The 144,179-nt window shown below is 36.7% G+C and overlaps 7 protein-coding genes, 5 long non-coding RNA genes and 4 other non-coding genes across 24 annotated transcripts; 11 read left to right on the forward strand and 5 right to left on the reverse strand.

The window, feature by feature from the left end:
- The first annotated feature begins 1,077 nt into the window (after positions 1-1,077).
- On the forward strand, positions 1,078-2,655 carry LOC131024837 (uncharacterized). Its single transcript, XR_009101995.1, has 2 exons — positions 1,078-1,237; positions 2,081-2,655. It is a non-coding gene; the product is annotated as an uncharacterized LOC131024837 (long non-coding RNA).
- A 35,714-nt stretch (positions 2,656-38,369) lies between these two features.
- LOC131024838 (protein GLUTAMINE DUMPER 2-like) lies at positions 38,370-39,075 on the forward strand. The gene has a single exon (XM_057954372.1). The coding sequence runs from the start codon at positions 38,470-38,472 to the stop codon at positions 38,971-38,973; it is 504 nt and encodes a 167-aa protein (XP_057810355.1). The 5' UTR covers positions 38,370-38,469; the 3' UTR covers positions 38,974-39,075.
- A 3,964-nt stretch (positions 39,076-43,039) lies between these two features.
- LOC131024839 (uncharacterized) lies at positions 43,040-53,411 on the forward strand. The gene is made up of 3 exons (XR_009101996.1): positions 43,040-43,102; positions 52,788-52,847; positions 53,356-53,411. It is a non-coding gene; the product is annotated as an uncharacterized LOC131024839 (long non-coding RNA).
- A 973-nt stretch (positions 53,412-54,384) lies between these two features.
- On the forward strand, positions 54,385-59,118 carry LOC131024840 (uncharacterized). The gene is made up of 2 exons (XR_009101997.1): positions 54,385-56,872; positions 58,281-59,118. It is a non-coding gene; the product is annotated as an uncharacterized LOC131024840 (long non-coding RNA).
- LOC130987260 (small nucleolar RNA Z107/R87) lies at positions 54,599-54,707 on the forward strand. The gene has a single exon (XR_009089651.1). It is a non-coding gene; the product is annotated as a small nucleolar RNA Z107/R87 (small nucleolar RNA).
- LOC130987282 (small nucleolar RNA R30/Z108) lies at positions 54,794-54,893 on the forward strand. The gene has a single exon (XR_009089672.1). It is a non-coding gene; the product is annotated as a small nucleolar RNA R30/Z108 (small nucleolar RNA).
- Positions 54,980-55,075, forward strand: LOC130987274 (small nucleolar RNA snoR31). Its single transcript, XR_009089664.1, has one exon. It is a non-coding gene; the product is annotated as a small nucleolar RNA snoR31 (small nucleolar RNA).
- On the forward strand, positions 55,182-55,278 carry LOC130987257 (small nucleolar RNA snoR31/Z110/Z27). Its single transcript, XR_009089648.1, has one exon. It is a non-coding gene; the product is annotated as a small nucleolar RNA snoR31/Z110/Z27 (small nucleolar RNA).
- Positions 59,119-71,714: 12,596 nt separating the features above from the next.
- On the forward strand, positions 71,715-74,791 carry LOC131024841 (zinc finger protein CONSTANS-LIKE 5-like). The gene is made up of 2 exons (XM_057954374.1): positions 71,715-72,633; positions 74,314-74,791. Exons 1-2 carry the CDS (start codon positions 71,977-71,979, stop codon positions 74,620-74,622), a joined length of 966 nt encoding a protein of 321 aa, XP_057810357.1. The 5' UTR covers positions 71,715-71,976; the 3' UTR covers positions 74,623-74,791.
- Positions 74,792-81,594: 6,803 nt separating this feature from the next.
- LOC131024842 (ubiquitin-NEDD8-like protein RUB2) lies at positions 81,595-84,019 on the forward strand. Its single transcript, XM_057954375.1, has 3 exons — positions 81,595-81,935; positions 83,040-83,299; positions 83,663-84,019. The coding sequence occupies exons 1-3, from the start codon at positions 81,843-81,845 to the stop codon at positions 83,772-83,774; spliced, it is 465 nt and encodes a 154-aa protein (XP_057810358.1). The 5' UTR covers positions 81,595-81,842; the 3' UTR covers positions 83,775-84,019.
- Positions 84,020-84,816: 797 nt separating this feature from the next.
- Positions 84,817-89,174, reverse strand: LOC131024843 (probable protein phosphatase 2C 59). Of its 2 annotated transcripts, none has more exons than XM_057954376.1 (8): positions 88,782-89,174; positions 87,435-87,562; positions 86,694-86,792; positions 86,421-86,579; positions 85,847-85,933; positions 85,440-85,531; positions 85,266-85,340; positions 84,817-85,181 (listed from the first exon to the last, which is right to left on the reverse strand). In XM_057954376.1, exons 1-8 carry the CDS (start codon positions 88,913-88,915, stop codon positions 85,023-85,025), a joined length of 933 nt encoding a protein of 310 aa, XP_057810359.1. In that variant the 5' UTR covers positions 88,916-89,174; the 3' UTR covers positions 84,817-85,022. The 2 variants fall into 2 exon arrangements, with proteins under 2 accessions (XP_057810359.1, XP_057810360.1); XM_057954377.1 differs by having other exon boundaries at positions 87,522-87,562; positions 88,782-89,160.
- A 3,810-nt stretch (positions 89,175-92,984) lies between these two features.
- LOC131024844 (uncharacterized) lies at positions 92,985-99,730 on the reverse strand. Its single transcript, XM_057954378.1, has 14 exons — positions 99,468-99,730; positions 99,155-99,278; positions 98,059-98,296; positions 97,725-97,766; positions 96,830-96,901; positions 96,556-96,691; positions 96,255-96,412; positions 95,876-95,960; positions 94,985-95,172; positions 94,588-94,749; positions 94,355-94,504; positions 93,957-94,217; positions 93,466-93,741; positions 92,985-93,223 (listed from the first exon to the last, which is right to left on the reverse strand). The coding sequence occupies exons 1-14, from the start codon at positions 99,520-99,522 to the stop codon at positions 92,999-93,001; spliced, it is 2,172 nt and encodes a 723-aa protein (XP_057810361.1). The 5' UTR covers positions 99,523-99,730; the 3' UTR covers positions 92,985-92,998.
- A 4,301-nt stretch (positions 99,731-104,031) lies between these two features.
- LOC131024845 (SNF1-related protein kinase catalytic subunit alpha KIN10-like) lies at positions 104,032-108,439 on the reverse strand. 7 transcript variants are annotated; one of them, XR_009102002.1, is made up of 8 exons: positions 108,233-108,433; positions 107,983-108,104; positions 106,927-107,117; positions 106,192-106,269; positions 105,542-105,622; positions 105,292-105,413; positions 104,406-104,728; positions 104,032-104,312 (listed from the first exon to the last, which is right to left on the reverse strand). XR_009102002.1 is itself a non-coding variant. In XM_057954379.1 (6 exons), the coding sequence occupies exons 3-6, from the start codon at positions 107,111-107,113 to the stop codon at positions 105,394-105,396; spliced, it is 366 nt and encodes a 121-aa protein (XP_057810362.1). In that variant the 5' UTR covers positions 107,114-107,117; positions 107,983-108,104; positions 108,233-108,433; the 3' UTR covers positions 105,026-105,393. The 7 variants fall into 7 exon arrangements, 1 of the variants encoding a protein (XP_057810362.1); XR_009102001.1 differs by having other exon boundaries at positions 104,032-104,317; XR_009101998.1 differs by having other exon boundaries at positions 104,145-104,728; positions 108,233-108,439.
- A 2,807-nt stretch (positions 108,440-111,246) lies between these two features.
- On the forward strand, positions 111,247-114,088 carry LOC131024847 (uncharacterized). 2 transcript variants are annotated; one of them, XM_057954381.1, is made up of 2 exons: positions 111,247-111,450; positions 112,565-114,088. In XM_057954381.1, exon 2 carries the CDS (start codon positions 112,627-112,629, stop codon positions 113,278-113,280), a length of 654 nt encoding a protein of 217 aa, XP_057810364.1. In that variant the 5' UTR covers positions 111,247-111,450; positions 112,565-112,626; the 3' UTR covers positions 113,281-114,088. The 2 variants fall into 2 exon arrangements, with proteins under 2 accessions (XP_057810364.1, XP_057810363.1); XM_057954380.1 differs by having other exon boundaries at positions 112,613-114,088.
- A 429-nt stretch (positions 114,089-114,517) lies between these two features.
- LOC131024848 (uncharacterized) lies at positions 114,518-117,635 on the reverse strand. The gene is made up of 3 exons (XR_009102004.1): positions 116,482-117,635; positions 115,484-115,567; positions 114,518-114,881 (listed from the first exon to the last, which is right to left on the reverse strand). It is a non-coding gene; the product is annotated as an uncharacterized LOC131024848 (long non-coding RNA).
- Positions 117,636-124,148: 6,513 nt separating this feature from the next.
- LOC131024849 (uncharacterized) lies at positions 124,149-127,412 on the reverse strand. The gene is made up of 3 exons (XR_009102006.1): positions 126,599-127,412; positions 125,599-125,682; positions 124,149-124,996 (listed from the first exon to the last, which is right to left on the reverse strand). It is a non-coding gene; the product is annotated as an uncharacterized LOC131024849 (long non-coding RNA).
- Between the last annotated feature and the right edge of the window lie 16,767 nt (positions 127,413-144,179).

A 144,179-nucleotide genomic window follows, 5' to 3' on the forward strand; every position in this document is an offset into this window, starting at 1 on the left:
CGTAGAGGGAGGCCTCCCTCTCGGCACGAGTTACTGATATGGTGATTAATGATATAAAATACCTGCGCGGGTTATTGATGAAAGAAATGATATTATGTTTGGTAAATACGAGTCTTTAAAGGAAAACCCTCGTATTTTACTACTGTTGAAAGGCTTGACAATAAAATATTATGCATGTATGTAAATTTCGGCAAGTGTCCACTAAGTACTTTTGTACTTAGCCCTGCATGTATTTTTAAATGTGCAGGTTGAGCTGTGATCAAGGATGTAGTGTGCAAGCGGAGCTTCTGTCAATCTAGGATGAGTACCTCAGAGTAGAGTATATGTCTTCATACATATATTCAAATTATTATTCCGCTGCGAACACTGATTATGTTAAGATATTATGTCATTTGTAAAACAATATGTATTATTTAATAATGTACTAAAACCATTGAGTACCCGTTTTGAGATAATATTATGTACGGTCCTCTTGTGGCCTTCGTTGATATCTAGATATTTTGATTGATTTCTTTATACAAGTCGAGTCATCAAGAAAACGATTATGCCCCTTTCTTACTCCCGCTCCTAAATTCCCTCCCTTAGTCGCGGTTTCCCCGAATTTGCTATCCTTAGCAAGTGCGGTCGTGACAAAATTCCAATCAAAATTCACTTTTGTTTGGTGGAATGATTAAGATCAATATCATTCGAAATGCATCACTAATTTAATATGATCAAACAAATGCTATTTTAATAGCATCAAAATATAACTTTTAGGATTATTTGTATTTCTTCAAGAATAACGAAAATTATATCATTCGTAATAAACAAATATAACATATTTGCATCAAACCACAAATATAAGGGGAATTTGCACAAATTTCAATAACAATCTCTTTTATGCAAAGCATATATGTTACCATGATTCCGTTTTCTGGTTATTTCCAAGCCAATTTATTGATATAAACATATTAAACAGTATAATATTCTAATACTTCAAAGTTTCTTTCGTCTCGATTTAGATGATTACTAAAATTATACGGATTGAAATTCAGATGAAAAGAAAATTAGTCGTACCTTATTGGAAAGACACAATTCTTTCCTAGGGCATACCTCCAATCCTTTCACGATCGAAGGAAGATGAGAGGACTAGAACTATCGTGCTGATAACGTGTTATAAACTAGAGAGAAGCGAGAGAATATAGTAGAGAATACAAATATCGTTATTATGAAGTTCACAACACACCCATATTTATAGGTAGAGCTGTCAAACATTGCGGGCCGGGCCGGGCCGGCCCAACCCAGCGGGCCTTGGCAATTTTTTGGGCCGGGTCGGGCCGGCCCAAAATTTCAGCGGGCCTCGAAAAATGAAGCCCAGCCCGGCCCTATACGGGCCGCCGGGCGGGCCGGGCCAAAACGGGCCAAAATTAATAAATTAATATATATATATATATAGTTCCAAAAATTAATAAATTAAATCAAATTTAAAGAAAAAAATTGAAGACAAATTCGATGAAACAAAAAGGGCCTTAAACAATCTAAATCTAAATTACGTAATTGACTAAAATTAAATGTAAACAAATATGACTAAAACTAAATGTAAACAATATGAATACAAGTAAAAAACAAAAACTAATTGCAAAAACAACAAAAACTGAAAACGATTTATTCACAAATGAATTAATACAGTAATCAAATCAATTGGAATCAAATAACAACCACAAAAAATAATCAAAAATAAATAAATCTTTCAAGTAAAAATAATTTAATATTGATTGTTGATTGGTAATTTAAATCTTAAGTTAGACTTTGACTCGTCATTGTCGTCAATAGAAGAAATGGACTTAGATTGGGTTGGGTCCATTGGGATTTGGGAGGAGATATAAATTTTTGAAATTTTCACATAATATACTGACGGGCCGATTTGGGCCCGAAAGCCCGGCGGGCTTTTTGGCCCGCGGGCCGCATGGGCCGGGCCAGGGAGGCCCGGATTTTTTTGGGCCTTGAAAATCCTAACCCAGCCCGGCCAAAACTACGGGCGGGCCGGGCGGGCCTATCGGGCCGGGCCATTCTCGGCCCATTTTGACACCCCTATTTATAGGTGTTAAACCAAGTGTGAACGTCCGGTGTGAACGTTCACACACGTCCGGTGTGAACGTTCACACACGTCCGGTGTGAACGGAGGACAGTCAACTCCGGTGGCTTGAAGATGTCAAGTGTTATTCTCCCTCTAGGTTTCTTGGTCAACACACATAAGATATATCTAGAAGATATATTTACAACACTTCCCCTTGATTGACCAATCCCTAAAAAATGTTGCCTCATTAAAACCTTGCTAGGAAAACCCAATGGGACAAAACCTAGTCGAAGGAAAAAGAGTACAACTGCTTCCCCTGAACTTGAGATCATTGAATATCTTTGAGTCGACGTATGCCGATCTCGTGTACCAACTTTCTGAATGTCGATGTTGGTAATGCCTTGGTGAATAAGTCCGCCAGATTTTCACTTGAGCGAATTTGTTGCACGTCGATATCGTAACCCTTTTGAAGGTCGTGTGTGTAGAAGAGCTTTGGAAAAATATGCTTCGTCCTATCTCCTTTGATGTATCCTTCCTTGAGTTGCGCGATGCAATCAGCATTGTCTTCATATAAAACAGTTGGTTTGGCCTTTGATGAAGCTAACCCGCACGACTCTTGGATATGACTCGTCACATTTCTCAACCATACACATTCTCGACTTGTTTCGTGGATTGCAATGATTTCAGAATGATTTGAGGATGTTGCAGTCAAGGTTTGTTTCACAGACTTCCATGATATAGCAGTTCCACCACATGTGAAAATATATCCAGTTTGTGACTTAGCTTCATGTGGATCGGATAAAAATCCTGCATCCGAATACCCCACTAGAGTATTATCAGAATTTTCTTGATAATATAATCCAAGGTCAATGGTACCCTTTAGATAATGTAGAATGTGCTTAACACCATTCCAATGTCTCAAAGTGGGTGCAGAGCTAAATCTTGCTAGAAGATTAACAGAAAAAGCTATATCTGGTCTAGTATTATTAGCTAGATAAGTCAATGCTCCAATTGCACTTAGATATGGTACTTCAGGACCAAGTATCGTTTCACCCTCTTCAATTGGTCGAAATGGATCTTTCTTAGTATCAAGATATCTAACGACCATTGGTGATGCTAATGGATGTGCATTATCCATATAGAAGCGTTTTAACACTTTTTCTGTATATGTGGATTGATGGATAAACGTACCTCCACGGATACGTTCCATTTGCAAACCAAGACAAAACTTTGTCTTTCCCAAATCTTTCATCTCAAATTCTTTCTTCAAATATTCAGCAGTTTTATTGAGCTCTTCAGGAGTCCCAATTAAATTTAAATCATCAACATAAACTGCTATGATTGCAAATCCACTTTCGGTTTTCTTAATGAAAACACAAGGGCAGATATCATCATTCTTGTATCCTTCTTTCAAAAGATACTCGCTCAGTCTATTGTACCACATACGACTAGACTGTTTCAACCCATACAACGATTTTTGCAGTTTAATTAAATACATGCTTTTGGGTTGTGACTGAAATCCTTCAGGCATTTTAAATCCTTCAGGAATTTTCATATATATGTCAGTATCTAATGACCCATATAGATAAGCAGTCACTACATCCATAAGGCGCATATCAAGCCTTTGTGACACAGCCAGACTAATCAAAAATCTAAAAGTAATAGCGTCCATTACTGGAGAGTATGTTTCCTCATAATCAATTCCTGGTTTTTGTGAGAAACCTTGTGCTACGAGTCTTGCTCTATATCTCGTAACTTCATTTTTCTCGTTTCTCTTTCTAACAAAAATCCATCTATATCCAATAGGGATTTTATATTCCGGAGTTAAGGCTATAGGCCCAAATACTTTCCGGTTATCACAGGAATTTAATTCCCTTTCTATAGCTTCTTTCCACTTTGGCCAATCAAGTCTATGTTTGCATTCTGCAACAGACTTTAGTTGAGGATCCTCATTTAAAACATGAAGAGCTATATGAAAGGCAAATATATCATCAACAATGATATTTTCTCTCTCTAGTATCTGATGTAAATAATTTATTGAGATCTCATGATTTTCAGATACTTGTAATTCTTCAGGAATTACATCACTTTCATTTGATTGATTAGTCGTTTTCGTCATTGTTTGGTTTCCATCTTGCCCCTTTCTTTTTCTAGGCATAGAATCTTTGGAACCAACTGGTCGACCACGTTTTTGACGAATTTTGGACTCATTTGCTGCCAAAGCTATTTGTCCTTCAGGGACATCAATTTTAGCTGGAGTATTTGCAGCATGTATGTGAGATTGTGTCACTTTTCTTGTATCTACAAAAGCATCAGGAATTTGATTTGCAATCTTTTGCAAATGAATGATCTTTTCAATTTCTTGTTCACATTGATTTGTTCTAGAATCAAAATGTGATAAGTTTTTCTCATTCCAAGAGATTTCCTTGTGCTTTTCTGGATGTAGATTTATTCCTCCTAATGTTGGAAATGTCATTTCATCTAAATGACAATCTGCAAAACGTGCAGTAAATAAATCACCTGTTAAAGGTTCTAGATACCTTATAATCGATGGTGAATCAAATCCAACATATATCCCAAGTCTTCGTTGGGGACCCATTTTTGTACGTTGTGGGAGTGCAATTGTGACTTGAACCGCGCAACCAAAAGTTCGTAAGTGAGAAACATCAGGTTCTCGGCCAAATATAATTTGCATTGGGGAGTATTCATGATTTGCTGATGGCCTTAGTCGAACTAATGTTGCAGCATGTAATATGGCATGACCCCAAACAGTAGTTGGTAGTTTTGATTTCATAAGTAATGGTCTAGCAATAATTTGAAGACGTTTAATAAATGATTCCGCTAAACCATTTTGAGTATGGACATGAGCTACTGGATGTTCAATCTCAATTCCAATAGCCATACAATAGTTATCAAATGCTTGAGATGTAAACTCACCAGCATTATCAAGACGAATTCTTTTAATTGAATTGTCTGGGAATTGAGCTCTTAATTTTATGATTTGAGCAAGTAGTCTAGCAAATGCTGCATATCTAGTAGAAAACAAGCATACATGTGACCATCTAGAAGAAGCATCAATCAATACCATAAAGTATCGAAAAGGTCCACAAGGTGGATGTATAGGTCCACAAATGTCTCCTTGAATTCTTTCTAGGAAAGATGGAGATTCAGTATTAACCTTCGTATATGAAGGTCTAATAACTAACTTGCCTTGCGCACAAGCATCACATGGGAATTCCTTTGTAGAAAGAATCTTTTGATTCTTTATATTGTGCCCTGTCACGACCGGCCTTAATTAGAGATAATTAATTCGGGAAATCGTGACTAGGGAAGGGATTTAAGAAGCGGGGTTAGAAAGGGCACATTTGACTCATTCATAACTCGATTATAGACATTAATATCTAGCATTAATTCTTGAAATAAAATTTAAGACATTGAAGCATTGACGCATATAATTAAAAAAAAATACTCGATGAACCCGAGTAAGCATTAGATATTTTTTTTGAAGAGTAATTGGCATATAGTTATAGACTTGACTAAATCATAATCAGTGTTTGCAGCGGAAGGCAAGACTGAGATACATGTATGCAGACACATATCCTTTCTGAGCCTATTCTAAGTTCGACAAAAGCTCCATTCAGCAACACTTCATCGTTCATCACAGCTCAACCTGCACATTCATAAACATATGCAGGGCTAAGTACAAAAGTACTTAGTGGGCAGTTGCCAAAAACTAAATTATAAGCTTAACATTTTATCATCAACCACAGCATCATATAAGCGACATGAATCTTCTTTCAAGTTCTTTGCATACTATCATTTTCAAATTCATAAATAGCGTAAGTGCATTCCTCATCATCAAAAGTCATATCAATAAGCATCGTGTCGTGAGGAAGATCCTCAACGAACACAGGCATCGCGCCGTGAGGGAGGCCTCCCTCAGCGGACACGGCATCGTACTGTTGAGGGAGGCCTCCCCCAACAGACGTTAGCATCGTACCGTTGAGGGAGGCCTCCCTCAACGGACGTTTGACCGGCCAACCCTCTCATTGACTCACGGTCGCGTTGCATATATAAATATATATCCTGACAAGATAGCTATCCGCTCAGGAATCGATTTCGTTAACATCATCACATAAGCATTAGATAATAAGCATAAAGCATTAAAGCGTAACTCACATAGGCGTTAAATAATAAGCGTAAAGCATTAAAGCGTAACAAAGCGTGAACCACATAGGCGTGTAACAAAGCGTAACTCACTTAAGCGTAAATCACTTAAAAGCGTAACAAAGCATAAATAATAAATAATAAAAATTTAAGTCGTAATTAAGCGTAAATAGCATAGCGTATATTATTAAAGCGTGACAAGCGTAGATAATAAAGAGAAATAAAGTTTTAACTCATTTAAGCATAATAAAGTAAATAGCATAGTGTAAATTATTAAAGCGTAACAAAGCATAAATTACATAGGCGTAAATAGTATAAACAGCATAGCGTAAATCATTTAGCGTGAAGCATAATAAAGCTTAACTCATTTAGGCATAATAAAGCATAAAACTTGCGTAGTTCTTTAATAGCATTTTATCTTACGCGTAAGAAATTGCCCACCTGAATAGCAGACTCACGGTTTAGCTCTAACTCTGGTGCTTGACCTTTAATCCGAGAAAATAAAATAAGATTCTAATTCTCGAAAAATCTCAATAAATGAGGATGCGTGAAATGATTATGCATGACTCATATTTCTTTAATTAAATTATGAGATGCTAATCCTATTTAAGGAATTAAAGCCCGTCTTATGAGGTCGGATTATTAATCTTTAATAATCTACTCATCTTAAAATAATCTAATTCACTTACTAATTAATAATTAGTAAGTCTTAAAATTTTCTCTAATTAAACTTAATAGAATAATTATGAAGGCCCAAATAAAATAATCAAGGCCCAATAGAAATTTAATCTTCGGCCCAACAAATAAAATGAACTAGGCCCAAAGAGAAAGCCCAAAAATTCGGCCCAAACCGGCCCAAACCCTCTCTTTTCTTCCCCAAATTCACGCCTCTTTATCACTCTCTCTACCGACATCTCTTTCTCTCTTTTATCTCCACTATCATCGGTTCCCTATCCTTTTTATAAAGCAAAACACACCTTTCTTTTCTCTTAATATTATCAAAGCTTTCTCTTTTTTTAAAAAACACTCGGCTCCCTCAAATTTTAAAGAAAGGAAACTATCTCTCTCTCTTAATTCAATCACCACACGCACACACACATTGAAATATCTCTCTCTCTCCCTATTCCCTTCTCTATCCGTCGCCTCTCTCTTCCTCCCACATGAAGCACGCCGTCGCCCCTCTTCTCTTCCGGCTACTGCAACGGTAGCCGCTGCGTCGCCTAAAGCCGGCGAGTTCACTGCCGTCTGCTGCTGTTTTTCTGGTCTGGGTCGCGACCAGCGGCGCTTGGCCTTTGGCCGCGCCGTCCCGCTCAGCCGCCTCCGCCTGAGTCAGCCGTCGCCGAGGAGTCCGCCACCGACTGCTGCTGTTCTGGAGTTGACGAGAGATGGCAGAACAGCTGCTGCCGACAGAGGCCAGCTCGCCGGGCTGCCTTCCTCCGAAGTTGGCGCCGCCTCGTTCTGTAAATCCGGCGACTGTAGACATCGTTCGAGCCACACCGTTGTTGTCGTTCTCAGATTCTGCCGAGGTAGCAAGAGCGTCATCGTCGTCGTCTCGGTTCGACCGAACAGGGCCGTGTCCCTTCTTCCTAAAAACTAAGTTCGAAGCTTGTCTACTTGAAGTTTCAGTTCTCTATATTGTTTATGCAAGGCTAGTGGCGTGTTCTTTTGGTTCTCATGTTATTTAGTATCTCTTGATGCATTTGCCTTGTTTAAGGATTCTAGTCTGATGATTCTATAGCAGAAATATGCCATTAATTAATATCTCAGTACTTCTTATACTAAACATAGATTTTGTTGAGATGTGAATGCTAAGCATGAAAATGGAGAGAGTAAACTGGGATAATAATTACCTTGAATGATGCTTGGTTGATGTTCTGTATGAATGGTGATTTTGCTTCGTTTAAAATCCTTTGCAGCTGCTAAGGATTTTAGGTAAGTGAGGATGCCTTTTATAGGGAGTAAATACTGAAGCTGATAGTGTGAAAATATGGTGAATAGTGCGGCTAAATAGAGGCGTGGTTGAAGAATTTAATTGATGAGATTTTCTGCTGACACTTTGAGATTTGTCTGTTGAATATTTTCTTTGACTATGTAGGAGTGAAATAAAAACTAAGCACGGGTGAGAATAGAGTGGCTGAGGGAGCATAGCGTGCTAAATTTAATACACGAAAAAAAATATCTAAATTAATAACGTAGATTTAATTCTTCACAAGTCGGAATAAATTCACGACTCAAGAAATAATAATAGAAAAATAATTCTATTGTGATTAATAAATAACATGACTTAACTAAGTCAGTTATGAATCTGAAATAAATAATTATTGGCTTACTCAATAATTTTCATCGCGGTTTTATTTACGCGAAACTACTGACTTGGTAATAAAATAATAATCCTGCTTAATTAGAAAATAATCCAGTGTCATAAACTGAATTTAAATCATAATTATTTACTGGGCTTGATTTACTGAAATATTACTGGATTTAAGTATAATAAAAGAGCGGGTTGTTACATGCCCATATGAATTATTGATTATTCGGCGCATCATAGTCGCTCCAGGATGTCCAAACCTATCATGCCAAAGCTTAAAGCTTTTTGTATCATTGAACTTTACGTTCATGAAATGGTTTGTCTCAATTGCTTTTATGAATGTGTAATACATTCCAGAAGGTAGTGTTGCTAATTTTTCTTTTGTCAGCTTATAGCCTGAAACAAAAGAATTTATGCAAAGATATTCATTTCTACCTTTCACATAATTGTCTCGATGTGGTATCCATTATTTCGGATATCCTTGAAACTTAGTAAGTTACTTACTAAAGTGCAGGGCATTTTCAATATCTAATTTAGTATCATTTGGCAAAATGATACAAGCTCTTCCGGAGCCTTCAATGATTTTTGATGCACCTGATATTATGTTAACATTATTCTCATCTAATGTCAACTTAAGGAAATACTTCTTCTTTTGAAGAATAATATGTGTATTTATTTACCAAGACAAATATCACAAGATTTCATATGATATTAATATATATGTTGTAAATATATCTTCTAGATATATCTTATGTGTGTTGACCAAGAAACCTAGAGGGAGAATAACACTTGACATCTTCAAGCCACCGGAGTTGACTGTCCTCCGTTCACACCGGACGTGTGTGAACGTTCACACCGGATATGTGTGAACGTTCACACCGGACGTTCACACTTGGTTTAACACCTATAAATATGGGTGTGTTGTGAACTTCATAATAACGATATTTGTATTCTCTACTATATTCTCTCGCTTCTCTCTAGTTTATAACACGTTATCAGCACGATAGTTCTAGTCCTCTCATCTTCCTTCTATCGTAAAAGGATTGGAGGTATGCCCTAGGAAAGAATTGTGTCTTTCCAATAAGGTACGACTAATTTTCTTTTCATCTGAATTTCAATCCGTATAATTTTAGTAATCATCTAAATCCAGACGAAAGAAACTTTGAAGTATTAGAATATTATACTGTTTAATATGTTTATATCAATAAATTGGCTTGGAAATAACCAGAAAACGGAATCATGGTAACATATATGCTTTGCATAAAAGAGATTGTTATTGAAATTTGTGCAAATTCCCCTTATATTTGTGGTTTGATGCAAATATGTTATATTTGTTTATTACGAATGATATAATTTTCGTTATTCTTGAAAAATACAAATAATCCTAAAAGTTATATTTTGATGCTATTAAAATAGCATTTGTTTGAGCATATTAAATTAGTGATGTTTTTCAAATGATATTGATCTTAATCATTCCACCAAACAAAAGTGAATTTTGATTGGAATTTGGAGGATATAAAGTAAATTTTTGATCTGTACTTAGACGGAATATGTCATTTTATGTAAACTTGTATTTGATGTGGTATAAAAAGTCAATGTGAAATAGTAGATTTTAGAAAAATAATAAAGAAAAATATGAAAAGTTCACGCAAAATAGAAGACTATTTTTATCAATTAGCGCACATTCCCTAGAGCCAATATTTTGTCCTTCGAGTTTATTATCTGCTTTATTTGCTTTTCTTGTGTCTAGTTTTGATTTATCAAAATACATTAGTTTATTTGACTGAATATTGAGTGAGTATTTGTGTTGAATTATTCAATGTGTTATCATCATATTAGTTCCCCTGAATACGATATTTTGTTGGCTATATATATTGCAATTACATTGTTATAGTAACTTTTTGTAGAAGAGAATGATGCATTATCTTATTATATAATTTATTTTTCAAAAAAAAAACTTTCCTATTGTATTAATTGTTCATATTGTTAGCTATTTTTTGTGCAATTCTTCTTAAATTACAAAAAATTTAAAATATATAACTAACAATATGAATAATACAATTTAATAATTAAATCTTTTTATTCAAAAATAAATAAATTAATTAAACTTTTTTTCTAGTTTATAACTAATCATATTTGATTGCATAACATTATTCTTCGATTTTTTGCTCTTTATGTCATTGAATGATTGGCATTGCAGCGGATTGCTCTCTTTGTGGTAATTGGTTTGGCTTTCTATGCACAAGAATCTAGGTTTTAGAGATAAAGTGAAAGAAATAGGAGAATACTACACTTTATTTTCTCGAGAAATAAAGAATGAGACACGTAGTTTAGTTTTGTCAATTACCGTTTTATTTAACTCAGACCACTTTTATCAATTTTCTTAATTTTCATATAGAGCATTAAATGAGAGTTTATTTCGTGAACGAAGGAAATACATTCAAAAAGTTATACTCACTTCATCTCATTTTAAATGTCTTTCCATAATGGAATGTCCTATTATAAATATCTCATACTTTTTTTATAATATATTCTTTCTCTATATTTAATATTTAAATAATTTCCACAAACTCACTTTATTTACTTTCTACACATTTCTAAATCTTTATGCTCAAAAGTAATGGAACAGTTGTAATGAGACGAAAAGAGTACTACATATCTTTATAGAGGTGGTCTTAGGTGCAACCGGGTTGCACTCGCATGCATCCAGACCTTGACCTGCACTATATTCCAAACTTGTATCCTGACCCGAATCGTGTAAATAACACTATTCGATTATACAAATGATACCACGTATAAATGACACTATAACATTGTAAATAACATTGTGTATAATTGATACTATTTATGTAATACCCCGTTTCCTCGAGCTAAGTTTAGAATAACTTTGAACTTAGATTTAAGATGATTCACGCCGGATTGAGAAAAAGAATTTATTTAATTCCAAAAAAAATGATTTACGAAAGCATTTGTAAATTTTCAAGTTATTTAAAAATTTTATTTTGTGCATTGCATATGATTCCTCTGGCGAGTGATTCCTCTGCCGAGTGATTCCTCTGGCGAGTGATTCCTCTGCCGAATGATTCCTCTGGCGAGTGATTCCTCTGGCGAGTGAACCCTCTGCCGAGTGATTCCTCTGGCGAGAGTGATTCCTCTGGCGAGAGTGATTCCTCTGGCGAGTATGATTCCTCTGGCGAGAGTGATTCCTCTGGCGAGTATGATTCCTCTGGCTAGAGTGAGTCCTCTGGCGAAAGCCATCTCGCTGCTCCCCGTGATTCCCCTGGTATCACCATTCCTCTGACATGACAGAGAAATCACCGTTCCTCTGACATGACAGAGAGATCACCTTTCCGTTGTACTGGCGAGCATACCTCTGCATTGACGAGCATTTCTCTGCTCCGGTGCGGAACTAATCTTTAGAGAGAGAGAAGTCAAAGCAAGTGGATAAACATAGTTAACGGATAAGATATTTTATACAAGTGGATAATTAAGCATGTGTTATTATCCAATACTTGATGGCACCCTTCTATTTCATCCCTCATAACAGACGTCTCTTTTCTCTCTCTTCTCTCTCTCCTCTCTCGACTATCATCACCCAACACCATTGCTGAGATTACTCCACCCTTCTCGGCACATTCATTATCCCTTCTGTAAGAAGTTAAACCATCAACTCCTCATTCCAGCAAACAACAAGAACGAATCTCAACCGAAACCTCTTAAGGTTCCCTCTTGAGCCTTACCTCATTTACTCAACTGTAAATTCAAGCATATCAATGGTGTCATTCCAGTAAACCACCATACCAGTATAAGTTTTTGCAAGAAATTGTAAAGATGCAAACTTTATTCATATGCATACACTCTGTTCGTATATAATTTTACAAGCATGATTTTTTTTTAAAAAAGAAGGAAGAAAGGTTGAGTCTTGAACTTGGTTTGTGTTTGCTGTCGAGTAGAGAGTCGAGGGAGGCAGGGCACGGCGGCTGTGCCGCTGCTGCCCGGCCACGGTTGGAGAGAAAGAGGTGGGCTGGACTGGGTTGAGTTGCGTCGAGGTCAGGACGACGGCGGCCTGGGAGTCGTCGGCCATCGGGAACAGGGGCTGGGGCGGTGATTGAGCTTTCTGAGGGAGGCTAGGGCGCGGCGGCCCTACCGCTGTCGCTCGGCCACGGACGGGGGAGAGAGAGAGGGAGTCGCAGTCGGCGGCAGCTTGCTGCTGTAGTCGCCGAAAATGGGCCAAGAGAGGGAGAGGCCGAGGGACGCGGCGGCATTTTCGTCGTCACCGAGGAGGAGATAGATTATGGGGAGTGACAAGGGTTCGAGGGAGAGGTGTTCCGGAGCGGCGCCTGTCGCTGGGGGTGGTGGCACGCGGCCGTGAGTCCGAGGAAGGGAGAGAGACTGAAGCGTGAGTGTGTGCGTGACTGATGTGTGTGTTGTGTGTGACTGATGAAGGGGAAGAAGGAGGAAAAGGTTGGGTGTTGGGCTAGGGCTGAAGTCAGTTGGGCCGTTTTTCTTTGTTTTATTTATAATTCCAATTATTAAAGAAAATCGAGTAAGATATTGTTGGTGTCCTTAACTCAAGAATTTTAGTTTTCAAATATTTACTATTAAATTTGAAAACCCGGCGTGATGAATCATAGTAGTTAAGCACACCCACTAAGACTTTAAGTTAGCTTCACGAGACCTATTAAGAATAGAATTTCTTGTAGGCTTTGTGGACCAAGGGGATTAGCGCTGCTTTCCCAAGACAAGTTATGTGATTATGATCTTCAGGCTTTGCCTATCCAGGTGGGCTTACTTTCCAAATGTATAAAGTATGGTTGAGTTATTAAGCTCTAAATGTTTCAATGAAATGCAAATTATTTATTCAATGAAATGCAAATTGTTTATCCAATAAAATGTTTATGTGCACTCTGCTCTGTTTAAGGCTCGCCACAACGAATCAATTGAGGTTCTCTTATAGCCTAACACGTTATTTGAGAATTGTGTACACCGTTAGCTGACTCGGTGGGTTGATCTCCATTCGGGCACTAACTAAGAGGCGTTATAAGGGTGCTTGCTGGATGTGTTCCGAAGCATGTAATGTAAGGGTCTGTCTGGGTAGCGTCCCGAGGTCAAAGTAAACTTGTCTGGGTTACGCCCTCAGTTCAAGTAAATGGGAGAAATGGATCCGTCGGTGGCTAAAAGGTCCGGGATCACAGCGAGTAACAGAAAGGGAGTGTGACATGTGCGCACAAATGAAAGAAATGTTTTAACATGCTTAGAAGTTCTTTCAATTTAAAACCTTCTAAGTCATGTCAAGTATAATTGGATAAACTGCTCTTTACGAAAATATGATATGTTTCAGAAAATGCATGCCCACTAAGTACATTAGTACTTAGCCCAAAATTACTTTCAAATGTTTTCAGGTTGGCTGGCTGGTGCTGACGGGACGGAGCTGAGGCTAGGGTCAAATTCCTATTTTAGACTTCCGCTGTAGCAATCACTCATATCCGTATTTTGTTATTCCAACTTAAGATCTTCATGTAAAATTTCAAATGATATACTTGACCGAGCTTAGACTCTTCACTACTGAATTTATGCTAATGAATGTCGGTTGTCAGAAGCATGAAACAAAACTTGTGATCCAAAGGTGCATAGCCCGAATCTCAAATCCTATTTCGGTTATAACAAGGTCTTCCCCTTGTTTATTTCTATGAATTAGTTGCACCTCGATTTTATTTATTCATTTAAGAATTGGGGTGTGACAATTTATTTATACAAATGACACTAATCGTGTAGATAACACAATTCGATTATACAAATGACACTGCTTATAATTGACACTATTTGGTTATACAAATGACACTATACTGTTTTAAAATGTTATAGTGTCATTTGTATAATCGAATAATGTCATTTACCCGATTTGTGTCAGGATGTGGGTTCAGATCAAGATGTAAGTCAGGGTTTGGATGATGGTGCAACCGGTTACATCCAAGTTTTTGTGATTATTATATTGCTAATCTAATTAGTTTATAATATATGTTAACAAATTATTCCCTTCGTCTCAATTAACTTAATCAATATTTTTTTTGGACCGTCTCAATTAAGTTGATCAATTTTTTTTTATATGGAATAAATATAAGTAAGAAACTGATGCGTTCGTAAATAATCCCATAATTAAAGCTAGATGATAATTGATAAAAGCAATAAAGAGAGGTTTTTATTATTGGAGAAGAGTTGTAAGTACAAATAAAGAGCTAGAATGAATCCCCCATTCTATGTACAAGTGCCCTGTTTATAAGAATGAGAGTAACCCTAAGACTTTTGGGCCCTTTAGACCTTTAAAGCCCATTAGCCCAAACCCCCCTAATACTGCTCTACAGCCTGGAATCGAGCTATCAGAGCTGGTGCGTTCCAGAGCTGGGATATGCCCGAATTGGTGTGCCCAAGCTAGTGATGTCAGAGCTAAGAGACGGAGCCGAGCTTGCCCAGCCGAGAGTCAAATCAATCATGAACCAAATGTCAGAGATGACCATAATAATAATAATAATAATAATAATCAGAAGTATTCATGTTCTGATGGACACATCGCTGATGTATATTTTACTCATCATCAGAAACATTTAATCATTTATTCACTTAATTACCAAACACAATTAAAAAATATTAATTTCTTAAATTTCGTATAAAAAATAAATTGATCAACTTAATCGGAACAAATAGAGTATATTATTGCATAGAGTGCAATAAATATTTATCATATGTCAATAGTTTGTTTGCTTCAAAAAATCTAAGGCATGCACAGGGTAAAAAAATCGATTTCTATTCCAAATATGTGTGATTTTATATCCAACTTCACTAATCAAACCTCATACACAAAATAATAAAAGTTATTGAGTATATTGAAAATTATTAAATAAATTCGATTATACAAATGACAGAATATTGGTATACAAATAACAAACGAACTTCCTACCTATTTCCGTTAAAAACTTCTATACCAAAAACCAGGGGCGGAGCCAGACTTCCGATTTAGAGGGGTCCAATTTTTTTTTAAAAGTAAAATTAATAATTTAATTAAAAAAATAAAAATTAAATTAAATTAAATTTAAAATAAATGATAATCAATAACACAATTAGAATATTATTTAAATTACATAAAATATATTCATTTTAACCAGGGGGCTTAGCCCACTGGCCACCGGGTCCTCACTTAAGTGAAGTGACCCGGGTTCGATCCCTCTTGGGAGCGAATATGGAGATTGGAGATATAAGGTGGATTTTGGTGAATGGAAAGATAAGGTGGTTCTTGGAGTGGATGGGGGAACTAATTACTAACATCTAACATGACTTTGTCCGATCAAAAAAAAAAAAAAATCATGTTACGATGTAATTTCCAATAAAATTACTAAATATTAAATACTCCCTCCGTCCCATTAAAGTCGGCTACATTCATTTCGGCACGGAGATTAAGAAATGTATTGTTATGAGTTAATTAAGTGGTCCATATTTTTAAATGACTTTTGTTTATCTTAATGGTTTAATTAGTAAATCTGCCAACAACCACCACCACCACCACCATCGCCAGCAACTCGCCGTCGCCGGCGACCGGAGCACCACCACCACCACGCCATCCTCCACCATCACTAACACCACCAAAAAACTTCTGACCGGAGCACCACCACCACCACTGTCACGACCGCACTTGCTAAGGATAGCAAATTCGGGGAAACCGCGACTAAGGGAGGGAATTTAGGAGCGGGAGTAAGAAAGGGGCATATTCGATTTCTTGATGACTCGACTTGTATAAGGAAATCAATCGAAATATCTAGATATCAATGAAGGCCACAAGGGGACCGTACATAATATTATTCAAAGGGGTACTCAACGAGTTTGAGTACATTATTAAATAGTACATATTGTTTTGACAGATAACATAATGTCTTAGTAAAATCAGTGTTTGCAGCGGAATAATAATTTGAATATATGTATGAAGACATATATTCTACTCTGAGGTACTCATCCTAGATTGACAGAAGCTCCGCTTGCACACTACATCCTCGATCACAGCTCAACCTGCACATTTAAAAAATACATGCAGGGCTAAGTACAAAAGTACTTAGTGGACACTTGCCGAAATTTACATACATGCATAATATTTTATTGTCAAGCCTTTCAACAGTAGTAAGATACGAGGGTTTTCCTTTAAAGACTCGTATTTACCAAACATAATATCATTTCTTTCATCAATAACCCGCGCAGGTATTTTATATCATTAATCACCATATCAGTAACTCGTGCCGAGAGGGAGGCCTCCCTCTACGGACACTATGATCGGCCAACCCGCTAGATGACTCACGATCACAAGGTGTACACTAATTCCGAAGGGATTTGCGGTCCCATCCAGAATCCGAATTCGATTAACATCAGATAGGCAATTAATAATAAAACATAAAGCATTTAGGCATTGACAATATCATTTAAATTCATAAGCATAAAGTCTTAACAATTCTAATATATAATTTTAGTTTATACGTAGAAAGCCTACCTGAATAGCCGACTCACGGTTTAGCTCTAACTCTGGTGCTTGACCTTTAATCCGAGAAAATAAAATAAGATTCTAATTCTCGAAAAATCTCAATAAATGAGGATGCGTGAAATGATTATGCATGACTCATATTCCTTTAATTAAATTATGAGATGCTAATCCTATTTAAGGAATTAAAGCTCGTCTTATGAGGTCGGATTATTAATCTTTAATAATCTACTCATCTTAAAATAATCTAATTCACTTACTAATTAATAATTAGTAAGTCTTAAAATCTTCTCTAATTAAACTTAATAGAATAATTATGAAGACCCAATTAAAATAAAATAATCAAGGCCCAAAAGGAATTTAATTCGAGCCCAAAAGAATAAATTCGAGGCCCAGTGCATTAATAATATTAGGCCCAACATCAATTAATTTCTAGAGCCCAACAAATGAGGCCCAAGATAATAAAATCATGAAGCCCAATAAGTGAGCCCATCATCACCCTTTAAAAATTAGTAAATTTTAATATTAATCACTAATTAAAATAATTAGGATTAATAAAGAAGCCTAAAATAATAATTCTTATTGGGTTAAATAAATAAATTTCATTGGACTTAATCAATTAAATCGTAGGAGCCCAAGTAATATAAATTCGAGACCCATTATTAATAAATAATAGGAGTCCAAGTAATAATTAATGTGGACTGGAAAGAATTAATCTTATCTCGTCAAAACCTTAAACTCAAAACATTATCACATAACTATCATTTAGGTTCGAAACTATTTATTCGAACATCAACATGCGCATTAATCATAACTCGTTCTATTTATGCCATCAAGTCAAATATTCCGTCATTTAAAAACAAATCCTATAATATTACATAGATAAATTATATCATCATAGATCATGCTTTCTTATTTAAAATCATTTAATCATTTTCAAATAATCCATATTAATAAGTCATTTGAAAAGAATTAATTTAAATGAGAGTTTAACTCAAAATATTTTATTTTATAAACCATTTATAAATACTTGAAATAAAGAACTCCATTTAAATAATTAATTTAAAGGTCAATATATAATTAAATTAATCAAGCTCAATTTAAATTAATAATTAAGAGCTCAAATAATTTAAATAGATATAAGCCCAAATTAATTAGATAAATTAAGTCTATCATGTTTTTCTTTGAATAAGGCCCAAACAATTTAATTAAATCGGCCCAAGAGTTTAATTAAATCGGCCCAAGAGTTTAATTAAATCGGCCCAAGAGGGAGCCCAATATTTTCGGCCCAAACCCGGCTCAAACCCGGCCCAAACCCGGCTCCCTTTTCTAACCTAAATATACACACACAAACACTCAAACACACACATTCAAGCTTCTCTCTCTCTCTAACTCTCGGACCTCTCTCTCTCTCGCCTTTCCCTCTCTGTTCGGCTGAGGGCGGCGCCGCCTCCGGCGCGCCGCCTCGCCGTCGCCTCCTCCCCTCCTCTCCTTCGGCCACCGCGACCAGCCACCAGGTGTCGCCACCCTCGACTCCCTCGCTCCCTCGGCCGCTGGAACCAGGCGCAGCAGCGCAACCACCGCGGTGTGCCGCCATCGCCGGGCCGCCGCCTGCTCCCTCATCCTCGCGGCAGATCCGCCGCCGCCGTTCAACGCCACGGCCGCCTGGAGCTGCTGCTGTTCGCCTGAGGTCGACGGATCTGGCCTTCAGTCGTTCGTCTTGCTCGGAGTTCCCGCCGCCGTTGGCTTGCCCGGAGTCGCCGCTGGCTGGCCCGCGATCGACGGCCAGCAGCTCGCTGGAGGAGCGCCGCCGTCAGTCGCTGCCGTTGGCAGCAAGAATCCGGCAGCCGCCTCTCCTGGAGTCGCCGTCGCCGTGAGTCGCTGTGAGGAGCCGAGCACCGTCTCACAAAGGTAAGCCCCGGATCTCCCTATTCTCATTTCATTTTAAATTAAAAACTGAAACTCCTCTTTCCCTTTCTTGGCAGATCGGAGACAACCGCGGCTCCGTCGCCGTCCGTCAACCGCCGGCGACGACGAGCCACCGAGGTTGCCCTCCCCCTGACCTCGACTCACACACGCAATCAGCCAACACAAAGGGTTTTTTTTTTGTGCGAGAATCATATACTGTAATTGCTCAAATAAAAGTTTTAACTCTTTCCTTGTAACTTCAGTTCACAAGTACATATTTAGTAACTGTAAATCTATGAATTTGCTACTCATTTTCTTCATTTATCAAAGCATATGTAAATCTGAGTTAATGAGCATGTGTTGGTATTCTGGAGTTGATGTATACAATTGAAGGATAATATATAAATTAGAAATATAAACCTTGAATGATGAAAGATGTGGTGTCGTTTCTTGGCTGCGAGAGAGATGGTAGATGAATGTGAGAGGTGGGAATTGGCTGAAAGATGGTGTAGGTTATAAAAGAAAAAAAATGGGTTGGCTTGGATGGAAATTCTTCAACTTACAGGTATGAACACTTTCAGCCTGCATGTAAGACTGAAGAATTTCCTTCAGCATGCGCTCAAAAATTCTTCAGCATGCTTTAGGATTCAGCATGCTTAAAATTATTCTAATTAAAATATCCAAGAGATTAATATATTAATTATAAGGTTCCAAACTCATTTAAATACATTAAGACATATAAGCCTAATTCTTATTGAAGCATAAAAATCCATTTGAGCTTGCTTCTAACATAAAATAAATTACTCATGGGCTTAAGTAAACAATCGATAAAAGATTCATATTTAACACTTCAGTGTTAAATTCTCCACAATAAATTAATGGACTCAAAATATATTTTGAGTGCATCATCTATTGAAAATAAAAAAATAAATCATCACATATATAAATTATCAAATTCATATAAGTTCGTATTTTATTAATGGAAGCTGAACTCTAATTACCATAATAATTCCTTAAATCAGTAATTAAAAGTATATAATCCTTAATAAAAAGTCGGGTCATTACATACTATCCCCCTTAAAAAAAATTTCGTCCCGAAATTTGCATACCTATGTGAAAAGTTCTGGGTATTTTTCTTTCATCTGGTCCTCAAGTTCCCACGTTGCTTCTTCCGGTCCATGGTGTCTCCACAGTATTTTGACTGACGCGATCGATTTATTCCTTAACTCTTGCACCTTTCGGTCCAAAATGGCTTCAGGTTTTTCTTCGTACGTCAAGTCTGGGTTAAGAATCATTTCATCTTGGTGAATCACGTGTTTGGGGTCAAACACGTACCGTCTCAGCTGTGACACGTGGAACACATTGTGGACGTTTCCAAAGCTAGGTGGCAGTGCCAACCTATATGCTACGGGACCTATTCTTTCAAGGATCTCATAAGGTCCTACAAAACGGGGTCTCAACTTACCCTTAACACCGAATCTAACGATCCCTTTCGAGGGTGATATTTTAAGGAAAACCTTGTCTCCAATCTGAAATTGTAGTTCAGTTCGTCGGGTATCAGCATAAGACTTCTGTCTGTCCTGGGCCTCTTTAATTCTTGCTCTAATCTGGCGGATGGTCTCAATCATCTCGCTTACTGCATCTGGCCCAAGGATTTTTCTTTCACCCACTTCATCCCAGTAAAGTGGTGATCTACACTTCCTTCCATACAGCGCCTCATAAGGTGCCATATCAATGGTTGCCTGGTAACTATTGTTGTAGGCGAATTCGATTAATGGCAGCACTGATTCCCAACTTCCTCCTCGGTCTAGCACCACTGTCCTCAACATATCTTCAAGGGTCTGAATTGTCCTTTCTGATTGTCCATCTGTTTGAGGGTGAAAGGCGGTGCTAAAGTTTAATCTCGTTCCCAACTCTTTCTGTAAACTGATCCAAAATCTAGAAGTAAATTTTGAATCTCTATCTGAAGTAATGGATATTGGTATTCCATGTAGCCGTACAATCTCACGAATGTACAGTTGGGCTAGTTTCTCCGATCCATGGGTAATTGGAATCGGTATAAAATGAGCGCTCTTCGTGAGACGGTCTACTATTACCCAAATAGCTGTGTTGCCCCTATTTGTCTTGGGTAAACCCGTCACGAAATCCATCGCTATGTGCTCCCACTTCCATTCTGGGATTTCCAATGGCTGTAATTTCCCATATGGTCGTTGATGTAAAGCTTTCACTTGCTGGCATGCAAGGCAACGCTCTACAAACGAGGCTATATCTCGTTTCATCCCGTCCCACCAAAATTTCTGTTTTAGATCTTGGTACATTTTGGTACTTCCGGGATGAGCGGTATAGGGCGTGTCATGAGCTTCACTCATGATCTCGTTTCTCAGTTCCTCGTTATGGGGAACACACAATCTTCCTTCAAAAAGAACTGCGTTATCCGTTGCCTCTTGGTAGCCTCCTGGCGTGCCTGTTCGGATCTTGAGACGAACTTTTTCCAAGCTCTCATCCGCTCTCTGGGCACTGACGATCCTTTCTCTGAGGTCTGGGACGGCTACTAGAGTTGCAATAATTGCTCTTGTCGTTGCCGGTGGCTGAACCACTTCTATCTTTAATTTGTCAAAATCCCTTACAAGCGTGTCCTCTTGAGTGAGAAGAAGTCCTAACTCGGATTGAGTTTTACGACTTAAAGCATCAGCTACTACATTAGCTTTTCCCGGGTGGTAGTTGATACCGCAGTCGTAATCCTTCACGAGCTCGAGCCATCTCCTCTGTCTCATATTCAAGTCTTTCTGCTCGAAAAAGTACTTAAGGCTTTTGTGATCAGTGAAGATTTCACATCTAACTCCGTATAGATGGTGTCTCCAAATTTTCAGAGCATGCACAATTGCTGCTAGTTCCAGATCATGAGTGGGGTAGTTCAATTCATGTGGCCTTAGTTGTCGCGAGGCGTAGGCAATGACCTTTCCTTCTTGCATCAACACACAACCTAGTCCATTTTTGGACGCGTCCGTGAAGATCACGTATTCTTTATCGGCTGCTGGAACCGCTAGCACTGGTGCAGTTGTCAATTTCTTCTTCAGCTCTTGGAAGCTGACTTCACACACTTCGTCCCATTTGTACTTGATTCCTTTACGAAGTAATTGCGTCATTGGTCTCGCTATTTTAGAGAATCCTTCGATGAATCTCCGGTAGTATCCTGCCAAACCTAAGAAACTTCGGATTTCATTAGGTGTGGTTGGTGATTTCCACTCGCGCACTGCTTGCACCTTGGCGGGGTCCACCTTGATTCCATCTGCTGATACGATGTGCCCTAGAAACATTACTTCTTTCAACCAAAATTCGCACTTGCTGAATTTGGCGAACAACTTCTCTGTCTTTAATGTCTCCAGGATGATTCTCAAATGATTTTCATGTTCTTGGTCATTCTTAGAATAGATGAGGATATCATCTATAAACACTAAGACAAATTTGTCTAAGTATGGATGGAAAACTCGATTCATAAGGTCCATGAATACTGCCGGTGCATTGGTTAGACCAAATGGCATGACAATGAATTCATAGTGACCATATCTTGTGCGGAAAGCGGTCTTAGATATATCATCTGGTCTGATCTTCAGTTGATGATAACCAGACCTTAAATCTATTTTTGAGAATACACTGGCTCCTTTGAGTTGATCGAACAAATCATCTATCCTTGGAAGAGGATATTTGTTTTTAAGTGTCAGTTTGTTCAACTCTCGATAATCAATGCACATTCTCATGGTTCCATCTTTCTTCTTGACAAAGAGTACAGGCGCTCCCCAAGGCGAGACACTGGGTCTGATGAAACCCAAGTCCAAGAGTTCCTGTAGTTGCACCTTTAATTCTTGTAGTTCCTTTGGGGCCATCCTGTACGGTGCCTTTGATACTGGGGCAGATCCAGGTTCTAGATCAATGGTGAAATCTAGTTGCCTGTCTGGAGGTAGTCCTGGCAATATTTCAGGAAAAACTTCTGGAAAGTCTCGTACTATTGCCACATCTTCCACCTTCTTGTCTTCACTAGCTTCCCCGTTTAGGTAGACGAGATAAGCTGTGCTTCCTTCCTTCATCATCTCTTTTCTGGCTTGTAATGCGGATATCACTGGTACTCTTTTCTTCATACTTATGCCGTGAAATTCCGTCGGTTCCTTTCCAGGTGGTCGAATAGAAATTTTTCGCTCACTACAAAGGATGGTGGCGTGATTCTCAGCTAGCCAGTCCATTCCTAAGATCATATCTACGTCCCACATGAGCAGAATATTAAGATTGTTCGCTACCATCTTAAGTTCTCCTATTTCAAATTCTACGTTCGAGCAAACATGTGTAGTGGTAGATCTTTCTCCTGAGGGTGTAGTGATTCTTAAGGCACACTTAGCTCGTTCTGATTCGATTTCTAAGGTATCTACGCAAGGGGCAGATATAAAAGAATGCGAGGCACCAGTATCGAACAGAATCATTATGGAAAAACCTTTAAGCTTGCCCATACCTGCCAGGTTTCCCTGGTTTTTCTCGGGCTGGTTTTGGGTGAGAGCAAAGGCTCTCGCCTGCTGCGGCAATGGTTGTTGCCGCCTTTGTTGCTGTTGGCGCTGTTGGTTCTTGTGTTGGTATTGCTGCTGGTATGGCTGTTGTTGGCGGGGCTGGTGTTGCCCTTGAACTGCTTGCAGGGGCTGGGCATAAGTGGCCCTGATTGCCGCGCCCTGCTGTTTGTTGGGGCATTGTGACGAGTAGTGGCCCTTCTGGCCACACGTGTAGCAACTGTCAGTTCCAGCCTTACAGACACCACGATGTGGTTTGTGGCATTTTGGACAAAGGGGAACTTCATTTTGTCTTTGGCTGCCTCCAGCCGGGGCAGGACCCTGTTGCTTCCCTTGTCCTTGTTGCTGATATTGTCTCAACGGCGCATTTCCTTGCCATGGCCTCTTGTTAGTCTGGTTTTCATTTCCTCCATGGTCGTTCCAGTTGCGCTTCCCTTTAAAGTTCTGAGGGCGTGCAGGTGGGTTGGCTGGCGCTGAGGTCTGTGATGGAGCCAACCTTTCTACTGGCATCGCAGCTTCGATGTCCAGTGCCCTGTTCAAAGACTCAGTGTATGAGAGTCCACCATGACTAGCTAGAGTCATCCGAATCTCGTGCCTCAGACCAGCACAAAATTTCTCCGCCATTTTCTCATCAGTATCCACCTGTTGTGGAGCATAACGCGATAGATCGCAGAACTCTCTGTCATACTCGGTCACCGTCTTCTTCCCTTGTTTCAGGCTATAAAACTCAGCCTCCTTCTTCTTTCTGTAGCTCTTGGGAATATACTTATCATATAATCCCGTCTTAAAGTCTTCCCAAGTGTATGCTGCCCATTGTTCGGGAGTCAGAGTCTTTCGGCGGGCTTCCCACCAAAAGTCAGCCGATCCGGCTAGTTGGAAAGACATACACGAGAGTCGCTCCTCTTCTGTGCAGTGTAGGAAAGTGAAGATACGCTCCAAGGCGCGTATCCAAGCTTCGGCCTCGGCTGGGTCGCCTGTCCCAGTAAATGTAGGCGGATTCTGTCGAAGAAACAGTTCTTCAGTCCTTCTAGCAGGGGGTGGAGGGGGTGGGGTAGGTTCCCTATCGTTTCGCCGCCCTTCAGGTATTTCATCGCGATTTCCATCATTGTTAACGTTTCTCCTAGGGGGGCGACCTCGTTTAGGCGGCATTCTGCAAATTACAAACACCCTTTTTAATACATTCTATACAGGAATCTCTAAGGCAATTAATAAAGAACTGTTTGTTAAATTTAACTTATCATAACTCCAAAACTAATATATTAACAGGAACCGTTGCATACACAAGTCACATTATTCAAAGTTACTACATTCTTAACTGACTCGTGAAGAATAAAACCCGTAGAGAAACATAAAACATACACGAGATCGTCGTAGAAAACCCATGCTAGGGTCATTTATATCTCATGGAAAATTGTCTCATCGAGGGCTTTTACATTGTCAACCCAAAATGTAAGTAAAGTCTATCTAGTACTCCCTATGATGTATCGGCTTACTAGTTAAGCAATCACAAAAGGGTTTTTATTCGCGGAATGTCCTAGAGACCAACATTTCTGTACTAATGCTAGCTAGAAACAACATAAATAAAATCATAGTCATTGGAACGAATTATCGTTTCCGGAGTACATCCACAAGCTAAAACTATCAAATTTGTGAACTCTGAGTCGTGGTACGACTGTTCCTCGGTGACGCCAGGGGGTCCTCTTCTGGATCCTCCTCGGGGTCTTCCTCCTCATCCTCCTCGGGGTCCTCTTCCTCATCCTCGCCCGGCTCCCAGCTGGGCAACGGAGTCTCTCCCTGGCCCTCGCCTGTCTCCTGCATGATCTGGGCTGAGCGGAAGATGTCGTTCACCATCTCACGGATCGGATCGTCTCTGGTGCTGATCCTGGCCGTGGCACGAGGCTCGGTTGGAGCTGGAGGTGGCACGGGCTCGGGACGAGTAATTCTCATCGTACCACACTGTGCTGTATCGTCATCCTCCTGCATAGGGTATTTACCCCTATCTAGAAACTCCCTCATGTTGGCCATGACCCTGTCGACATCTGCCATGGAAGCCTCAAACCTTGCGTCTATCGTAGGTATCAGTGGTGGTGGAGTAGTAGTAGCTCGGATTGCTGAGTCAGGAGGCGATGGGAAATCCCTACGAGCCCGTGGACGAGAAGGGCCTGTCTCGTCATCGTGCCTACCACGGCGCCCTAGAACTGAGGCACGTGGTGGAGAATCTCGTGGCAAGGCCATCGGAGACTCAGGGGCAGTAGCGGGTGTCTCCGCTGGCAAAGGCGTCCCCACTTGTACGTAGTCTCCCGGAAGGATGTAGGGCCCTAGAGGGGCGCGGCCCCACAAAGTGAAACAGATCTGAAGCTCCGCAATAAAGCTAGGGAAGTCTCCCATGAGGTCGTGGTAATTTTCTCGGCGAAAGATATATTGGGTAGAGATCTGCCTAGCCCATCCCTGCCACTCGGAAGGTAACAGTAAGATCAACCTCTGGATACCGTCATACCCTGATACTCCATGTGCGCTCGCCTCGACCCAGTGTCTGTGAAAACCTGCGAGGAACTGTCCGAGGTTATCCCCGTGACATGGAGCATAGGTGCGGTAGGACCGCTCGACCTCCTCTGGACTAGCCCATGGGGGCAGTGGTCGTCGTCGGGTGAAAACAGTTCTCGCCATCTAACAAAGGAAATTCTATCGTCAAAAGTAGCACACGACAAGTAACTTAAGGCGATAAGGTTCTAAATATCTAAAATCGGAAAACAAGTTTGGTTCAATAACCATAACGTGCAAAAACACCTCATCATCATCTAAATCTAGCATTTACACAAGCCATACAGGTTCTTAATACTTAATCACAGATTACCAATTCGACTATCATATAGTTCTAGTGTCGTTGTTTCCCGAACTTAGGGCTTGTTATGTGATGATGATATTTTCTTAAATCTAGCAACGAGCACTAAAAGTTTCAACAAAATAAGTTCAAAAGGCCAAGCTAATTCGAGATCTCATCGTAGAAAAACACTCGAATATTTAAGTTATGCCCATGCCATCAACGTACTATTGGCGTTCGTTACGCTGCTCAATCTTCATGCTCGTGGTTTCATCATGCGACCCTTCGTGTAATTCTTCTTTCTCTATTTCGACCGTCATTGTCGATGTCATCGTAACATGAAGAAAAAGTTAAGGCATCTCCCTAAGTTCTCTTCTATGTTCCGTCGTGAGAGTGAGCATATATAACTTAACAGTTCTAAGTTCTTGTGATTCATACCATAGTCATACTTATTCATGCTTCATACATTTCAAGAAATTAACTTAATTAAAACTTGAAAGTACTTACCATAACCTCCGTTGAGCGTGACGAGATGTAGTGCCAAGCTTTTGTCAACTAGTTCAAAGTGTATTTACTTACTTAATCTAGACTCAACTGAGTAGTACTCAGAGCAAAAGAAATGCTCTGATACCATTCTGTCACGACCGCACTTGCTAAGGATAGCAAATTCGGGGAAACCGCGACTAAGGGAGGGAATTTAGGAGCGGGAGTAAGAAAGGGGCATATTCGATTTCTTGATGACTCGACTTGTATAAGGAAATCAATCGAAATATCTAGATATCAATGAAGGCCACAAGGGGACCGTACATAATATTATTCAAAGGGGTACTCAACGAGTTTGAGTACATTATTAAATAGTACATATTGTTTTGACAGATAACATAATGTCTTAGTAAAATCAGTGTTTGCAGCGGAATAATAATTTGAATATATGTATGAAGACATATATTCTACTCTGAGGTACTCATCCTAGATTGACAGAAGCTCCGCTTGCACACTACATCCTCGATCACAGCTCAACCTGCACATTTAAAAAATACATGCAGGGCTAAGTACAAAAGTACTTAGTGGACACTTGCCGAAATTTACATACATGCATAATATTTTATTGTCAAGCCTTTCAACAGTAGTAAGATACGAGGGTTTTCCTTTAAAGACTCGTATTTACCAAACATAATATCATTTCTTTCATCAATAACCCGCGCAGGTATTTTATATCATTAATCACCATATCAGTAACTCGTGCCGAGAGGGAGGCCTCCCTCTACGGACACTATGATCGGCCAACCCGCTAGATGACTCACGATCACAAGGTGTACACTAATTCCGAAGGGATTTGCGGTCCCATCCAGAATCCGAATTCGATTAACATCAGATAGGCAATTAATAATAAAACATAAAGCATTTAGGCATTGACAATATCATTTAAATTCATAAGCATAAAGTCTTAACAATTCTAATATATAATTTTAGTTTATACGTAGAAAGCCTACCTGAATAGCCGACTCACGGTTTAGCTCTAACTCTGGTGCTTGACCTTTAATCCGAGAAAATAAAATAAGATTCTAATTCTCGAAAAATCTCAATAAATGAGGATGCGTGAAATGATTATGCATGACTCATATTCCTTTAATTAAATTATGAGATGCTAATCCTATTTAAGGAATTAAAGCTCGTCTTATGAGGTCGGATTATTAATCTTTAATAATCTACTCATCTTAAAATAATCTAATTCACTTACTAATTAATAATTAGTAAGTCTTAAAATCTTCTCTAATTAAACTTAATAGAATAATTATGAAGACCCAATTAAAATAAAATAATCAAGGCCCAAAAGGAATTTAATTCGAGCCCAAAAGAATAAATTCGAGGCCCAGTGCATTAATAATATTAGGCCCAACATCAATTAATTTCTAGAGCCCAACAAATGAGGCCCAAGATAATAAAATCATGAAGCCCAATAAGTGAGCCCATCATCACCCTTTAAAAATTAGTAAATTTTAATATTAATCACTAATTAAAATAATTAGGATTAATAAAGAAGCCTAAAATAATAATTCTTATTGGGTTAAATAAATAAATTTCATTGGACTTAATCAATTAAATCGTAGGAGCCCAAGTAATATAAATTCGAGACCCATTATTAATAAATAATAGGAGTCCAAGTAATAATTAATGTGGACTGGAAAGAATTAATCTTATCTCGTCAAAACCTTAAACTCAAAACATTATCACATAACTATCATTTAGGTTCGAAACTATTTATTCGAACATCAACATGCGCATTAATCATAACTCGTTCTATTTATGCCATCAAGTCAAATATTCCGTCATTTAAAAACAAATCCTATAATATTACATAGATAAATTATATCATCATAGATCATGCTTTCTTATTTAAAATCATTTAATCATTTTCAAATAATCCATATTAATAAGTCATTTGAAAAGAATTAATTTAAATGAGAGTTTAACTCAAAATATTTTATTTTATAAACCATTTATAAATACTTGAAATAAAGAACTCCATTTAAATAATTAATTTAAAGGTCAATATATAATTAAATTAATCAAGCTCAATTTAAATTAATAATTAAGAGCTCAAATAATTTAAATAGATATAAGCCCAAATTAATTAGATAAATTAAGTCTATCATGTTTTTCTTTGAATAAGGCCCAAACAATTTAATTAAATCGGCCCAAGAGTTTAATTAAATCGGCCCAAGAGTTTAATTAAATCGGCCCAAGAGGGAGCCCAATATTTTCGGCCCAAACCCGGCTCAAACCCGGCCCAAACCCGGCTGAAACCCGGCCCAAACCCGGCTCCCTTTTCTAACCTAAATATACACACACAAACACTCAAACACACACATTCAAGCTTCTCTCTCTCTCTAACTCTCGGACCTCTCTCTCTCTCGCCTTTCCCTCTCTGTTCGGCTGAGGGCGGCGCCGCCTCCGGCGCGCCGCCTCGCCGTCGCCTCCTCCCCTCCTCTCCTTCGGCCACCGCGACCAGCCACCAGGTGTCGCCACCCTCGACTCCCTCGCTCCCTCGGCCGCTGGAACCAGGCGCAGCAGCGCAACCACCGCGGTGTGCCGCCATCGCCGGGCCGCCGCCTGCTCCCTCATCCTCGCGGCAGATCCGCCGCCGCCGTTCAACGCCACGGCCGCCTGGAGCTGCTGCTGTTCGCCTGAGGTCGACGGATCTGGCCTTCAGTCGTTCGTCTTGCTCGGAGTTCCCGCCGCCGTTGGCTTGCCCGGAGTCGCCGCTGGCTGGCCCGCGATCGACGGCCAGAAGCTCGCTGGAGGAGCGCCGCCGTCAGTCGCTGCCGTTGGCAGCAAGAATCCGGCAGCCGCCTCTCCTGGAGTCGCCGTCGCCGTGAGTCGCTGTGAGGAGCCGAGCACCGTCTCACAAAGGTAAGCCCCGGATCTCCCTATTCTCATTTCATTTTAAATTAAAAACTGAAACTCCTCTTTCCCTTTCTTGGCAGATCGGAGACAACCGCGGCTCCGTCGCCGTCCGTCAACCGCCGGCGACGACGAGCCACCGAGGCTGCCCTCCCCCTGACCTCGACTCACACACGCAATCAGCCAACACAAAGGGTTTTTTTTTTGTGCGAGAATCATATACTGTAATTGCTCAAATAAAAGTTTTAACTCTTTCCTTGTAACTTCAGTTCACAAGTACATATTTAGTAACTGTAAATCTATGAATTTGCTACTCATTTTCTTCATTTATCAAAGCATATGTAAATCTGAGTTAATGAGCATGTGTTGGTATTCTGGAGTTGATGTATACAATTGAAGGATAATATATAAATTAGAAATATAAACCTTGAATGATGAAAGATGTGGTGTCGTTTCTTGGCTGCGAGAGAGATGGTAGATGAATGTGAGAGGTGGGAATTGGCTGAAAGATGGTGTAGGTTATAAAAGAAAAAAAATGGGTTGGCTTGGATGGAAATTCTTCAACTTACAGGTATGAACACTTTCAGCCTGCATGTAAGACTGAAGAATTTCCTTCAGCATGCGCTCAAAAATTCTTCAGCATGCTTTAGGATTCAGCATGCTTAAAATTATTCTAATTAAAATATCCAAGAGATTAATATATTAATTATAAGGTTCCAAACTCATTTAAATACATTAAGACATATAAGCCTAATTCTTATTGAAGCATAAAAATCCATTTGAGCTTGCTTCTAACATAAAATAAATTACTCATGGGCTTAAGTAAACAATCGATAAAAGATTCATATTTAACACTTCAGTGTTAAATTCTCCACAATAAATTAATGGACTCAAAATATATTTTGAGTGCATCATCTATTGAAAATAAAAAAATAAATCATCACATATATAAATTATCAAATTCATATAAGTTCGTATTTTATTAATGGAAGTTGAACTCTAATTACCATAATAATTCCTTAAATCAGTAATTAAAAGTATATAATCCTTAATAAAAAGTCGGGTCATTACAACCACCACCACAAATCTTGCAAAAATTTCAAGAAATGAAAAGGAGAAAAGGAGATCTGAAACCAGAATCAACGATCGGCGAGCTTCGAACTCGACGATTCTGCCATCCTCCGCCTTCTTCCTCACCGTTGGATCGCATACCCGAACAACCACCACCACCACCATCGCCAGCAACTCGCCGTCGCCGGCGACCGGAGCACCACCACCACCATCGACGCCAACAACCACCACCCTCAATCTCCAAACCCTAAAAATTCAAAATTTCCCCTCAATCTCCAAATCTGAAGGAAGCGGCGCTACCTGGAGAGGCAAATCGGCGGCGGCGGCAAAGCCCTAGCCCCAAATCGGAGAGGCAGGCGACTGGAAAGGCGGAGCGGCAAAGCCCTAGCCCCAAATCGAAGAGGTAGCGCCGACTGGAGAGGCGGAGCCCTAGCCCCAAATCGGAGAGGCAGCGTCGACTGGAGAGGCGGAGCAGCGCTGGGGGAGAGAGAAAGTTGAGACGACGACGACGGCCGGAGGGGCGAGAGGAGGCGGCGGCGACCATGCGAGTGGCACCCGCCGGAGAAGAAGAGAGAAGGGGGTGCGGCGAAGACCACGACGACGGCGGCCGGAGGGGCGAGAGGAGGCGGCGGCGACCACCCGCCGGAGAAGAAGAGAGAAGGGGGTGGGGCGCTGGGGGGGAGGTGGGGTGGTTGTGTGCGTGTGTTAGTGTGTGTTTTGTGTGTGTGTTTTTAAATAAAGATGATTTAGATTTAATTAGAAGATAGGTTTAATTAGGTGTAGATTAGTTGACTTAATTATAGAGTTTAATTTGGTGTAATTTTTACCCAAAAAGGAAAGTAGCCAACTTTAGTGGGACACCCAAAAAGGAAATGTGGCCAACTTTAATGGGACGGATGGAGTATTATATATAATGCAAATACAGGATACAATCTCTTTCTAATTTGAAAAAAAATAATTGAAATGGTACGAAATGATGTCGTTTAGGCCTCAGAAAAACGTCGTCGTCTTTACTAATTCATGTAAGCTCCAATTCAACACTCTAGCGATCGAAAAAAATTGGGGGACGAAATTATAAAACTTGAAAAAATAGTGATTTAATTCGCCACACTCAAAAGACGTTAAAATTGCAAATTCAAAATAGTCCGTAATTTTATTTTCCCAAATCCCATTAAACTTTGTAAGGCAAAGTAACTTTCAATATCAAATTCAAAAAATAAATCTCTAAAATCCAGTCCAAGCATGATATGTATAAATTAATTATTTGTTTACTTATTCTAAACATCTTAACTCTAAAGCTTAATACATATCAATTACATTATAAAATAGCTCAACAAGGTAATGATGTAGATAAAATTATATATTTTTTATTTTTAATATAAAATTATGAAAATATCCTAGTATTTTTGAAAATTCCAGGGGGGGCCCAGTGACCCCCCTGCCCCACCCCTAGCTCCGCCCCTGCCAAAAACTTCGACTTCTAGGTATACCAAAAGAAGTTTTTGATCAATGTATATTGAGTCATTGACTAGCTTGGTACAAATGACATTAAGTAGGAAGTTTTTGAATTCGACTTTTATACCAAAAAATAGGTAGGGAGTTACTTTTGTGAACGTTCAAAAAAAGAAAAATAGAAAGTTCTTTCGTGGACGAAGGGGGTATGTTATAAAGAATTTAAATACATTTAAGTAATCATAAAATGATATTTTATATAGTAAATTAAAAACAGTCAAAACAAACATATAAAATTTTATTTCGATTGTAAAACAAACGAGTCTTATTGATATATATTGACTAGCTACTGAGTAGAACTAACCAGGGGGCTTAGCCCACTGGCCACCGGGTCCTCACTTAAGTGAAGTGACCCGGGTTCGATCCCTCTTGGGAGCGAATTTGGAGATTGGAGATATAAGGTGGATTTTGGTGAAAGGTGGTTCTTGGAGTGGATGGGGAACTAATTACTAACATCTAACATGACTTTGTCCGATCAAAGGAACTAATTAACTACTGAGTAGAACTGATAAACATAAAAAATAAAAAAATAAAAATAAAGAAAAGGTGAATACGAATTGGAAAAAATAAAACATAAGACACACAACATAGTGAGATCAAATCATTAAGCAAATAATGATAAAAGCCAACAACATTGGTCATCACTTTACACACAATTAAATTATTTAATCTATTAATTCCCACTTGTAATTATTGTGCTCTTTTCTCGTGATGCCTCACTTCCACTCACAGTACTCATCAAACTTGAGTGCCTTCTCCCCTGTTGCTGGACTCTTTACATTCATTGGCTTCGCATTCCATCCATTTTCGAATAAATATTTACAGCCGACAAAACATGGTATAGAACCAAAATTCTTGTGGTTTCGCAAAATTCGCATATTTCCTTTGACTTAGTGATAAAATTTTTAACCGTTGCTACGATTCTTGTTTTTCTTTTAAGTGACGTTTTCCGACCATTAATTAGATGACATGTCACCAACGTGGCATACTTATGCTGAGTAGATTAATTAGAAGCTAAACGACGTCGTTTTGCGTCTAACATAATAGCGTCAAAATCCCTGAAGTTTGGCGCAATTCTCGTTTTTTTCCTTAAATATATTTTCTCGTTGTTTTGCTGAGCTTCTTGTTGAGGGTGTTTGGTTTGGTTGAGGGAACAAGGCGGTCGGCGATTGTGTGCCGTCGTCTGACTTAGGGGCAGAGCTGAGAGAGATGAGGGAGGCTGGGGTCGGCGGCGGCGGTGTCGCTGCGATGTCCAGCCAAGGACGGATGGCAGAGGACAGAGAGGGAGATTCAGAGGGTGTTTCAGTTTGAGGGAGTACAGACGAAGGACGAGGCCGACGCTCATCGCCGGAGTTACATCGGTAGCCGCCTCGTGCTGTGTGTCCGTGGCGGCCGGAGAAGAAGAGAGGAGAGGGGATTTGTAAAGAGAGGAGAGAGGGGTTAGCGGGAGAGAAGCGGCCTGGTCGCGACGGTCAGAGGAGGAGAGAGGAGAGGAGATCTGTAAAGATAGGAGAGAGGGGTTAGCGGGAGAGAGGCGGCTTGGTCGCGGCGGCCGGAGGAGAAGAGAGAAAAGGGGATCTGTAAAGAGAAGAGATAGGGGTTAGAAGGGGAGAGGCGATCGGCGGCCTGGTCGTGGCAGCCGGAGGAGAAGAGAAGAGAGGGGCAGATCATCTCTGAAGAACCCTAGTTTTATTTAAAACGACGACGTTTAATGTTCTCGCTTAAGCACAATTAGCGATTCGCCGGAAATTTAATCCTAAGTGGATTTCCGACAGCCATGTCAGCATAAGTTTAGGAGCCGATCAATTTTATGGGAAAAATAAGAATCGAGATTAAGTTTAAGGATTTAATCACTACTTTTTGAAGGTCAAGGAAAATATGCGAATTTTGCGAAATCACAGGGATTTTGGTGCTATTTCCTCTTATACTTAATTATTAATTGAAACTCAAAACTAAAACCTTTCATAACTTCAAATTGTATGCACTGTACCACTATACCAATACACCACATTAAAAATATGCAGGTGATCACATAATTTGCAATGCAATGTGCTGCCTGCTCATTAATTTACGAAATTAAGATAGATACGAAAATAAATTAAGAAACGCATATTTAGAAAATAAGTAGAATAAGATAATCATGATTGATGAATCAAAAAATAACACATTAAAAAAAGAAAACGATAAAGAACGGCAGATTTATGTCGTTCGATTATAAGATCTACATCCACATGTTTTTTTTTGAGTTTTTCACTATATTTTTGGAGAGTGATTACATTTTACATGTGGAGAAGTGAATTGAGAATCCCCTAAACTAATACTCCATCCGTCCCATGAATCTTGACACATATTTCTTTTTGGGCCGTCCCACTAATCTTGACACATTTTCAAATAAGGTAATAATTAGTCAAAAAATAAGAGGTTTTAATTACATTATATCTCCTACTTTATCACTTTATTACATTCTCTCTCTCTTATTTTATCAATTTTATACTTTATTACATACACACTTAAAACACTAATTTACAACTCCTTAATTCTTGTGCCGAAACGACGAAACCAAATATGTCAAGATCCGTGGGACGGAGGGAGTAATAAAATGTCCTATTTATAGTCATAAGAGTAAACCTTGGACACTTGGGCCCATTTGACCTCTAACGCCCAGTAATTTAAATAATTGGGCCTAAGCCCTTATTACGTGAGTCTTAAGTTTGGAGCTGAATCATTGAGCTGTCAATATAATTTCCGATTGATAAGGTCAGCCCTGTCAAATCAACGTTGCACAAAATATTTGAAATAATATAAACACTAAATTGTAGGATGGAAAGAGTAATTCTTAATTATTATAAAAAAATGAGAATAGTTTTTAGCTATTCAACCATATAAAAATATAGAGAGTGTTTTTGAAATAGCTATTTTAAAGAATGAAACATAATATTTGGCTACTAATTGAAAAACACACAAAATTTGGTCATTTATTACGTGTTACGATTGTTTTGCCCTTAATTAGGGCGAACCGGATTAGGGTTTGCGCGCGGATTAGGCACATATGACACTATTAGTGCCATATGTGCCAACCGGAAAAATAAAATAAAATAAAAATCTAAGTATATGGCACTAATGACACTAATATGGCCATAAGTATCATTCGTGCAACACTACATAAGCGAGAGTGTATGACACTAATGATACTAATATGGCTCCATTCGTGCAGCACCCTAAATGGATAATCTAAATCGTACGGGAAAGTGTTCAAAATTATCATATAATTGTACCTATCTAAATAATATCAGCACACAAGTATATGATACTAATGACATTAATAAGACCATAAGTACCATTTGTGCAGCACTGAGTATATGACACTAATAGTGCCATGTGTACCTAACCCGCACGCAAACCTGAATCCGACCCCAATCTGGTCATGCGAGTATATTGTTTCAAAAAATATAACTATGTACTCCCTCCGTCTTACAAAAATATGAACAATTGAGAGTGACACGGGTCTTAAGAAATGTTAGTTGAAAATTATTGTGAGTAAAAAATGGATCCCACTTTATAAAGTGTTGTGAGAGTAATGAATTAATTAAGGAAAAGTAGTGGTGGGTCATGATAGTTTTTTTGTGAATATGTATAAAAAGAATGGATACAAAGTAAGGGGGTAATGTACAAAAAATGAAATATTCATGTTTTTGTGAGACACCACAAAATGAAAAAATGTTCATGTTTTTGTGGACGAAGGGAGTATATTTTATGGATGAACACAACATTTAAGTTCAAAATTTATGAATAATATTTTTTTGTAAGTACATTTAATTTCACGATAAATACAGTAATTTTATATATTTAACATAGTAGTATTATCACATTCTTATGAAAATTTGTAGTAGTTCTTACTTCCTACCATATTTATCTTTGTATATAGTTATATTCTAATGAGATTGCTATTTTTCTTTAGAAGCAAAATTAATGAATAAGCTAGTAATATATATATAATCAGGGGCGGATACAAGTGGGGCGATGGGGGTACGACTGTGCCCCCAATTTTTTTTAATAACAGTATATATTATGTATTAAAGAAAAAATTTTCATGTATTATGTATTCCCAGAAAGTTCTCAAACAATAGGATAAGGTGGACGTAAATTTCTTAAATTGTATTTGGGCTTTGGTGGGCCTCAAATTTTCTTTAAAACGACGGCTGAAGTGGGTTGATGTAGAGAATAGGATTAATTAATTTAAGGGTTAAGTATCAATTTTCCCCCTATCGATGGCGTCCCTATCGCGTATAACACCCTATAGTCAGGGTAAGTGCTGCTTACTACCTCAACGTGGCAAAATCGAAGCAAATTCCCCCCCGCTACTTAACGGAAGTTAACGCCGTTAGAAAAAAATATATATTTTTTTATTTATGGTGGGGCCCATCTCTCTCTCGCTCTCTCTCAAAATCCGTCTGTCCCCTCCTCTAAATCTGCCGTCGCGGCCTTCCTCCGGTGTAGGACCGTCGACCGCCGTCGATAACTCCTCCTCCAACACCCCGTTCTCCTCCCGCCGCCCTTCCTCTGCCTTCGCCGCAGTTTCCCCCCTCCTCTCCCGCCCCCGAAACCCTCCAAATTCGCCACTTCCTTCCTCCCTCAAACACACATGCTACAGTTGAGTTTGGCCGAAAAATTTTCACCACCAAGATGAGAGGATGATGAGACATTATTCGCTCCGTTTTACGGGCCTCTGATTGGAAAATTAATTGGATTTGAAGCGGTAGAATGAGGGGGTCGGTGGAGAATAGGTGCGAAATCGCAGATGGACCGCGCGGTGGTGAATAAGGGCTGCAAGTGTCGGCTCAGAGAGGGAGAGAACGCGCGGCAGCGACGGATGATTTTTTCTGCTGCTCTCCGGCTGAAGCAGATGATGGAGGCTACGCTGGAGCATCCACGGGAGGTGCAAAACTGAGAAGAAGATCTGATTTTTTTTTTGTGATTTCACAAATACTGAGAACATAGGTGAGCTTGCGAGGATGTGTGTGTCGGTGTGATTAAATTGAGGTGGCGGCGAAGAGGTGGAGGGCGGAGGGAGATTTGGTCGGAAACTACATGCTGCAGTTGAGTTTGGGTTCGATTCCGGCATCGCAGAGAGATTTGGTCGGAAACTACATGCTGCAGTTGAGTTTGGGTTCGATTCCGGCATCGCAGAGAGATTTGGCCGGAATTGAGAGAGAGAGAAGAAAAAATATTTTTTTCTAACGGACGTTAAGTAGAGGAGGGAATTTGCTTCGATTTTGCCACGTTGAGGTAATAAGCAGCACTTACCCTGACTATAGGGTGCTATACGCGATAGGGACGCCATCGATAAGAGGGAAATTAGTACTTAACCCTTAATTTAATAAAAAAGATACTACTAAGTTACTAACTAAATTAAAAACAAAGATATTGTCACTTGCGAGAGTCTATAGAATAAATTAGACAATTATATAATGTTTTTTTATTTTTGTATTTTTAATAATGTTTTGAGATATATTATTTTTATGTTTATGAGATTATTTTTTCGTACCCTCAATTTAAAAATCCTGGATCCGCCACTGTATATAATGTTGAATAAAGTAGTAAATATTGCTGGAGCATTGGCAACGGCATCCTCGATGCCTTACTCGAACTCGAGTATTGCACTCGAGTAGGCGTTGCAGGGAGGAGCTACTCGAGTGCTACTCGAGTTTTCGAGTATGCTCGAGTGATTTTCTTTTTTTTTTTTTTTTAATTCTCTTCTCCTCTTTAAAAATTTCTCTCTCCCCTTTAAAAACTAAAAAAATCAAGTAGACTATCAAGGAACCCCAATGCAGCACTACCTACTCAATAACACAACCACTATCAAGTAGGCTATCAAGGAACCCCATTGCGGATGCTCTAACAACACTAAAAAAATAAAAAAGAAAATTCGCTTCTTCGAGAGGATTTAATACAAGGTAAAAAAAATTACCCTCCAAATACGATAGATCTCATTGGAAGCATTCCTATATATATATATATAATCACTTTAACATCCTCCTCCACTCCATCTATAAATCCACAATCTCCACTCTGATCTTTTCACCGCCAGCTAGCCACCTCCGTCGCGGCTGCTTTCTTTCTCCAACTGTTTCAATTCACCAAAAGATCCTCCAAAAAATGAGGGCCAGTGCCGCCTTATTTCACTCTTCTCCAGTATCAAAAACAGCAACCCCTGAAACCACCTCCGCCGCAAATGAGACATTTTCGCCGCCGGCAACAATCGGAAACTCGTCGTGGCACTCCCCCGTGCCATACCTCTTCGGCGGGCTGGCGGCCATGCTGGGGCTGATCGCCTTCGCCCTTCTCATCCTCGCCTGCTCTTACTGGAAGCTCTCCGGCCAAGTTGGCGCCGGCGAGGAAGGCGCCGAGAGCGGGGCCGCCGCGAAATGCGACGGCGGCGAGGATACGAGGGCCGCGCCGCCGTTTGAGGAGAAGTTTCTGGTGATCATGGCCGGCGACGTGAAGCCCACTTTCTTGGCAACTCCGACGTCGAGCCGCAATTCTTCATTTAACGATGATAATAAAATTCATAATGTTAAAGGTAATGAAAATGAGAAAATCCCAGGAAATGGCGAAGAGTTTCGAGAAATTCAATCAAGCCAAGAATATGTTCAAACATGAAATTAACCCTCTCTAGATCTTCTCTTAATTAGTTGAATGGGAGGAATATTCATTTTCTGGAGATGCAGTGATTACGTTATTAACAGCTCTTGTTTGTTGTTTCATTGGTAGAATTATTGCATGTGAATTTTCGCTGAATAAGTAATTACTATAACTGCACTTACTTAGAGCATCCGCATCGCCTACACTATACGATAGCGGCCTACTCGTGTAAGGCTCGCATCGTGTAAGGCGATGCAGCCCTCCCTTACAGTGTAGCCCGATCGGCCGTTCAAAATAGGCGCGTGTTTTACACGCGCCATTAAAAAAAATCGAATTTTGAATTTTGAATTTGACTACCTCGATTTTTTTGATTTTTTGACCGTTTCTTTTTTTCTCTTCTTTATCTTCTCTTTTTCTTCTTCTTCTTCCTTACTTTCTTCCTTCACCTTCTCCATCTTCCTCACTTCTTCTCTCTACACCCTTCATGGATCCACACAACTCAAATTACTATGACCTAAATTGGTGCTCTGATTTATCCGATGACTATCATCCCGATTTGTCGGGATGTAACTTGGGGGATATATGCTCCTCCATCCGGCGAGGAAACCAACTTGGGGGATGCTTTCTTCACCTTCTTCATCTTCCTCACTTTTTCATTTTTTTATTTTAATGAAATTTTAATTATTAGTAAAATGTGTTATTTAAATTTGAGCAATTAAATTTAAGTGAAAAGCATAAAAATCAAAACTAAAAAAATCATGTAGGCTATCATGTAACCCTAATGCAGTCTCTTTACACCATGTGGCCCCCCTCATAAAGTAAGCTATCATGTAATATCAATGTGGATTCTCTTAGGTATGGTTAATAGAAGGAACTATAATAATGCACGTCATTAATTTAAGACCATTATTAGTCTCAATTGGACTTTCGATATCACAATCATAGAAGGAACCATAATAATGCACGTCATTAACATTACTATATATATAGTACCGTTGTATCGATAGTTGAGAAAAAGATTATTGAATATATTGAAAATGGTGAAAAGGTATTGTAGTATTGTGAGCAGTAAAAAGATAAAAAATAAGAGTAAATATTAAAGTATTATAAGTGGTATGGTATAGTCAAAAAATAGATTGAAAGTTTTTTTTTATGAATATCCCACAAAGAAAAGTACGGAGTTCTTTACATATATATAAAGGAATAATTGCATGTAAATACACAAACTTTGTGTAGTAGCCCGCTATTTTATTTTAAGATTAAGAGCAATAAATGCAATATTTATTTTTACATCTTTCAGTTGATTTAATCCCGTGATTAATATTCAGTTAATTCAGCTCAGAGTTCTGAATTAGATGCCATTACCTGAGATGACCACGATTGAATTATTGAGTAGTCAATGATTTATTTCAGAATGATAATTGACTTAGCGAAGTCAAGTTATTATTTTATTTGCAATAGAAATATTACTTCTATTTATTTAACTTTATTACTTGAGTCGTGAGTTTACTCCGAATTGTGAAGTGAATTAAATTTACGGATTTAATTTAGATTGATTCTACGAGTCACGATATTAATAGACGAAAAGTCAGCTATAGAAATACGAGAATTATTAGAGTATTTAGTATTATTAACAAAACCCGGGATTAGTATTACAGATACGCTATATTAGCAAGAAACGGGATTAATATCACATACCGCTTTATCAAGATATTGAAAGATTTTTTTAGTCACACCACAACTTTTCAAACTTTACAATCAGCCGCAACTCTACACTATCTATTACAAACATCACTCAATTCCTAGCCTACTCCCTACATTTCTATTATTACGGCAGCAAGCTGTCAATCAGAAAAGAAAAGGAAAAGCATGCGTGTGGGGATAAGCAAGCTGTCAAGTCAGCCACCCTACACCTGCTGCCCTCCTTCAAGCATGTCATAGGAGATGTAGAACTCAACAACTCCTTCTCCCTTATATTTGGTCAGCCAACAAAATTCCCTAGTTCTTCATTCACGCATCAACAATCAAAAGGGAGGAAGTTGGTCTGGTGGCTACCGGAACTTCGAAGAGGTAAGCCGGGCTTAAGTTTTCACCATCCTGTTCTTGATTCCTCCTGCATATGTTAAAAGAACCATCTTTATTACAGTTCTTTTCCTGCTGAAATCAACAACAGCCTCCAACACATAACATTTAAACATCAAGGTATTTACACTATCTCAGTCACCCTCTCAACATACGCATCTCACATCCTCAAACATGATCAGTTTATGCATATGAAATCAGACTCCACAGACAAAAAGAATGAGAATACCTTAGCTCATGAATCGAATATAAGCTTGCTACAGCATGCTCACACACATAGAATGCTAAGTACTAGATTCTTACTCGAGGAAATTTATGTTCGTATCGAAACTCAATCACGCAACGAAAAGAAAGAAAACGGAGATTTGGAACTTAGCTTTAGGAAATGAGGCCGGCTGCCTGTTCGGTCAAACCAAGACGACGGCGACGACGGCGGCAGATCCATGGCGGCAGAGGCGGAAAAGAAACAGGGCTAGACTCCCTGCCCACCTTGACGTCTGAATCGGGACCTGAACGATTAAGGGGAGGAGGCGAGAGGACGCCGGCTCCGTCGATTGATGGCCAGAGAACAGCGACGGCGATGCTTCCAGATTCGGAGGAAATTAGAGCTTCTGTTACGCCTTCATCGGATTGAGAATAAGAGCCCGACGTAGGAGGACGAACGAGACCCTCTGTTCGCCGGGAGTTACAGCGGCGGCGATTTCGATTCAGGGAGATTAGAGCTTGTGCTTTCCCTTTCAGGGTTGAGACGAGGGGAGATGAACGGAGCCGCTCCCAGGCGGCGATCGCTCGCCGGATCCCAGACGGAGGTGCGACAGCGGCGATGAACTTTCCGAAATTCAGGGCTCGATTGGGTTCTGCAAATGGACCGAAGGAACAGGGAAGACCACGCTGAGGTTAGACGTGTCGGAAATCGAAGCCAACCGGAGCCGACGGCCGCCGCACGGCCGGGGAAGGAGGAGCCGACCTGTGTGAAAGGAAAGAGCCGAGAGGCTGTTGTGAGAATAAAGAGAAGGAGGCGTGCGTCTGTGAGAAGAGAGAGAGACCGAGTGGGAGAGATAAGGAAGGGTTGGGTCATTCTATTGGGCCTTTGGTTTTTTTTTTATTTCTATTTCTATTGGACTTATGTTATTTTTCAATTGGGCCTAACTTATGTTATTTTTCAATTGGGCCGAGTTTAGTTATATTAAAAAGCCCAGCTGCATTGATTGATTGGGTCTTTATTATCTTCTATTGGGCTGAGAATTTTTAACGGATTGGGCCTCACTCATTCTATTTAATTGGACTATTGTATTATATATGTTGAACCTTTTTAATCATTCGAACTCATAATATTTCAAATTGTCATTATTAAGCCCAATTAGTAATTCAGTCACTTGGGCTGAAATATTTTATTTGGGCCGAACTTCTTTAAATATCTTGGGCTTGTTATTTTATTGTGGGCTGGAGTTTCTAATTTATTAATTGGGCCTCGTTTGATTTATTTATTTGAGCCCAGCCAATCAATTATTTTAATCATTTGGGCCAAGATTTATTTAGCTATTTGAGCCAATGAATTATTTCAATTGGACCTTTCATTTAATTACTCAGGCCACTTTTACTTAATTAATTATTAGGCTGTCTTATGTCGAGCCTTTTAATTATTTAAACTTGCAACAGTACTTTCTCCCGTTTATTAAGCTCGATTGAGTTTTACGAGGTTAAAGCGAATAAGCCTAAGCTTTTATTTCTTTTCTATCGACTACAAGGAGCGGGATTTATTTAATCGACGGATTAGAACACCCTGAAGAAAACGGATTAATTTTAGTTAATTTTCCGGAATCATGAGACGAGACTTAGCTTTTGTTTAAATCCAATAGCCTGGATTAACAATAGAAATTCCCTGATTATTATTTCAGAATTATAGTTCATGCATACAAGATTCATGCATAGTTAAATTACGCATTCTCATTTAATTGAGAATTTTCCCTTGATTTAAAGTCTTATTTATATTCTCGTAATAAAGGTCAAGCGCGAGATTAATAATCAGTCAAGGAGCTACTGTACCACATAAAGTTGCTATCAGGTGGGCATTACTTTCATATATATCAAATGAGTTTAAATGTTACGTTCAAGCAAGTTATTTCATGACTAAATTAATTGAAGTTATTTCAAATATTGTCTTGCCATAAAATGTCTCAATTTCAGTATGATATCTATCTGATGTTACTTTTATCATGTAATCGAATTCGGGTCTTGAGCAGTTGATAGCTATCCTGCCAGGGCTAGTGTACACCAGTGACCGTGAGTCATCTAGCGGGTTGGCCGGTCAAGTGACCGTGAGAGGTGGCCACCTCTCCGGCACAAAGTTCCAGATATGATAGATTACAAGAGAACTTAGACTGCAGTCGAACTTTAAGAATCACAAATGAATTTAGTAAGCTTGGGCTTATTTCATGAAAAACTCCCTTGCTGTACTGTTTATGATGGCATGACAATTTACAACTTTACGAAGCATGTTATATTTCATAGTAGGCATATGTGCCCACTGAGTACCTTTGTACTCAGCCCTGCATGTATTTCTAAATGTGCAGGTTGAGCAGTAGCCGATGGTGATGAAGTGACGAGCAGGAACTTCTTTTGTCTCGACAATATATATATATATATATATATATATATATATATATATATTGAAAAACTCTTGGGTACATGTTTTCATACATGTAATCAGAAACCTTATTACTTCCGCTGCGTACTCAAAGAAGTCTTATGTTATTATGGCTAAGTCGGAAATATCCGAACTTACTAGTTCAATCGAATCATTGCAACTAAACCTTCGTTATATATATTAGATGTTTCCTTCGTTATTAATGAAAAGTATGATCCTTCTCTATTTATTCATTTCCCTTTTCTACTCCCGCTTCTTATCTCCCTCCCTTAGTCATGGTTTCCCGGTTTAATTATCCTTAATTAAGTCCGGTCGTGACAGAGTGGTATCAGAGCAGTTCGTTTGCTCTAAACCCAAGAGTTATCTATTAGCCCTAATTTGGATATTAATATAAAAGCGTCAGTCGACAAAAGCTCATCACTTCATCACATCGTCACGCTCAACAAGAAAGAAAGAGGTAATGATTTTTTTTATCAAACGTTGAAAAGTTCACGTTTCATGCGAATGTATAGATGCTTATATTTAAGTTTTGTGTCTTATTGATTGATTAGATATCTCAATAAACTTAGAAATATTAAGAATGCATGATCACTGTTACGAAAGAACAGTAGAAGGTAGAAATTCAGTTATCTTTCACTATAGCCATAGTGAAGAGCTAAGCAAGAGGAAGAACATCAAATGTCACTTGAAGAGACACGAGAATTCAATGAGAAAAATGCAATGAGACGAAAAGAAGAGTGTCACACATGAGTCTGTGATACGGGCATAGTTCCTTATTCAGACTATTCGCCCGTGATAACATACCGAACCAACTATTGCTTGACCCGACAAGAACTTATTTGAGACATTGCTCATAGTGATGAGTAGCTAGCAGTTGCGTAATGAGCTAAGCCTCATTTCAAACCCCTCAATTATCACCAATTGTGGCGTGAAGAGAACCTTCATGATTTATGATTGAACTATAGAATTAGACTCACATAGAGTCATAAAGCTTAGTGTAATGATGTTATAGTGTTGCAATTAGAACTGTCACCTTATAATTTCAGATATTCGGAACCTTTTTACATTACACATGAGCATGATTTAGAACCCCTATTGATTATGATCGCCTACTACGAACCGGAAGGACGAGATGTGACATGGGTAACTAGAAGTTACCGACCATTATGATCGACCAGAGAAATCTACACAAGTGCGTAAGACGAGAGGAGTTCCCAAAAATATTTTAGAGTTTAACAAGAGTTAAAAGTATCGACAATGGTTCGATGCTAAAGTTAATATATTGAGATTCTAATGAGACCCTAAGGGTATACTCAAGTTAAGTTTACATACCTTAGCTGATCAGAGACATTTCCCCGGCTAGAATGTCTCGAGTGGAACATCCAGTCTAGTAATCAGAATGAAAGTAATAACTAAAGTTGTTCCATGATTTAGTATTGTGTGTGGTGACACAGACCTTGTAAAGATGCTCAGAGATGCAAAATCTATTTCCTGTAAAGGCGTGAGAGAGTGCTTCGAATTACATAAATGCATTACAAGCATTATGAGAATGAACACTAGATACAAGAAGTACGACATTAGGATCGTTCAAAGGATGAATATTGAATAAGGTCGAATGTGTTTGAATGGTCTTGTTTCGTGTAAAAAAAAGATTTTAAGAAAAAGTGTTGATTTTAGGAGGAAGACCCCAAGCTTGGGAAGCTTCAGCATATTCTCAAGGATAAATTTTAGATGTGAAGAAAAAAAAAGTGGAGATCTCAGACCAGAAGTACCTTTTGCAGCCCAATAAACAAAGAGTTACCAAGTTCGGAAAAGTAATTCCGTGTGACTGAGAAGTAATTGTGTTGGACCTGGCTAGTCCACATGACCAAAATCTCAGTAGTCGTCATATATGGGTCTCTAAACCTATATATATTTAAACTTTCATCTGAAAAGCCAAACGGGTTTCGATTATTAGGTCATTTCGTTTCGACCTCCTAGTCAATTCATTTCTACCCTGAGGTCATTCCTTTTCAATCATTTGACAAAATTGTTGATTCACTTTGCATAATTGCCATTTGTGACTTTAATCATTGTGGTTTATTAGTTGTTAGTAGATTTTCGGTGACCTAAAGACAAACAAGTATTCACCAGATTAAATCCATCAGACACGTATGCCTCGACCCAAGGGTCAAGCACGTGATCCAACTAGACCATCTCTTATGGATTTAGTAGAACGTTATTTGTGTTTTTCAGAAACGTTGATTGTTCTGATGCTTTTTATGCCCTTATGCTGGCTTAGTTGTTTGACTAGTACTAGTACTGAAACGTTGGTCCACAGGGCGTAATGTGACTAAGTTCTTTTGTGATAACTGCTAGACAACCAGTCCACCACGTGTAGTACTTAGATAGATGAGTAGATCTATATCCAAATGTTAATGAAATAGTTTTTATTGATGTAAATTTCCTATGTCTATTCAGCAACCTATTTGGTCTTTTGCGGCAAGTCACTTCTGCCACGTGTTACTTATATGCTTGCATGAGAAAGAGTCCGAACAAGATTTGAGAATCAAGAAACAATTTACAGAAGTGATGATATGCATCTGTATGTTTTATAATGCGTTAATGACTATATGTCAACTCATCAGTATGCCACCAAATGAGGGTGTCCGAGAGGAGGGGGAAAAATTCCCCGAGATAATGGAAAAGGCCCAGTACCGGGGCCAGAACAAGCCCCACTAACCATACAACAAAAATGTAGAATAGAATAACTATTTCTACGAGAAAACCCACTTGTCTTCGATAAGATAGGAGATCCTACGAAGGCTGAGAAGCTAGTGAGCGCATCTTAAATTTCTTACGCATGAACGTCTCGCGTATCCTTTCAACTGACTTATGGTGGGAAGCAAGGAGGAAGACAATGACACCTGAGCAGTTAGGGAATTTAACGTGGGAATAGTTTAAGACTGGAATATATGACAAGTATACACCCAAAAGCTATCGCAAAAAGAAAAGAAATGGAATTTTACAATCCGAAGCAGGGAAGAACAACAATTACTCCATATGACATGATGTTCTGCGATACGTCAAGATATGCGCTAGAGCAAGTAGACACATATGAAAAGATGGTTAAAAGAATTATGTGTCGGACTGAGGCACAAGATTAGAATGGCTTTGGCAAGCCATGGTGGATCGTCTTACGTGGAGTCGTTTAGCAAAGCGTTAGGCATTGAGGCAGCAATGCTGGGAGAGAAACCAGCAACTGCGCCTACGTCTGTACCTCCACAGACTCGGGCTCAAAACTTTTGAGAAAGAAAAAAGAGAATGGGATATAGTAACCCTGGCCAAGCTAAGAAAAGGGCAATAGCAGGGGCAGACGTCCCAACAACGTGGCTATGACACATCAAAACAGATGGGGGATAACAAGTATGGGACTCCACCCTGCCAAAGTGGAACAAGAACCATGGGAAACTCACCAGGACTGGTAATGAAAGTTGTTGCATAGCAACTGGAATGAACATTATACAAATCGTTACCTGAATAAGCAACAAAGGGCGGGTCTCAGGCTAAATTCGCCTGTTCAAACTCCGCATTTGAGCAATCCAAGCTTTGCCCAACCATACCAAGAGCAGTAACCATGCCAACGGCAGCAACAACAACAATAATAGCACATGTGTGATTGAATTTAGAGTTGAGCATAAAATTTTTCAAAGTTGTAGTGAACAACTCGTATGTTATGCCGATGAGAGACATATACACAATTTTAGGAATGGAATGGCTAGTCGAGAACTATGCCACCATCATTTGCAATGAAAGTCAAATTTCTTTTTGACCCCGGGGAAGGAACCGACACGTTTTCATGGGATCAGCATAGGTAGGAGAAAGACGATCATCTCCGCCCCTCAAGCAACAAAGATGATGAGAAAAGGGTGTCCAACCTACCTTGTGTAGTTGCACAGAAAACCAGAAATCGAGAAAAGTATAAGAGACGTGACAATCGTACGTGAATTTCCAAATGTTTCCTAGAGATTTCACCGGGGTGCACCCGTTCTTTTGTAAAGAATAAAGATGGCACATTGAGAATGTGTATCCTCTACCGAGGATATACATCAACTTATGGATGGTGACACTCAAGGACAAGTATCCTCTATCAAGGATAAACGACTTCTTCAAGCAGCTCAGAGGAGATAGTGTGTCCTCAAAGCTAGATTTAAGGTCTAGGTACCATCAACTATAAATTTGATAAGAAGATGTACCCAAGATGGTCTTCCGAACCAGATATAGACACTATGAGTTCGTAGTGGTGTCATTTGGATTGACCAATGCACCAGCCATGTTCGTGGACCTCATGAACCGAGTGTTCCATCCATACTTAGGCAAGTTGTCTTAGTTTTCGTAGATGATGTCTTGATCTACTCGAGGAACGAGAAGGACCATGAGAAACACCTGAGGATAGTCCTAAAAACATTGAAAACAAAGCATCTTTATGCTAAGTTCTGCAAGTGCGATTTTTGGCTCAACAAAGTCACGTTTCCGGGACATATTATCTCATTAGAAAGGATCAAAGTGCACCCTGAGGAAGTACAAGTTGTACATGAGTGGAGATCGCCTACTAACCTCAATGAGATCAAAAGTTTCTTGGAATTAGCAGGTTGCTATAAGAGATTCATAGAAGGATTTTCCAAATAGCAAGACCAATGACCCAATTACTCAGGAAGGGAATTAAATTTCCTTGGACATAAGTATGTAAGAAAAGATTTCAAGAAGCTCAAGGAGAAGTTAACCATAGCTGTTCCAACAACTGACAAAGAATATGTGATTTATACAGACGTGTCCAAGGAGAGTACTTAGTTGCATGTTAACGCAAGAAGGAAGAGTGACAACATACGCATCACGGTAGCATTAACCACATGAATTGAACTAGCCAACTCATAAACTAGAATTAACTGCAGTAAGGACAACACCTATATGAAGTCAGGTGCGAGATATTCACAGACCATAAAAATCTGTAATATTTTTTTGAGCAAGAAGATCTTAACATGAGACAGTAAAGATGGCTCGAACTAGCGAAGGACTGTGACTGTAGTATTAACTACCACCCATGCAAGGCTAACTAGGTAGACGATTCCTTGAGTCGTAAGACTCAACTTAAGTTGGGATCTCCCCTCACTCAGGAAAAGGAACCCATGAAAGATTTTAGTAGAATGAATTTAGAAGTGGTTCAACCACTAGAATCTGTAGAAGGGATTATCGCAACGATGGTAGTAGCGCTCGATTTGGAAAGAAAGATTTTAGAGGCGCAAACAAATGATGAGACCTTGGGAATTTACGTATAGCAATAAGATCAGGCACACCTAGAGGTTGTTACAAAGCATCAGGTAATGTTGTGGTGTTTAAGGAAAGATTGTGTGTGTTCACACGATGAACAATTCAGAGATGAGATAATGAGCGAAGCTCATGACACGCCATATACTGGCCACCCGGGAAGCATAAAATGTACAAAGACTTGAAAGAATAATTTCGATGGAAAGATATAGCTACACTTGTTGAGAGATGCCTAGCATGCCAACGAGTGAATGCTTTGCACCATAGACCATATGAAAAATTACAACCATTGGAGATTTCATAATGGGAGTTAGAGCACTTTGCAACAGATGTCGTGACTAGTTTACGAAGTCGAAAAGTGGGAGTGCTACCATCTGGGTAATAGTGGAGCGACTTACGAAATGAGCTCGTTTTATATCAATACCGATCACATACGGATCAGACAAATTAGGACAATTATATGTTTGAGAAATTGTGCGTTCCACGGTATGCTCGTGTCAATCACTTTGGACTGAGATTCGAGGTTTACATCTAGATTCTGTATGAACTTGTAGAAGAAATTAGGCACAAGGTTAAATTTCAGTACCACCTTTTGCCCACAAACATATAGATGGTTGAGAGAATAATTCAGACACTCGAAGACACGTTAAAAGTAGTACTAGACAAAGGTGAAAGTGATGAACAGTAATGTCATTGATTGAGTTTGCCTACAATAATAGTTATCAGGCAACAATCAATATGTCGTCTTATGAGGCAATGCATGGAAGAAGATACAGATCACCACTCTACTGAGATAAAGTAGGTGAAAGGAGAATTTTAGGACCAGACACGGTGAATGAGATGATTGAAATAGTCTGACAGAAATCAAGATGAGAGAGTACCCAGAACTTTTTGCAATGATATGCAAATTTCGGGACGAAATTTTTGTTAAGAGGGGTAGTATGTAGTAGCCCGCTATTTTATTTTAAGATTAAGAGCAATAAATGCAATATTTATTTTTACATCTTTCAGTTGATTTAATCCCGTGATTAATATTCAGTTAATTCAGCTCAGAGTTCTGAATTAGATGCCATTACCTGAGATGACCACGATTGAATTATTGAGTAGTCAATGATTTATTTCAGAATGATAATTGACTTAGCGAAGTCAAGTTATTATTTTATTTGCAATAGAAATATTACTTCTATTTATTTAACTTTATTACTTGAGTCGTGAGTTTACTCCGAATTGTGAAGTGAATTAAATTTACGGATTTAATTTAGATTGATTCTACGAGTCACGATATTAATAGACGAAAAGTCAGCTATAGAAATACGAGAATTATTAGAGTATTTAGTATTATTAACAAAACCCGGGATTAGTATTACAGATACGCTATATTAGCAAGAAACGGGATTAATATCACATACCGCTTTATCAAGATATTGAAAGATTTTTTTAGTCACACCACAACTTTTCAAACTTTACAATCAGCCGCAACTCTACACTATCTATTACAAACATCACTCAATTCCTAGCCTACTCCCTACATTTCTATTATTACGGCAGCAAGCTGTCAATCAGAAAAGAAAAGGAAAAGCATGCGTGTGGGGATAAGCAAGCTGTCAAGTCAGCCACCCTACACCTGCTGCCCTCCTTCAAGCATGTCATAGGAGATGTAGAACTCAACAACTCCTTCTCCCTTATATTTGGTCAGCCAACAAAATTCCCTAGTTCTTCATTCACGCATCAACAATCAAAAGGGAGGAAGTTGGTCTGGTGGCTACCGGAACTTCGAAGAGGTAAGCCGGGCTTAAGTTTTCACCATCCTGTTCTTGATTCCTCCTGCATATGTTAAAAGAACCATCTTTATTACAGTTCTTTTCCTGCTGAAATCAACAACAGCCTCCAACACATAACATTTAAACATCAAGGTATTTACACTATCTCAGTCACCCTCTCAACATACGCATCTCACATCCTCAAACATGATCAGTTTATGCATATGAAATCAGACTCCACAGACAAAAAGAATGAGAATACCTTAGCTCATGAATCGAATATAAGCTTGCTACAGCATGCTCACACACATAGAATGCTAAGTACTAGATTCTTACTCGAGGAAATTTATGTTCGTATCGAAACTCAATCACGCAACGAAAAGAAAGAAAACGGAGATTTGGAACTTAGCTTTAGGAAATGAGGCCGGCTGCCTGTTCGGTCAAACCAAGACGACGGCGACGACGGCGGCAGATCCATGGCGGCAGAGGCGGAAAAGAAACAGGGCTAGACTCCCTGCCCACCTTGACGTCTGAATCGGGACCTGAACGATTAAGGGGAGGAGGCGAGAGGACGCCGGCTCCGTCGATTGATGGCCAGAGAACAGCGACGGCGATGCTTCCAGATTCGGAGGAAATTAGAGCTTCTGCTACGCCTTCATCGGATTAAGAATAAGAGCCCGACGTAGGAGGACGAACGAGACCCTCTGTTCGCCGGGAGTTACAGCGGCGGCGATTTCGATTCAGGGAGATTAGAGCTTGTGCTTTCCCTTTCAGGGTTGAGACGAGGGGAGATGAACGGAGCCGCTCCCAGGCGGCGATCGCTCGCCGGATCCCAGACGGAGGTGCGACAGCGGCGATGAACTTTCCGAAATTCAGGGCTCGATTGGGTTCTGCAAATGGACCGAAGGAACAGGGAAGACCACGCTGAGGTTAGACGTGTCGGAAATCGAAGCCAACCGGAGCCGACGGCCGCCGCACGGCCGGGGAAGGAGGAGCCGACCTGTGTGAAAGGAAAGAGCCGAGAGGCTGTTGTGAGAATAAAGAGAAGGAGGCGTGCGTCTGTGAGAAGAGAGAGAGACCGAGTGGGAGAGATAAGGAAGGGTTGGGTCATTCTATTGGGCCTTTGGTTTTTTTTTTTATTTCTATTTCTATTGGACTTATGTTATTTTTCAATTGGGCCTAACTTATGTTATTTTTCAATTGGGCCGAGTTTAGTTATATTAAAAAGCCCAGCTGCATTGATTGATTGGGTCTTTATTATCTTCTATTGGGCTGAGAATTTTTAACGGATTGGGCCTCACTCATTCTATTTAATTGGACTATTGTATTATATATGTTGAACCTTTTTAATCATTCGAACTCATAATATTTCAAATTGTCATTATTAAGCCCAATTAGTAATTCAGTCACTTGGGCTGAAATATTTTATTTGGGCCGAACTTCTTTAAATATCTTGGGCTTGTTATTTTATTGTGGGCTGGAGTTTCTAATTTATTAATTGGGCCTCGTTTGATTTATTTATTTGAGCCCAGCCAATCAATTATTTTAATCATTTGGGCCAAGATTTATTTAGCTATTTGAGCCAATGAATTATTTCAATTGGACCTTTCATTTAATTACTCAGGCCACTTTTACTTAATTAATTATTAGGCTGTCTTATGTCGAGCCTTTTAATTATTTAAACTTGCAACAGTACTTTCTCCCGTTTATTAAGCTCGATTGAGTTTTACGAGGTTAAAGCGAATAAGCCTAAGCTTTTATTTCTTTTCTATCGACTACAAGGAGCGGGATTTATTTAATCGACGGATTAGAACACCCTGAAGAAAACGGATTGATTTTAGTTAATTTTCCGGAATCATGAGACGAGACTTAGCTTTTGTTTAAATCCAATAGCCTGGATTAACAATAGAAATTCCCTGATTATTATTTCAGAATTATAGTTCATGCATACAAGATTCATGCATAGTTAAATTACGCATTCTCATTTAATTGAGAATTTTCCCTCGATTTAAAGTCTTATTTATATTCTCGTAATAAAGGTCAAGCGCGAGATTAATAATCAGTCAAGGAGCTACTGTACCACATAAAGTTGCTATCAGGTGGGCATTACTTTCATATATATCAAATGAGTTTAAATGTTACGTTCAAGCAAGTTATTTCATGACTAAATTAATTGAAGTTATTTCAAATATTGTCTTGCCATAAAATGTCTCAATTTCAGTATGATATCTATCTGATGTTACTTTTATCATGTAATCGAATTCGGGTCTTGAGCAGTTGATAGCTATCCTGCCAGGGCTAGTGTACACCAGTGACCGTGAGTCATCTAGCGGGTTGGCCGGTCAAGTGACCGTGAGAGGTGGCCACCTCTCCGGCACAAAGTTCCAGATATGATAGATTACAAGAGAACTTAGACTGCAGTCGAACTTTAAGAATCACAAATGAATTTAGTAAGCTTGGGCTTATTTCATGAAAAACTCCCTTGCTGTACTGTTTATGATGGCATGACAATTTACAACTTTACGAAGCATGTTATATTTCATAGTAGGCATATGTGCCCACTGAGTACCTTTGTACTCAGCCCTGCATGTATTTCTAAATGTGCAGGTTGAGCAGTAGCCGATGGTGATGAAGTGACGAGCAGGAACTTCTTTTGTCTCGACAATATATATATATATATATATATATATATATATATATTGAAAAACTCTTGGGTACATGTTTTCATACATGTAATCAGAAACCTTATTACTTCCGCTGCGTACTCAAAGAAGTCTTATGTTATTATGGCTAAGTCGGAAATATCCGAACTTACTAGTTCAATCGAATCATTGCAACTAAACCTTCGTTATATATATTAGATGTTTCCTTCGTTATTAATGAAAAGTATGATCCTTCTCTATTTATTCATTTCCCTTTTCTACTCCCGCTTCTTATCTCCCTCCCTTAGTCATGGTTTCCCGGTTTAATTATCCTTAATTAAGTCCGGTCGTGACACTTTGGCCTAAATCTATTTTTGACGCGTATTTAAAAAAGTTCAAAAAAATACATAAACTTTATTAGTTGTTCAATTTAATTTGACTCCAATTTTATTTTTTTTCAAGTTAAAAAAATGACATGGCATCTACGTGGGTCATCAGAAATGATATGGCGTGACGTCTACGTGGAGTCCACATAGCATCTATGTGGTTCATCGGAGTCAAAATTGGACAACTAATAAAGTTCATGTATTTTATTGAACTTTTTTAAGTACAATATATATCAAAAATAAATTTTGACCAAAGTTGATGTATTTACGTGCAATTAACCGATATATAAACAAAGAATCATATTTTGAGTCGTTGGAAAAATTACATCTAATTATTTACCTTTCAATAACATAATAATAGTAATAATAGTGGCATTATAATAATAACATGTTTAAATTCGAAGTCATTATATAATAAAATGTTTAAATTCAAAGTCAAGTTACAGATTTGACAATTTTGGGCCCTTAATTAATAATGAGACCAATTCGCTTTACAACTTTGGGCCCGTAAGAAACAATAATACGGCCCACATATGCACAAGTAATAATAGCATGGGTTTTGAAAATTAATAAAATGTGAATTGAACAATGCAGCAGGAAATAAATAAAAGGGCACGAACCCTAACATTTGCGAGCGCCGCTGCTGCTCCTTCTCTTTCTCCTTCTTTTCCACACTATTTATCTTCCACTGCAGTCCCCATTTTATTGTGTTCATTTTGGCTGAAGAAAATATATTCTCTTCCTACAATAATATTATCGTGTTCTTCCTTTTTTTTTTTTTTTGGAATTGGATTAGAGTAACGAAATCAATTACAAAATCGAAATCGCTGTGACGACTCGGAAAATTCAAGCTCAACAGACCGGATTGCAGGTTTCTCTCTATTCAGAGATTGTTACTTGCATGTCGATTAACCCGCTGAACTGAGCGATTCTCTCTTACGTATTTGATTTAGTTTATTTTTTAATTTTTTTCATTTATGAGCATTTTTATCGATGTTTTTTTTTTTTTTTTCTGGATTCGTTTACTGTGACGATAAAAAGCTCCCTCTTCTGAAGAACATTGAGGACGTTTGCCGGCAGAATCGAACCAATTACTTAATTTGCCACCACTGAGTAAACGAATACATTTCTCATTTTGAGATACTTATTTCCTATTTCTTTTTTCCATTTAAAACTATTTTCTATGTGTTCTACATTCTGAATTTGATTGGGATGAAGCAATATTTTAATTTCCAACACTTGGACTGAGAGGTAGGAAATCTCACCTCTAGTGATGCAATAATTTGCTACTGAATCATGTTTAATATAATCACCGTTTATTTTTTTTGTATTTTTGGCTTTTTTTATGTTAATTTTAAAGGAATTATGTGGATAAAACATATTTATGTTTTGATTTTATTGGAGGATCATCATGTGATGAATACACTTACAAATCTTAGGACACCTTTGGACACAGTCTCTTTCTAGCTGTGAATGAAAATCAACTTTATTCTGATGATGATCAAAACTGCCTTTTTAATTTTTTCCGTTCTTTAAATAAATCAAATCTTTTCTTGTATTTGTACGATATTATGATTATTTGAGTTTTTTTGGCATTGTTTATTTTCTTTTTTAACTCCTTATTTCTAATAAATTGCTTTTTTTTTCATTGTTCGCCAAAAATTGTGTTTGATTATCTCCTAAAAATTATTGCCAATTATCTCAAAAAAAATATGGTTCATCAAACACTAACAAAATTCAATTGTTAAAATTCTCAACTTGGTACAAATCCAAAATTTGATCTATTCAAGGTAAGAGATTCTTCTAAAATTTGATCCACGGCCACGATCGTTCCTCAACCTGCCAACCTGCTGAGCTGCCCCTGCTTAATATCGTTACCGTCGGGCAAATGTTCCGGAGCGTCAGCAGGAATGCGATGTTGATGGAGGGCTATGTCCGTCTCATCACGAACGAGACCATTATGGCTGCTTTCAGGCTTTCGATCCCTATATTTTCTATGACTGCTTTTCCTTCGTGAAGTTTGAGCTGTTGTTGTGTCTGCATCAAGCATAGCAATCATTTCTTGCATAATTGGATTTGTTGCTGAATTTCGAATGAATTGTTTCCACATTTCATCAATTTCATCTGAATGAACATCAGACATATTTTTGTGATGTGTTCAAATGAAAAATTGAATAGTTGTGAAAAAGATAAAAGAAAGTGTGTGATTTTTGTGCTTCAAATGCTAAATGTAACACTTATATATAGCTAAAATATTTATGACCGTTAGGATATAGTTGTTGTGATTGTCAGATAATAATTGTGTGCTTTTATTATATTTAAAACTTTTGGATTGAGTTGTTGGACTATAAATATAAATTTTTTATTACATTTATGATCATTGAACGTGATTGTTGTATTTAGGGGCGGTAATTGGTCCGATTTGATTATAATCAAATCGATTTTTTGATTAATTAGAATCGATTAATCATGAAATAGTGAACTGAAAATTGAATCAATTTTTAATTCGATTAACTGATTAATTGCTTAACCGAATTAATCGGTCTTTTTTGGGGCAATTCAGTTTATTTTCAAAAAAATAGACTTCACCAAATTGAATCACGTGAAGAAACGATTTTTTAAAGTCTAGAACTTGCAATATAGAAAACACAATCAACTTCCTAGATTTTTTCTGCACAAAGCCCATTAAAAAGAATTCAAAAGCTTAGAAAATTCTTACGATATTGTTCAAATGTTATTTAGTGTCGTTTCTTACTGTCGCGTTCACAGGTGTTCCCTATGTATTCTCCTCGACTCCCTGATATTTCTGCGGCAACATCAAAAGTGATCAAGAGAAATGAAGAGATGATGATGATATATAGCTCATTAGTTATTACCATCTAGAAGTGTTTGTGATCTGAAACAACTTATTCAATTCGGTTCTGTTGCTTTGATCCCAAAGTATATGCTTGACAGTTGCTGGGGCCTCGTTCAGATCGACAAAGTTGCTACAGTTACATCCAACTTCTGAATGTGCCATAACGCGTGTGGTCGTGATCCAGAATAGGCAACAATAACCAGATGATGACGCTACTTCCAAAAGGACGATACTTTCAGGTACAAGGAGTATACACTTGTGTTGTGGTATGTGCTAAGAATACTAACGACTTTAGCATGCATATGTAGTTCAAACATCGATTTGCTTAAATGCTTTTTGAAAATAGAATTGTTGAATTAGATGCAACTTTGGATAAAGGATCGTTATTAGAAACTCTCACTAAGTTGTACACTATCTTTCAAGTTAGTAGGTTACAAGTGCCTATATATTAGGGTTTATATTTGTGAAAAATATGCAAGTTTTTTTGATATCAAGCCAGATTCTCTGTGGATGATTGCCAAAAGTCGTTCAAAATTTTCTTATTGAAATTCACGAAATTGTATGATTTTACATGTTTAATTAGAGAATAATTAAGAGTTTGTATAATCGAAAGTTCATACATATTTAAATTTTCTTGGCCGTTATCTGTAGATGCAACAGAGGATCTAACTTACTACTCCCTCCGTCCCACTTCAAATGTCTCACTTTCCATAATGGGGTATCCCACTCCAAATGTCTCATACTTTTTTTGGCAATACACTCTCTCTTTATACTTAATATTTAAATAATTTTCACCAACCCACTTTATCTACTTTATACCCACTTTATCTACTTTATACCCATTTCTTAATCTCCGTGCCCAAAAGTAAGGGGACATTTGGAGCGGGACGGAGGGAGTAGTTTGTGAAGAAATAGCAATTTTGGAATATAGATGGGAAATGTCCAGAATAGTTTTATCGTTGATCTGATTTTAGAATTTATAGCATGCGTGTTGCTCATAATTTATCATACGGAGGTAAAATTATAATAGTTTAATCTATTATTAAATTAATATATGGTATAATTAGGATGCGTATTATGTATTCTACCTAGGAGTTGGTATACAGAGATGAGGTAAACATATTCTCATAGATCTTTGTAATATATAAAGGGTGTTGGGTCCCGGAGAGTTGACTGAACAGGTGTATGGGAGGGAGGGGGGGAATACACCTGAAGGCTATTTTTCGTGGCGTAAACAAACAAACCTAATTTCAGTAGGAAATAGGTTGTAGACTGATACTGAGAAGACTTCAGTAATGTTGATATCAGTCGAGCACAAAGCTTAACTGATATCCATGTATGGCTTCAGTCTAGAGTTTGTAAAACAGAGTAGAGTTATTGATCTTACTGACTATCGGTAGATTGATCAGTTAGACTAATAACTCAGCGCATCGAAAATTAAACTTAACGCCAATAGCTTTAGAAATGTTTTTCACTTATAAAATCCTTAGTTAAAGTTTTCAGTTAAGCAAGTTCAGTTGTAAAACAGTTTGAACACAGATAGTTGATTTATGCCTAATTGTTTTAATTTTAGGGGTTTGTATGAGCTTTATTTTAAGATAATCTTCTGGAAATTGTGCGTTTTATGGTGTATTTTATGCTTTGCAGGAGATTTAGGTTTTCGAGATGAAGCGTGCAAATTTTGGAGAGTTTGGGTTAAGAATCATGTTTATGTGCATACTCTGGCGTGCCAGAGCAGAGAAGGCCCGCGCCAGAGCGGAAGCCCCGCGCTGCAGAGCAGGGCAGATGCACTCGCCAGAGAAATCAAAGCCCAGAGCAGCGAAGTTAACTCGTCAGAGTAGAAGAACCAATCTCCAGAGCAGAGAAACCAATAGCCAGAGGAATCAACGGTCAGACCAGAGGAATCACTAGTCAGAGCAGAGAAATCAAAAGGCCAGAGCCAGAGCATAGGAATCACTAGTCAGAGCAGACAAGTGCGCCAGAGCGGAGGTCCGTTTCTCTGACGGAAGTCGTTTCTCTGGCGAGGTCCATTTCTATGACAACATCCGTTCCTCTGGCGAGAGCTGCGAATTCGGCCAGAATGGAGATGACTTGCAGCGCGCGTCACAGCTGGAAGTTGCCTTATCTTACACGATTTTATTGCCTTTAGAGTTCTACTTTGCATGGCAACTTCCATGGTGATCAAGAGGGATTTGAAGTCTATAAATAGGGCTTAGTTATTCATTGTAAAATAATCCTTCTGCCTCCAGGCGTGTAGTTAGATAAAACCCTTTGCCCTAATCTTTAGTTTCCGCCAAGTTAGCTAAAGCTTAGGTTTATTGTTTTTCATAGTTCTAGTTTCGATTTCTGTTCTAGTTAATTTAGTTTATAGTTCTTTTAATTCATGTTTTAGATTAATTTCCGTTTAGAGTTGTAATTACGTGACAGATTACTTCTCGAGACGATTTACGGTATTTCTTTAATCAAGTTTATTTATTTGCTTTTACTTATGATTTCTTTAAATTCTGCAAATTTACTTATGCGATTTTATGATGCTTTCTTTAAATTATGCACTTTGGTTTCTGCCTAGTTAGATTAGATTAGAAGTTTTAATTAAATTTATTTAAATTTGATTTGCCTAGTTAATTCTTTACTTTAAGTTCATTTAATTCTTGCCTAGGGTTTAATAGTTTCACGCCTAGATAATTTTAAGATTAAGTTTTCAGTTAAGTTTAAATTACAAGTATTAGTTAATAATTCCTTTTTGCCTAGTTAAGTTTAAATTCATGTTAATTTACTTTCCATGTTTTAGTTTAAAAATCTTAAGTTTACAGCCTTCTTGTGACATAATTAAAAGCCTTTCAAGATCTTCCTTGAGAGACGACATTGAGTTAGCTTATCATTGCTAGGATGTCCTTGTTCTATTGCAAGTCAATCTAGAGGTGTTTCTAGTTGAGTCAATAGCAAGCAACTGAAAGCAGATAAAGAACACAAGGATTTTTACGTGGTTCGGAAGCCAAAGTTCCTAATCCACGGTCAGATGATTAGTCTGACAAACACTCTGGGCTAATGCTTACTGGTGTACAACAAACTGTGAACTGAAAATTTAATTTTCAGCACCAACACACTGAGTTGGATTTCTCGCTCGCTCTTAGCACGCTACGACACACACGTGCCTTTGTAGCGCTTAGCTAAGATCTCTGGAGTCAGAACCCAGGTCTGAACTCCGCTCTACTCAAACACTCTTCTCGCTCGGTTGAAAATAGGTTTGAACTCTTCCAACTGAGATTACAGAGAACAGGCTCTCAAGTAATCAATTCTAGGCTTAAGATAAAGCATGGGTTGCCTAGATTTCTAAGAGAGTTAATCAGCTAGATTGATATTACAACGTTTGGGTACTCTCTTCTTCGATTCAAGGTTATGTCTAAGATATAGGCTAATCGGTTATTTATATATTTATGATCAAATAAATAAATAATACTCCATCCATCTCATTGATAATGACTCGTTACTGTTCGACACGGTTATTAAGAAGAAGAGTGATTAAAATATAAAAGTGATCCAAAATGATGGACCTCACAACTTTTTATGAAAGAATAAAGTTTCCTTTTTTGAAACAAATCATTATCAACGGGACAGACGAAAAAAGAAGAAGTCATTATTAACGGGACAAAGGGAATACAATGCAATGAGAATTAGTTTGATTATTAAAAATAAGTCATTATCAACAGGACGAAAGGAATACTATGCAATGTGAATTTGTTTGATTATTAAAAATAAGTCATTATCAACGGGGACGAAGGGAACACTATGCAATCAGCATTGGTTTGATTATGGGATTATGGCAAAAAAAATACACAAACTTTGAAAAAATTACAATTTACACATGAATTTTTAATTATATTAAAAAATACATAAATTTATATTTTTGTTGCAACTTTTACCTAAATTTTGACTTTCAACAAAATTAGAACTTAGTTGACAATTGAAATTAAGTCAAATATATTAATTTTTGTCTTCTTAGACCTCCGAGCTTTGGGTGGGGGGGCATTTTTTTTGAAGAATTAGTCTTGATAGATAAAAATAGTAAGACTAATCCATTGTTTACTTTGTTGGATTGAAACTTTTGGTTATTCCAAGGCCCTTGATTATTTTTATTATTTAAGTTTGTTTTGCTTGATTCTTTTTTTTTTGTGATAAATTAACATTATGAAATAAAGAAATTTAAAGGCCACGTCACAGGGAACTCGAACCCAAGACCTTTAGCCTTAGACATTAATCCTTTACTACTTGGTCACACACACACACGTAAGTTTGTATAAATTTTTGTCCATAACCCCTTTGATTATTATTGAAGTTTCTTAGGAGATGATTGGTATGATGGAATGGAATGAGGGTGGAATGGAATGAGGTTAGGAATGAAATGAAGGGGGGAAAGGAATGGCAAACCTTGATGATTCCTTTGCTTGGTATGCATAAGGAATACAAGAGGAATGGAATTGTAATTCCTTGTTTGATTCCATTCCTATGATTGATATCTAAAAATAAATTCTAGAAATGGAATGAAATTATTTTGTTTTACTAAATTAACATTTACATCATAACTAGCATTTGCACTCGTGCAACGCACGAATTTTTTTATATATTTTATTATATATAAAATTTATATTATATATAAAATTTATATTAATTTGATTTTTATATAAAAAATTCTAAATATAATAAAAAATATTGTAATTTAAGATAAATATTTTAGTTTAATATGAAAAAATAAAGAATAATTCACATTAATAATTTTATTATAATCACAAATTTGCCGCTCAATTTTGTTTAAAATCAATTTGAAATTGAGAACTCCATTTTTAATATAGTATAGATTTATCAAATTGGCATTATTTTGCATCTCTCATCTCTATTTTGTGTTATATTTGTAGGGACAAACCAAAATTTGCATTGGGGTAAAATCGGAAAGAAAAAAAAAATTGAATATTAATAAAATTATATTTTAAAAAAAATTGACGTATTTTCCATGCATATTACTACACAAAAACATGCACCCCCAAAAAAATTAAGTTTTTCTTGCCACCCACAACCCCCCCCCCCCTATCTTTTTATTAAATTTTTCTTGCCACCCCCAACCCCCTTCCCCCAAATTTTTGTATATTTTACTCGCCACCCCCACACCTCCTCCCCTCCTTCCCAATTTTTTTAGGGTAAATTTGGTTTAAAACAATAATAAATTTTCAAATTTTGGTTTTTCCCACAAATATGGCTGAACATCGGTTCAAAACCGAACCGAACCGACCCGATTTATAAAAACTGAATTTTCTATTTTTCAAATCATAAAACACATGCTACTGTCATTTGACTCATTTCAAATAATTACAAAAAAAGCGAAAAGAACAAGAAAAACATGTTGTTGCTGCCTCACATCTCGAAATCTGAAGAGAAAAAAATCCATAAACATCAGCGATTCAATTTCACACATATCAGTCAATTCATAAAACAAGAAAAACATATATTAACAATTCATTCTTAAAACAAGAATGCTACTGCGTGGACGTGACGACACAGATCGCGGGCTGCTGCTGTTGCGGAGGAGAGGCCGGGGAGCAGTCATCGTCGCCGACTCGCCGATAGGGTGCTGCTTGCTACTGCTGTAAGACGGCGGTCTGCTGGCAAATGACGGGAGGACGCAGGTCGTGGGCTGGGCTACTGCTGTTGCGTGGACCTGGCGAAATGGCGCCGGTCTTCTGGCGTGGCGACGGAGGGGAGGCCGGAGCGGAGAAGGAGTAGTTCTCTAGGGTTTCACTTTGAAAGTTCAGATTCTAGAATATGGGTGTGCGGCACAGCGGTAGTTCACTTTGAAATTGAGAACTCCATTTATTTTATTGCATGTTCAGGTTCACCAGCAAACGTTTCCCTAATAACTGGATCTTGAGTTGCAATACCAATGAGACATGTGTCTTCGTGTCATTTCTGCATTATGATGGATGGGTGTGGGTGTGGGTGGCGAGTAAAATTTAAAAAAAAAAAATTGTGGGGGTGGGGAGAAATTAAAAAAAAATTGGAGGGTGGGGGTGGGTGGGTTGGGGTGGGGAGAAAAACAAAAAAAAAAATTGGGGGGAAAGGGAAAGGTGGGTGAGGTGTGGGGGTGACGAGAAAACTTTTAAAAAAAAAAAATTGGAGGGTGGAATGGCGAGAAATTTTTTTAAAAAAATAAAATTTTTTTTTTTGGGTAGAGGGGGTGGGGTGGAAGGGGTGTAAGTAGGGGTGGGGTGGGGTGGGGTGGGGTGGGGTGGGGTGGGGTGGGGGTGCAAAATATATAAGGATAATTTTGTCAAAACCTAAATTTAGGTGAATTAGAAATGGAATGGAATGAAATGGGTAATACCATGTGGGAGGGAAGGAATGGTGATTCCTATATGTAAAGGAATGGTGATTCCCTTAAGAATGGTGATTCCTAAAATAAAACTATACCAAGCATAGGAATGGAATGGAGGTAGGAATCACCATTCCATTCTCACCTCCATTCCATCATACCAATCACCTCCTTAGAGAATATTGAAACGCTAATTATCATTAGTCAAGAGGGTGTTGGAGAATTGAAAAACGTAACTACGAAAGATCAGTTCAATCGCGATTCCATTTTTTTTTAGATATATTTTGACATCTTTGATGGAAACTTATTTCCTACTTTCTTGTTTCAAAAATCATAATCATAAGTAGTTCTCCCTTGAATAAAAGTAATTTTCAAACAATACTTTTACACATGATTTGACAAATTCTAAATGAGATTCCCCAAGATTAATTCTACCAATTCAAAAATTCTCAATCACCCAAGATTCTTATCCAAAATACCCTCTGAGTGGGAAAGAAAAAAAAATAGTTATAATTTTTTTTTTCACAAAATCTCATGTATACTCGGGGTATTAGTGTTATTTCAATATAGTGATAGTGTCATTTAGAGTTAGTGTCATTTTAATATAGTGTTAGTGTCATTTCGAGATAGTGTTATTTATATAATATGATAATGTCATTTGTAAAACAAAATAGTATCAATGTCATTTCAAGATAGTGTTAGTGTTAGTGTCATTTTAATATAGTGTTAGTGTTATTTCAAGATAGTGTTATTTATATAACATGATAATGTCATTTATAAAACAAAATAGTGTCAGTGTCATTCCAAAATAGTGTTAGTGTTAGTGTCATTTACACCTGGATAAACGGTACACCCAAATGTACATGAGACCACCTCATTTTTTTAGGGTAAAAATAGTTGAACTTTAACATCATTTTTCCCACAAATTTAGGGACTTATAAATCCTCATGTAATCATTTTCATAATGGGCTATATAAGAGGAGTTTTCTCTCTCAATTGTTTCTCTCCAATTTTTCTCTCTTTTCTTTCATCAGTTTTTTCATTATTTTTTCTTTTCTTTTTTATAAAATATTAGTAATTCTTTTCTAAACATAGTCAAATTTGATTTCTGAAGAAATATTCAATATGCAATATGCATCTTAAATTTAAGTTCGTAACAAGATCTTTAATATGATATAAAAATCATTAAAAATGAATTTAAAATGAATATGTTATGAAAATTTTGAAATATTTTATTTTCTTTCTCTTTATTAAAATTTTGCAACTTTTTATTTTGTCCGTGTATGGAAATATTTATTTATTTATTTGTCCGTGTAATCGCTATTTTAATTTTAAACCATATTTTGCATTTATTTATATTTTAATTCTGTTTAATATTTATATTTAATTATTTAATATTTTGTTTAATTTCGATTTCACTGTGCATCATGTATGCGCGTAGTAATATACTAGCAAAAATTGTCGCCATTATTAGGCTATTGATAATGAAGCCAACGTGCCCAACCCTCAAACTCAATTGAAGGGTGATTGGGTTGAGATAGGTATGGGATCGTCACATCGTTGTCACAATCGAAGCAGGAATCAACATTTATTAGTAATGTTTCTCTGCATAAATGTATTTTTGATGAAAACAATCATATAAACATAATTAGAATATATACATGCGTGGCTTATACACTGATTCTACGAATTCGAATATATACATGCGTGGCTTATAAAAAAAATTCGTGCAAAGTTGCAAACTGCACATCGCCTTAAATAGACAATCTTTACAAGTTGTTCATAAAAGGAATATTCTTCACCAAAAAAGAAAAGAGTGAGCAAAAATAAAACAAGGGGAAAGAAGGAGCAAGAATATTGTTATACTAATCAATAAGGTTCGGAAATCAACTTTTATTTGAAGACACATTGCTAATTTAATTTTGTCTTGAAAATTATACTGCTCCCTCCGTCTCACTAAAAGTGGTCAGTATTCTATTTTGGATCGTCCCACTATAAATGGCACATTTTCATAAATAGAAAATTTTAACTCTTAAAAAGGTGTAGGCCCTATCACTTTCAACTCATTTATACATTCTCCATAATTCTTGTAACGAAGAGTTTTGAGCCTGTAACAACCCGCTCTTTTATTATATTTAAACCCAGTAATTATTTATTATTTAAATTCAACTTATGACACTGGATTATATTCTAATTAAGCAGGATTATTATTTTATTACCAAGTCAGTCGCTTCGCGTAAATAAAACCGCGATGAGAATTATCGAGTAAGCCAATAATTATTTATTTCAGATTCATAACTGACTTAGTTAAGTCATGTTATTTATTAATCACAATAGAATTATTTTTCTATTATTATTTCTTGAGTCGTGATTTATTCCGGTTTATGAAGAATTAAATCTACGGATTTAATTTAGAATTTATTCTAGCTAAGAAAGGAAGCAGATATCGAGTAGTTTCATAAACACGCGATATTAACAAAACCCAGTAGTTGGATTTTTTTTTAAAAAAAAAAATGCAATACAATATTACAGATATAGAAATTCCAAGACAAGAATTATTGCTTCTGTTTATACTTCACTTTACAAACCCCTATTTTTCTATCTATCTACCAACACTTAAAAAAAAAAAAAAAAAAGGAATAGTGTATGTGTGTGAAAGAAATCTGCAGCTATCCCTTAAGCGCATGCTCAGCCATATTTTTGACTCCAGCTCCACGCCTTTGAAATATTCTTCTTTGACTCCAGCTCCAGCAGCATATTTGCAAAATTTTCACACCCAAACACCTTCATGTGGTTTCAGATTTCAGCAGCTATTAATCCTCATCTCATACCCATTCCATACTTAAACGTTTTCATCATTCTCTGCCAAAGAAATTTTCAAGTATCAGTTAATTCTTGCTTCATTCAACACCAACGAGCAGTTCATTCAACAACCAACACAAACATTCAAGGTATTGATTCTATCTCAAATATCCATTCCAGTAAAGCATTCATACCAAAGCATGATCAGTTTTACAATGATAGAAAACCTTTGTAAGCATACTGAACTTAACAAAGTTACACTCCTTATAATGCAAACACCAACAATTCTTAGGCAAAGCAAGAACAGACTGCACTCTTTCACACTAGGAAAATAAGAATTGTAGAAGATGTACCCCTAGACTGCCTTTGTTCGTATGTTGCTAAGACAAATACAGTAAAACCCCAAACTCCAAATCACACGCCATTTTCTTAATAACGAAGAGACAAGACAAGAACTTAGCTTTAGACGACGAAGGACGCTGCCCAGTTCAGTCGGGCTAAGAGACGTCGAGTGGGCGGCGACTACTGCCAGCTCTGAATTGAGGATGACGGCGCACCGAACCAAAGCTGTGGCGACTTCGCCGATTTCCGAAATCTGCCAGTGGTGGCGAATGAAACCCAGATACGGCAGTCTCGCCGGAAATCGCACGCCGAGGCGACGGACGGAGACACAGCATCCTTCACGCGGCGGCGTCGAACAGAGGGAGGCGATTTTCTGATTTTTGGAAAGCTAGGGCTTTTACTCCATTCTTCATTTGGGGATTTCGATTGAGAGGCAAATCGAGAGAGGGGGGAAGCCTGAGGAGGCAGGTGAACGCCGGCCACGCCGGCAACAGGTCGCTGGACTGCAGGAGACCGCGACGGCAGCAGAAGCCTCGGCGTCGGCTGGAGGCGGAGCAAGAGGAAGACGAGTTTGAGAGAGAGCAGATCGCTTGAGAGAAGAGGAAGAAAGAAGGGCGCACGGATGGGCGCGAAGGCAGCCAGCGCCGGATTCCGGAGCCACGGCGGCGGAACTCCTCGGCGATGGCTGGATCGAGCGAGAGAGAGAGATGATGAACAGTGTCGTTTCTTGATAATTGAGAGAGAGATGATGAGCAGCTTTCGTTTCTTGATAATTGAGAGAGAGATGATGAGCAGCTTTCGTTTCTTGATAATTGAGAGAGAGAGAGTCCTACTTTAATAAAAGAAAAAAAGGGAGAGAACGATAATTAAGAGTCCGAGAGAGTGTTCCTTTCTGTAATAAAGATAGAGAGAGAGGAGAATTGTCGGTAGTGAGAGAACCGAGAGTGAAGACTTATGGGGAGAATTTTTGGACTCTTTTATTGGGCCTAGTTCATTTTATTTTATTGGGCCGGAGATTAATTCTTTCCAGTCCACATTAATTATTACTTGGGCTCCTACGATTTAATTGATTAAGTCCAATGAAATTTATTTATTTAACCCAATAAGAATTATTATTTTAGGCTTCTGTATTAATCCTAATTATTTTAATTAATGATTAATATTAAAATTTACTAATTATTTTAAGGGTGATGATGGGCTCACTTATTGGGCTTCATGATTTTATCTTGGGCCTCATTTGTTGGGCTTTAGAATTTAATTGATGTTGGGCCTAATATTATTAATGCATTGGGCTTTGAATTTATTCATTTGGGCTCAAATTAAATTCCTTTTGGGTCTTGATTATTTTTATTTTAATTGGGCCTTCATAATTATTCTATTAAGTTTAATTAGAGAAGATTTTAAGACTTACTAATTATTAATTAGTAAGTGAATTAGATTATTTTAAGATGAGTAGATTATTAAAGATTAATAATCCGACCTCATAAGACGAGCTTTAATTACTTAAATAGGATTAGCATCTCATAATTTAATTAAAGGAATATGAGTCATGCATAATCATTTCACGCATCCTCATTTATTGAGATCTTTCGAGAATTAGAATCTTATTTTATTTTCTCGAATTAAAGGTCAAGCACCAGAGTTAGAGCTAAACCGTGAGTCTGCTATTCAGGTAGGCTTTCTACGTATAAACTAAAATTATATATTAGAATTGTTAAGACTTTATGCTTATGAATTTAAATGATATTGTCAATGCCTAAATGCTTTATGTTTTATTATTAATTGCCTATCTGATGTTAATCGAATTCGGATTCTGGATGGGACCGCAAATCCCTTCGGAATTAGTGTACACCTTGTGATCGTGAGTCATCTAGCGGGTTGGCCGATCATAGTGTCCGTAGAGGGAGGCCTCCCTCTCGACACGAGTTACTGATATGGTGATTAATGATATAAAATACCTGCGCGGGTTATTGATGAAAGAAATGATATTATGTTTGGTAAATACGAGTCTTTAAAGGAAAACCCTCGTATCTTACTACTGTTGAAAGGCATGACAATAAAATATTATGCATGTATGTAAATTTCGGCAAGTGTCCACTAAGTACTTTTGTACTTAGCCCTGCATGTATTTTTAAATGTGCAGGTTGAGCGGTGATCGAGGATGTAGTGTGCAAGCGGAGCTTTGTCAAACTAGGATGATCACCTCAGAGTAGAGTATATGTCTTCATACATATACTCAAATTGTTATTCCGCTGCGAACACTGATTATGTTAAGATATTATGTCAAACAATATGTATTATTTAATAATGTACTAAAACTATTAAGTACCCCGTTTTGGGATAATATTATGTACGGTCCCCTTGTGGCCTTCATTGATATCTAGATATTTCGATTGATTTCCTTATACAAGTCGAGTCATCAAGAAACCGAATATGCCCCTTTCTTACTCCCGCTCCTAAATTCCCTCCCTTAGTCGCGGTTTCCCCGAATTTGCTATCCTTAGCAAGTGCGGTCGTGACAGAGCCTCATGGAGGGAGTAAAATATTATCTTATCACGTTAACAACGTTACTTTTAATAACACAATACACATATTGACTTATATTTTCTTTTCGAATAAATTATGTTTAAATACCCGCCATATTTATAATGATACTCCTCACTTGGACTTGATAATGTGAGCATACAAAGATATCATAATTAAATCCCAAAAGTTTTTAGATCTTATTCGCATCTAAATATTTGGTATCGTATTGTATTAATTGAAGAGTTGGAACTTAGAACTCAATAATAAACCATTTACTACCCTACTTCCCAATCCTATAGTGTGGGACTCACAACTCAATAATAAATCATTATTATATTCTTAAAAGGTCTATTTCATTTTATCGGTTAAAAATGTTAAATCGTTTATTATGTGATATCTACTCCCTCTGTCCCTCAAACATCTCCCTCTCTTTCTATTTTGGTTCGTTCCTAAAACATCTTCATAATCTACTTTTGGAGATAATTCATTCACTATTACATTTACAATATTCACTTTTTGTGGGATTCATTTTCCACTAATATATCAAATACACAACTAACTTTTATTAAAATTCGTACCATCCTCTCTTAGGAAGATATTTGAGAGACGGAGGGAGTATATATTTTTTTGATAAATTATAATTAAATAAAGAAATTCAAAGACCGCGCGATGGAGGAATGTGATATGTCTCGTGGATTCGTTATGAAATATGGAATTTAGGGTTTCAATAAATACTTAAATAAATTAAACATATAGTATGTGACGGACTTATAAAATACCATGTATTATAAATTCTGCAAGTTTAAGAGGGCTTCGAATCTTAACTAGAGATTCTTTGAAAATGTCTTCTCACAAGCCTAGGATTGATAGATCAAATAATTTTGATTAGAATTTTGATTTGTAGAGTAAGTGCAAGTTAAGAGAATTAGCGGGGACGAGCATTGATTTCTCAATTGGGATTATATATTCTTAATTTTAATATTCAAAGTTAAATCATAAAATATTCTTCAAACGTAAGTTTTAAGAATTGTAAATATTATCTTAGTAAGTTAATTAACTATGAATTAATCTCCATAAATTATCTAGAAGGCACCCAAAGATTTTTCTTTGTGAGAGGTCCTGAGATCAATCCCGTCTGCGTGCGATGATGTTTTCCTATTTTGGGTGGTGTTGTATTTCCGCCTGCGTGCAGTGTTGTTTGGTATTGAAGTCCCATATGCAGGGCGTTTATTGCCCGCATGTGATAATGTTTTTTCATTATTGGATGGTGTTGAGGTCTCACCTATGTGCGGATTGCATAATTGATCATATTCAGATACATTTTGTAATTTCGAAAAAAAAAATCTCCATAAATTATTTATGACCCAATGGATATATTTTATGAATTGTAACTATCACGCATTTAATGACTGGATATGAATTAAACGTGTACGTACCAACTAATGCTTGCACTCTGATTAATTAAAGATTTTTTGTTTTTAGAATTAGTTATACATCCGAAGAGTTACTTAAATGTATGCATAAGTTACCTCGATTTATATAGTAAATTATAATGCACTCGAAAAGTTGAAAATTTTAATATAACTATACAAGCTACAAAAGGAGTAAGAAAAGTCAGAGTTATTAAAAATAAATAAATTAAAATCCCTTAATTCAATATGTAACTTAAACAAACTCTAGTCATATAAAGTATTGCTAAAAATATAGTTGGGATGGCCTAGTGGTTGGGGTGGTTGTCTGTTGTCCAAGAGGTCACAGGTTCGAGTACTCTCGGCCACAATAACCACTAGGTGGAGTGTGTGTGTGTGGTTTGTATTATTTATAATGTAATTTCATCAAAAAAAAAAAGTATTGCTAAAAATTCCAAAATTCATTAGCAATACTTAAAATAATATGGATGGCCGTTTGGTAAATTTTGATCAATAATATTGAACTATGTAAAAGCTGTCACACGTGAAACCCTCTCAATTACATAACATACAATTCTTCTAAGTATTTTGTAATTTGTGAAATAAAAAATAAAGAGTTTGCTAAGTTTTGTACGAGGCAGATAATTATACTTCATCCATTCATTCACACTTAAGTGATCATTTTGTCATTTTAGTATGTCTATCATAAGTATGGTGTTCCCATTTTGATATACTCATATACATACCTTTATATTTCAACCACATCCACACACTATTTACAAAAATCTAATCTATCAAATCATTTAAAAATTGCTTAACAAATCAATTTTGATGAATCCCTATATCCACTTTATACAGATTTCTAACTATTTCTTAAAATTCATATCTCTTAATGTACATCATACTTTTGCGGATTAGTTTTTATAGATAAAAATAATAAAGTTATTACTTTGTTTACTTAGATGGATTTGAACTTTCAAATATCACAAAACCTTTAATCATTTTAATTATTTAAGCTAATTTTACTTGATTTATATCACATTCAAAAGTATGAGATTGAAAATATTCTACTTTTAAAATGAAAATATTTATTTATATATTTTATCAATCATATAAAATAAAAGTATGTTTCAACGTAGAAAAAAAATACTAGTACTACTTTCTGCATTTTCCGATCCCTCTTAATTTAAAAATAAAAATATTTAATTATATATGAATCATACAAATTAAAACGTGTATCTCAATGTACTAAAGAAATACCATTAGTACTACTGTTTTAACACCAATATTTTTTTTTGAAGTTACAAGAGGTATCTGAATACAATTAATTATGCAATTCGCACGTAAGTGAGACCTCAACACCACTCAACGGTAGAAAAACATTACTGCACGTAGGGCGAGAACGCCCAGCATGTAGAACCACATTATCAAACAATGTAATACAACAACAATACATCACCACATAAAATATAAAAACATCGCCGCCAAACGCAATTGAACCCAAAACTTTCTACAAAAAAGAGTCTTTGATGTCTTAACTTTACCAATACAGCAAGGTGTCATTAGCTTCTTAACACCAATGCTATTGTCTGCATTTTCCGGTCCCTCTTAATTTAACCGAAACTAAATAAGGGGTAATTAAATTCTTCTATCTTGAGTTCATCACCAATGGCTAAGACCACGCCATTTGTCAGCTCCTGATTGGCTACGTTCCAGATCTCCCATACACACAGCTTTAGCTCTTCCTTTGTACTACTACTACTGCTGTCCTGTCTCTCTTAACACCAATACCATTCCAAAACCTCCACCATTTTTATCCCCTCTCTCTCTCTCTCTACATCAACAACAATCCCTAGCTAGACACCAAACAAATTCCTCCCAAAAGAAGGAAAATCACGAGATCATGGGCGGCGACAGCTGGAGCCTAACGGCGAAGCCCTGCGACTCATGCAAGGCGGCGCCGGCCACCGTCTTCTGCCGCGCCGACTCCGCCTTCCTCTGCGCCACCTGCGACACCGACCTCCACGCCCGCCACGCCCGCGTCTGGGTCTGCGACGTCTGCGAGCAGGCGCCCGCCGCCGTCACCTGCAAGGCCGACGACGCCGCCCTCTGCCCCGCCTGCGACGCCGACATCCACTCCGCCAACCCCCTCGCCCGCCGCCACGAGCGCTTCCCCGTCGTCCCCTTCTACCACGCCGCCGTCAAAACCCCCCGCTCCGCCAACTTCTCCGAGGAGGAGGTCGAGGCCGCCTCCTGGATCCTACCCGACCCGAATACCAAGCCCCTTGAAGATTCCGGGTCGCCCGCGGAGTATCTGTTTAGCGATATGGATCCGGACCCGTATCCGGATCTTGATTTGATGCATAAACCGGGTCATATTATTGTTGATGATAAGAAACAGTACTCCACAGATGGAGTTGTACCGGTTCAGACCGAGAAGGAATATGGGTCGGGTCACTACCCGGGTCCGGTGGTCGACGGGTACCCGACGTACGATGTGGACTATCCGGCTTCGAAGCCTTTCATGTATAACTTCACCTCACAATCCATTAGCCATAGTGTAAGCCTTTCTTCAAATCATTTTCATTTACTTAAAATTATTATATTTATTTACATGATGCCTATCTGTTTATAAAATCAATAGTTTCTTGGTGATGACTAAAAGTCAAGAAGTTTGTTGTGAAAAGTAGTTGTATTAGTAGTATGAATTAAATGCTCTTTATTAGGGTTACAACTTTTCTAAGTTCTAGCTTCTTTCTCTAAGTAATTACTAATCCTTCTTCCCACTTAACACTTTTATTTTGGGCACGAATATTAAAAATAAAAGTGTAAAATGCGTAGGATTCACTTATTTTGCGTGGAAGACAAGCGTCCAAAAAAAATAAAAACAGAAGAAAGAAAATGGAAGAACAGTCGGTGCAGGAAGAAAGGGGAGGGGAAGAAGAAAAGAAAATGAAAAGGAGGGATAGGGGTAGCAGGTGGGGTAGGGTTTACATTATCTTTTATTTTTCTATTTAAATATCTTTTATTATTTTTTTAGTATATTGTTTTATTTATTACTCCATTCGTCCCTAAAATAATTTCATTTTTTTCCTTATTGGGACATTCACCAAATAAGTTTTTCTTTCTTTCTTTTTATTTTTGGACAACTACCCCACCACTAATAATATTTCACTTTTTCACCACTCTCAATACTAATTATAACATTTTTTCACTTTTTCATCACTCTCAATATTAATTATAACATATTTTTCTCCACTGTTAATACACTTTACCACTTTTTCTTAAAATCCGTGTCGTCCCCAAAGATGAACTAATTTTGGGGACGGAGGGAGTACTTTTTAACGTGAAAATCTAAATTTATTTAATTCCTATTTTTTTTTACCTAATTTGAATTATTGTAATATTTTTATTTATTATATTTTATTTTAATTAATGTAATTTTGATTTTTTAATTTTTGTGAAATGTTTTAATATAGAAGAATTAAAAATGGGATTAATTAGAAATGAAGATTTTAGCGCCACTTTAAGCGCCAATGCACTGGAGAGGGGTGGCACTTAGGTGGGGACCATCAATTAGCGCCACCCCTAAGCGCTAAGGGCTGGAGATGCTCTAAGTGGGACAAACAAAAAAAGTAAGTGTGTCAATATAAGTGGGACCGAGGGAGTACTATATTGTAATTTGATCTGATCAAAAAAACTATATTGTAATTTGAGGATAATTTTTTTTTTTTTATCAAGATGAGCATATGGGTAGTAGTTGGTTTAAATTTGCATGTTCACAATCATTTCGAACGTAATTTCATCTTGTTCTCAAACAGTTTGTTGCACCTTGTGATTTCAATCGATAAAATTCAATCAAAGAAATTTGCAATCTTGATGTTGGACCACCCATGTGCTCTTATCTCTACACACTATCACGATCATAGTCATTATTGATCTTGATTTCCACGTGTTGACAAAAAAATAAGTGCAATAATGGATTCTCGATCTAGATTAATTGAACCTCAAAATTGAGCCGGGCCTGCTAGGATTGGGCTGTAGAATTTTTGGCTCGAAATTAGTGTGATCTGATCCAAATAGTGGACCCGATATAACCTTTTTTTTTTTTTTAAGAAAAAACATACTCACACTCTAGACTTCTAGGTGACTCGAACCCCCGACCTATTGGTTGGAGGAGTAGTATCGCCTTCTAAGTGACTCAAAGCTTGATATAACTGATTTTGATATATGATGACAGGTATCATCTTCGTCCTTAGAAGTAGGGGTGGTGCCGGAACCGGAGCCGGAGCCGGAGCCAGAGCCAGAGCACAACGGCAATGGCGATGCATCGAAGGTCGAAATTGCCCCTACTCGAGTCTCCGGGATGGAGAGAGAGGCGAGGGTAATGAGGTACAAAGAGAAAAGGAAGAATAGAAGGTTCGAGAAGACAATCCGGTACGCCTCGAGAAAAGCTTATGCAGAGACGAGGCCCAGGATCAAAGGGAGGTTCGCCAGGCGCTCGGAGCTTCAAATCGATGCGTCTTACGGTGTCGTTCCGACTTTTTAGTCACGTGTTGTGACAAGATGATAAGTCATCAACTTGTTGTTTTGTACATATGATGTAGGAGGGTTGTTTTCTCATCGGTGCATTGTTTTGAGTCATCGATTTTGTTTATTTTGTGTGATGTGATCAAAAGTTTTGGTTGTAATAAAAATTCCCAATTTGTAACTTAAAATAAGCTTTCCAGTGGCTAGAATCCTAAATACTGCAGTATATCAGTATACACTAAGAAAGTGAAAATCACAAAAGGAAAGAAAATTAAAATTCGCTAGTTGGTGCTAGAATTGAAGCATGCGATAGTTCACTCCCGAATAAAGTAGTAAATTCTAATTAAATATATTGAATTTTAAATATGAATTATTAGTAATTTATACTTTATGGGTATAGTTTGAAAATTGAGTTGTAACTTGAAGCTTTATGGGTATATAGATAGCTATTTGCTACAGTATAAATTGAGATTAATTTCAATTCTTTTTAGGGGTATTTATTATATTATTATTATTATTATTATTATTATTATTATTCAAGTCAAAAAAAAATTATTATTATTATTATTATTATTATTATTATCCTCCCAATCCATATTTTATATTCCCTCCTTCGTCAACCAAAAATATGGTGCAATTTGGAAGATATATGAACTTAATAAATGATCGAGCTATATGTATAAAATAGATAGATGAAATAATAAGAAAATATAAGACTCCAAATTTTAATAGGCCATAAGAGCTGGATACGAATGTTAATAAACAAACAGTTTATAATAAAATATGAGAGATAAATTAACTTTTTTTTAGAGCAAATTGCATGAAAATACCTCACTTTATACCAAATTCTGATTTTTTGACAAACTTTTTAATTGTAGCAAAAGAAATTGAACGACCTTTCAATTCATTGCAATTGGCATCCCCGGTGTTTTTCCGGCCAAGTGAATGCTTATGTGGACTCCCGTGAAGTTGATGTGGCAAGCGGTGGCCGCTAATTAAATGATGTCGTCCCCAGTTATATTAAAACGTCGTCGTTTCATTCGAATTTTTACAAAATCAAATCTTGGGTTCAATATATATCGATTTAGGGCTTAAAATCTCCTCATCTTTTCAATTTTTTCTCGGTTCAAAGAAATCTCCTCATCTCTTCTCCAATTTCTTCTCGGTTCAAAGCACCCATCGAGAGTCTTCTCCCATTTCTTCTTGGTTCAAAATCTGAGGTCTAAGCGATGGAGTCTTCTTCTCAAACGGGACAATTGAGCTCATCCCACTTTCCATTACCTCAAAGATTCTGCATGTGCGAAGAGCCGGAGCCTTGCATCTTGCAGGCCTCAAATAGTGTGACTAATCCGGAGAGGCGCTACTACCACTGCCGCCGTCGTGGGCGTCTGCTCTGGCACTTTTGTGCTCTGGCTCTGATGCTCGGTCCAGTTGCTTTGCTCTGCCTTCTCTGGCACTGGCTCTGGGCCTGCTGCTCTGTTCTGGTGTTGGTCTGCTCTGTCTGTGCCGGACCTGTCGCTGCAGCTCTGGCATGGTTTGCTCTGGCTCTGACTGTCCTGCTCTGTTGCTTGCTGCCATGACGGGGTCTGCTCTGGCTCTGGCCTGCTACTCTGCTCTGGTTTTGGCTGCTCCGGAGTTTTGTGCTCTGCTATGGAGTTGTCTGCTCTGGCTCTGGCCTGCTGCTTTGCTCTGGTTTTGGCTGCTCTGGAGTTTTGTCTCTGCTCTGAAGTTGTCTGCTCTGGCTCTGGCCTGCTGCCATGCTCTGGTGTTGGCGTCGTCTATAATTCCACGTAACCCAGTCCACAAGATTAAAGTAATTACACGTCATTAGCCATATCGGCTAATAATGACACGCAATTCAAACCCCCAAATTCACTTGGCCGGAAAAATACCGGAGATGCCAATTGCAATAAACTGAAAGGTCGTTCAATTTCTTGCTACAATTAAAAAGTTTGTCAAAAAACCGAAATTTGGTATAAAGTGAGGTATTTTCATGCAATTTGCCCCCTTTTTTATGATATATTTATCTAAAAGTAAGAGTGAAAGATGAAGATATTTTTTTTAAATGAAAAGAGAGATAACTATGTATGAGCCACTATGACATATAAATAATAAGTTGAAAATATTTATTATATATATTGACATTACATTTTAAGAAGTGGTCTTTTAAAATAGAACGTTTAAATAAAGAAATATGATCAATTTAATTTTAAGAAAGTACTTGAAAAGCTAAATAGTAAGATATATTTCAAATTCTTCAAAAAAATTCAATTATATTTTGACACTCTGAAAAATTAATATCTAAATTACAGAAAATTATAGAATCCATCTCCATTTTTTTTGTAATATTTGAAACCTGAGGAGGTTCCTTAAATTTCCACGTAAATTTGGGTGTTTTGAAGGGATAATATTATTCATCCTTGAAGTGACAAAAGAAGAAAAAAAATGGTGAACTTCTCTTTTGTATAAAATGTGAGAAAATAAATGAGATATTTAAAGGCATAAATTTTTATTATCTATCATTTTCTCATGATAAATTTATCCATCATGATACGTTCTATTTGGTTGTAACTTTATCATGGGAAAAAAATGGATAAACAAAATTTCACTCTTTAAATCTTTCTTTTATTTTCCCTCATTTCCTACAAAATATAATTTGACCCTTCGTTTTCACTACAAATGAGAGATAATATTATCCCTTCATTTTTGGTGTGATAATATTATCCCTCATTCATAGTGAAAAGAAATGGTCAAATTTTATTTTGTAGGAAAATGAGGGGAAAAAATGAAAGATTTAAAGGGTGAAATTTTACTTATCCTTTTTTTCCTATGATAAATTTACAATCAAAGAGAACGCACCCTCAAAGCAAACGCGCCCGCAGATAGGGATGGCAATGGATCTTGGACCCGGTCCAGATCCATGGATCCAGATCCATTTTTCAGGGTCTGGATCTCAATATTTTGGACCCGCAAATCTGGATCCGGATCTGGATCTCAATTTTTAAAACGGATCTGGACCTGGATCTTGAAATCTGAGATCCGGATCCGATCCAAATCCGACCTGTGGATCCGTTTTATTTAATATATATTATTTATTTTTTATATTTATTTTATTGATAATATTAAATATATTAAAAATTAAAAATAATACACAAATTAGAATTACAAATTAAAATACTTTGTTTTGTGCAATATATTTTATTTAGAAAATTAAATGTTTTTGATTTTATGACTTTTTTTTAATTTAATTTAAAAATAGTAGATTTATGGATCTAGACCCGCGGATCTGATGGATTTGGATCTGGGTCCTAAATTTTCAGATCTACGGATCTGGATCTTGTAAAATGAAATGGATCTGGATCTGGTATTAATAAGACCCGGTCCAAATCCGGCCCGTTGCCATCCCTACCCGCAGAGAACAAATGCTACAACCCCAAAAACAAGAAGGTATAATAGGTGAAGAATTTATACTACTATTAAATACCTATATCTTTTTGGGACATCTATCGTTAGAAATATTCTCATTCCTCTGTATTTGTTTTCCTCCATCAACATGAGAATATGCAAGTGAACAAAACTTTCACACTGTTCAATCCCTTGTCCAATAATGTAAAAGGTCATAATCCAAGAATCAAACTAAAAATAAAATTACGTTCTTAGGTAAAGTATAGTTCAATAAAGATTCTCCAATTCAAGAGATATTAACTTAATTAATATAGTTTTTCAAAAAAAAAACCCTTAATTAATATAGTAAACCGATGAAGCATAATGGTAGGACATATCATTTTAATATGCTAAAATGCACCCAAACTTTAAATTACATGAAAAACATTGTGATTCATCGCTTGCATAGTGAAATTTGTTTATTCATATACAACTTTAGTAACTCGAACTCTGGATTTTTTATTTTCAAGGCTGTCTTCTTCTTCGATATAAAATGATAAAAAAAATATACTTTTCTCAGTTTTTTTCACTCTTTTCACATGTTTGATAAAGTAGATAATATTTTTCTCGAGCATGATGGATAATTTTTTTAGATTGCTCATTTTTCTTTCTTTTCTCTTCAGTTCATGATAATATTATCATTGAGAATTAGTGGGATAAAATCGCAATTTAATAATAATTTATCATTTGAAATGTGGGGAAAATGTGGGATTTTTTTTCACTTTAAAAAATATGAGATAAAAAATGAAAGAACCACTAAAATGTGATAAATTATTTTCGTCTTTTTCTATTCCTTATTTTTTTTACAATAAATTTATAATAAAAAAAACACACTCTAATTATGAAATTAATATAATACACATTAATTTTGATATTGGAAGTAAAATTCATATATTAATAGTTTCTATGTGGAATCAACTCGGCGTGTAGTACTGTGTACTTTTCACATTAATATACACTATCATGCAAATCTATATATAACTTTTTACAGCCAAATTTTCTCTCTTCCATTATTCTATAAATTTAATCCATTTCTCTCACTTGTAACCAACTAGCCGTCTCTCTCTCTATATTTTCCTTTTCCTTTTTCTCTTTCTTTTGCGAGTTTTCAGTTTTTATTTCCTTTTTTTTAATTTTTTTTTACTTTTAGAATATTTGTTTTTTCTAAAATTTATACAGTTAAATTAATTAAAACATTTAATACGCATATCAAATTAAATATCATGGCATGAGCTTTAATTTAATTTATAATACTATATAAAAAACTTTAACAAAAAAAAGAAGATATTCAAATTAATTTTTTTAAAATTATTCTCTTTCTCTCTCTTATTTTATAAAGGAAGTTAGTTTTTCATCTTTTTTGTTATTTGCATAAAATATTTTATGAAATCATGAAAATTATGTACATTTTATTATGCAAGACTGCAATTATTTTTATTACTCTTTTATTTCGAGTTTTTATTTAATTTTTTTCACTATATTCATGTTTAAAACTTGCATGAGTTTTTCATAATTTCTTTTTGTGTTATACTTATATGTTTTTTTATTGTTATTAGTGTAGAGAGATATGGACCATAGTGCATTTAATTATTTTCATATATTTTGTCGTATGTTTGGATTGCTTCAATAGATTATTTCGTATTGGTTGTACATAAAAATATGAAATTAAATGATATACAATTGAGTTTTACATGAATTTTAATTATAACATTTTTTGAAATCCAACTTGGTGTAGGAATTTATATTGGTTCATTTTAGAATTCTTTAATCTATAGATCTGTAATTTATTTTTCATGTAAAAAAAAGTAGAATTGAACATATGATTTATATTTATTTAATCTAACAATAATTTTTTTTTGTAATATATAAATTTTAAATGCATTAACTTTATAAATTCAATACAACATTCTCACATGCTTACGAAAAATATAATTTTCACAATAACCAATCCATACATAAACTAGGCACGTAAAAAATTTCATATAATATTTGAATCCCCTACTTTATGAAGAATGTGTATTAAAAGATTTTTCATAAAATTTAAGGATATTTTTATTTAAAATTTACAACCTCCTTAAATTTTTTAGTCTGAATATCTCTTAATTTCGATGTCTATCGTGCATCGCACGAATGAACGTATACTAGTTGTCTTTTGAAACAAAAGATCTTCATTTTACTATTTTCCAAAAGTCTAAAATCATATACTCTCTCCGTCCCTGAAATAAGTTCATCTTTTTCCTTTTTGGGATGTCCCCCAAATAACTTTCTCTTTCTTTCTTTCCATTTTCGGACAACTACTCCACCATTATTAATACTTATTTATTCTTACTTTTCATTTTTTTCATCACTCCCAATACCTTTTCACAACTTTCAATAATAATTATAATAATTTTTCTATACTATTAATACATTTTACAATATTTTCTTAAAATCTGTGCCGTCCTCAAAGAATAATTTATTTCAGGGACGGAGGGAGTAGATTTTATTGTTCCATTGACTCAACAAGACATGCATCAATATATATATTATCAATTGGATTAAATGATAGGTTATTATCAGTTGAGAATCTGAATGATGAAAACTATTAATTCAGGTTAAGTTTACTTTTCATAAAAAAAATAAGATGTATAATTGATTATTTTCATCATTACTTTTAAGCTATCTTTAATCTCATCATTTTTTTTTGAGGGGTTAATCTCACCATTTGAATGAAATGTGAATAAAGGAAATTTAGTTCAACTGAAAATAAAACTATTAAAGGCATTGAGGTATTATAATGATTCAATTTATTTTAATAAACAATGAATTATGCTTATTATTTTTATTTATCAAGAATAATTCTCAAAAGTAATACGCTTTTGATATTTGAACATGAATGATTATATATAATTATAAATTCAAAAGATCATACACTTATATTCTTTTTGTTACTATCATTATCTAATAATGATTTGTATTTTAATAGTCAATGATTATTTCAAAGTTTTAGGCTATCTTTGTCAACGACCTATATCAACCCGACTTTTAATAATAAAAAAATATTATCTATTTTTTTTTTTATATACACAACCTATAATTTAACAATTTTTATAATTTATTAATAACCCACTACAATCTAAAAAATTAGTCAAAATAAAATATGCACAATCAATAAAAATACGGCACGTATTATACAAATACATTCAACTGAAAGTCTAATTATTTAATTGCGTGATTATTTATCACCTCAACTTAAAATTAAATTGATTATCTAATCATTCTTTAATTATCCACTCTTATCAATCTTATTTATCACATGTGTCAAATCAAATGCCGTAATTTTTTGAAAACATATACCTATTGATAATCAAACTATCAAATGTTTATAAGAAATATCTTAATGTTCTCAAAATGGACAACTTTTTTTTTTTTTTTTTTTTGACTTTTGAGGAAGGGGGAACAGTGAGATTTGATCCCTACCTTGCAAATGAACAACTTCTAAAAATAAATAAATAAATAAAACTATAGTCTATAACATAAACTTGAAAATTAGGGGTATCCAACCGATCGGTGACGAAGGAGAATATTGGTGGAGCCCATAAATCAATAGCCCAATAGCAAGAAGCAATAATGGCGGATGCTCATATATATATATAGTACATATAATAATTTCATATAATTAATTCTAAAAAATTCACATTATTTTCGCAAATTCTCCACCCATAAATACTGCCACACCCACAATTCTAATACTCAATCTGATCATAATTAGAGCCAAGAATTAGTGCGACGTAGAATTTAAGCGGGAAAAAAAATATGCAGATCTTCGTCAAAACCCTAACTGGCAAAACAATCACGCTCGAGGTTGAGAGCAGTGACACCATCGACAATGTCAAGGCCAAGATTCAGGTCTCCTTTTGCACCTTTTCTTTTTTATTTTATTTTTGGAAGGTGGTTTTGGCTATTGTTTTGTAGTATTAGTTTTGCGATTACAATTCCATCAATGTTGCTGATTTTGTTGTGAGGGTGGATAATTGCGGGTCTTCGGATTGTTATATTCTGGATGGTATTTGATAGGTTAAGTTGATTGAGCTAGGGTTTTGAGATTTGATTGGACGTTTTACTTAGTTCTTTACTCTATATGTCTGAAGCAAGCTGGATTTTGTGTTGTATAGTTGTGATCGTTAAGAATGAGAGGAATTTAATTGCTTAGAGACTCTAAGCTGCCTCTGAGTTCCTGATTTTTTTGCATGAATATATTTTCAGTGCCTCTGTTTTTCGAAATCGTAGTCTTTGAGTTGGTAGTGCTGTAGCGCGGTGGATGGGAGGGGCGTGGTTGGACTGGACAGCTTGTATAGGGATTGTGCATGCAACATCCAAATTCCAAACAAACAAATAAAAGTGTTTTTTTTCCAAAGTTAATCATGATTCATGAAACCATACCTTTATTCGGTAAAGATGACCAGACCTGTTGTCGTTTGTGCTTGCTATCGGGGTGGATAATTCCAAGTTCATTTATGCTGGTTACACGATGGTTCTTGATTTTAGCTCAGCTCAGTTGAACTGTAAAGGTGGCTTTTGGAATTGCTGGTCACTTAAATATCTATTTTCTTTATGTTTTCTCGCTAGTTGAATCCAGGTAAGTGTCAGGAATGACGTATTTCTTTTGTTGCCTGCTGTTACTCCCTATGAGTATTTGGTAGTGCAAATGTGGTCTGAATAATCTTAAAACTTCATGTTTATGGAGCTTGTTTCTGTTGGATAGTTATATGCAAATTGTATTTACTGATAACATGAGGATGCATTTGCTAACTGTCTATGTGCTTTGCCTCTTGGATTTGTGCAAATTGTGCGTCTTGAAATAGTGAAAGCTGTTTTGATTCACTGATATGTTGAGTGCCGCATTTGGGGGTATATGATGTACTTTAAGTTGCTATAGGATGCAAAACTTTATCATCCTCGTTTGTGCACTTGTCTAACAATTTTTGAACTAATAAGAAAATGGTGCTGCAGGATAAAGAAGGTATCCCTCCTGACCAGCAGAGGCTCATATTTGCTGGTAAACAATTGGAAGATGGTAGAACTTTGGCAGATTACAATATCCAAAAAGAATCGACTCTTCACCTTGTTTTGAGGCTTAGGGGTGGAACAATGATCAAGGTCAAAACCCTTACGGGAAAAGAAATTGAGATTGATATTGAACCTACTGATACAATTGACCGGATTAAGGAACGAGTTGAGGAGAAAGAAGGAATTCCTCCGGTGCAGCAAAGGTTTGTTTGTGTGCTAGAGCTGGTTGCTTTGTTGAAAAAGCATAAAGTTTTTTCATGCTAATTCAAGATATTATGGAAAGTTATAAGTCCTATCCTATGCATTTACTGCCGTGTGAAAATTTTGATTGGGAAATCATAAACCAGTTGATTTTCAGTGAACTTCCCACATTTACCTGCTGTGGTAGAAAATGAAGAGAGTATATGATCTTTGCAAAGTTTGCCTTTAAACTCTTCTTTACATGCTTGTTTGTGCCAAGAAATACCTTTATCACTTTCACAATCTCCACATTGTCGAACTAAGTATTACATTTTGGAAGTTAGGAACCTTGAAAGATCATGCACTAACTGAAATTTTTGTCATAGGTTGATTTATGCGGGCAAACAGCTTGGAGACGACAAAACTGCTAAAGACTACAATATCGAGGGTGGCTCTGTTCTTCACCTTGTCCTTGCTTTGAGGGGTGGTAGCCCCTAGAGTTCGATGTCACGTTCCGACACCTAAATTGTTCTAAACACCAGCTGAAATTATTGTCCCTATGGCTCTTTTTTAGTATATATATATATATATACTAATTGCAACTGGTGGTACATCTCAATTCTTAAGGGTTTTTTCTTAGTAGATTTTGCTATGTACTTGTATATTTCTTCTCTTGATTTTACTAATGTCTACTGGAGCTAAAATGGTCAAATCTTATACTACTATATGTTTTGAGATAGAAAGATTTTAGACTGGATTGCTAAAGCAATAGGAGGGTATTTATATAAATGATCTCATTATCATTCACATGGGGATTCAACATCTTCTTGCAACAATTATACTCTTTTCTCCTTAGAAAAGTACTGGATTGGATTTCGGTACCAAATTCACGATCTGTCTTATATATAAGTGACATTTGTTCTAAATAAAAGTAACAAATCTTGTGTGTTGTGTGTTAGTCTAGTGGTAGTCTGCTAGTGTTAATATTTAAGACCAAAGGTATTGAGATTGAGTTCATCATCAGAGAACATTTAAATTTAATGTTATGCCTTTTAATTTTTTTTTATCAAATTGGTATACGAGGTTTCAGCATTTTACCAACAGTGTCATGAAATCAAAATATAGTTGTTATGAAATTGGTACATAACGGTTCAACATTTTTTCAAATAATATCATAAGACTAATTTCCATGAATCTGACTTGAACAATCTACCCTTGTCACATCTTCATGAACATAATTTTTTATGAGGATGCAACGACAGACATGTTCCACGTCACCTTCAGACAGTTTTAACTTAGATAATCTTATACTGTAAAATTCGTCTAACGACACTATTAAAAAATGGATAATAGCGCTAAAATACATAAACTTCCACACATCTTCGACAAATAAAAGTTAAGGTTGAAGTCGGAACTATCTACGTGGCTCAAGCGAAAGTCTTCCTAAATGACGTAGTTGGACATTAGGTAAATTCTACTACAAGAATACAAAAATATATTAACGAATCATACATCGAAAATGTTCATTATGTGCAAAATCTGAAAGAAATGAAAATTCGTATATTTAGAGGTAGAATTTTAAGTTCATGTGCAAAATCAGAAAAGTATGAAAGTTCGTGTATTTTGACGCAATTATCCCTTAAAAAAATGTCAAAACGTGTGTACCAAATTTGAGAAAAATTAAAAAGCAAATTTAAACAATGTGTATTTTCCCTTATCTTTCTACCGGCTTCTTGTTTAATATCTTCAAGCAGAGGTGGTTTTGTTGGATTCTTCTTGTTTCGCCAAAAATCTAACGACGACAACTGTGATATTATCAGCACTGCCTCTCTGATCTGCTTCCTGCAGCAGCTTCTTCGCTGCTTCTTCTGGATCTAAGATTGCCTTGCTCATCGAAACTGCTTCCTGCAAATAACCACAGACACAAATTTTAAAATCGATATAATCATTAACAAAAAAAGTTGATTGAATCCTAAGTGCATCACCAACCTCGTTTGACACTACATCCCAAAGTCCATCGCTTGCAAGGACAAGAAACTCCAGAGTGTTATCGACTTTTTCCTCCTGTTGTTATGCATCAATAAATAAGGAGTAGCATAATGGATTGCGTGCGACTATTTCTTGTGATTTTTTATCTCATTGGAACAAGTCATGAAAACACACCTGAATCTCTGGATCAGCTACTACGTACTGTTTCAGCAGTCTATCGCCAAATGCACGAGATACAGCGAGCACGCCTCCGACTCTCCAAGTTCCTGTACAAATATAAACATGAGCATTTTAGACGAGCATCCAAACTGTAAAAGCACAAGGATGAGAGGGAATATTTAAAAAAAAAAAAACATGAGAGGGAATATTTAAAAAAAAAAAACATGAGTGAGACTGTCAAAACTTGTAAAACGGGTCAATATCCAAATTCAAAATTCATATCCAGTAGGTTATATATATATATATACATATATAGTAATTTTCTTGGTGTTTTGAGTGCATTTGGATCTGGATTTTGACCCGTCTTACAGATTTTGACCTGTAGGATAGTCTCATACAAGATTCCCTCCAAATCTTTTCACCTGCCCACATCACAAAACCTCCAGCATCTTCAATCCGTCGCCTCTCATCCGTTTGATTGGGTTTGTGATCTCGAGAGACGGGAATTGCTGCAAGATTCAACATTAAGTGATGAGATGACAAAGTCAAGAAAGAAGCTAAGTGATGCTAAGTTTTCGACCAGACATGGTTTCTAGCAATCATAACAAATTCAAAATCGTTGTACGCATGTTGTGTTCCACTTCTTCTTACATTTATGGAACTTAAATTCAGCTATTAGCATATTGCTCAGGGAACTTAGCTTTCTCTATTACATTTTGGTCTTGCAACTTCCGTTTTCCCTCAAATTGCACAAGGGTTCTCAGTCAGTTTCCCTTGCAAAAAATCAGTTGATTTTTGACTTGGTTTGCCAACAAAACAAATGAAAGGAAGTCGAGAACGAGCACAGACCAATAGAACACATGGCAAGACAAGACTACAATGATCATAGCAAAAGCATTCACCAGAACCTAGTTCATTCAAGAATCACATTCTAAGTCGAGGGTGGTACTTACAACCAATAAAGTAATCGACTTTTAAAAAGTTTCCGAACTTTACCAGTACCACCCCTGCAAATAACAGCCCTTGAATCCCCAACATTTGCCACCAACAGACGGTCACCAACGAGGATGGCAGTAGAAGCTGTTGACCCAGCATCCTTGATCTCATTGTTTTCGGATTTCAGGAGTTCCGAGTCTGTATGACTATATGCATCAGCTGAAATGTGAAAAGGGGCCAAAACATTGTTAAAGGAATATGTAAGTTACAAAAAGCAATTAAAAAAACGCAAGCAAAGAAAAGGCAAACTGCATATAGTACATACGGACATACCTATAGCTGATCTGGTATCAGAAATAAACTTTGGGTGCTTGATCAGATTACTGAAAAGATTTTGCTTGACATATTCTGCAACTCTGGCTCCCCCATGACCTGAGATATTTGAGGCAGACCCGTAGTAAAAAAAATAGCCTAAATCTAATTCAGTGAAAATAAAGCAGGAAAAAACGTCAAAATTCAACAGAATGGAACACGATCGGGTTTTTAACTTTAGGAAGTAAACATCTTGGTTAACTCAGCATATGGCACTAAAAGTGTGACGATTTGGGTGAAATTGGGAAGCGGGGATCATTATCTCAAACAAACGCATCCTAAGAGAATGTCAGTCAAGCAGATGTAAAAACATTGGGTTGAGACTTGAGAGTATATGAGATGATATAATAAGATAAGTTCTTTCATCGCTGATGTTATATCACATCTTCACACTTGTAAGTATTTTCTAATACAGCAGGTTTTTACCATTCTAAGCATCTCTTTCTTGGGCTAATTAAAATCTTTGGAAGGGTTTGAGCGTCTCTTCATACATGGGTTGAAATAATTAATTTTCTAAGTTTCACTCAGGTAGAAGTCAGATATATATGAATTGCATGATGTTAACAATGACATAATTCATGAACAAGCTTTAGAGCCTCAAATGAGAATCCATTTCTTCATATCATATCTTGGACATATGTGGCAAGCTATAAACAACATCATATATATGGAGAGGTAAAGGGGGGAGAGAGAGAGAGAGACCATCAAAGACACCAAAGAGACCAACCACTTTCCCATCTACACCGTCAATCCTTGTCTCATAAAAATCCTCCATTGAAGACCTTTTACCTTGAGAACTTGCATAGCCATAGCTAAACTTTCCATTCTGACTGCATGGAGTTATTCATATACACTAGATGTCAGCCAAATCACATACAATAAATTTTTTATACATTAAGGATGAATATTAATCTAAATAATGCGTAAAAATTGTTGACGATTTACAAAAATATTTAAAAATCAAGTGTACTCAGAACTTAAAATGTACTATAGACAAACACCCCATGCAATAGCAGAAACTATGGTAATGAAGCCTTTTTCAAATTATGAATTATTATCCATCTTTGTATATCAGAAAATGAACCAAGACTTGCTACTTTACTATGATAACCTACAAATAGAAAATGCTAGAAAAAATGAGAATACTGAAACAAGATACAGCAAACGATGCATTAACGAAAGACTAGACATGAAGCATATCATGCAGATAGCAGTATCTTGCTGTACATTACTTATAGGATGCTATCTCATTGAAGAAACTTGCTCTAGGATATAACTAGTTTCTAATATGCCCAGCGTGGTTATTACTTTAGAGATGTCCAATTTAATAAGCTTGGCAAAAACCATCTCCAATCAATAGAAAATTTCTGATACCAATTTGTCCTGTGACACAAACCAGACCTTGGCTGTTAGATGACAACTTAAAACTCCTCCAGCAAGAAAGGAAGAACAATCATCTTAGTCGGGGAAAAACTATTATAGTGAACCAGATAGGATAAGCTACAATTAAATGAGCAATTTGCATCATGGAAGCAAGATAATCTTAAAAGTGTCAGAGCCAAATCACTTGAAATTCAATTCTGTTGCATAAGCAAATAGGTTCTGTACATGGATGACAATTATTTTGTTTACATTAAGACCCATCTAAGCATAGTCAGCCCGAGAAAAACACAGAGTTCAATTCGACCAATCAACCATCAATTAATTACCATAATTGGAAAAAAATTAAAGAAGCTAGCAACCAGCCAACCAAACTGTCAACATACTTACTTTTGGAGGTGAATTAAGCATAATACATTCAAAATATCCCAAATTCAGCTCGTATACATAAAGAGCCTAGCAAGGAGAGAAGAGGAATCTGTCCAAAACAGCCTTCTTCATAAAAATTGATCACATTTTGATAACCTACTCACAATTATGCTTGCAAATCACAAATGAAACAAACAGCACAGCCAAACGGCCAAATTCACTATGGATTGCAATACATATAAAAAAAAAAGAAAAGAACATCGGAAAAATATATAGATGTGGATGGGAGCAGAGGATCACCTTTGGCCACCGCCGCTGACCGGCGCGTCATGGAAACGAACTTGTTTCATAGATTGTGAAATCTCTGAATTTAGATAACTTATCCTCTTATGGCTCCACAACTTTGAATTTTTTTTTCTTAAATCAAATGGCATACCAATTCTTCCATTTATTTTCTGAAGCCGAGATGAGTAAACGCAGAAACAACAAGATGCTTGTGAATTAATATACTCTATTCCTCCGATTAAAAGAATTTTGAAAAATGCCGGTAGCCATTAAAAGGGGCCATATGAGTCGCAGCCGTGGAAGAAGAGCCAAGAGAAATGAAGATCTGTATCTGTATACACAAGAAAAGCTAGAGAGAGAGAGAGATGAGCAGTAGCTAATGATTGGTTAAATTCGTTTAGTTTCTTATTTCCTTTTATTAGGTCAGTTAAAGAGGGGTAGGTTTTCAACTGCTAATTCCAAAATTTATCAAATTAACATAACAATTGTTATTTTATTTTTTGGATTCAAATTTCACTTCATTACCATGATTGCAAAAGATGCATATACTGTCTTGTTTGGATGATACTTCGGGATAAAGTTGATATATTTAATTAATATTTATATGGGATATTTTGTGTGTTTAGTTAAAGATTATTAAGTTATTTATTATAATATTTCAATTTATCAATAAATTAATAATTACGCCAAAAATCATGAACTATACCCCAATTTCCAAACTTTCCATGAACTTTTTTTTTATATATAAAAAATTATCTGAACTTAAAGTGGTGAACAATTTTTCCATGATTTTCAAAAATCCCCAAATTGAGTGCTGACATGGCATTTCTAAATAGCCTGAAATATGACGTGGCACTGCCGGACGGAAATCAAAACGACGTCGTTTAGTAGGGGGTAAAACGACGCCGTTTTGAGCCCAAACCTCTCTCTTAGGGAGGCGGTGGATCTGAGGAGCCTTCATCCGACGGCACTGAGACGACAAACGGCGATTCTGGCCAAGGAAGACGTCGAACCAGGGCGGCAATTTTTCCAGAGTTGAGAGGACTGGGGGTTCGCCCTTTTTTGCTTCGATTATGTGAGATTGAGAGGAGGATCGACCTAAGAATGTCATCTCCTCACCAGTTCCAGAGGCGGCGACGGCTGAGTTGTGTCGAACAGAGGTGAGCTAGGGCTTGAGGCGGAGAGGTAAGGCGTCAACTTCGCCGGATTCAGGCGAAGATGAGGGAAATTAGGGCTTTTCATCTTCGTCTTCTCCAGAGGGTTTGAGAGAAGAAATTAGGGTCAATTTGAGTGTGCAGTCGAGCTCAGAGAGAGAGAGATAGAGAACAATTGAGAGAAGAGGGAGACAGTCGAGGGAGAGGCGACGTCGACCGGAGGAATGGGCGGTCGCTCGCCTGAATTTCAGAGGCGGTGGCGCTATTCTGATGGGCAGAAAACGCGAGAGGAGAGAGAGGGGAAAGCGGATCTGCGGGGTGGTGGGGGAAGGCGGTGGGCGGTGGAGTGAGAGGAGCCGGCGGATCTGGTGATGGTGGTGGGAGAAGGCGGTGGACGGTGGAGAGAGAGGCGACGGTGGAGTTAGAGGCGGCGGCGCTATTGTAATGGGCAGAAAACGCGAGAGGGAGAGAGAGGGGAAGGCAGATCTGCGGGGTGGTGGGGGAAGGCGGTGGGCGGTGGAGCGAGAGGGGGCGATGGATCTGGTGATGGTGGTGGGGGAAGGCGGTGGACGGTGGAGAGAGAGGCGGCCGTGGAGTTTGCCGGAGGAGGGGGAAGAGAATGGTTTTTTGTTTTCTTTTTTTGTTTTTTTTTTGTTCATTTTTTTTTCTTCCAATTGTCAATTTTTCTGTCCAAATAAGCGCCATGTCAGCTCGATATTATCATGTAGGCGACAAGTCAGCCCGGAGCTTCACCGGAGAAAAAAGCGTTGAAAAATTGTTCACCACTTTAAGTTCAGGGAATTTTTGATTAAAAAAAAAAAATCCATGGAAAGTTTGGAAATTGGGGTATAGTTCATGACTTTTGGCGTAATTAACCCATAAATTAATGATACAATTATATTATCCCGCCAAAAATTTATTTAAATATATAGAATCTCATAAATTTATATAATATATACTCCCTCCGTCCCATGAAACAAGACCAAGTTCTTTTCGGCACGAGAATTAAGAAATTGGTATTTTGTGTGTTAAGTGTGGTAGGTGAAAAAGTGAAAAGGTGAATAAAGAGTAATTTTTTTGCTACTTTTAGAAACTGGTCTTGCTTCATGGGACAGTCCAAAAAAGAAACTTGATCTTGCTTCATGGGACGGATAGAGTACAATATCCTTCCATTAAAGCAAACAAAATATTCTTGTTTCGAAAAAAAAAAAGCAAACAAAATAATGAGTAGTGCTAAAATTAGTGTCACGCTTTTTTAATTGTGAAAATATAATCAAATAATTATTTATAATTTATTATTATATAATTAGTATAGAACATTATATATTTCAATATAATTGTGGAATGAAGAATAATTGATAATTAAGGAATGAAGAATATATTCAAAATATTTTAAGGGCATCTTAGTTATAAACATTTGGCCCCATATAATTTCACTATTAAGATATTTTATATATATTTATATATATGTATATTATATACCTTTATTTCTTCTAACAAACAGACTCTGATCGTCTGAGAAATAAAGTCCTCTAAAATTCTTAAATAATACTCTCTCCGTCCCGGCCAAGGCGCTGCATTTGCTTTTCAGCACGGAATTTAAGGAGTTGTAAATTAATGTTTTAAGTGTGTAATAATCAAGTGATAAAGTAGGAGAGAGAAAGTAATAAAGTGATAAAATAAGAAAGAGAAGGTAATAAAGTGATAAAGTAGGAGAGAGAAGGTAATAAAGAAATACTTAATTAGTGTTAATTAAGTGTTTAAAATTTCTTATTTTTGCCAAATATAGAAATGTAACATCTTCGTTGGAACGGCTCGAAAAGGAATATGTAGCATCTTGGGCGGGACGGAGGGAGTAGTATAATGCAGGTCTAAAATAATTCTTTAAGGAGACGTTTGGTTTGAGTGATAAAGCATAATTGATGAAATAATCCAACATAACAAAGTGTTTGGTTTGCATAGTTCAGCCCATGATGAATGACTCGACCCGCACTTTAATCATCCTCCAATTCTATCAATCTTATTTATCTCATCCACCAAACCAAACGCCCCCTATTGGTACGTTTGACACGTATATGAAGTGATATGGCACGTAAAATTATGGTTAGGTCTTACATAAATTTAAATTTATCAATTATGTATCAATGTTGATAATTTAGATTCAATCTAATCATACACAACATAACCCGTGAAGTTTATAAACAATATGCAATACACGTGTCAAATTTTGATAAATGTCTAATTAAAGTAGAATATCCATTGAATCGATTTCATCTCAACACGTAGCCGCAAAATAAGGATTGTCTCAAATTTGCGCCCCTTTTCACATTCATTCACCAATATTGGAGTTGCAGCTCATTATCAAATATACACAAAAGTATTGTATAAGTTGAATGTATGACAACAACATTGGATTAAACCATAGTTGAAAAGATGATTAAGCATACCACAACTAAACAGAACATGTTACATTATATATACACACAGAAAGTTGACCAATAGTAATACTCCCTCTATTCCTAAATAGTAAATGTTTCCAGCCATAAAATCTCATACAAAGTACATATCATATCTTGAATTACAAACTATATTACAAAGAATTCAAAAGAATTTGCTCAGTCAGTACCCAAACTAGATTAAATATCCAAATAAAATGAAATACAATCAACAAAATATCTCTTCATGAAATAAAGTCTTTTGGTGAATTCTAAGCAACAAAATTCATCACTAGATAAGGGAGTATATTGCATAAAATTCGCTAGTCGTAGAAACAAGACACATATTGTGTTCCATTCCATGCCGAGCACAAACACCACATTAAACACTCATCAGCCCCAAACCATCATTTGTCAACAAATCTAACATAACATGCCTTAAAACGTTTCACGAATCATGCTAGCGCCATACAGTTACCAAAATCAAACTTTTAAATGAACTAGTGCGCCATACAGTTACCAAAATCAAACTTTTAAATGAACTAGTGTGTGACTGTGACTGACTGTGCAAGTGTGTGTGTGTGTGTGTGTGTGTAAGTGTGTAAGAGAGAGAGAGAGAGAGAGAGAGATGTACAAGTTTATGTTAGGCGAAGTTATGAATAATCTTGGATATACAAATCCAGAGAGTATCTGGTAATTTGTGGCGAGAGTGTGCCGACAATGCTGATAATATGTCAAATGCAAAACTTTGAAACTCAGGTTTGAGTGCTAGCCGTAAGGCCATAGCACTCCACACCTCTGGAGCTAACTTCACTGCACGTCTAAAGGATTCTAAACCACTCACCATTCTCATCAGCATCGCCTCGTCCTGTCAAATTAAACACCAACCATCAATATTATTAACAGGCGAATGCATCCACCCTTCTAATTAAATCCTAATTGTGATTAATAAACACGGCCACTACATATTATATATACACAACTGATAAATGTGAACACCATAAAACTCGAAGCATAGAATTCATCATAGGTCCATCATGAGCTACTCTATAGGCCCTATATATTTGGGAAAAAAAAAATAAGAGAAAAATTTAATATATAGAGACTAACCTCGGAGTCCAAACTTGCTGTTCGAAGATTTTCTCCAGAAAAGCAAGAAACTACTTCTTCTTCAAGGAAAGTATCGGCTGCCCTAATTATATCTTTGATAAGATGAACCCGTATCCTAGAACCTTTCTTGGACAAAATAAAGTGAAGAAGATCCTCAGTGGCAGCAACAACGGCTCGTATATTGAATGATTTCCATCCCGATGGCTTTGAGGGCGTCTCTTTAGATTCTGAAGAAGTCTTGTCAGTTCCAACAGCTTGCTCAGATATTGCCAATATCTGAAACAATGCAGCACAAGAGTTCAAAGTTTATAGGATGCAAGCAGCACCAACATTCTAAACCACCCAGAACAAGCTAATAGATGTCACATCGAGACATCTCAGATGGACTCGATTTGTGTTACCTATAAAATATCATCGTCTGGGTTCTCTTGTGCATTTTTGTGAATTTGAAGAAGAAAACAAGAAAATGGGGAGTATAAAAAACCACCTACCAGTTTCTCCAGCCGATTCCATCTTATGGAACCATCATTGCGGATCAGGAGTTGGCCCAAGATTTTCCTCATATCAGGACTTGGGTCATTGAGGAGTCTACCAATGACAAATGGATATGCACTTTCGACTACTTTGAAACCAGGGTCGAGAACTTTTGCAGTTCCTTCAAGTGATCCCAAGGCTCTTATCACCAGGGCATAATCCGGAGGAAGAGAGAAATTGAAGTCGTACATAACATCATACAACTGGCTCATTATTCCCTGAATCAAAAGGAAAAAAAACTGAGGTTATTTCATAAAGATTTTTCCAAAGAGAACTCAATCTGCATAGCATCGCACATAACAATTTGATAGTTTCCTGAAACAATTTACAAGTATGGTACACCAATTATGAGGACCTGGAAATCTTGGGATAGTCTTATTCCATCACCAAACGATGCATTTAATGCATCTGAGACAGAATGTACATCAATGCCTTCAGGTAGAAATCCTAGAGAGAGAAAGTCGTTTGCCAACCCCAAAGAATCCCGATTGACGAAGTGCACTAACTGGGGAAGAATGTAAGGAAAGTAAATTAAACAAAGAGAACTAAGATCAGTGAAAGCATGGTAAGAATCAAGATGGTCCTCACCACTCTGATAAGCCCTACACGATAGTGACGTGGAATATCACCCATCATGCCAAAGTCAAAATAAGCAAGGGAACCATCCGCAGTTGCAACAAGATTTCCAGGATGGGGATCAGCATGGAAAAATCCCACCTCCAGCAATTGCCTCAGTGAGCAATATAGGCCCTAAAGTTTTACAAACCATTGCAGGCCCATAGGTAAGGTCAATTAATGAAAAGGCTAAATCATAAGAAACTCACAGAACTCAATTGGCTGAAGGAGAAGAACCTCGGGACATAGATACAGAAAAGATTCTAACTTCTAGGAGTAGGACATAGAGAATCCAATGAAGAGCAGATATAGTAAACAATAAGTAGGAAAGGCAGACCACTGATATAGGAGCCCTGCCCTCTTCTATTACCTCATCAATAAGTTGCTTACGGTTTAAACAGGCATCTCTCAGACGATTATTATCAGTGAGCTTGATTCCATCAAGCCATTCCATAGTAAGGACAGCCTTGCGGGTCAGGTTCCAGTATATTTTGGGAACCTTGATGCCAATGACTTGCTGATGTGCTACAGTATCTTTCGAGTGGGCTTCCTCACTATCTGAAAATCAATAATAATATTCAAGTAATACATCATGCACATGAGCAACTTAGCACTAAACGATTGGAATCTTTAGTTTTTTTGTAATTTCAATTAAAGTCCTAATTCAGGAAAGGTGGTGGCAGAAAGATGAAAGATAATTAAATTAAGATAATAAGATTTGAATCTGTAGCACAATTCATATATTCAATTAAATTCAAAATTTTTCTTGAATGTACGTAGGGGAGTTAGCTTCACTCGGAGAAGTTAAAAAATACTACGATGGCTCTGCTGCTTTCTATTTTAATTTTTTTTTTTCGGTCTTTCATTCAGCAATCCCAAAGTCTCTTTCCCTCTGCAAAACTTGGATAAAGTTGAGCCAAAATATTGCGATTCTTCCATCCAATGTCTTACTCACCGTGCGGTGCTACGTTAGAAGGTGAATTATTGCAACTTAAAAAACGAATTAACATGTTCTACCAAGGTGTGCACAGCAGTTTGTTTTAAAGACATCATTCTCCAAGGACATATTTTCTAAGAGGCACCTGACAAGAATAGCTTGATCCTGGTAAAATATCTGTACTTAAATGTGGTATGACCGTATAAAGTGTCTCCTTCACATTCAAGGGCACTAGAACTTCACAAAGTGGGCATACGCGAGCGGACACACTACCACAAAATAAGAATACCAAAGATGCCATTCTCTTTAATTGGAAAAACTTACAGGGCTTGCAGCCATAGAGGGCAGCGAAGCGCTCAGCATTTTGACCCTCCAAGATATAGTCAATCTCCTCAAACATATGTCTTACCTATCCATTGGCAAAGTTCAACAACCTCATCATGTTTAGGGTTTTGAAAACCCAGCAACAACCCCATTCCAGGGGATATGAGAACCAGAGTTAGTTTAAACTAGAAATAGCAAGCTTAGATATGAAAAAAGTGTTGAACAAATTCTGTCACATCACATCCACAAGAAGCAACAATAATCTTGTATCATGTAATCTGTCCCCAGAAGAGGAATTCAGGAATGGTATATATGGTCGTTTTGCAAACCCCATACAGAGAATAGAGGAAAATTTATGAATCAAAATCAGGAAGCTCACCATCTCATTCACTGCTACTAACAGATCTTTACGAGCTTTGGCAAATCGCTTAAGTTGGCCGCCAATCATATTAAATAGAAGGGCATCCAGGGTCAACAAATGGGACATACCAGGCCTCTGAACTTTGACGGCTACAAGCTCTCCAGAGTGCAGATGAGCTGCAAAACTTGAAACAAAAATACACATTTAGTTTGAGTTTTCTAGAGTTCCCACTAGACCACTGATTTTAGCTCCCCTTACCAAGAAAGAACCAGAGGTGCATGCTAATAAAAGTTTGCTTAACAGATCTCAGTTCTCAAACCTTTATAGACCTGCCCCAGTGATGCTGCAGCAACAGGCTCCTTGCTAATATCAGCAAATAGCTTCGATACCGGCATTCCCAACTGCGACTCAATGGATTTAATGGCAACATCCGTCGGAAATGGAGGAATTTGGTCCTGGCATTAGTACATGACCTCAGTAGTATTCTTTTAGAGATTTGTATCTCAAATTACAAGGACAGATGTGTGCCCCAAAAATTAATGCATAGATACACAAGCCTGTTGAGCAATCAAACAAATCGAACATATGTATACCTGTAATTTAGCAAGTTCCTGGCAATACACTTTAGGCAGTATATCTGGTCTCGTGCTTAAAGCTTGTCCGAGCTGTAAATCAGAAAGGAGTAAGTTTAACCAATATTCACTTGATCAGATTTAACAGCCCCATAAGGCCTTCTTGTATGATTTAACAATATCAAATAAACAATTTCAATTCCTTGGAACAACTTATTATAAGAGACAACAAGGGTCTAATCAAGAACTACTCAGAAAACACAAACACAAATAGTCTGCATTCAGTAAACTGACAGCATGCACCATCTTCAAGAATAAATACAGTATTAGAGTTTGTATGACATCCGATTTGCTTTCCCACTGACATGACCTTTTGCAATCAGCTTCACCTAGAAAGCTATTAAAGAGAAGATGAAGAGAGAAGGTTTCAAATTTTGCCACATACAAAACTAGCAATATTTCATTTTTATTTCTTGATAAGAAAAAATGTCAGCATGACGAGGTAGAGTTCGACTAATCAGAATATGAAGGTATGGCTGAAAGCAAAATGCAGCATTAAACTAACTGGGCATTAGCCTGAGAACAACTTGGTCAATAACAATATCTTTTCGATTTCTAATCTCTGCTCATACACTTTCAAGTCAGACCTAAACAAATTCTAAGTGACTTATCAAACTTTTTAAAATTCTCTGCATGCAAATATATGACAGACACTTCATTGGGTTGCAAGATTTAGAAGTAGAGTACGTTCATCAATGGACAAGGAGGGTGGGTTACATAATTGATTTTTTACAGCATTCATATATTTGCACATTTACAGAATGACGTTAAAAAGGAGAAAAATCAAATAACACAGAATAAAGATTAATAAGATCAACAGCATAGAAACCATTAATTCAATTGAAACACAACTTGCCTTGATATAAAATGGTCCCAAGCGAATAAGCATTTCACGAAACTGCAAGATGTCAACCGATATGTAAACATGATAAGATAAATAAGATGGATACAACGGGAAACAATAACCAGAACCATGAATTTTCAGTTTAATGCGAGTATTACATAAGGCCCTGGATGGGAGAAATGATCAAAAACATGCATTTCTCTCAATATTCTTCACATCAGTATGACTAACATTCCAGACATGTTTGCTAGTAACATACAAAGCAGATAAAAGAAGAAATATTGTTTTATCCAAAAACTTTCCATGAAATCCACTGTGTAAATACTTTTGACATATCACAACTAACCTTAACCGAACGCTTGTTCATATCCCGGACGAAGAAGCGCCAAATGGCTAGCTTCAACACATAGAATGAAATTGTTGCAGCTCTGTACACAGCTAAGAACGGGCCAAAACGGTAAAAAACAGAGACACTTTTTGAACCCAGCATACGTCCAAATTGACCTTCTAGTGACTCTTTCCTCAACTTTGCATACTCAGCAGAAGGACTTTCACCATGCACACTGGAATGGTGAGTAGAGAAACTGCAATCGAACACAAGAAGGCGGTAGCATAAGAAATTGAAGAGGAAAAACCATGTTACTCCAAAACTATAGGTGAAATAATGCAACAAATTAATCATATATTTGCTACTGACTATTAGAACTGGGCTTTTTAAGAGCAGAGGGTTTACCAAATACCAGATCGGGTTATCTGACAAACATTACCCCACATATATACCAAATACCAAATTGGGTTATCCAACAAACATTAACCAACTAATATATTGACAGCAGAATCTTTCCTAAATTGGATGTAGGACAAACAGAACTTCAAAACACTGTCTCATGTGCAAGCCGGTATGACCATCGGCCACTACACGTGGAAGAAACAAATCCTCATTGACTTGAAGCTGCTCTGATGCCATATCCCTTATAAGTTTTACTTCTTATAATGGGAGAGGGTTGTCCAACTTATATACTGAAAAAAGGATAGTTACCAAGTTGTCCTGGGACAAACAGGGCTTCACTAATACTGAAGTTTTTCGTTTTATTTCAAGACCTTTAACTAGTTGCAAAAGCATCAAACCGAGCTAATATGTGTTACTATATTACATCTCCAACCCAGAAATTTTTCATAAAATGAAAATCTATACAATCTACCATCAGATTAAGGTAATGAAATTCACAAAACAAGATAAACCATGGTGATTCCGGCAAGAAATATAGCTCGGCTATCTAGATGATAAATATTCTTAGATAGAAATTAATCTTGATTTGGAATCAAAGAAAGATAGTGAAACTGGCCAAGAATCCGGCAAGAAATATAGCTCGGCTATCAAGTTAGGAAAATTTTATTGACGATGAACACAATATAAACTCCGTATCTACTCATAGCCTTACAATTTGGGCTGAAACAATCTCAACGAGCTATCAGCACCATGCATTCTATTTACAAGATAGTTGGGCCCTCCGAGCAGCATCAGCCTCAACCTGATCGCCTCATCAGGGTTTCCATTCCCCAAAACTGCAAACAAATTCACAAGATATATGCATTAACCGATCACAATTTCCACTCCTAAAGTTTTCCGGAAACGCCACTAAATCACATTAACCATAATTCAGTACTAAATCATCCGAACAATCAACACACTGCACTCCAAAAACAGAAAGCATTGAAAATATCACGGGGCTCCGACAGTGAGAGAGAAATTACGCGGGAAATGAAGAGAAAGACGGCGTCGCTTCAAGCAGGTAACCAGGCTCGTCATGGAGATGGAAATCGGAGGCAATTAATTCTTCAGGGTTGTAACGAATTGGTGATAAGAAAACCCCATTCGATGATGGATGCAAACTGTTTGTTGAAATGCGTAGCTGAAGATCTATATATACGTTTTCGTTTTTAAGCAGACGTGTCTTTGCTAAAGCGGTAAAGCGGCGCCCTTGGCCTTTGGCGTAGGCCGCGTAGCAGTAGCTTCATTTACAAATTTCAAAATAATCCCTGAAAATATTCGTGTTGTATCATTTTGCCCCTTAAGAATTTTCTTTTTCTCTTCTTTGAATTGTAATTGGCTTTAAAATTATTTATATACTCATTACAAGACATACTGTATTTTATTTTGATAACGAACAATCAAAATATATACCCCTCCCCCCAAAAAAATATCAAAATAAATATTCTCACATTAAATTCAATGGCTGATAGCATAAATATATTCTACAATTTTTTAAAATCGGAATATTTTCTATAATCTATTATTTGCTGGTATGTATGGATGAAAATGATGATTTCTGTATTTATTCTCAATTTTATGATTGATACAATTTTTATAATAAGAATTATTATTTTCGGAGGAATGAATATTTCCATAAATATGAGATTATCTAAAAATAAAATTTTACTTATTTTTAACAAAACTATCCTTATATATATATTTTTTGGCAAATTTAATAATAATAATAATAATAATAATAATAATAATAATAATAATAATAATAATAATAATAATAATAATAATAATAATACATTATGATTATTTTGTTTATTCTATTTCATCTGTACTCCGTTTAATTGCTGTAATTATCAATCATACAAATGTCTAATTCGTTTTATTCCAGTTTTATCATCACTAGTTTTACTCACGTGCGATGTACGAGAGACGATACTCCGTCTGTCCCACGAATCTTGATATATTTATTTTCTGTATGAGAAGTAAGGAGTTGTAGATTAGTGTTTTAAGTGTATAGGTAATAAAGTAGAAGTGTGTAGGTAATAAAGTAGAAAAGTGATAATTAAGTATAATTGAGAACCCTTATTTTTTTAGCTAATTGTTACTATATTTAGAAATGCATCAAGATTCGTGGAACAGACAAAAAATGAATATGTATCAAGATTCGTGTGACGGGGGGAGTATTTTTTTTTTTTTTTGCTCCTTCTTTCAAATATTATGGTGAATGTTGTTATAATAGGACAAATAAGTGTTTGAAATGATTTCTCTTATTAGAACTTCATATGATTTAAGCAATATATACTATACTAAAGGAGATCGATAGATGGATAACCATCATTATCACTACCATTTGTTAAATCTCTAATACCTATAAAATTCAAATATTTTATTTATATTTACTGAACATGTGTGTTCATTTTATAAAAAAAAAACAAATTATTTTCATTAAAACTCGTGTCGTTCGCTTTTAGAATTATTTTTGGTGGACGGAGGGAGTATGTTATTACATATTTTATTTAAAAAAATTATATGTGTAATATAACTGTTACCTATAAAATATTTAAGAGATTAAAAATTACTAATGCAATAAATTACAGTGCTATGATTATGTTATAATTAATTTGTTGGAATTTTAATTGATACACAATCATAATGGTTATTTAATCTTAAATTTCAAATATTTTACATATGTTGATTAAATATTCAAGAAAGAATAAATAAATATCTTAAAGTCTATTTTAATCATAAATGTTACCAACATAAATATTTAAATAATATTGTAAATATTTATTGAACAATTTATTTACATTTATCCGTATGACTAATAAGCATAAAATATTTAAAAGATAAAAAATTAACTAATACTCCCTCCGTCCCACCGAAAGTTGTGCACTTCTTTTAGGCACGAGATTTAAGGAGAATAAGATTGTAGTGTAAAAGTGTGTAAATGTGTGTGGGGCCTCATTGTTTGTAGTGTAAAATTATTACCAAAAAAGGAAATGCACCACTTTCGGTGGGATAACCCAAAAAGGAATACGCACCACTTTCAGTAGGACGGAGGGAGTACTTAATTGGGACAACATGAAAAATTATAACAAAAAAATATTTCATATAATCTTAAATAGACGAAAATAAAAAATAAATAAATAAAAAAATTAAAGAAACAATTATTTCTAAAAATAGTAAGGTGATTTTGGCGGAAAACATAATTTACAATTTTTGTAAGTGGTTGAGATATTATATATATATATATATATATAGATTTCGTTCCCAAATCTACTTCATTCTCATCCAAATTCATTTATGTATATCAGCCATCATTTAAAATAGGGATATTTGCCGTAAAATACACGAACTTTCAATAAATTATGGTTTTTCTCATAATCTTTAAAATTTGAAAAAAATATATCATCTTTCGATCTTTTATTTTTATTTTTTCACATGGATATGAAATACCCCAAATAGAAATTGATTTTAGGACTTTTGATTTAGATTTTTTGATACTTAAGCGTGAGGGATTTTTAATTCACATTTATCACTCTCACCATGACCCGCATTTTGACCCAAATTGTGTAAATTACACTATTTTGAGTGCGAGTGCAACCCGATTGTACGATACACATGGTTGTACCAATGACCGTCTCTTTTTTTATTCGGACATTTCAATTCAATGGGTCACTTTTTAAAATAGAAAATCAATACATAGCAAACAATCTTACATAACTCATTATTTATACAATATGCCACTATGGTCTACACATAATTACCACTCTTCTCTTTATTTTATTTTTTTCATTTCTCACTCCTATTTTTTGACAAATATATCCTCAAAAGAGTTACTTACTTTTTAAATTTTATTATAAACTATTCATTTCTTAACATTCATACTCAAGCCTTGTGATCTGTTGAATTGGGACGAATGAAGTCTAAAATATTTCATTTTTATCATATTTAAAACTTTTACATACTATGTTTTATTTTAAATAACTCATTTTATATCTATCATATGATCATATATTATATAGATTCGGTAGATCGAATTAATATTAATTGATTTAGTTTAATTTGATCAAAAAATGACCAAAAAACTTTTTCTCATTAAATGAATTATTTTTCCAATATAATTTGATAAACTAAATAGTTTATTTCTAACACTATTTAATAATATTTTTTCTACATCATTCTCAATTCTAGATTTTTTTGTTTTGATTTTTACAATTTTTAATTTTGAATATCGTATTGGTTTTTTTTTAAAAGATTTTTACAATGCTTGTTACTATCTCTCACATTTATAGATTGACTAATCTAGTAACTTATAGTTTAGCTCAGTTCGTTAGATATAGTTCTCGATCTATGTGTTGGATGCTGATTTTTCGAATTGGCTCAGGATTCAGGAATATTGTAGCTGTCTATAATTCTTGATTATTGCAATAGAACATACATTTTCTATTTAAGCAATTGTGTTGTAACTTCTAATCGTTTGCACATTTTCGATTTAAGCAATTCTTGATTGTTGTTATAGAACAATCATTTTTAATTTACATTCCCTTTGTTTGTAGAAAATAGTCCTTTATATTCCCTTTGTTTGTAGAAAATAGTCTTATAAAATATGAAATATCAAACGTTAAGGGTAGTATGGATAGTATTTTATTAATTGAAGTGTGAGTGAAAAAATATACTCATCTTTGTAGACAACTAGTATGCTCTCCCGTGCGATGCACGGTGAGCGTTGAAATTAAACGATATATTAAAAAAAATAAATATAAATATAAATATTAAATAAAATTAAAATCAAAATATAAGCAAATAAAACATATATTTTAAAATAAAATAAAATAATTAGCATCAATTACCCAATAAAAATTTGAATTTGAATTTGTATAAAGTGTAATGATAATTATAGTTATTAAATATTAAAAGTTATTTGATAATGAAAATGAGCATTTCACCTTATTGATATAGGGTATTACGCATCATAATAAATAAATAAATATTTTCATACACAAACATAAACAAAAAGTCATATTTGAAATTATATTTTAATATATATATATAACTAATTATATATGTCTGCCCTTGCAATGCGCAGTGGACATCTAAATAAAACGACATTTTATATAATCTTAACTTATTCATTTGTAGTTATTTTTGTATAGTTTATATTAGTATATGTAAATTTTGATAGTAACAATATTTTCAAACTAAGTACAACAATTAACAAACTTGAATATTAAGTATAATCTTCATTATATTTTTTTTATTTAAGCATGAATTAAAACTTTTTTGAGGTAAGCATGGATTAAAACATAGTAGCATTAAAATGATTAAAAAAAGTTAAGATCTAAAGAAATACAAACAACATTATATTTTACGATAATATACCACAATATATTGTCTGTAAAGAAAACACATTTCAATTGAAATAATAGAAGCCCACTAAAACCAATTCATTTCTTTTTTTCTGTTTTCTCGGCCCATCATTTATTTTTATTTTGGAAAATTTATAGTACTACTATATTACTAATTTAATGTTTAAAGGAGAACTATTAATTAAATTAATAGTAATAAAGCGATCTATTGCATATATTATAATAAATCCACATCCAAATACTGTAAAACTATGCAGAGAAATGTCGGACCTAGTACTATTTAAACAAAAATTGGTTGGTCTTAAATAGTATAAGCCCATTTGAAGGTTATTGATGATATTTTCAGCAAATGCAAAAAAGACAGGTACATTCAACTTCTTCTTTAGCTGAATTCTCCACCGAATAGCCCTCGTAATCCTCTGAAACTCACATGTGTAAGCCCCCATCTCAATCAAAGCAGCTCTGCCCTTCAATTTTAACATATACAAACCAAATGTAATATTGTAGAAACCAAAGTGGAAAAGAAAATGAGAGAAAAAGAAGTAAAAACTATACCTAATATCTTCCTCCATGCAAACTATCAATCAATCTCAAACAGTTACAAAATAAAAATTATCTTCTCTACATTCGACTGTTGCCTAGCAGCTGGCCAACTAAGTTAGTCACCTGCCAATATTTTGAAGCACCAGGTCAATGCAGTTGTTTTTCCCATATTTAACTCAAGCTTCCTTGTGTACTTGTTCTCGATGAACTTGCCGAAACACTTGTGTGTAAGCTTGTTAAACATATCCACCCTGTATTCCATCTCCTTCTCCATCATCTCAATAATCTATTCTCTTTCATGAGCAGATGGGGCATTGCCGGCAGCCATTAGAGATCTGAGACGGAGATAGTGTGAGAGAAAATAAGATCAAAATCCCTTTAATTACTATTTCAAAATATTGAAGAGGTATCTTCAAATCTTTAATATTAAAGCACATGTAATTTCAACTAAAAAGAATTCAAGATATACTCTTTCTATATATAGATAGACAGTAGTTAAAAGCATCATTTGTCGTAATCTCACAACATCAAAAGCACAAGCAACCGATCTTTCAAGCTTTCACAATCGTTCATTAACTGGCGAAGGTCCACCATTAGCAGTTGAAAGAAATGAAATTCAAGTATATACTAAGTGAAGTTTACGATAGTTATGAAATTGCAAGAAAGAATGAGTCTCAAAGGACTAATCATAGTATCTCAAATATATTTACAAACATTATGCAAGTAGATATTAAGAAGCTAGCCTCATCATCTTCAACTCTTGCCTTGGTAAATGCAAATATTCTTGGAGTAGATTGGCCCAAGCCATGTATATTAACAAATAGAATAAACTCAAATCAAGATTCATCTCCACATGATTAAACTATTGCAAAATTAGATTTATTTAACAATAACTTACCACCCACCAATCATAACTTCAAACATTGTTGCAAATTCTAGCTAGCTATATCTCTGTGTAATTATGAATAAATCAACCCTCTCTTTCTATTAGCTCCTGTAGCTATGGGCAATCTTTTTTTCCTGGTATGAAAAAAGTAACTTCTATTATCAAATGAGAAAAACATTATAGAAAAACATATTAAAATAAATAGCTCCAAGTCCCATATTTTTTCGAAATTCACTCTTATGTAATTGATCCTATAGCACACCTTGAGGGGTGCGGAGTAAGCATGCAATGCCCTCGGTTCGATCGCCTACAAACACCAACAATGTTTGAATTGGGCTATAGTCTGCAATCATAAATACGTATGTTATTAATTGGAGGTGCAAAGATATGAAAAATAAGAACATCCTACAAATGATATTTCATCTGCTTGTTCAGCAATATTTCCAACATGACATATTTTCTTGGATTTTTCAAAGAGCTTAGCTGATCTTGGATTCAAACACAAATGTTGCCAGTAATGCAAGAAATTTGTCAACTAATGTAAGAAAATACATACTCAAGTAAATCAGAAATACAAACTAAGATAATGGCTTCACAAATATGATCTAAGAATTGACAAATATGATGTTGAATGTGAGAACTTTAGTGTCAAAAATTTAAAATCAGAAAGACCTCAATCCATGATGTGTATAAATACCTTTATTTACACTTTCAGAACATATGACAGCTTAACTTGCCACATATAGAATGAAAATTTTGATAAATAATCAAAAAAATATGTTATGGGATTGTATCAATTACATCAAATTGTTTGGACAAACTGAATAAGAAAAATCATCAGATTCAACAAAATAAAAGATGATTATGTGTTGGAAAATATTAACACCAGTTCACTTGGAAGATATAACTTACGACAATTGATATCTTTATCAATGGTCTTCCACTTCAATCCCCTATGCTCCACTCTTGTAAAGATATGTAAATCGCCATCTGTACATATTTCAATTGACCATAAAATAGTAGTTCCAAATTCTCATAGGTAAACATTACACCACACATTTCACATTAAAAAATTAATTCTGAATGCTTTAGCAGGCATGATAAATTGCAATTGTTTCGACCGAAATTCACAAGCAAATATACGAAGCCACAATTATAAATCAAATCGTAAGATGTAAGAAAGCCAAGAAAGTCCTCTCCATATACATGTAGCAGAAATCAAAATCTTAATTCTAAAAACAAATTGCGGGATATAAGCATCGGTGTGCGAAATTCTTCCAACCTCACCAAGGAACCCTTCCAACCAGATTAGAACCATCGAGAATAGTCGTTAAACAGTGCTTCAAATTCGAAAACAATTGCAGAAAAAATGAATAGCAGTTGGAGAATCGATATGCTTAAGAGAAATAGTAGTCGTTCCAAATATATTGTGACAGAACCGTGAGAAAAGAGAGAGATAAAATCGGTGAGATAACCGTCTTAGTGTGGGAGAGAGAAAATTGGTGTAGCTAGAAAAAGTGCGAGAGATAATTTTTGTGGGGAAAAGTTAACTGCTGAAAACATATGGTTTACAAAGGGGAGGAATAACAGCACAAAGACAGGAGCCGCACACTATAATAAACAGATAGTGAATATGGTTTGCCTAACCATTTTCTTCCATATCCATATTCTTTATCTTCTTACGATTTAGAATCTTGACAGCAACTTTGTGCCCTGTCAATGCATGTTCAGCAATTTTAACTTTGCCAAATGAACCAATCCCAAGAGTCTTCCCAAGTTTGTAGTTCCGTAAGAAAGAATCCACATTGTTGCCATCTTGGTTTAATCCATCCATAATCCTAAAATGACACAAGTTCAGATATTTGAAGCAGTGTGTATAGATAAAGCCATGCATACGACCTTAATTCATAAACCACGTCTCAAGAAAGCAACAACTATGTTAAGATTGATAGCAGCAAGTAACTATCCTTAATAACATTACTATGGGCAAAGAAATCAAGCAAAATTGGCAATAGAAAGAGACGTCACAATAAACCATTAAGTAAATTCATGTGTCCAGAATCCATCTCCTTGATAGCAAAAATTACAAATTATAAGCACATAAGAATCAATCATTAGAGGTATATATGGACACTTCAAGGAGCAGAATACATATGTAAAACACTATTCTTTCAACTTTATGTTCTAAAATCATTAAAACATTAGTCCAACAGTTATGTGTGAAGAGTGAAACACCACTAAAAAGAGCACTAAAATAAAAGAGATAATATAATCCTTGAACCATAGCTGCCACTGCACCAGAGAAATACACGAACATGGCACCCTTACAATCGACGAATCCGCCACACATGGAGGGCTGCATCAGCCGAAGTTCTACGTTGCAGTATTTCAAGATGATAAACATTGAACCACCATGTTTGATGTTGGTTGTTTTCAAACCAAAATCTGATCTTGATTTTAAAAACCCAATTTCAAAATTTCAATTTAAATTTTAATAACACACGAAAATATTGAAATTGAAATTAGTACCAGCACTTTTAGAAACACTTCTCTAATTTTCTGATGCAGTGGCCCTCAATGTCTGTACAGACACACACTCACATGTGAATTCAAATATGTTGAATAAGAGATTAAGAATAGAAACAGAGAAAGAGAGCGAGCGAGAGAGAGAGAGAGGAAGAAACTGATTGGTTTTGCTTTTACCATTTTGGGCGACGTTGGTCTGAGGCGGCGGCGTTAGGGCGGCGACTGACGACCGAGAAATGGCGACCGAGTTTTCGATTGAGTTTGGTGAGCGATGGAACAGCGAGGAGCGGTTACGGAATCTGGAAAAAAGTTGACGAAAGGGGTTTCAGAAATTAGGAATTTTTCTTTAAAATCATGGGAGAAGAATCAAATCATAAAGAATAGAAACAGAGAGAGAGATGAAGAAACTAATTGGTTTTGCTTTTACCATTTTGGGCAATGTTGGTATGAGGCGGTGGCGCTAGGGCGACAGTTGAAGAACCGAGAAACGACGGCCGAATCTTCGATTAAGTTTGGTGAGCAATGGATCGGCGAGAAGCGGTTATGGAATCCGAAATAGAAGAGAGTTGATGAAAAGAGTTTCAGATGTTGAGTTGTGGGAGAAAAGAATCCAATCGTGCTTAATAAGAATTAGTGCTCGTTTGGTTCAAGTAGAGGAATGGAAAGAGAATGGAATCAAATAAAGGAGTGGAATGGTAACAATAACCATTACTTTTATTGAGTGTTTGGTTTAACAATGGAAATGAATCATTAGTAAGGGAATCCCTTTCTTTTGTTTCCCCTCTATTTTGAGGGGTAACAAATTGGGTGATTGGGTTACCCTTGAGTAAGGGTAATGATTATCTCATTACCCAAACCAAACAACAAGTAATGGATTCAATTACTTGATTCCCTTTCCAACCTCTAAAAACACCCAACCAAACGTGGGCTTAGAGAGAACGTGTGAGAGATAAAATATGGCACTAAAATTTTGCCGTCAAACTGGTGTTTTATATAATATATAGATATGTGATAGAAAAAAATAAATAAGTTGATATTTGAAAGATAATAATATAATATTATAGGATTGTGTTTATAAATAAAAAATGACTATTTTTGTTAATGTATTAGAATGACGGAGTGAACTATTTTATAGCAGACTGTAGCCACACGAATTTCAATTGGTGATAAAGGTGTTGTGAGTCAGTCCACTGGTGATAAAGTGTAGTAAATATAGAATATAAAAGGGGTTATTGCCGAAAAATACATGTAGTTTGTCAATTTTCTGGTTTATAACATGACTTTATAATTTGACCAAAAAATACATCAATTTTCAATTTAATTGCAATTATAACATGACTTTATAGTCTGACAAGAAAATTCACCAAGTTTCAATTTATTCTCAATTATTACATGACCTTATTTAGATTATTTTTCATCATAGATGTATTAATATTTATTGTATTTAGATTAAATTGTTATGTATAAAATATTGTTAATTAATTGATTAATTTTTATAAAACATATATATATATATATATATATATATCAAGATATTATATTGATGGTTTAAATATATATATATATATATATATATATATACATCTATATATATCTACATTTACAACACACAAATGCGCGCGCGCGCCCACACACACACACATATATATATATATATATATATATATATATTTAATTTTAATATTCTAATAATATATTACATATATAATAAGTATTTATTTATTTAAATTATGAAATTATAAAATATTAGGACCAATAAATAATTTAGGTACATATATAATAGAAACTATGTTAAAAAGTAAATAATATTATATATTATTTACATATAGATGTATATTTATCAAATATATATGTGTGTGTGTGTATATATATATAGTATATTGTGAGATGAAAATAAAATTAAAAATATTTAATATATTAAACTTTGATATTATTATGCTACTAAATTAATTACAAGGTCATGTTATAATTGAGAATAAATTGAAATTTGGTGTATTTTCTTGTCAGACTATAAAGTCATGTTATAATTGAGATTAAATTGAAAATTGATGTATTTTCTGGTCAAATTATAAAGTCATGTTATAAACCAGAAAATTGACAAACTACATGTATTTTATGGCAATAACCCCAATATAAAATGATAAAGGTGTTTTAAGGTGAGTCCATTAGTGACAAAGGATAGTAAATATAGAAAAAGAAAAAGAGTAAAAAAGTACAAAAAGCAGAATATGACTTTAATTTGTGGACGGAGGGAGTATTCAAGAGCTCAAGAGTTGAACATAAATTCTCTACGAATTCTCTCCAACATTCAAGGCGTTCTTCAAGGTGTTCTGACGAAGTTTTTCGGTGGAATCTTCTTAAAGTTGGCGTTGATCCGGAAACAAGGCGAGAGTCATCCTCCACGTAGGCATTATAAAGCTCGAAGCTCGATGCATACTTTGGACGCAAGGCGAAGCCCTCCACATCGGTGTATACTTTGGAAGCAAGACGTAAGTCATCCACGTCGGCATATACTTTGGAATTAAAGATCAAGTCAAGCTCAACATATACTTGGGAAACAAGACGAAGTCCTCCATGTCAACGTTATAAAGCTCAAAGCTCAACGTATACTTAGAAACACGACAAAGTTCTCCATGTCAACGTCATAAAGCTCAAAGATCAAGTCCAAGAAGATCAGATGCATATTCTTCCAACAAATTTGAAGGACTACTCAAAGATTATCCAATAATTAACTTGAAGAGAAAAATCAAAGGATCAAACCGAGATAGCGACCCGCACAAATACATTTGATCTACAAATATTAAAATTGTACGCAATTTTATATTTATTAAATTAAATATATAAATTTGTGTTTACACAGACGAAAGTGGGAGTATTTTTTTTTTTTTAATATTGGAATCAATTTTTTCAGTGACTATCTTTGACAATAATACCTATATAAAATAACATTTCTATCCTTCCAACTCAACAAAATATTCACCTTTCTAATTGGTTGAGCGGTTCAAATTAATATCGTTTAATTTAATTTGATCAAAGAAATAATTTATTTTTTCAATCTAATTTTGTCAAATCATTTCCGACACTATCTAATAAATTATTTTCTACATTCGTTTTGAATCCTAGGTTTTTAATTTTTAATTTTCTAAATTATTTAAGTTTGAATCCCACCATTTTTCTCTTGAGACTTTATCAATGCAAGACTTATACAAGAGGACCATATGAATTCTTTCAAATGACTCGTGCGTGTAGCTATTGCATGTTTCGTGTATTTATGTAAAATTAATTTCAAAACTTAGTAAAATACTCAAACAGGAAATATAGTTTGAGAATTGCATTAAATAAAAGATGCAGCAAATAGGTGCGCCTATAAACAGCTTTTGTGGCAATTGGGCCGAGTGAGACCATTTTACTTATATAGTGGATTTTGGATTATTATTTTTTGAATTCACATTTATACTTTCCGTAGCCCTAGTTACCCACCATTCCTCTTTCTTTCTTTTTCTCTTCTCTTTCTTCCTTTCTCTCTTTGTGTTTGTAACACCTCATTTCGCTACATTGTCTGCGAAAAATGTTTGGAATCCAAAAGATCGGTGTGGCAACTGTTGTTGAAGAAGATAATTCGGCATGTGCGGCATTGGAAATAAGGTAACTTTAAGACTTTTTTTTCTAATCAAATAATACTTCAACTGTTCACAAAAAATATACTAAATTCAATATAGTATGAGTTTTGATTAAGGATGGCAGTGGATCTTGGACCCGGTCCAGATTCAACCCGTGGATCCGTTTTATTTAGTATGTATTTTTTATATTTTATATTTAGTTTACTAATAATATTAACTAAATTAAAAATAATAAATAAATTATATTCAAAAGAATAAAAACTAAAAGTAATTAGATAAAAGTATTTTGTGTTATATTTTTCATGATGGAAATTAGATGTTGTTGATTTTGTGAATTTTTTTTAATTTAATTTAAAAATAGTAGATCCATGGATCTGGACCCGTGGACCCGCGGATCTGACGGATTTGGATTTGGATCCGGATCCAAAATTTTCAGATCCACGAATATGGATTTGGATCTGGTATATGAAAACGGATCTGAATCTGATATTGGCTAGACCCGGTCCAGATTCGGCCCGTTGCCATCCCTAGTTTTGATAAAATAGTTGAGTGGATTGAGGATCCCATTTTGTTATGATTGGAAAATTTACCAAAAATAAAATGGATATATTTTATGTGGGTGAATGAAAATGTACTAAAATAATCGTATACTAAGTAATGTAAACAAAAAATTTGTCATTGTTTAACTAGTGTAATAAATGACCCTAATATATCGTTTAGTTTGTAACGTAAACGAGTAATTTTTAATTTATTTAACTTAAATAAATTAAAAATTACTCGTTTACGTTACATACTAAACGAAATATTTGTGTTGTTTATTACAATAGTTAAATAGTAACAAGTTTTTTGCTTACATTACTTAGTAAACGAGTACTTTAGTACATTAGTTAAACGATATGTTCGGGTTGTTTATTGGGTGTTTTTAGTGCTCCTAATAACTGCTGGCTATTAATTATTACAAAATAATTATATGCTTTAATCTTAATATACCAATTAATGTTGGAAAATAATTATATGCTTTAATCTTAATATACCAATTGCCGGGGAAAATTGGCTATTATTATTACAAAATAATTAATATACCAATTAACAATGAAAATTTTTTCTAAGTGTTGGAAGCATTTTTCTATTTTCAACAGGGGTTTATGCGCAATTATTGAAACACTAACATGGGGGTTATTCTCCAGATGAAGACTACGAGATGGAGGCGTGCTCCGATTCCGCCTCGGAATCGTTCGCCGATTCAGAAGCTTCCTCCGCCAAACTAGGAGATGATGCCACTGCCCAAAAGTTCCCCGTAGAGTTCTCGGACCCCACTGAAATCGAGGAACTACTCAACTTTCTCGACGAGGCATTGTGCAAAGCAGTCAACATACGTCGACGAAAGAATTTTCTCACAGGTAAAACCCTAGACCTTGCCTCTATTGAGCGTCTAGGTGTCAAGGACCGTTTTGTCGCATATTTTGAACGAATTGGTTGGTCGTGGTTGCTTTGTGAGTCGTCGCATCCGGTATATCAAGAACTTGCTTTAGAATTTTTCTCTACGTTCAAATTTGTTGATACCGCTGATCTGGATAAGAAATGCATTTCATTTCGACTTTTCAACATGCATCATGATCTGTCTTTAAGTGAATGGTCGGTCAAGTTGGGAATTTGTACGTTGGAGGAGGTTGTAGAGCATGATTTTAGGGCTGCATATTGTGGTTTGGATACTGTGGAGTCAGATGTGGGGAATGCGGGGCGGTCATGGGCCTTACTTGCTCGGTCGGGAGCATCGCCGTTCGATGCGTCCCGGTCATCTGTATGCGAGGTAGTAGATCCGGTGTTGAGGATGTCACCTTTTTCTGTGTTATAACTTGACTGGTCGGTCGACTAGTTTTTCCAAAGTTAGTGGTGTCGATTTGTTCTTTTTGAGATGCATGCATGAGGGACTGAAGGTAAATCTAGGCTATTGGATAGCGTCGAGCATGCATCATATAAGCACGCACCCTACACGCCACCTCACTCTATGCCATTTTCTGGGTACATTCATTGCACGTAACCTTGATCTTACTGCTCATTCCTCTATGACTCTGTGCAAGGGACCAACCCGTTTTGATCTTGACATCCTGGCCACCGCCCGAGTTTTTTTACTTTAACTCGAATGGCGAGCCTCGCTTTTATGAGCCGGGGGAGAACCCCCCGAGCATTGGTGTCCCTGCAGTTCCAGCTTCGCTAGAGGCTTTGACTTTGGATATACAGAGCTTGAGGGATGAGTTCGGGCAGTTTAGAGCCGAGGTGACGCAACAGTTGGCGCGGATGGACGGGCACGTGGCAGCCCTGCAGGAGAGCATCGCCAACTTGAGCGCCACGATCAGACAGGAGCTGCGGCGGCAGCGCGCTCGGTGATTCCCTTCCTTTTTCTGTTCTTTTTTTATTGTTCTTGTGTTGTTTTTTTTTCTGTTTTGTGTGTTGTTCTGTGTTTTCGTTGTCCCTTACTTATACTTTATTTTGTTTGCTTGAGGGCAAGCAAAATCTAAGTGTGAGGGGGCGTCTTTGAGTATTTGTTTTGTTGAGTCAGTTTATGTTGAGTTTTGCGAGTCTTCTGGCCAAGTAATTGATAAGTTCAGTTGTCGGAACATGCTGTTAGATTTGAATATGTGTGATAACTTGATCTTTTTCTACTTAAGAATTGTGAACTTGTGATTGACAGTGTGTGTTTTTATTAAATGATGTCTGGAATGACAAAATAAGGGCGATGAGTGAATCTAAACTACACATAAGTGAGGTATTGAGCCTATTTGGTGGACGTCGCTAACCACCAAATAATTCCTGCGGAATTACCAAAATAAATTAATATATTGGTAAGCAGGGTCGATCCCACAGAGAGCAGTTAAAATTCATTCAAATCCCTAAATCTATAAAAAACGGTGATGCCACCACGCCTTAATTTTAAAATGAGTTAATTAAACTAAAAATGCAGAATTAAATCAAATAAAATACGCTTGAAGTAAATATATGAAAAGGGTAATTCGGTTCAAATAAATCCACTCTAATTCAACTCTGATCCTTGACGCAATAATTGTCACAGCCCGCCCTAACTAAGGATAGTTAAGCCGAGTGATCTACGACTAGGGATGGGGTTAAAGAAGAAGGGGAAGAAAAGGGGCGTCATTTATAGCCGTAAAACTTACTCATCTTAATAAAACTCGTCATTTTTATTCATGAATACTCAATTGAAAAATAGTCTATGAAAGACAGCATAAAACTTAATTAATATCATTAATCAAGTTATACATCATATGAAACCATTCTCTTAAGACTCAAAGTATGACATAACATACTATAACATCAACAACATCTTGCAGCGGAAAGTAGCTAGACATATGTATGAAGACATATTCTAGACAGGTTAACTATTTATTAACAACCCTGGAGACTCCGCTCATTGCAGCACCATCATCACATCAGCTCAACCTGCACATTTAGAAAACATATGCAGGGCTGAGTACAAAAGCACTCAGTGGGCACGTATGCCTAGGTATAAAAATACATGCTTCAAAACTGTAAATTGTCATGCCATCATAAACAGTACAGCAAGGGAGTTTTTCGCTAAAAAGGCCCAAGCTTACTAAGTTCATTTGTGATTCTTAAAGTACGTCTGCAGACTAAGTTCTCTTGTAATCTATCATATCTGGAACTGTGTGCCGGAGAGGTGGCCACCTCTCACGGTCACTTGACCGGCCAACCCGCTAGATGACTCACGGTCACTGGTGTACACTAGTCCTGGCAGGATAGCTATCAACTGCTCAGGACCCGAATTCGATTGCATCATTGGCAAAGCCAAAGCAGATAGATATCATACTAAAATTTAAACATTTTATGGCAAGACAATACTTGAAATAACTTTAACTCAAAGATTTTGTCATGAAATAACTTGCTTGAACGTAACATTTAAACTCATTTGATATATATATGAAACTGAAATTAACAGTTAGATCATCTCATGCATTCATTCGTATAAGAGGCCTACGACACGCAGGGGATCTCTATATACGTATAGTAAAAGTAATGCCCACCTGATTGCAGTGTTTTGCTACTTAAGACAATGATTCTCTTTCCTTAGCGCGATAGGTTACTCAGACGCTTTTGTTTATTTGAACCTTTGATAACACGAAAACATGTGTTCGAGTGAATAATAGAAAAGATAACAACAAATGCAGTGAATCACTATTCACTCATTTCTCTAACTACCCATATTTCCTTAAACAACTATATCTAACTCATATACAATCGTTCTTCCTTTATCAAAATATTTCATGTACCTTTGAGGATGTAGGAAATTCCATTTTATATTATTCATTTATTTATCTATTATAAATAAAGAATAATTCTATAAACATAAAACGTTTTCCTTTTCCCCATTTAATAATGCCAATCACCAATATATATATATATACATCAATAGCTCATTTATAATCTAAAAGTGATATTTTATCAACAATAAAACTTTAAAATCCTTAATAGGAATTATTTTGAATCATTTCCATCTCAACAAAACTGTATAGATTCAACTTCAACTAATAAACTGCTTTTACTCCGAACTCGTATGGAGTCGAATTTTATATCAATAGAAACCTCTTTGAGTCTAGTTTAATTGAAAAAAAAGTATGTTGAAAAACTCCAAGTAGTTTAAGAGATATAGCGATTTTCCCATCGCCTACCAGATTCGGCAGTTTCTGCCAACTGAAAGTCCAGATTTTTGAAAAAATAGAAAACGTTACCTGAATGAGCTCAAATTTTATATGTAGATAGCTAACACATATATCTTCATACAATAAAAATTTTAGAGCTAAATATCAACATATGGTTACTGAAATAATTACCCTAATCATCTGCCTCACGACAGTTTCAGCAGATACTGGCAGTAGACTTCTCAAATTTTAAAAGGGTAGTAAACGAAGTTCAAATAACATGAAACTTTGAACAAATATTCACCACACTCCCATCTATACCCCAGAAATTTCCCATAATATAATAGAAACGGGAATGCATCGAAATAAGGGCGTCAACTTACCCTTGTCCAAGTGAGCACTAATGGAAGTTGTCCGTCGGGGGTTTTCCGGTCGTCGTTCCGCGATGGTGTTTAGCCGCGAAGGTCTACTACTTAGTTTTCCTCGTGCGAGGTAGATCAGGCTACACAACGGTGGTTTCTCGATCCTTTTTCGTCATAAGGATAGTGAGAAACGAAGGCCGTAAGTTGGCCGGTGGCTAAGTCGGGAATTCGACGTTGGCCGCCGAAGGATATTGCGGCCTTTGGTCAGGAAAATATAGAGAAGGCTTCGGCATTTCGATTGTTGGGTTTGGTAGCCTGAAGATGGAGGAACGAGTACACGTTCTCGGTTCAGAGCCTAGTGGCCGGTCGGCGAAGAAACAGCCCGGCGAAGGGAGCTCACTTGAGCTCTTGCAAGTAAGAAATTTAAAAAAAATTCTTCTAAACTCTCTCTTGCCTCACACCTCTTGCTGCACTTCTATTTAACAAAGGGAGAAAAAAAATACAGTGTTTACAACACTCACAACACTCAACTCACAACCCGTTATACCCCGAGAAAATTTCTATCTAATTTTCTCACACCAAAAGCTTCTAACTAAGCTTTTGTCTCAAACCCTCAAACTCTCGTATTTGAGATTTTACTTCAACTTACTCTTGCTCTCTCTAACAGAAAGAAGTATTTTCTGCTTTGGTGTGTTTTTAAACTGCTGCGAATCCTAGCAATTTATAGGCAAAACTGGAATAGTGTTACTGTAGCAAAGGTTGAAAAAATCATGTAGCAAAACTGGAATACGTGAAAGTCCAAAGCAGCCAAAATTTTCTGCAAACCACCAACTTTTTTTTGACAAATTGTTAGCACCAACATTTTGACTAACAAGGGAATAGTGTAGGAATTGATGTGTTGGATGAAAAATCGAGACATACGTGTAGTGCCGTGATCTAGTTTCTCCTAGTTCCTGTAATAATTCTCCAATTCTCGTTTAATAAATACTCGTCGTATTTATATAAATTAAATCCTCAATCTTGAGATTTAATACGTGAAAGTCGAAATTAATTCGCGACTTAGTACTAAACATATAAAGCGTGAAATAATAAAATTATTATTAACATAAACTCGAGTTATAATTCTAGCAATTCGATTTAAATAACACGATTTATGAAATCGGTTATAAATCTAAAATTTCTAATACTATTGATTAAATCAATCAACTGGTAATGCAAGGTCTCAAACATGTAGCTAAACCAATAATTTAATTATTGGTTTGATTCATGATTGAATATTAAATCGCAGCTCTGTATCTCTTATACAGACTTTTGCTGAAATAATATTATCTGAATAAAATAGTCACAATAAATAATTAAAAGAATTTTATAACTAATGCACATGTTTAATCTAATATATATTTAAAAGAGCGGGGCATTACATACTACCCCCCTTAAAATAAATTTCGTCCCGAAATTTGCATACCTGGTATTCTAGCTTGTGATACTAGTCATTCGTTTCATTCATCTCTTTTGTAGCCTTTTCCATCCTGTGATGGTTCCACTACATGACGAGAACAATATTATTGCCTCGTAACACTTGAACCTTGCAATCTAGTCACTAAACTGATTTCTCTTAAGCCCTGAGCTTGGACTATCTCATCTTTCTTAATCACATACTTTCTTAACTGCGAGACGTAATATTCAGTGTATACATCCAAAATCCTCCACTAACCATTAGTGCACTATTCCTGACTTTCGTGAATCCTTTCGTTTTTATTATTCTTGAGGCGAGACACATTTTCTCACCAATATCCATTTTCATTTCGTGCTTTCATAATCCTTTCTTGCAATTCACACTTAACTATTGATGCAACTACACAGCTTGATATTGTCTCCGGATGGTGAACAATTACTAAACCGAATGAGGCAATCACCAATCAGTACTTCATATTTAGTGGTGAAACATCTTATCTTAATTTCCAATTGATGGTACCATCATAAATCTTCACTAATTCGAATCGTCTCTGTTGTCTTACATTGAAATTTCTTTGCTCGAAAAAGCACTTCAAATTCTTGTCAGCTATAAGGACCTCACACTTAACTCCGTAGAGATAGTATCTCCAAATTTCCAACACGTGCACAACCACAACGAGTTCTAAGTCATAAGTCAAGTAATTCAACTTTGGGGCTAATGAGACATAGTGCTCAAGTTCTCTGAAGTTTAAAACAAATACTTGCTTCCTATTGATGGAGCTTTTGACACTTTAGCCGAAGCAATCACCCTTCTAGTGTGAGGTTGTTGGCTTTGAGGTTGGGTTGGATCTTAAGTCTTATTCTAAAGTTCTTTTTCTATTCTCGAATTTTTCTGTTGTTTTCTTCATTCCATTTTCTTTCCTTCACCACATCTTGAGGTGGTGTATATCCAGATTGTGTCGGAGTCTTCCCATTCTCCCTTGGTAGCAGTGATTCGATGGTGAGAGTCTTGCTCGTTGGTTGCTCCTACATAATATTTCTTTGGCTTGGTAGGGGAATTGAATATCTCATGACGCCATTCGTTTGCGAACTCCTTCACGCATTTCTCATAAGTGTCCACCACATTTGGAGCACGTCCTGACATTTTGTTGAAAATCCTATCATACTAGTTATATGCCCTGGTTCTCCACTTGGGATTCCAGAAGTTGCTTTGTTTCTACCGACTATCGGTCAAAAGATAGGTTGATGTTTAGTGTATCTTTCTAACTGTGAGAATATCACCTTCTAGTACTTCGAGAATTGACAGCAAACTAAGTCATTCTAGTCATTACTGTGCTTATCGTGGTAAAATAAGATCTTATTGTGACAACTACATAGTGTGAGTCTATACATTGGGATGACGCCCTACTCAGGATCAAAATCCTAATTGACAATCACCGAGATCTTAGTTATATGGGCTGACCAGACCCAGCACGATGAATCACTCAGTCAAGTGGGAGCTTCGCCCCCAATCATGTCAACTTCTTATCTCTTATAAAGCTCTAAGTCAACTTCTAACTTAAAGCACTTACTAATAAGTGTTTCATCATAAGTTATTGATACCATGAAAGTCCATTCTATGTTGTTCTAGCCAAGCTATCATGACTAACATCATAATCATAAGCAACATAAGTTCTTATGTGAAAAACTTAATCTCACCGCTATTGAAATAGCTCAAGTGAATCCTTAGTCTTAAAGCATTGTCTCTATGTTGTAACATCTCTATGTTAAACATTTCTATTTTACCAGTTTTTACTTAAATCGATCAAGCGGTGCTATCACGATTAACATTCTCAAAGCATTCTTGGGTGGTACTCAAACGGTTTGTAAGAGGACCCATTATTCTAATCGTATAGGCAGCTAGCCTAAAACGACAACATAAAGCTTTTTCATTCATTCATACATACATACTTCTGTTTCTTTTGAAACCTTAACATATATGGACATTTAATGTCCCTTTCATGAAAACTTTGCTTATGCCGGAAAGATTCAAGGAATCTAACTCGACCATACATACATACATACATTGATTCGTTAAGGGCTCGGGTTGTCCCAAACACGAAATACATTCATTGAGTCGTTATGGGTTCGGGTAGTCCCAAACACGACAAAAAGCATTCACATAGCATCGTAAACATAAGGCGCACATTTTCTTGAAAAACTTTCATAACATCTGAAATACATATATGTATATTTTTGAAACTATTATCGTACCTTTGTTGCGGCAGTGTGACTGCGAGCTGAGGGTTACTGACATTCTTAGAAGTCTAGAGATACTATTCTAGACTCGACATCAAAAACTTATGATTATCAGAGACATGAAAGGAAACTTATGCTCTATCTCATATTCTATCTCCTTACTCAACTCTATATAAACTCTCCACTCATCTCAAATCCTTAAGTTCAAGGATAGGTTTCGAGAAAATCATGGTTCCAAGTCTCGATTTGTCTCTCATATAAGGCTCGTCTAATCTCATTCAAACACATAGACAACACAAGCACCTAAGGCCCATAAGAAAAAAAACACAATCAAACATTATCAAAACATGCTTTGTTTTTACACTGACTCAACTTCAAAATCTAACCTGTTCTGACTCCGACACCTCCTGGACTCGAGACTCATACCAAAAGAAAGGTCTTCGAGTCTAGTTTCATATATATAAAAAAAAAGTAGAGTCAAAAACTCCAAGTATTGTAGGAGATATGACTGTTTTACTACAGTCTACCATATTCGGCAGTTTTGAGCAATCTAAAACTTGGATTTTTGAAAAATAGTAAACGTTGTCAAACTGGGCTCAACTTTGGTAGATATATAGATAACCCAATAAGGTTAATATCATAAAAATTTTGAAATCTAGATCACACAGGAAGCCACTGAAATGAATGACTCTTTCTCCTGTTCTCTGAAATTCTCGGTAGTAATGTGCAGTTTAGGTTTTGTATTTTATAAAAATTAGTAAACGAAGTCCAAATGACTTGAAATTTTACCGGTGTGCTTAAGACTCATGTAGGGATTTGCTATAAAATTTTCAAAGCTATTAGACATCTAAAAACCATCGATCACAGTAGGTCAGTAGGCCTACGAAATTCACCAAAATCTCATCTCAAACTCTTAAATGCTCAACCCAACATCCTTCAATGAAAACCAATCAAAGCTCATTTTAAACACATATAGCACTTGAAAACATTCAAGCACATTATAATACTCATCATACTCAATCTTGACTCTCTTCTTACATCATAACCTCAAATCTTAAGTAAAACATTTCAACGAACGCATCATTAAAATTCTCTTCTCATTTTCGTGCTCAAAATTACTCAAATACTCAAACATGATCTCATTCATCATATAAATCATTATACACATATAGATTCCCTTTTATCATGTAAACTAAACTCTAATGAAACTTCATGTATCATCATAAAACTCTTAATAAAACATGACAAACTTTCACATAATGGTCATAAAGCAATTAGACCTCATTTTATCAATCATCGACTTCTCAAAATATGAAAACTCAAAAACTCATACAAACTAAACTAAGTCAAAAATTTCTTAGCCAACAAAAGACTTACTCAAACATAATTATACACTAATATCATGCTCAAATACATATATCTTAAGCCAAAATCACTTAAATAACACATAGGCAAAAAGTCCTGATTTTTATTAAAGTAAACTCTTTGAAATTTAATAAACACACATGATACCTTAATCCATTCATAGATCTATCAATCTTAGCCAATTAATCTCACATATAACCCATCAATTTACAAATTAGAACATAGATACACATATCCCTAATTTTATTAAACTAACTCATATCAAAATCATCAATTGACATCATATACTCAATTTACTCCCTCCTTAGAATAATGTCTACGTTCCACATAGGCATTAAGTGCAAGGTTCTTGTTTTCATCTTTAGTGGTCCTAACTCAAATTCTAATTTAGAAATCATGTGAGAAACTGTAGTAGCTCTTCCTACAGGAGTGATTACTCTCAACTTGGGACTAGCTCGTTTTGGTTCGAGTTTGAAGGTAACATGCTTCAAACACTTAAAGAATGCAAGGCTCCTGTATTAAACAGGATTCTAACTGGTGCATCCAATATCTTGCCCATACTACCTTAAGTCCTGCCTTAAACCAGCACTTAAAACTCAAACATCTCTTCATCAGTATCCATCTTCTGATGAGCGAACGTGATAGCTCACAGAGTTCTCAATTATACTCTACAATCGATTTCTTTCCTTGAATCAAACTTCGATAATAAGTCTCTCGCTGCTTACTGTACTCATCGGTACATATTTCTCAAGAGTAGCCTTGAATTGTTCTCAGGTGTAGTTTACCAGTTGCTCGGGTGTTAAAGTCCTCTGACGTGCCTCTCACTAGTCTTATACATCAAGAGAATCTACTAGGATAACTCAAAAGTTGTAAGAGTTCAACCCTAGAATGACATCAAAACAAATTGTTTCAAGAGACTCAAATGAATGACCAGAGGGTAGAATGAAGTAACTACCAGGTCGAACAAAAATGACCTAGAGTAAGAACCCATCTGGCTTTTCAACCGAAAGTTGAAACACATGGGTTTATAAACCCAAAACACGTCTACTGAGATTTGGATCATGCGGACTGGCCAGGTCCAACATAATCACTCCCCAGTCACACGGGATATACTATCCCGAACTTGGAAATTCTGTGTCTTCTAAACCCTCATAATACTATAACAAAACTTAAGTTGATACCAGCAAGCTAAAAGCTTAAACTCAGGGTCCTATGTTCTAGACTCTTGTTTCGAAAGTTCAATATTTTTCGACTCTCCTCTCATGTTGCGGTGGTGGTGGCGGAGTATTATCCCGCCTATCCTTCACATCACACTCTTGATGATATCTTTGAGGCATTTTTGAAATCACAAAAGGAAAACTCAACTCGACCAACGCTCTAAGCATCCTCGAAACTCAAGTTCAATTTACTAACTCAACTTTAAGGAAACCTTCACGGTCACCTTAACATTCATCTGTAAGGCAATAAGCACTCACGAAATGCTAACAAAAAGACCACTCTGGTCAACCTAATATATCCATCAGTAGAATGCCTCTTTTTAGAGGACTTACATAAAGGGGTTATATAAACCCTACAAAAACCATAGTATCTATCGTAATGTCCCTTCTAAACCGACACCATTAATGGTGCTATGTCTCGGTTTGGACTTCCTACGGTAATTGTTACCAGTTAACTCATCTAGTTGCTACTTTAGCACACTAGGAACATCCATCTATTTAACATCAGTAGGGTACTATATTCGCATGCTTATCTATCAGCATGTCAAAAGCTCAAGTATCAATATCTCCTAAGTAAGTTATATACATCGCAATATAATTGAAACTAATCAAAAACAAGGGTGTACTGCTTATACTCTCAAGATCATCCTTAGCTCTAGCCTACATCGGCTTCTCTTCTCATTCTCATCAACTCTAGCCCTCCTTGGCTACTTCTCATCCTTTCAACCCTAGCCTTCCTTGGCTCTTTCTCATCCTTTCATAGTCTATGAACATGTGTTTGAAAATCTGCTAGGGTAACTCTGTACCACATACTGTACGCCTCATCCTCGTATCCGATCTTCCCTGAGTTCGACCTCACAACAGTCCACTTTCGTGCAGTGCCAACAGTCCTGGCCAACCTATAAGGAGAACTTAAAGGTGACTCTAGGAACTAACTCTACTTGGCTCCAGCAACAGAAATAAACAAAACATAACTTAGCAAAACTCCTACTAAGTAGTACTGTTATCTTAAAACTCAAGCTCAAAACATCTAAATTCTCATCTCGTCCCATCTTTACTCAGTAGGGATCTCTCTAAACAATGATATTAGATCCCTTAATCTAAATCATCGTGACTCAGTAAGACAACTCAACAATTTTCTCTCAAAGCCATTTCCAAAGACTATGGCTCATGATACCTCCTCAAGTACCATTAAGGTTGCGTGAGCAAAACTCGCGTCACAAAACAACTCAACATATCGTACAATATCTCATTGCAGCATGCTAATAACTCATCATTAATCATGCTATTATACTCAAGCTCATAACTCAAACTCATAACTCAAACCAACAAGTACTTAAAGCAATTGCTAATTCTCTCAAGCTTTAGCTCTAAGTTCTCATTTCATCCTTCTACTTAGAAAAAAATCTCTCTTAACAATGACATTAGATTCCTTCATCTAAATCATCGTGACTTATCACAATTGCTCAAACAATTCTCATCACAAAACATCTCAAATACATCACATCATAACTCATAATTATGCATCCTCAATCATATAACATCATATGATATAAACGCTCTCATGATTCATCATGTAACGTCAACATATGCTCTTACAACATAATAACTCATTATTAATCATGTTGTCATCCTCAAACTCAAACTATGCACCTTCAAAGTGTAACATCATAACTCATCATATAACCTCAACATCATGCTCTTCAAAATTTAATGTCAAATAAACTTTGAAATTTTACATACCTCGTTGAGTCTGGTGTGATGGTGCGCTGAGCTCACGGTTGTTAATAACTATTAGTCTAGTGACTCATTCTAGACTAAACTCAAGACTTATAATTCAGAGCTTTCCTTCGCTCTGATACCACTTTGTCACAGCCCGCCCTAACTAAGGATAGTTAAGCCGAGTGATCTACGACTAGGGATGGGGTTAAAGAAGAAGGGGAAGAAAAGGGGCGTCATTTATAGCCGTAAAACTTACTCATCTTAATAAAACTCGTCATTTTTATTCATGAATACTCAATTGAAAAATAGTCTATGAAAGACAGCATAAAACTTAATTAATATCATTAATCAAGTTATACATCATATGAAACCATTCTCTTAAGACTCAAAGTATGACATAACATACTATAACATCAACAACATCTTGCAGCGGAAAGTAGCTAGACATATGTATGAAGACATATTCTAGACAGGTTAACTATTTATTAACAACCCTGGAGACTCCGCTCATTGCAGCACCATCATCACATCAGCTCAACCTGCACATTTAGAAAACATATGCAGGGCTGAGTACAAAAGCACTCAGTGGGCACGTATGCCTAGGTATAAAAATACATGCTTCAAAACTGTAAATTGTCATGCCATCATAAACAGTACAGCAAGGGAGTTTTTCGCTAAAAAGGCCCAAGCTTACTAAGTTCATTTGTGATTCTTAAAGTACGTCTGCAGACTAAGTTCTCTTGTAATCTATCATATCTGGAACTGTGTGCCGGAGAGGTGGCCACCTCTCACGGTCACTTGACCGGCCAACCCGCTAGATGACTCACGGTCACTGGTGTACACTAGTCCTGGCAGGATAGCTATCAACTGCTCAGGACCCGAATTCGATTGCATCATTGGCAAAGCCAAAGCAGATAGATATCATACTAAAATTTAAACATTTTATGGCAAGACAATACTTGAAATAACTTTAACTCAAAGATTTTGTCATGAAATAACTTGCTTGAACGTAACATTTAAACTCATTTGATATATATATGAAACTGAAATTAACAGTTAGATCATCTCATGCATTCATTCGTATAAGAGGCCTACGACACGCAGGGGATCTCTATATACGTATAGTAAAAGTAATGCCCACCTGATTGCAGTGTTTTGCTACTTAAGACAATGATTCTCTTTCCTTAGCGCGATAGGTTACTCAGACGCTTTTGTTTATTTGAACCTTTGATAACACGAAAACATGTGTTCGAGTGAATAATAGAAAAGATAACAACAAATGCAGTGAATCACTATTCACTCATTTCTCTAACTACCCATATTTCCTTAAACAACTATATCTAACTCATATACAATCGTTCTTCCTTTATCAAAATATTTCATGTACCTTTGAGGATGTAGGAAATTCCATTTTATATTATTCATTTATTTATCTATTATAAATAAAGAATAATTCTATAAACATAAAACGTTTTCCTTTTCCCCATTTAATAATGCCAATCACCAATATATATATATATATACATCAATAGCTCATTTATAATCTAAAAGTGATATTTTATCAACAATAAAACTTTAAAATCCTTAATAGGAATTATTTTGAATCATTTCCATCTCAACAAAACTGTATAGATTCAACTTCAACTAATAAACTGCTTTTACTCCGAACTCGTATGGAGTCGAATTTTATATCAATAGAAACCTCTTTGAGTCTAGTTTAATTGAAAAAAAAGTATGTTGAAAAACTCCAAGTAGTTTAAGAGATATAGCGATTTTCCCATCGCCTACCAGATTCGGCAGTTTCTGCCAACTGAAAGTCCAGATTTTTGAAAAAATAGAAAACGTTACCTGAATGAGCTCAAATTTTATATGTAGATAGCTAACACATATATCTTCATACAATAAAAATTTTAGAGCTAAATATCAACATATGGTTACTGAAATAATTACCCTAATCATCTGCCTCACGACAGTTTCAGCAGATACTGGCAGTAGACTTCTCAAATTTTAAAAGGATAGTAAACGAAGTTCAAATAACATGAAACTTTGAACAAATATTCACCACACTCCCATCTATACCCCAGAAATTTCCCATAATATAATAGAAACGGGAATGCATCGAAATAAGGGCGTCAACTTACCCTTGTCCAAGTGAGCACTAATGGAAGTTGTCCGTCGGGGGTTTTCCGGTCGTCGTTCCGCGATGGTGTTTAGCCGCGAAGGTCTACTACTTAGTTTTCCTCGTGCGAGGTAGATCAGGCTACACAACGGTGGTTTCTCGATCCTTTTTCGTCGTAAGGATAGTGAGAAACGAAGGCCGTAAGTTGGCCGGTGGCTAAGTCGGGAATTCGACGTTGGCCGCCGAAGGATATTGCGGCCTTTGGTCAGGAAAATATAGAGAAGGCTTCGGCATTTCGATTGTTGGGTTTGGTAGCCTGAAGATGGAGGAACGAGTACACGTTCTCGGTTCAGAGCCTAGTGGCCGGTCGGCGAAGAAACAGCCCGGCGAAGGGAGCTCACTTGAGCTCTTGCAAGTAAGAAATTTAAAAAAAATTCTTCTAAACTCTCTCTTGCCTCACACCTCTTGCTGCACTTCTATTTAACAAAGGGAGAAAAAAAATACAGTGTTTACAACACTCACAACACTCAACTCACAACCCGTTATACCCCGAGAAAATTTCTATCTAATTTTCTCACACCAAAAGCTTCTAACTAAGCTTTTGTCTCAAACCCTCAAACTCTCGTATTTGAGATTTTACTTCAACTTACTCTTGCTCTCTCTAACAGAAAGAAGTATTTTCTGCTTTGGTGTGTTTTTAAACTGCTGCGAATCCTAGCAATTTATAGGCAAAACTGGAATAGTGTTACTGTAGCAAAGGTTGAAAAAATCATGTAGCAAAACTGGAATACGTGAAAGTCCAAAGCAGCCAAAATTTTCTGCAAACCACCAACTTTTTTTTGACAAATTGTTAGCACCAACATTTTGACTAACAAGGGAATAGTATAGGAATTGATGTGTTGGATGAAAAATCGAGACATACGTGTAGTGCCGTGATCTAGTTTCTCCTAGTTCCTGTAATAATTCTCCAATTCTCGTTTAATAAATACTCGTCGTATTTATATAAATTAAATCCTCAATCTTGAGATTTAATACGTGAAAGTCGAAATTAATTCGCGACTTAGTACTAAACATATAAAGCGTGAGATAATAAAATTATTATTAACATAAACTCGAGTTATAATTCTAGCAATTCGATTTAAATAACACGATTTATGAAATCGGTTATAAATCTAAAATTTCTAATACTATTGATTAAATCAATCAACTGGTAATGCAAGGTCTCAAACATGTAGCTAAACCAATAATTTAATTATTGGTTTGATTCATGATTGAATATTAAATCGCAGCTCTGTATCTCTTATACAGACTTTTGCTGAAATAATATTATCTGAATAAAATAGTCACAATAAATAATTAAAAGAATTTTATAACTAATGCACATGTTTAATCTAATATATATTTAAAAGAGCGGGGCATTACAATAATTAATCAATCCCTATCAACCAACCAGTTATAGGATACCGTGAAACGCAACGGACGTACCCCAATTCCTACTTACTGTGTCGATAAACAGCTGGAGACGTCAGACCTGCTTATTTCTCTTATTAAAATATAACCTAGCTGGAGACGCCAGACCTAGATTTAATATTCTAATAGCATTACGATGAAGGAACCCAATTTATATCAATTATCCTAGAGACGCTAGTAATAATTAATATACCAATTAATTCCTACTACGAACATGGTAGTTGTATCACTAATTAGTGCAATTCCAACAATTACGGATTGGCAGGAACTAATTGACTGTAATCCAATTAAACTTAAGTTGATCAGGCTTAAATAAAATCAGAATTATCTTGGAACCTAGGAATTAATCGGAATCAATAGGAATCAATTTTAAACCAATTAGGTCTCACAGATCATTAAATTAGAGTTTCATTATTCCCGCCGAATTAAAGATTTAGCTACTCATGCTTAAAATAAAAACAATCAAATAAATGAAAATAAACATAATTAAAATAAACGAACAAGACTAATAAATAAATTGCAGGAAATTAAATTAAACTTGAACCAATTGGAAGAACTCGTCTGCTCCTTCGAACCCAATCCAGCCGCAAATTGAACAAATAAAAGACAAGAATTAAGCTATAATGAAAACTATGGAATTTGATGACTAATTCGCATGGAATAAAGGAAATTGCATGAAAGAAAGGTTTTGCATGGAATTAAGAAAACAAAAGTCAACTCCTATATCTCTAATCAAAGTTTGCGGCTGAGTGTATGTAAAAGTGAATGTGTATGAAATTAAACCTAAACTAATATATATGTGGCCATGCATGCGGCCTTAACAAAACTAAGGGAATTAAATCCCTTCTAATGTGCCGCCTAATCATCCCCAATGGGCTTCGGCCCTTTTTACCTAATTAATACCCAAAATAAAATAAAACTAAGAGTTTTGAGCTTCATAAAAATATAACAAGTAATTAAAAGCCCAATCTCTACTTTCTTCCATCTTCACGTCGAATCCCATCGCAAACTCGTCTTTCTCCACTTTCTTCCAATTAGCAGCTCCATCTCCAATTCTTCTCATTCCTGCGCTAAAACATAGCAAAACATGTAATATCACATGAAACCACGGCGAAACGCACACTAAACTAGGTAGCTAAAATACACACATCAAATCCCCTCACACTTAGATCATACTTGTCCTCAAGTATGAAATAAGAGAAGAATCAATGGTGAAATTCAGCCCCTAGAAGCAACTCTCTTCCTTAATACGAAGACTCTAGAAACGAAAGAACTGAAAAAACAGACACAACAAACATAGACACCAAGAACAGAAAATAAAAGGGAAAACGAGACAAGACACGAACAACCAAACGACTAGCCAAACAACATCAAAGCATTAAGAATGCAACAGTCTATCAAATCGAATCATGCAATTTACCATCACTTCCCAACTCTCGAACTAAGAACATGAACCTCCAAAGTATGTTTTCATTATCAATCTAGTCCAAATTAGGTAACAATGAGTGCAACTCTCACGCTCATTCAATCTCTCCATAAGATAAGGTAATTCTCACACAAGAAGAAACTCCAATTAGTCATGATATTTCGCAGTCACATTATGGCTCAAAAAGGTCTTTCTTCTTTGGTTGTAATGGGGCTAAGGACTATTAATGATGTAGGCAAGATCCTAGGGGTCCTAAGCTCAAACATTGAAGATCAAATAACGTGCATGCTCGAATCAAATCATACCCAAAGAATTCTAAACATATGAGGAGCAACTTTTCAACTCTACTATGGGCAACAACCATCAAACAACTCAATGCATGTATACTAATTCAACCTTGGTGCAACCTTTATTTTCTCTCTCTTTTTTTTTTTTTTTTTTTTTTCTTTTCTGCACCACTTAATTAAAACAACACAATCATGCAAAGAGTACATCAAAAAACAATCTGCCCACTGTCGACATCCTCCCCTGTTCGGCCAAACAGACCATCTGTCCTAGATTCATAATGTAATTTCGGCTCGGTTCTGTTTGGGCAAAAAGTATCCTTATGCACATTCCTCAAAAATTCACTTAAGATATAATTCAATTCTAATATGCACAATGGGACCAAAGAGAAGGTTCACAAAAAACAGGCCTTGGCTATATATATATAGTGACTAATATGAACAATCATGACAAGGCTCAAACATGGCTCACTAGGGGTTAGTGTACGGGTAGGAAATCAAAAGCAGGCCAAAATGCTACCCTAGTGCCTCTTATCATTCACCACATATGACACACTTAATATCACGACTTCATGGATCATCAAATCTCTCAAAACAAAAATTAGTAGAGAGTGCTCTACTCTATTAGGCTCAATACCTCACTTATGTGTAGTTTAGATTCACTCATCACCCTTATTTTGTCATTCCAGACACCATTTAATCAAAATACACACTGTCAATCACAAGTTCTCATTCTTAAGTAGAAAAAGATCAAGTTATCACACAAATTCAAATCTAACAGCATGCTCCACAACTGCACTTATCAATTACTTGGCCAGAAAACTCACAAAACTCAACATAAACTGACTCAACAAGCAAATACTCAACGACGCCCCCCCATACACTTAAATTTTGCTTGCCCTCAAGCAAAACAAAATAAAACATAAGGAAGGGACAACGAAAAACACAGAACAACACTCAAAACAGAAAAACCAACACAAGAACAAACAAAAAATAAAAGGAAAAAGGAAAGGAATCACTGCGCGCGCTGCCGCCGCAACTCCTGTCTGATCGTGGCGCTCAGGTTGGCTATGCTCTCCTGCAATGCTGCTACGTGCCCATCCATCCTCGCAAACTGCTGCGTCACCTCGGCCCTAAACTGCCCGAACTCATCCCTCAAGCTCTGGAGATCCAAACTCAAAGCTTCTAGTGAAGCTGAACCTGCAGGAACACCAATGCTCGGGGGGTTCTCCCCCGGCTCATAAAAGCGAGGCTCGCCATCCGAGTTGAAGTAGAAAACTCGGGCGGCGGCCAGGACGTAAAGATCAAAACGGGTTGGTCCCTTGCACAAGGTCATAGAAGGGTGAGCAGTAAGATCAAAGTTACGGGCAATGAAAATACCAAGAAAGTGGCATAAAGTGAGGTGACGTGCAGGGTGCGTGCTGATATGATGCATGCTCGATGCTATCCAATAGCCTAAGTTAACCTTTAGTCCCTCATGCATGCATCTCAAGAAAAACAGATCAACACCACTAACTTTGGAGAAAGTAGTCGACCTACCAGTCAGGTTCTAACACAGAAATAGATGACACATCCTCAACACCGGATCTACTATATCACACACAGATGACCAGGATGCATCAAACAGCGATGCTCCCGGCTGAGCAAGTATGGCCCAAGACCGTTCCGAATTCCCCACATCAGACTCCACAGACCCCAAACCACAATAGGCAGCCCTAAACTCATGCTCCACAACCTCCTCTAATGTACAAATTCCTAACTTCACTGACCATTCAACCAAGGACAGATCATGGTGCATGTTGAACAGACGGAATGAAATGCATTTTTTGTCAAGATCAGCTGTATCATTAAATTTGAACGTAGAGAAAAATTCTAGAGCAAGTTCTTGATACACCGGATATGAGGACTCACATAATAACCACGACCAACCAATTTTTTCAAAATACCCAACAAAACTGTCCTTCACACCAAGACGTTCAATAGCAGCAAGGTCCAAGGTTTTACCTGTTAGGAAATTCTTCCGTCGACGTATGTTGATTGCCTTGCACAATGCCTCGTCAGGAAAGTTCAGGAGTTCCTCGATTTCAGCCAGGTCCGAGAATTCTACCGAGAACTTTTGAGTAGCGGCATCATCTCCAATTCTAGCGGAGGAGGCATCTGAATCGGCGAACGATTCCGAGGCGGAATCGGAGTTCGCCTCCATCGCGTAGTCTTCGTCGGGAGAGCCGGAGTCATCGGAGTCGGTGGCTGTGCTCGGACTAGCGGCAGTGGCGGCCGAGCGCTCCCTGGTGCTGCGACGCGGCGGTGGAGACGGCTGCTGCCGGGCGCCGGGGTGGGGGTGTCTGCTGTCGGGCGCTGCTGTCGGGTGCCGGGGTGGGGCTAGGGTTTCAGGTGGCGGCGAGGCTTCGCTCGGGCTCTGTGGTGGCTGCGACGCGGTGATGGTGGCCGAAACCTCTTGGGCCGGCGGTTCTTCTTCTTGGAGGCGCCGAGAGGGGGCACCTCTTTTTCGCTTGGGAGCCATGGATTTGGGAGGGAATGTGGTGGGTGGTGGTGGTGGGGCGGCGAATGTGGTGGTGGTCTGGTGGTGCGGTGAGTGTGGTGGCCGGCGTCGGATTTGGCAGCGGAAGAAGAGGAGTCGCGGTGGGAGTGGAGAAGTCGAAGGTGGGGGGGAAAACTTGGAGTGTTGGGGAAGCTTTGACATGGGTTAACTTAACCCTAAATTCGAAAATTCCAATTTGGCCCCCCCATTTTCCTTATCTGCAAAATAGACCCCATGTTAATGTTTCAATAATTGCAAGTTGACCCCTGCTGGAAATTAGAGAAAAGACTTCCAACACTTACAAAAATTTTCACCACTTTACCTCAAAAATTCGAGCTGCCTGTTTTTTTTTTGCTTTTTTTTTTAAATTGAAATAAAACGAAACTTTAAAACGAATTAAGGAAAACTAAGAACTGAAAAGAAAACTAAACTAAAAATGAGAATTAAAGAAAGGGAAGAATAAAACGAAAATTTAAAAGGGAAAGAAAGTCGGGTTGCCTCCCGATAAGCGCCATTTTTTAACGTCGTCGGCTCGACTTCCAACTTTGCTCACGAAACCTTCAGAGGTAGGAGTGAAATTTCTTCCACGTCTGCCACGGGTGATGTATCATAATACGGCTTCAATCGATGGCCATTGACAGTAAACGTCTTCGCCGTATCCAAACTGCGAATCTCAAATGCTCCGTTTGGGCAAACAGACTGTATAACGAAGGGGCCAATCCACTTTGTCTTCAATTTCCCGGGCATCAATCGCAGCTTTGACTGGAACAACAACACTCTTTGGCCGACTTCAAATGTCTTTCCTCGCAGATTCTTGTCGTGCCACATCTTGGTGCGATCCTTGTACCACGCCGCTGCGTCATAAGCTTCAAGACGAAGCTCTTCCAACTCTTGAAGTTGAAATCTCCTCTCCTCCTCACACTTGGGAGATTGCATGTTCACCTTCTTGATTGCCCAATATGCTCTATGCTCCAATCCAACAGGTAAGTGACACATCTTCCCAAAAATCAAGCGATAAGGTGACATGCCAATGGGAGTTTTGTAGGCCGTTCGATAAGCCCACAATGCATCGTCTAGCCTTGAACTCCAATCCTTCCTTGATGGATTCACCGTCTTCTCCAAGATTTGCTTTATCTCCCGATTAGAAACTTCGGCTTGCCCGTTTGTTTGAGGATGATAGGGAGTAGCCAATCTATGTTGAACTCCATACTTCCGCATCAAAGCTTCAATTGTGCGGTTGCAAAAATGAGTCCCTTGATCGCTTATCACTGCTCGCGGCACTCCATACCTCGTGAAAATATGAGATTTCAAGAACGCAGCGACCACCTTGGAGTCATTCGTTCTGGTGGCTTTCGCTTTTACCCATTTTGAGACATAGTCGACGGCGAGCAATATGTAGAGATTTCCGAATGAACTCGGAAATGGCCCCATAAAATCCATCCCCCACACATCGAATACCTCACAAAAAATCAGCGAAACTTGAGGCATCTCATCTCGTTTGGAAATACTCCCGATCAGTTGACATCTCCTACAGCTTTTGCAAAACAAATATGCACTTCTATTCAACGTGGGCCAGAAGAATCCTGAATCGAGTACCTTCCTAGCTCTCTTTGGGCCAAAGTGTCCTCCACAAGCGAGAGAGTGGCAGTGCAAGAGAATTTCCTGTTGTTCTGCCTCAGGAATGCATCGGCGTATAACTTGATCGGCTCCAACCTTCCACAAGTATGGCTCATCCCAGAAATAATACTTACACTCACTCCTTAGTTTCATCCGTTGTGCTTTTGTGAACAGAGGTGGAAATTGTCCAGATGTCAAGTAATTGACGATATCGGCAAACCAAGGCTCGGGATCACCCTTGACGACGACTGAACGTGCTGCTGGCTCGGATAGAAGGCTCTGTTTGGGCAAACAGACAGCCGAACAGGTCTGGATAACATAAAGATGCTCTTCTGGGAAAGCTTCATTGATAGGGATCTCATCTTCCTCTTGCTGGACTAAACGACTTAAATGATCAGCCACATGATTCTCCGCCCTCTTCTTGTCCCGAATCTCCCAATCAAACTCCTGCAACAAAAGAATGCATCTAATCAAGCGTGGCTTTGACTCCTTCTTTGATAGTAGAAACTTCAATGCGGCATGGTCCGTGTAGACAATTATTTTCGCCCCCGAAAGATATGAACGGAATTTTTCAAAGGCAAAAATAATCGCCAACATCTCCTTTTCTGTTGTTGCATAGTTGCATTGGGCGGGATTCAACGTCTTTGAAGCATAATAAATTACGTGGCTCTCCTTCCCCATCTTTTGTCCAAGCACCGCACCCACAACATGGTCACTAGCGTCGCACATGAGCTCAAAAGGCAGGCTCCAGTCAGGTGGTTGCATAATCGGAGCCATGGTTAACTTGGTTTTCAACAAGTTAAACGTCTGCTTGCAGCCGTCTGTTAGGGCAAACGAAACATCATTCTGCAGCAGATGTGTCAATGGTTACGCGATCTTTGCGAAATCCTTGATGAATCGTCTGTAGAATCCAGCGTGGCCAAGAAAACCTCGAATCTCCTTTACATTTGTAGGGTACGGCAGCTTCGCTATCAAATCCACCTTTGCTTTGTCCACTTGAATCCCCCTTTCTGAAACAACATGGCCCAAAACAATGCCCTGCTTGACCATAAAATGACACTTTTCGAAATTCAAGATCAGATTCTTCTCCACACAACGTGTCAAGACCTTCTCCAAGTTGTCAAGGCAGCCCTCAAACGATGCTCCATAAACTGTAAAATCGTCCATAAAGATCTCGATGCTCTTCTCGATTAAATCAGAAAAAATACTCATCATACATCTTTGGAAAGTGCCAGGTGCATTGCACAATCCAAATGGCATCCTCTTGCAAGCATATGTTCCAAACGGGCAAGTGAAGGTAGTCTTCTCTTGATCTTCTTGGTTGACATGAATTTGAAAATAGCCACTATATCCATCCAAGAAGCAAAAGAATGATTGTCCAGCCAGGCGCTCCAACATCTGATCAATGAATGGTAGAGGAAAATGGTCCTTGCGAGTGGCTGCATTTAACTTCCGGAAATCGATGCACATCCTCCATCCAGTAACAAGACGCATCGGCACCAACTCATTCTTCTCGTTCTCAACCACTTGCAACCCCGACTTATTTGGAACCATGTGAATCGGGCTCACCCACTTGCTGTCAGAGATAGGATAAATGATTCCTAAAGCGAGAAGCTTTAGAATCTCCTTAAGTACGATCTCCCTCATGTTCGGATTCAACTTCCTCTGCGGATCTCTAACAGGCTTAGCATCCGGCTCCATCAAGATGTAATGTTGACATACGTCAGGACTTATACCAGTGATGTCCGCCAATGTCCACCCAATAGCCTTCTTGTGCTTCTTAAGCACGGTGATCAACTGCTGCTCCTGGCTTGCAGTCAGATCGCTGCTAATGATGACTGGAAGAGTATCAACATCCCCTAAGTAGACATACTTCAGATTCTGAGGTAGAGGTTTGAGCTCCAGTTCAGGTGGCTTCTCATCGGATCTCAGTGGTCTGTCGTATGGTGTCTGTTTGGGCAAACAGAACTGGCTTCCCGAACTGACCACCTCCGGTTGTGCATAAAGAGACATGATGGCCTCCTTGACCTCTGCATCGTTCATCCCTTGAGCATCAAAATCTGTCCAACTCTTGATCATAGTGAGCTCCAACTTATCCTGCATGAATTCGGTCTCAAGAAATTCTTGGACGAGAGGGTCAATCACATCAATAGAGTAAGCATTTTCAGCATCATTAGGAGTTTTCATGGCATCATCCATACTAAAAGTGTATTTCTCCCCATGATAATCCAGACAAATCGTGCCATTACTAACATCTATGATCGACTTTGCAGTTCTTAAGAACGGACAACCTAAAAGGACTCCCGTTGAACCCTTAGATTGCACTCCACTCATCCTCACCACATAGAAATCGGCAGGATAAACAAAATTATTCACACTCACAAGAACATTCTCAAGCAAACCCTCAGGATAAACACAAGACCTATCGGCTAACTGAATGACTACTCTAGTATCTATCAATTCTACACCCGACAATCTATTGTAAACAGTGAGAGGCATAACATTGATAGACGCTCCTAAGTCACACATAGCATGCTCGATCCTAGTATCACCAATGTAAATGGGAAGAGAAACATACCAGGATCTTTGCACTTGGCGGGTAACTCCTTCTTGAGTGCAGCTGAGACGTTCTCGCCCATCACAATCTTACCAGTTGCCTTGGACTTTCCAGCTATGAAGTCCTTCACAAATTTCCCAAAAGGAGGGATTTTCAACGCTTGCAAGAATGGAAGATTCACTTCAAGTTTGCCAAAGATCTTTTCAAAATCAATGAGTTCCTCTTCCGGCTTCTTCCTCGCCAATCTTCCTGGGAAGGGGACTGATGTTGCAACCTTGGGATCATGTGAGCTCAAAGGTTTAGAGAGCTTGGTCTGCTCCTCTTCGTTGGATTCAAGTACTGCTCCTTTTCCTTTCTGCTCAGCTGTCGGCCCCTTGTTCTGTTTGGCCAAACCGGGCTGTTCTACATGTTGAATGACTGAATCCTTTGTGCCAACAGAACGCTCGAATTTCTCCACACGAAATTCGACTCCAGAATCTACCTGTGGTCCATCTTGAAAGTTCTGGGGTGTCGGTCCGTCCAACTCTGTACCGCTCCTCAGGGTGATCTTGTTGACATTCTCCTTGGGATTCACATGAACTTGAGATGGCAAAGTTCCATTATTTCCCTTAAGCCGATTCATGGATGTGGCGAGTTGAGACATCTGACGGGATAGTCCTTCGATTTGCACCTTCGGCTCGGCTTGAGATTGTTGAAGCTGTTGCACATTATTTTGCAGAAATTGCTGGTTGCCAATCAAATCCGCCATCATCTCCTCAAGTGACTTGCCTTGCTTCTCGTGAGGATGTTGCTGAGCTTGTGGAGCTTGATACCCCGTCCTTTGATGTGGAGAACGGTAGTTTTGCTGCTGTGGCTGCTGCATCGTTGGTGGTTGCTTCGGCTCGGGATCTCTCCATCGGAAATTGGGATGGTTTCTCCATGGAGCATTGTGATTGTTCGCGTACTGGTTCCGTTTGGGCAAATGGGGCAGTGGCGCGTCACAGCTGTAAAAATTGTGGAAAGAATTTGCATGGGCTTGATACTCTTCCTCATCCTCTGTGCATTGCAAACTCGTGTGGCCTGAATTACCGCATGCTCCACATGGCTTTTTTGTCGGTTGTCCAGCGGTTGCAACCTTCTCCACCACAGTACTCAACATTCTCTCCACTTTCCCCATCCTTGCTTCGAACTTCTCCTCAAAATCTGATGAACTAGCTTGAGCAGCTTTCTTGAGCAGTTGGATGCGCGGCTCCTCATATTTCCTCGTAGCTTCCACCAAGTGTTGAATTATCTTTTGGCTTCACTCACCGTGTTTTGGGAAAATCCCCCTCCACTTGCTGAGTTCACCAAATTCTTAGTGTCAACGGTCATCCCTTGGTAGAAATACTGCAACAAGTCACCCTCGGAAAACTTGTGGTTTGGGCAACTATCCACCAATCTCCTAAATCTGGTCCAATAAGCGCTTAACGACTCATCATACTCCTGCTTTCGCTCCACTGATCTCCTTCTTAAGCGCATTCGTCTTGGTAGGATGGAAAAAGTGCTCCAGAAATAGCCTTTTCATCTCCGCCCATGTAGTGATAGAATAAGGTGGAAGACTCGCGAACCAAGAGTTCGCCTCTGCTGTCATAGTGAAGGGAAAAGCAGCTAGTCTGAAGTGTTCCCCCGTTACCCCAGTAGGGCGCTTCTGCACCTTGCAGATCTTGATGAATTCGCTCAAGAAGTTGTACGGATCTTCTCCCTTCTTACCATAGTACTTCGGGAGAACATTAAGCAATCCAAGCTTAATCTCAATACCGGAAGCAGCTGCCGGCATTCGGATCGGAGTTGGGGGGTCATCAGCTTCGTGGCTGGAGAGATCACATAGTCTAGGGTCGTCAGCCATGTCGCTTTCAGTGCTTGCGACAGAAATCGAATCGGTTTCCTCTTCACAGTCTACGTCTGTCTCTGAATCGTGGTCTGTTTGGGCAAACAGAACCTCGTCAGCATCGACAGTACTAGGCGTCTCCTCGACGAACTGTTCCGGTCGAACGGGAAAGTCAGACTGCGAATTCAGCAGATCCAGTAGCTTCCTTGCCTTAGCCTCTTTCCTTAACTTCTTCGCGGTCTTCTCAATTTCACTATCGAAGAGGAGGTTTGGCTTGGACGATCTGCTCATAAACAAAGAAAATAAAAAAAAAGAAAAATAGACAAAGGGAAAAGAATTAATTAACACCGCTCTCCGGCAACGGCGCCAATTTGGTGGACGTCGCTAACTACCAAATAATTCCTGCGGAATTACCAAAATAAATTAGTATATTGGTAAGCAGGGTCGATCCCACAGAGAGCAGTTAAAATTCATTCAAATCCCTAAATCTGTAAAAAAACGGTGATGCCACCACGCCTTAATTTTAAAAGGAGTTAATTAAACTAAAAATGCAGAATTAAATCAAATAAAATACGCTTGAAGTAAATATATGAAAAGGATAATTCGGCTCAAATAAATCCACTCTAATTCAACTCTGATCCTTGATGCAATAATTAATCAATCCCTATCAACCAACCAGTTATAGGATACCGTGAAACGCAACGGACGTACCCCAATTCCTACTTACTGTGTCGATAAACAGCTGGAGACGTCAGACCTGCTTATTTCTCTTATTAAAATATAACCTAGCTGGAGACGTCAGACCTAGATTTAATATTCTAATACCATTATGATGAAAGGAATCCAATTTATATCAATTATCCTAGAGACGCTAGTAATAATTAATACACCAATTAATTTCTACTACGAACATGGTAGTTGTATCACTAATTAGTCCAATTCCAATAATTACGGATTGGCAGGAACTAATTGACTGTAATCCAATTAAACTTAAGTTGATCAGGCTTAAATAAAATCAGAATTATCTTGGAACCTAGGAGTTAATCGGAATCAATAGGAATCAATTTTAAACCAATTAGGTCTTACAGATCATTAAATTAGAGTTTCATTATTCTCGCCGAATTAACCAGGGGGCTTAGCCCACTGGCCACCGGGTCCTCACTTAAGTGAAGTGACCCGGGTTCGATCCCTCTTGGGAACGAATTGGTGATTGGAGATATAAGGTGGAGTTTGGTGAATGGAGAGATAAGGTGGTTCTTGGAGTGGATGGGGAACTAACTACTAACATCTAACATGACTTTGACCGATCAAAAAAAAAAAAAAAAAAAAAAAAAAAATTATTCTCGCCGAATTAAAGATTTAGCTACTCATGCTTAAAATAAAAGCAATCAAATAAATGAAAATAAACATAATTAAAATAAACGAACAAGACTAATAAATAAATTGCAGGAAATTAAATTAAACTTGAACCAATTGGAAGAACTCGTCTGCTCCTTCGAACCCAATCCAGCCGCAAATTGAACAAATAAAAGACAAGAATTAAGCTAATGAAAACTATGGAATTTGATGACTAATTCGCATGGAATAAAGGAAATTGCATGAAAGAAAGGTTTTGCATGGAATTAAGAAAACAAAAGTCAACTGCTATATCTCTAATCAAAGTTTGCGGCTGAGTGTATGTAAAAGTGAATGTGTATGAAATTAAACCTAAACTAATATATATGTGGCCATGCATGCGGCCTTAACAAAACTAAGGGAATTAAATCCCTTCTAAAGTTCCGCCTAATCATCCCCAATGGGCTTCGGCCCTTTTTACCTAATTAATACCCAAAATAAAATAAAACTAAGAGTTTTGAGCTTCATAAAAATATAACAAGTAATTAAAAGCCAATCTCTACTTTCTTCCATCTTCACGTCGAATCCCATCGCAAACTTGTCTTTCTCCACTTTCTTCCAATTAGCAGCTCCATCTCCAATTCTTCTCATTCCTACGCCAAAACATAGCAAAACATGTAATATCACATGAAACCACGGCGAAACGCACACTAAACTAGGTAGCTAAAATACACACATCAAGCAGTCTCTACTATTCTTTGTTTTGAGAGATTTGATTATCCATGAAGTCGTGATATTAAGTGTGTCATATGTGGTGAATGATAAGAGGCACTAGGGTAGCAATTTGGCCTGCTTTTGAATTCCTACCCATACACTAACCCCTAGTGAGCCATGTTTGAGCCTTGCCGTGATTGTTCATATTAGTCATTATATATATATAGCCAAGGCCTATTTTTTTTACATTCTCTTTGGCCATATTGTGCATGCTAGAATTGAATTACGTCCTAATTGAGCTTATGGAGGAATGTGCATAAGGATGCTTGTTTGTCCAAACAGAACCCGAGCCAAAATTGCATGCTGAATCTGGGACAGATGGTCTGTTTGGCCAAACAGAGGATGATGTTGACAGTTGGGCAGATTGTTTTTTATGAAATCTTTGCATGATTGTATTGTTTTAATGAAGTGGTTCAGAAAAAAGAAAAAAAGAAAAAAAGAAGAGAAAAACAGAAAAAGAAGAAGAAAAAAAAAGGAAAAAAAAAGAGAGAAAATAAAGGTTGCACCAAGGTTGAATTAGTATACATGCATTGAGTTGTTTGATGGTTGTTGCCCATAGTTGAGTTGGAAGTTGCTCTTCATATGTTTAGGCATAATATTGATATTCAATGATTGAGCTTAGGACTATTAGGATCTTTTCAAATTCATAACAAGTCCTTTGCCCCATTACAACCAAAGAAGAAAGACCTCTTTGAGCCATAATGTGACTGCGAAATATCATGACTAATTGGAGTTTCTTTTTGTGTGAGAATTACCTTATCTTATGGAGAGATTGAATGAGCGTGAGAGTTGCACTCATTGTTGCCTAATTTGGACTAGATTGATGATGAAGACACATGTTGGAGGTTCATGTTCTTAATTCGAGAGTTGAGAAGTGATTGTAAATTGCATGATTCGATTTGATAGAATGTTGCGTTCCTGATGCTTTGATATTGCTTGGCTAGTCGTTTGGTTTGTTCGTGTCTTGTCTCGTTTTCCTTTTTATTTTCTGTTCTTGGTGTCTTGTTTGTGGTGTCTATTTCCGTTCTTTCGTTTCTAGAGTCTTCGTGTCAAGGAAGGGAGTTGCTTCTAGTGGCTGAAATTCACCATTAATTTCTTCTCTTATTTCATACTTGAGGACAAGTATGATCTAAGTGTGAGGGGATTTGATGTGTGTGTTTTAGCTACTTAGTTTAGTGTGCGTTTCGCCTTGATTTCATATGATTTTGCATAGTTTGCAATGTTTTGGCGCATGAATTAGAAGAATTGGAGATGGAGCTGTTGATGGAAGGAATTGGTGAAAGACGAGCTTTCGATGGAGAATTGACGTGAAGTTTGAAGATAGTTAGAGCTTGGGCTTTTAATTACTTGTTATATTTTTATGAAGCCCAAAACTCTTGTTTCATTTTATTTTGGATTTAATTTGATAGAGGGCCGAGGCCCATGCGTTGGATTAGGCGGCCTTAGAAGGGATTTAATTCCCTTAGTTTTGTAGGGCCGCATAGCTTCATATTAAGTAGGTTAATTTCTTTTCAATTGGTTACACGCTTACAGCCGCAACTTTTGAATTGATTAGCAATAGTTGACGTTTAATTTTCATGCAATCTTTTACTTTTCATGCAATCTTTTACTTTTCATGCAATTTGATTCCATTCGTCCTTTTTTGCATTTGAGTTCCTTGTTTTAATTTCAATTTTAATTCTTGCTTTGGATTCATCATTGCGGCTGGAATTTGATCGAAGGCATACGAGTTTTTCCAATTGGTTCAAGTGTTTTCATAATTTCTTGCAATTTATTTCATAGCCTTGTTCGATTATTTCATTATGTTTATTTTTATTTATTTGATTGTTTTTATTTTGAGTATGAGTAGCTAGATTTTTAATTCGGCGAGAATAATGAAACTCTAATTTAATGATCTGTGAGACCTAATTGGTTTAAAATTGATTCATATTGATTCCGATTAATTCCTAGGGTTTAAAGATAATTTCGATTTTATTTAAGTCTGGCCAACTTAAGTTTAATTGGATTACAATCAATTAGTTCCTGCCAATCCGTAATTGTTGGAATAGGGCTGATTAGTGATAAAACTACCCTTTTTATTGATTTAATTCAAGAGTATTTTATTTGATTAATTCTGCATTCTTAGTTTAATTAACTCCTCTTAAAATTAAGGCGTGGTGGCATCACCGATTTTATAGATTTAGGGATTTGAATGATTTTTAAATGCTCTCTGTGGGATCGACCCTGCTTACCATTGTACTAATTTATTTTGGTAATTCCGCAAGAATTATTTGGTGGTTGGCGACGTCCACCAAATTGGCGCCATTGCCGGGGAAGCATTTTTCTAAGTGTTGGAAAACACCTATAAACGTAATAAACACAAATATATCGTTTAGTTTGTAACGATAAATTAAAAATTACTCGTTTACGTTACAAACTAAACGAAATATTTGTGTTGTTTATTACAATAGTTAAATAGTAACAAGTTTTTTGCTTACATTACTTAGTAAACGAGTACTTTAGTACATTAGTTAAACGATATGTTCTGATCGTTTATTGGGTGTTTTTAGTGCTCCTAATAACTGCTGGCTATTAATTATTACAAAATAATTATATGCTTTAATCTTAAATCAAGCGCAAGTAAATCGTTATTTCAGAAACACGCTTTCATGCCCTTAAATTCTGTTTAATCATTCTCGGTAAACTTCAAAATTAAAAATTGGGTTTTCTTTATAGGTGAATTTTGTCTCGGTAATTTATCGAGAGTTTCAGAGACTACGTCTGCAGATTTTGACGCCGTGAATTAGGTTTGTCATGAATTATATATTTTTTACGCATTGTTGTTTTCGTTTACTAGTAATGTAAAAACAAAAGCTCGATGTTTAACTAGTATAATAAATAACCCAAATATATCGTTTAGTTTGTAACGTAAATTATTCTGTAAGTTATTATCATATTGGGCATACAATATAACGAATGATCGCTAGGTTGTGAATTAGGTTTTCGTTTACAAATTATGATGTCATGTTCGAACTTTATTCTTTCACGCATTGTTATGTCTTGTTTAATTAGTAATATAAATAAAAACATGTCATTATTTAACTAGTGTAAAAAACAACCTAAATATATAGTTTAGTTTGTAACGTTAATTATTCTGTAAGTTATTAGAATATTGGACATTCAAATTTTTAAATTTAAAGAGTATATCTTTCTTCAATTTTGCACATACATCAAAATGGTGTTTAAGATACCCTATGAGCATCTTTAGAACTTACAAAATTTCAATGTGGCTCCTGATGTACATCAAATTCTTTAATGCAGTGGATTTGAGAACATACTAAGCTTAGCAAGGATAAATAAACTCAACACGAGCACAAGTTTAGTCAACAATATAACACAACAATATAACACTGAATTTAATTACTTTGATTTCCCTAGTGGTTTTAAATTATATATTAGTTTAGTAGATATTTGTAATTTCTGGGGAATGCCAATTGTTGGCCGATCGATTATTGGGGATGAATATCATGGCCGTGAAATTAGTGAGCAATTGTTCCAAAATCACCATATTTTTACTGTAACTAAAGGTTTTAAGTTGAGTGAACTTAGAAATATTGTAACAAATATTGAAAATACACTAGAGGATAGAATAAGGACGACCATTTTACATATCTTAAGAAGTGTGGTTGTCCCCGATAGGACTTCAGAGTATGTAAAAGCACATTTTGGAGTCTTTCTTAAAGATATCCATAGAATTAAGACGTATGCTTGGGAAG

Source organism: Salvia miltiorrhiza, chromosome 5, assembly GCF_028751815.1.
Source record: "Salvia miltiorrhiza cultivar Shanhuang (shh) chromosome 5, IMPLAD_Smil_shh, whole genome shotgun sequence".
Classification (NCBI taxonomy): Eukaryota; Viridiplantae; Streptophyta; class Magnoliopsida; order Lamiales; family Lamiaceae; genus Salvia; species Salvia miltiorrhiza.

Coding starts and splice junctions, on each gene's coding strand:
- LOC131024843 (XM_057954376.1), bottom strand. CDS start 88,915: ATGCCATTTGATTTAAGAAAAAAAAATTCAAAGTTGTGGAGCCATAAG. Junction 86,580..86,693: donor TGATACCAGATCAGCTATAG/GTATGTCCGTAT, acceptor TTCACATTTCAG/CTGATGCATATAGTCATACA. Junction 85,182..85,265: donor GGGATGTAGTGTCAAACGAG/GTTGGTGATGCA, acceptor GGTTATTTGCAG/GAAGCAGTTTCGATGAGCAA.
- LOC131024838 (XM_057954372.1), top strand. CDS start 38,470: ATGAGGGCCAGTGCCGCCTTATTTCACTCTTCTCCAGTATCAAAAACA.
- LOC131024845 (XM_057954379.1), bottom strand. CDS start 107,113: ATGGATGGATTAAACCAAGATGGCAACAATGTGGATTCTTTCTTACGG. Junction 106,270..106,926: donor TATGGATATGGAAGAAAATG/GTTAGGCAAACC, acceptor AAATATGTACAG/ATGGCGATTTACATATCTTT. Junction 105,623..106,191: donor TGATAAAGATATCAATTGTC/GTAAGTTATATC, acceptor TTATGATTGCAG/ACTATAGCCCAATTCAAACA.
- LOC131024844 (XM_057954378.1), bottom strand. CDS start 99,522: ATGACGAGCCTGGTTACCTGCTTGAAGCGACGCCGTCTTTCTCTTCAT. Junction 95,961..96,254: donor TAGTAGCAGTGAATGAGATG/GTGAGCTTCCTG, acceptor GCCAATGGATAG/GTAAGACATATGTTTGAGGA. Junction 94,750..94,984: donor GTAAGCAACTTATTGATGAG/GTAATAGAAGAG, acceptor GTAAAACTTTAG/GGCCTATATTGCTCACTGAG.
- LOC131024841 (XM_057954374.1), top strand. CDS start 71,977: ATGGGCGGCGACAGCTGGAGCCTAACGGCGAAGCCCTGCGACTCATGC. Junction 72,634..74,313: donor CACAATCCATTAGCCATAGT/GTAAGCCTTTCT, acceptor ATATGATGACAG/GTATCATCTTCGTCCTTAGA.
- LOC131024847 (XM_057954381.1), top strand. CDS start 112,627: ATGGAGGCGTGCTCCGATTCCGCCTCGGAATCGTTCGCCGATTCAGAA.
- LOC131024842 (XM_057954375.1), top strand. CDS start 81,843: ATGCAGATCTTCGTCAAAACCCTAACTGGCAAAACAATCACGCTCGAG. Junction 81,936..83,039: donor ATGTCAAGGCCAAGATTCAG/GTCTCCTTTTGC, acceptor ATGGTGCTGCAG/GATAAAGAAGGTATCCCTCC. Junction 83,300..83,662: donor ATTCCTCCGGTGCAGCAAAG/GTTTGTTTGTGT, acceptor TTTTTGTCATAG/GTTGATTTATGCGGGCAAAC.